General features: G+C 44.8%; 2 protein-coding genes across 8 annotated transcripts; both read left to right on the forward strand.

Annotated features, from left to right (window-relative positions):
* The first annotated feature begins 1,686 nt into the window (after positions 1-1,686).
* On the forward strand, positions 1,687-67,776 carry FSD1L (fibronectin type III and SPRY domain containing 1 like). 3 transcript variants are annotated; one of them, XM_045021274.1, is made up of 14 exons: positions 1,688-1,841; positions 5,819-5,914; positions 7,779-7,910; positions 18,345-18,446; positions 23,099-23,121; positions 28,259-28,380; positions 35,644-35,853; positions 36,328-36,426; positions 40,675-40,804; positions 42,882-42,914; positions 57,902-58,002; positions 59,382-59,633; positions 60,805-60,893; positions 62,356-67,774. In XM_045021274.1, exons 1-14 carry the CDS (start codon positions 1,827-1,829, stop codon positions 62,476-62,478), a joined length of 1,527 nt encoding a protein of 508 aa, XP_044877209.1. In that variant the 5' UTR covers positions 1,688-1,826; the 3' UTR covers positions 62,479-67,774. The 3 variants fall into 3 exon arrangements, with proteins under 3 accessions (XP_044877210.1, XP_044877209.1, XP_044877211.1); XM_045021276.1 differs by lacking the exon at positions 1,688-1,841 and adding an exon at positions 2,375-2,409 and having other exon boundaries at positions 62,356-67,773; XM_045021275.1 differs by lacking the exon at positions 42,882-42,914 and having other exon boundaries at positions 1,687-1,841; positions 62,356-67,776.
* A 4,236-nt stretch (positions 67,777-72,012) lies between these two features.
* FKTN (fukutin) lies at positions 72,013-132,323 on the forward strand. Of its 5 annotated transcripts, XM_045020612.1 has the most exons (11): positions 72,013-72,085; positions 75,290-75,479; positions 77,920-77,979; positions 85,746-85,949; positions 89,583-89,860; positions 92,303-92,435; positions 94,780-94,909; positions 96,125-96,258; positions 97,378-97,505; positions 104,814-104,934; positions 105,203-105,344. In XM_045020612.1, the coding sequence occupies exons 2-10, from the start codon at positions 75,375-75,377 to the stop codon at positions 104,911-104,913; spliced, it is 1,272 nt and encodes a 423-aa protein (XP_044876547.1). In that variant the 5' UTR covers positions 72,013-72,085; positions 75,290-75,374; the 3' UTR covers positions 104,914-104,934; positions 105,203-105,344. The 5 variants fall into 5 exon arrangements, with proteins under 5 accessions (XP_044876547.1, XP_044876548.1, XP_044876544.1 ...); XM_045020613.1 differs by lacking the exons at positions 104,814-104,934; positions 105,203-105,344 and adding an exon at positions 131,922-132,323; XM_045020609.1 differs by lacking the exon at positions 104,814-104,934 and having other exon boundaries at positions 105,203-108,236.
* Positions 132,324-137,725: the final 5,402 nt, after the last annotated feature.

A 137,725-nucleotide genomic window follows, 5' to 3' on the forward strand; every position in this document is an offset into this window, starting at 1 on the left:
TCCTGTGTGACATTGGGCCAGTCATTTCACCTCTCTGTGCCCATTTTCCTTCTCAACCTTTGTCTGTTCACATATTTGTCATTGTAAGCTCTTTGAGGCAGGGCCTGTCTCTTGCTATATGTTTTTACAGTGTCTAATACAATGGGGTCCTGATCTCACAAATCTTAAACAATACTAATAACAAAAGGGTGTGGAGTTCTACCTCACTAGAAAATTCATTTCCTCCTGTTACTAAGTGTCTTGTTTTATAAAATTTCCTTTGAGTGCCTGATTGACTCTCATGAAGGTAGGAAGTCCATAATGCTTTAGAAAAATCAATGATACTAAGAAAAAATGGAGGTTTATCCCTCTTAATTCCCATTTTATGTCCCTCAAAGCTCCTCCCTCAAAATTAAAAACACTCTAAAAGGACATTCCTTTTGTATAGTTTCAAAACTGGTTCTATAGTTATTTTAGGCCCAAATTGGCTTAATAAATCCTTTTTACCTTTAAGTGGCGGTGTAGTAGTGAAGGTAGTCCTGGAGAGTTACCATAATGTGGGTTTCTTTTCTTTTACTTTGCAGCCAGAGTTTATACTATTATTAATCAATTACATTACAATAATGCCAAAGCCCCAATCAAGAGTGATACAGTCACAGATACTCTCAAATACTGTGAATATTTTTATAGTTATATATTTGTAAAACGTCATTGATGTGAAGAGTTACCATCCATTTCAAATGCTGTATGATACTTTTTATTCCGTGGATCAGACGGCCCTGAAATACTACAAAGCTGGTTTACAAGGCACTAAGTATGGCAAACTAAATACATTTCAGGTGTAGGGGAAAAGATCCCTTATGTGTAAAGTTTGACAAGACAAAGCACAAAATTGGGTGAAAACCTTAGAAAGTGGATACTCATCCTGAAACATTCAGAAATATGGTGATGTTCACAGGTGTACCCACAATTATCATTTCAAAAGCACTGATAATGTGCTTGAGCCTCTGTCAGGCTCAGGGGCCTAAACTTTCAAAAGGAGTTAGTGATTTTTATGTGTCCAACTTGAGATGCCTTATAAAGGCCTGATTTTCAGAAAGTGCTGAGCGCCTACTCTCTAGAAATGAGGTCCCTTTGAGGTGTCCCAGCTGGACACACAAAAATAGAGGCAATGCAAAATCCAGTGTTGCCAACTCTTGTGATGTTAGTGTGAGTCTTGGGATATTTGCTGCTTTTCTTAAAGCCTGAGCTCCTGTATGCATCTCAGTTTTCACTAAAATAAAATTTAATTTTTTTAGCCCTCATGGATGTGGAAAAAAAACTTAAAGCCATGAGCCAAGTGTGCCATGGAGGCTCTAAAAGCAAGAGGCAAATAAAAATAACAAACTATTAAAGATTTTTTTTCTAAATGTCATGATTTTGGGGACCACGCCCACTGCGCAGGCGCCAGCGCGGCAGCTCGCACCTCCGTCTCGCTCGCCTTTCCCCGCCCACCTCGAAGTAGACGTTTCACGTCAGGGACCGAGGGCGGGGGGAAAGGGCGAGGCGCCCTGTGAGACAGGCCGGGGAGGAGGCGGTGCCTGGTGGAGGCGATGCATCGCTATTGGACGAGCAAGGAAGGGGGCGGTGCGTCCTGCCCGGGAAAGGGCGGCCACTGGCGTCGGGCATGGAAGGGGTTTGTGGGGGACAGGACAGCGCACGCGCGGAGGTGCGGCTGTGGGCGGGGCCGACGCGCGCTGAGGGTGTGAGCGCCGAGTCTCTCTCTCTCTCCCGCAGGCGACTTGTATCAGCGGGCGGGCTGAGCGACAGGGTGTTTTCCGCGCGCGCGCGCCTGCGGCAGCCTCGCTATGGAGGCTCAGAAAGTGAGTGAGCGCCCGGCGCCGCCGCCGCCGCCCCCCCGCCCAGTGGGTGCGCGGGGGCAGGAGGGGTCCGGCCTCCCCTCCCCCCCGCGGGGTGACGGGCCGCGCCCACTCTCACGCGTGAGCCCCTGAGCGGCCTCCCCGCCGGAGTGGAGCTAGCGGCGGGAGTTGCTGGGGGGAGGCTGGAAGGGAGGGCGTGGGGGGCAGGTTGGGGTGACTCGCTCTTCGCCCCACCCAGGCCGCGGGGTGGGTCCGGGGAAGTCGGGGGTTGTGTGTGTGTGTGGCAGGCTGGGGGGGGTGCCAGAGGCGTGTTCTGTTTCCCATGAAAAGCTCTGTGCTGCATGGAAACCCTGAGCTGCAGCCTCAGGACATGGCTGTGTGAGGGCTGGGTATTGTCCGCGGGGTCACGGAGCCTGGCGAAACGCGGCTCGCTGTGAGCAGAGGGGGCAGAGTGAGGGTGCCTGGAGCAGGCTGGGGTCTGTGGGAACGGTTGCACTGTGTGTCAGAGTCCTCGAGGCAGGAGGGATGCTGAGGTGGAGCGTAGCTGCACACTAAATGTAGCTTCCATTGGGTATGTCTAACTTGCAGTCTTCAGGGGGGAGACTCCATCCTTCTGTCTGTACACGCTATATTTATCTTTCTCCTTTGCTGTTTGTCTAACTTCTGTAGGCTTTGGAGAAGGCTTTTTCACAGAGAGGTTGTATGAAAACTGTACAGTTGTATAGTATAGCTGAGAAGAAACTCACCTGGGATGTACTGTGATGGGGAGGGGAGCAGTGTACAGGCCCATCAGTTCCAGGGAAGTAGCAGGTTTCCCTAAGGGATTTGCTCATATTAATGTGAACATAGGACAATGTTTAGGAAGTGGAAGAAGAATTCTTTTCAGTAACTTAACGTACTGCAAAATGAGCATGCGTAAGAGATAGCTACTAGGAAGAAAATGCTGGGAAAATAGATGGAAACTGTTCTACAATATTGTTCTGATCCTTTGTACAAGAGGGATGTAAAGGGGTTGTGAACCAACAAATGTAAATGTTGAGCTTAACAAAAGACTTAGCATCCTGTGTGTTGGGATACTAATTGTATGTTTACAGGTACATGTTATAAAACACCATTATGGAATAAATCACTCTCTTATTGTGCATTTTGGCCACCAGTAATTAGATTGTTGACATAGATGAACCTGTTTACTGTTGATGTGACACTGCATTGAAGGGGACAAATTAAACTTCTTGTATGTTTTTAAAATGTGGCCATTGGCCCATGTTTCCCTTCTGTCTCCTTCCTTGCCTGTCCCCCACCCAGGTCTCTGACCTGCAGAGATGTGGCTGGGTTAGGAGACTAGGCCAAGAGGAAAAAGTTAGCATAGACTCTGCAAGTAATCTTGATCCAACTTTGTGGATCCCTGGCCAGGTGTCTGGAAGGATTTTCCCTGCTGCCTCCTTTAGGACCTCACTTTACTACTGGCAGTAGTCCAGAAATACTGGAACTACTGTTGGCTATGAGTTGTACCTTGACTTTTTGGGGCTTGAAAAATACAGTACGTTGTTTGTATTTTAGGAGTGGCTGTGCAAAGGACTTTATTTTAATCTAGATAGACCTTTGCCTTTAGGTAAATTCAGACTTTTATTGTACATGGCTATAAAATGTTTTTCAAATGGCAGAACCAACAGGATCTAGTAAATCCAATCCTCTTTTGACTTGGGAGTTTTCTGACTCATCCATACTGACAGTTATGCTTATAGGATCTAAGGCTTAGCTATGGGCTTGACTGACACAAGCACAATTGCTTCTGGTCAGTAGTGAACCAGAAAGCAGCTGGTCAGATTAGACTGTCTGAGGGGAATAACTTAAAAACAACTTTGTCCATAATACTCCTATATAATACTTTAACCAATGGGAAAGCTTCTATTCTAAACCAAATGGTAGAAAATATATTCATAACAGTAATTTGAGGGAAATAATGGATCCTGGTATACATCACCATAGCAATTTGACTGTCCTTAGTGAATAGTAATAAAAATTGGCAAGGTCTGGCAACTGTATGCAGTTGCACGCAATTAACTAGAGTAATATTGCATGGTTACCTCTTGCCAACTCTTTATAGGTGTAGAGGTAAACTTTCCTTCCAATTTCAAGTTTGGAATCTTTTCCTAAGGGCCTTCTGGCAGGAACCAGGGACTGTAGATAACTTGCTGATTCTTCCACTGAAACACTAATCAGTGATGCTCTCATTAAATAAAATTCTCAGAGTGCAGGTAGGTGGATGCTAGTATAATTCAGTTCTTAGTGTTCTCCATGGCTTTCCTTTCATTATTCTATTGAACTGGATGTTGGCATACCCTCTAGAGACAGTGGACAGCATCCCACCAGTTTTAGTTACCTGAGTGCTATATCTCTAGGCTGATCAGCAGGCTTGTTTCTCGGCAGTTACCCAGTTCCAAGTATTTTTTTAAATAATTCTAATGAACTGGAGAATGACAGAAATGCTTTATTTGTGAGGTCAGAAATAATAAATTTCCTGTGATGAATTCGTAGAATGAATTGAGGATGGGACTAGGAAGAAATGTTAGTTTAAACACAGTTGCTTGTATACCAACTTCTGTTGACAGCAAAGCCAAAACACTTAACTTTTAGCCACTTCTTTTACACATTTGATCATATAATTTGTATAGGAGTAGAAAAGACTTCTGAAAATAAGGAAAAACCCATATACCTTGGTGGAACACCTCTTAGATCAGTGCTTTTCATGTGGCCACAGCTTCCTGGGGGGTGGTATGGGAATGGGCAAAGCAGTGGCCCCTCCCAGGGCTGCCAGTAGGGGTTGGCTCCTGTCCCCTTTTGGAGCTACAAATGCTGGAGGAGCAGGCAGGCGGCAGGGTTCGGGCTTCAGATCCGGGGTGGCGGGCGGCAGGCTCCAGCTGTGTGGTGGTGGGCTCCATCCCCTGGCCCCAGGCTCACTCCCGCCCCCACCTGTTGCCTCCTCTGGCCCCGGGCTCTGGCCATTTGCTCTGACTCCGAGCTGCAGGGTTTTGGACTCCACCCGTGGGCCCATGTGATCCAGCCCCAGCTATGTGGCAGTGACTGCTGGCCCCAAGCTCACCCCCCGCCCTCCACACACATCACCCCTGGCTCCCACTGCATCTTCCGGCCCCGGACTCACGGGGCTATGCAGCTGCAGGGCTCCAGTCCCTGGACTCACCCCCACATCATCCCTGGCCCAAGCTGCCTCCCTACTCACCTCCCCATCCAGGGCTTAATTTGTCCCCCAGCTTGCCAGGGCTGAGTAAGTCTGTTGTGAAAAATATTGGTATCTGTTAATATCACTTTTCACTTCCTGCTAACTAGCAAGTCTGCTGTGATGAAAAGTGATCTTAACAAAATACAAATATTAGTTTTCACACAGACTTACTAGCTAGCAAGTCTTAAAAAAATAAGCAAGCAAAAGAAACCCCAACAAAAAGGGACAAGAACCTGCAAAACACATTTGTTTCTATTCTATTTAAGTCCAGTAAAGAAGAGAGAAAACTGTATGTTATTTTTATTACTGAGTCTGTGGAAAAAACCCTACATAAATAACAATGATTTGGACATGTGTATATTTATTTGTTTTTCCTAAAGTTAATTAAGTATTTTAGGAAAAATTGTCAAAACAGCCACCAGCAATAGTTGGTGGCCGCACGCTGAGGCCACCAAAAAATTTCTTGTGAGAAACCCCTATCTTAGATCTCCCATCTTTGACTGTTTTGGGCCTTCCTAGCTTTAACAAAACTTTGTCATTTTCGCATTAGGACTTGAATCCATGTTTGTATTGTCCTTGTGGTGTTGCAGTGGGAAATGGTGGTAGGCAGGCAGGCAAGATTTTCATTAGGTAATAAACATTGTCTTTGGGGTGGCAAACTATTTAAAATTGCTCACAAGATGTATAATAATCTTTACATAAATACTGAATTCTCTCTTGAATTTCTTTGTAATCCCAGGAGGCTCTACAAAGGATTATCTCTACTCTGGCGAACAAAAATGAGGAAATCCAGAACTTTATCGACACACTGAACCATGCATTAAAAGGTGTTCAGGTACATGTGTTAATATTATATTCGCAAATGTGATGAAGTTGGGAGGTGGATGTCCAGTTCAGTCAGACTTGAATTATTTATGCTCCCTTAAAAAAAATTCTTGGTGTGTAAAGAGGTGCTAATAACTCTTAAAACCAAAAAGGAAATCTGTTGTGGTGTTTTTTCTGTTTATGTGATTCTATTGAAAGTATAAATTTAAATTCTGAAACTGGAAAATCCCTGTTTTTTTTGTGAAATGCTGTGACTGGACTCCTCTATTAGGGAAGAGTCTAAATTACTTTGAAGCTTCTGCCACCTTGTTTGACATGGAAGCTGTGGTAGTTGGAGTGGTGTGTAAACTTTTTTCCTAGTTAAATCCAGCTCACATTCTTCTGAAAAGCCAATATTCATCTGACACGTTGAGATTTCTTTGGTCTGAGCATCAACACTTGTCTTGCTTTTCAGGTTAGTGCTTTTAAATCAGTAAATTGGAGGATGACAGACTGTCAAGGTTGAGTTGGTTCTTGTATTATCTACCCCTTCTCTCAGTCTAAAACAAGGATTAATTATTTTCTAATTTCTCTACTGCCTGATGCTTATACCTCTGTACAGTGCTCTTTGCTCAGCATTGATATGCATGCGTCTGATGAAGTGGGTATTCACCCACGAAAGCTCATGCTCCAATACTTCTGTTAGTCTATAAGGTACCACAGGACTCTTTGGTGCTTTTTGTAATACTGTAAATCTAAAAGCTAGTTTCTTAAGCAGGGGCAAATAAAACCAATTGCTGTTCATAGAACTAAGTAATTTCTATTTAAAAAAATTTTTTTTTGTGAACAACTAGTCGTCTGTGTATGAGAGCTTGAGACTCAAGAAAATGAGGGGCTTGTATTATTGGATAACTAATGGTCACACATACCTGTGTGCTGTGCAGGATTCTGTATGTAGCTTTGCTGACATAACCAACTGGTGGCCAGTAATACTCTAAATTCTCTAGTCTGCTTGACAGGTTTCAGAGTGGTAGCCGTGTTAGTCTGTATCAGCAAAAACAATGAGGAGTCCTTGTGGCACCTTAGAGACTAACAAATTTATTTGGGCATAAGCTTTCGTTGGCTAGAACCCACTTCATCAGATGCATAAAGTGAAAACTACAGTTTGCAATTAATTCCAGTTCTGCAGCTTCACGTTGGAGTCAGTTTTTGAAGTGGTTGTCTTTTTGTTGTTGAAGAATTGCCATTTTTAGGTCTGTTATTGAGTGACTAGAGAGATTGAAGTGTTCTCCTACTGGTTTTTGAATCTTATGATTCCCGATGTCTGGAATTAATTTGCAAACTGGATACCATCAGATTAGGCCTGAATAAAGACTGGGAGTGGTTGGGTCATTACAAAACCTAAACTTAATTTCCCCAATACTAATTTCTCCCTGCTGGTACTCACACCTTCTTGTCAACTGTCTGTAATGGGCCACTCTTACCACTTCAGAAGTTATTTTTCCTTCCTTGGTATCCTGCTGTTAATTGATTTATCTCGTTAGACTGACCTCACACTTGGTAAAGCAACCCCCATCCTTTCATGTATTTATACCTGCACCCGTATTTTTTTCACTTCATGCATCTGATGAAGTGGGTTCTAGCCCATGAAAGCTTATGCCCAAATAAATTTGTTAGTCTCTAAGGTGCCACAAGGACTCCTCATTGTTTTAGTATGCTTGAGAGGTCCACCATACCAAACTGCATTGTGGCTAGCAAATTTTCATGGGATGGGGGAGCATGATGACATGCAGAGTGATCACTGCAAATTGTAGTGTGTGGGAGCTTTCACTCTGGAAGACTGATTTTCATCACTGTTCTTGCACAACTGAAACACAATTACAATTCTCTCTTAGGCTAATTCTTCTAATGTAATTGCTGAGCTGGATGAGGAATTTGATGGTCTGTATGCTATACTGGATGAGATGAAGGAAAGTATGACCAACAGTATTAAGCAAGAACAAGCTCATAAATCTCAAGAGCTACAGGTAATTACATACATCTGAAAGCTTTTGCAGTACTAAGGATGTAATTCTTGACAAATTAGCTAGTTTCAGTCTTAACGCAAAATGATTTTGCAGCATGTATTGATAACAAGTATGTTTACCCCTAGCTAAGGTGTGTGTTCTATCTTAAGTATTTACGTGGCTTCCATTGCATGAGTTCCTCAAATTTTGAAATATATTTAACTCACAGGGATATTGAGTAGAAGGAAGTGCTGTTATCCCCCATTTTACTGATGGAACTGAGGCACAGAGAAACTAAGTGACATGTCCAGGGCCACATAGGCAGATTGTAACAGACCTGAGAATCAAACCCAGGTCTTAAGTCCTAGGCTAGCACCTACTTATTGATCCATACTTTCTCCTCCTTGCTCTTTACACATAAGTAGTTATCTGCTTTCCACTGGAAAAGTATGAGGTACTTGTTGCTACACAATTCCCAATACGTATGTTTTTTTTCTGAAGTGTTGAATTACTAAATTTGATATAAGAACAGGTATTACAATTTTACACACCGTGTAGGGGAATATTTTTGGGAGTGTGAAGAAATATGAACAAAATAACTGACTTTCTGAACTGGATATCAACTTTGGATTTTCTCCAATAGTTTGTCACTGATAAAGTATATTTTTTGGAAAGGTAAACATCGGCATGTGTTGCAAGGGACTATGAAAGTCATCTTTTTAATTGCTGTTCCTCTAGTTAAAAAAATATATTGGTGTTTAACATTGGAGTCCTCCTTAAAGTAATTTCCATGTGGATGGAATGGCATCCTTATTTTCCTTTATTTTGAAAATGTCTACCTTTCCTCTTCACCTTCCCACTCCGAAAGGCTTCCCTACCCTTATTCCTTGCTGCTGCCTTTTTTTTTTTTAAAGTTCTAGGGGGTATGTCTACACTATGAAATTAGGTCGAATTTATAGAAGTTGTTCTTTCAGAAATCGTTTTTATACAGTCGATTGTGTCCCCACAAAAAATGCTGTAAGTGCATTAAGTCGGCAAACTGTGTCCACAGTACCGAGGCTAGTGTCGACTTCCAGAGCGTTGCACTGTGGGTAGCTTTCCCACAGTCTCCGCCATCCATTGGAATTCTGGGTTGAGATTCCCAGTGCCTGATGGGGCAAAAAGTGTCACGGGTGATTCTGGGTACATGCCATCAGTCCTCCTTCCCCCCATGAAAGCAACGGCAGACAATCGTTTTGCACCTTTTTTTCCTGGGTTATCTGTGCAGACGCCATACCACGGCAAGCATGGAGCCCGCACAGCTGACCATCACCGTAAGTCTCCTGGGTGCTGGCAGCCGTGGGACTGCATTGCTACACAGCAGCAGCTCATTGCCTTTTGGCAGCAGACGGTGCGTTACGACTGGTAGCCGTTGTCGTATTCCTGGGTGCTCTTTTAACCGACCTTGGTGAGGTCAGTCGGGGCACCTGGGCAGACATGGGAGTGATTCAGCCAGGTCATTCCTATCTTCTGCCAAGCACCCAGGAGCTGATGATGGCTAGCAGTTGAACTGTACCGTCTGCTGCCACCCTAAAGATAGATGGAGTGGATCAAAACAAGAAATAAACCCGATTTGTTTTATATTCATTTGCTTCCTCCCTCCGTGAAATCAACGGCCTGCTAAACCCAGGGTTTTGAGTTCGATCCTTGAGGGGGGCCATTCTGTGTGACAGTTGTTTGTGTTTCTCCTTGATGCAAAGCCACCCCCTTTGTGGACTGTAATTCCCTGTAAGCCATGTCATCAGTCGCCCCTCCCCAGAGCAACGGCAGACAATCGTTTCACGCCTTTTTTCAGCCCAGGCGCCATAGCACTGGGATCATGGAGCTTGCTCGGATCACTATGGCAATTATGAGCACTGTAAACACCATATGCATTATCCTGAAGTATATGCAGAACCTGCCAAAGCAAAACCAGGCGAGGAGGCGACAGCAGCGTGGTGACGAGAGTGATGAGGACATAGACATGGACATAGACTTCTTGCAAAGTACGGGCCCTGGCAGTGTGCACATCGTGGTGTTAATGGGGCGGGTTCATGCTGTGGAATGCCGCTTCTGGGCCCGGGAAACAAGCACAGATTGGTGGGACCACATAGTGTTGCAGGTGTGGGACGATTTCCAGTGGCTGCGAAACTTTCGCATGCGTAAGGACACTTTCATGGAACTTTGACTTGCTTTCCCCTGCCTTGAAGCACCAGGATACCAAGATGAGAGCAGCCCTCACAGTTGAGAGGCAAGTGACGATAGCCCCATGGAAGCTTGCAATGCCAGACAGCTACTGGTCGGGCATCAATTTAGAGTGGGCAAATCTACTGTGGGGGCTGCTGTGATCCAGGTAGCCCACGCAATAAAAGAGCTGCTGATATCAAGGGTAGTAATTCTGGGAAATGTTTAGGTCATAGTGGATGGCTTTGCTGCAGTGGGATTCCCTAACTGTGGTGAGGCAATAGATGGAACCCATATCCCTATCTTGGCACCGGAGCATCAAGCCAGCGAGTACATAAACCGCAAGGGGTACTTTTCAATGCTGCTGGATCACAAGGGATGTTTCACCAACATCAACGTGGGATGGCTGAAAAAGGTACATGGTGCTTGCATCTTCAGGAACTCTGGTCTGTTTCAAAAGCTGCAGGAAGGGACTTTCTTCCCAGACCAGAAAATAACAGTTGGGGATGTTGAAATGCCTATAGTTACCCTTGGGGACCTAGCCTACCCCTTAATGCCATGGCTCATGAAGCCGTACACAGGCAGCCTGGACAGTAGGCAGGAGTTGTGCGGGGGGAGGGATAGCTCAGTGGTTTGAGCATTGGCCTGCTAAACCCAGGGTTGTGAGTTCAATCCTTGAGGAGGCCACTTAGGGATCTGGGGCAAAAATTGGTCCTGCTAGTGAAGGCAGAGGGCTGGACTAGATGACCTTTCAAGGTCCCTTCCAGTTCTAGGAGATTGGTATATCTCCAATTATTACCTATTACCTAACTATAGGCTGAGCAAGTGCAGAATGGTGGTAGAATGTGCATTTTACTGACTCGGATAGACCTCAGCAAAATCAACATTCCCATTGTTATTACTGCTTGCTATGCGCTCCACAATATCTGTGAGAGTAAGGGGGAGACATTTATGGCGAGGTGGGAGATTGAGGCAAATCGCCTGGCAGCCAGACACCAGGGCGGTTAGAGTACAGGAGGCCGTGGTATGCATCAGAGAAGCTTTGAAAACCAGTTTCATGACTGGCCAGGCTACGGTGTGAAAGTTCTGTTTGTTTTTCCTTGATGGGGGGCCGCCCCGCCCAGTTCACTCTACTTCCCTGTAAGCTAGCCACCCTCTCCTCCTCCCTTCGATCACCGCTTGCAGAGGTAATAAAGTGATTGTTGCTTCACATTCATGCATTCTTTATTAATTCATCACATAAATGGGGGGGGAACTTCCAAGGTAGCCTGGGACGGGTGGGGGAGGAGGGAAGCACCAGGTGGATGAGGGGAAGAGGCAAGAACAAGGACACTGCACTTCAAAACTTATTGAAGGCCAGCCTCCTGTTGCTTGGGCAGCCCTCTGGGGTGGAGTGGCTGGGTGGCTGGAGGGGACCCCCCACCTCCATCGTGTTCTTGGGCGTCTGGGTGAGGAGGAAATGAAACTTGGGGAGGAGGGCGGTTGATTACATAGGGGCTGTAGTGGCGGTCTGTGCGCCTGCTGCTTTTCCTGCAGCTCAACCATACGCTGGAGCATGAGTTTGATTTTTCCAGCAGCCTGAGCATCGACTCTTGCCTTCTGTCACTTACTCTCTTCCGCCCGCCACCTCTCCTTGTGTTCATATTGTGCTTTCCTGCACTCTGATGTTGTCTGCCTCCACACATTCTGCTGTGCTCTGTCAGTGTGGGAGGACAGCCGGAGCTCAGAGAACACTTCATCTCGAGTGCGTTTTTCTTTTTTTTTTTTTTTTTTGCCTTCTAATCTTCACTCTCCTCTGTGAAGAAAAAACATTTGTAGCTGGTGGAGGAAAAGGGAGAGGGGTTAAAAAGACACATTTTAGAGAAAAATGGGTACACTCTTTCACGTTAAACCTTGCTGTTCACATTACACAGCACATGTGCTTTCGATACAAGGTCACATTTTGCCTCTTGTATTGAGGGCCTGCTGGTTTGGTGTGAGATCACTCATGCTTCACCCCTTCCCTCACCGAGTGGCCAACAGCAGGGAACATTTCTGTTCAGCCACAGCCAAACAGCCGAGCAGAAACGGGCATCTCTGAATGTCCCCTTAATAAAAGCACCCTATTTCAACAAGGTGACCATGAATGATATCACTCTCTCTTGAGGATAACACAGTGAGATAAAGAACGGATGTTGTTTGAATGCCAGCAAACACCGGGACCATACACTGCCATGCTTTGTTATGCAATGATTCCCGACTATGTGCTCCCTGTATAATACTTATGGAGATGTCCCTGGAGGATTTCTGCTCCATCCCCATACATGTTAACAGACTTTTCCAGTAACTGTACTGGCTGCAAATGCCAGGACAAATTGATCATTAAACATACTTGCTTTTAAACCATGTGTAATATTTACAAGGTACACTTACCAGAAGTCCCTTCTCTGCCTTCAGGGTCCGGGAGCCTGCCTTGGGTGGGTTCGGGGGTTACTGGCTCTAGGTCCAGGATGAAAATCATATCTTGGTTGTTGGGGAAAACAGCTCACAGCAAGGAAGCGGAGAAACCATTTTCAATCTCTTCATCTTCCTCGTCCCCAAAACCCGCTTCCGTGTTGCGTGATTCTCCATTGACTGAGTCAAAGCACAGGGTTGGGGTAGTGGTGGCTGCACCCCCTAGCATGGCATGCAGCTCATCATAGAAGTGGCATGTTCGGGGCTCTGATCCAGAACGGCCTTTTGCCTCTCTGGTTTTGTGGTAGTCTTGCCTTAGCTCCTTAAGTTTCATGTGGCACTGCTGTGCGTCCCTGTTATAGCCTCTGTCCTTCATGCCCTTTGACACTTTTACTAATGTTTTGGCATTTTGTTTACTGGAACAGAGTTCAGCTAGCACAGATTCGTCTCCCCATAGGGTGAGCGGATCCTGTACCTCCCGTTCGGTCCATGCTGGAGCTCTTTTGCAATCCTGGGACTCCATCATGGTCACCTCTGCTGAAGAGATCTGCACTCACCTGCACCTTGCCACGCTGTCTAAACAGGAAATGAGATTCAAAAGTTTGCGGGCCTTTTCCTGTCTACCTGGCCAGTGCATCTAAGTTGAGAGCGCTGTCCAGAGCGGTCACAATGGAGCACTCCAGGATAGCTCCTGGAGGCCAATACCGTCAAATTGCATCCACGCTACCCCAAATTCGACCCAGCAAGGCCGATTTCAGCGTTAATCCCCTCGTCAGAGGTGGAGTAAAGAAATAGATTTAAAGAGCCCTTTAAGTCGGAAAAAAAAGGGCTTCATCGTGTGGACGGGTCCAGGCTTAAATCGAGGTAACGCTGCTAAATTCGACCTAAAATTGTTGTGTAGACCAGGCCCTAGACTGTGGTTCTCAGAACAGATTTCTATGGCTCCTTTAGGGGCCTGTTCACTGGTAATATTCATACTCAAAGGTTTGGCAGCAAAACTTGGGTTAAATTTTACAATACAGTTTCCAGAGTACACAGGAAAGACACATTTTTCTGGTTTTATTCTTTAGCACTGCTATGAAGTAATGGGGCTGGAAGACCATTGTGGGTATTGAGATGCAAATGAGCACATCAACCCCTCAACTTTTGTTCCAGAATTCCTGCAAATAGACTCCGACTAAGGCACTTGATCTGCTTTCTTGTCTTTATTCATTATACTCTCCTAGCTCCCTCATAGCACTGCTGGTGTTGGAGCTCTGAGAACAAGCCGAGAGGTTTTGACATGCAGGTTTTTCCTATGTCCTTTTCAAGCAAGAACTGTACATTTCATACCAAATAGAAGAGCTAGTATTGTCATTCACATTTTTAGTCTTAAAATACATTGTTAGGCTCTTGACTGGAACTTGGGTAACTAATTACATTTATGCAGTGTTTGAGAACAAAGGGTTTTGAAACTGGCCTGGCTGACGCTCTTTTAGAGAGAGGCAAGTTCTTTATTGTGCAAACTTTTTAGCTTGCTACTCAAGGCTTTTAAGGTCATAGACTAACATTTACTCACTGTACAGCATGAGCAGATCTATTTGGTGCTTAACTCTGCCAGAGACTTCCTGTAGAACCTTAGGCAAGTCACTTTTCTGTGCATCAGATTCCTGTCTTAAAAAATGGGGATAATCCTCATTACTTCGCATGTGTGGGTGAAATCACTAATGTTTGTAAGGTGTTCAATATTTTAATGGTTGGGGTGGGGTAGCTGTGGGAGCAAACAGCATGTATACCTGATAGGAATTCTGGTATTTAATCAGACCAGTGCTTTATTTAGACATGTATCATGTCTGATAGTGGCCAGTACCAGTTGCCTCAAAGGAAGGTGCAAGAAATCCCTAACGGTGGGCTGTCATTGCTTAGATCATGATCTGAAGCAGTTATAATCATACCATATAGAAAACTTAAATTAAGGATCTTAATTTCATGACCTAACAGAGGGCTTGACATTCTAAAAGCTTGTCTGTCAGTGTTGTACAATTGAACCAACAACTGTTACCTGAAACCTATGTATTGTATAACGCACTGCCGCTTCTTGAAATTAGAAGGAAAAAAGAGGTATGCCCATGGTATGTTACTGGTGACTGAATGCTTTCAGGTTTTGTCAGCTTGCCTTTCAGGGTAGGTTGTTCTAGCTCCCAGCCCTGTAAATGTTTATTTGCTTTGTCTTCAAATTTGATCACCTTCAATGTCTCATGATTTGAGAAGTCCCATGATAACTTCTTTGGAGGGGGATGAAGAGGAGTTGGGATTCAGAATAGAACTGCACTTTATGAATCTCCAAATGTCTACTAAAGCAGATAAAGGATAGTATTGACTCTTCTGGATGTACCTTAATTGATTGAATTGTTAGTCAAGACTGCATGCTGGACTCCCTGTTGGCTAACAGTGCACTATATAGGTCAACTGTACAAAAGTACAGCTGAAATAATGAAGCTTAGTCTAGGGCAGCAATTCTCAAACTTTAGCAACCTGAGTACCCCCATTTTGATGTAAAAATTTTCAGACCCCCAAGCCCCCGTCCTAGGCCCCGTCTACGCTCTTCCTCCCCCCCCTTCCTCCCAGTGCCTCCTGCACACTAGGTAACAGCTGCTCAGTGGCATGCAGGAGACACTGGGAGGAAGGGGGGGGGGGGAGTTGAGTTGATCAGCAGGGTCCGTGGACCTCCTGGAGTACCCTCACAGACCCCCAGGGCTCCGCAGACCTCAGTTTGAGAAACGCTGGTCTAGGGTATATTAACTGGGTGTGACTCTTCATTGGCATTGAGGAAGCAATATCCTCTAATTTTACTGTCACCAGGGAGTGTTTGTGCTGTATCTATACAGGCAGCCTTCCTGATACTGTCTGGATTGGAAAACTACCTATTCCAGCCTTTAAATGGGAAGAACTTGTAAGTTGTACAGTCGTGGTTGTATAATGATTGGTAGATTTATTACGAATAAAACTGCTGATGTTGGTATGTGAGTGATTTAATTTAACTCTCTTCTAAAGTTGATGCCATCTCACAAGAATATTGAACTCCTCTATAGGCCCAGGCTTAAAACTGGAACTGCAAGGCTGGAAGAAACACTGTTTATTTGTAGGGCAATCTATCCTAATTACGCTTGTTTTCAACTGACATGTCTCCTTCCGTTCCCAAATACTGATGCATCCATCTGGAATGCTAATACTAGTGTCTGGTTGCTGTGTCTTGGCAACCTGTTTAGAGATGCCCTTAGCTAGACACTGCTATTGTTGAGATGTCTGCTTTTATGGCAATATTATGCAATGTTGTGCATTGTATGTCAAAGCTGATATATCCAACAGTCACATGTGGGTCAGTGGCAGAAGCTGACTGACGGGAAGGAGGTTTGCATTAATCTAGCATGTTTCAGAAATCGCAGAAAATTGGTATAAACTTTGAGGTCTCAAACAATCTTTCTGCTGCTAAAGACAGTTACTTAGATCCTAAACTATTTTTAGGTAAGACTATTAAACAAACAAAAAAACCTCTAGATGGATTCAACCTCTCACTGAACATCGATCTGCAAGTTCTATATTGTGCAAATTTTTTGGTTTGCTACTGGAAGCTATTCAGGGAAGAGACTTGCATTTATTTTCTAAACAGTGTCAGCAGATCTATTGGGCACTTGCATTGCTGTATCCCTAGATCTCCAAGGTGAGTAAGTAGCACTTTACAGAGGGAGAAATTGATGCAGATTAAATGACCTCCACTGCAACAAGTTGATGACAGAGCTGGGACGAAATCTACATCTCCTGTGCCGCGCTCTTTGGTCTGCAGTTAAGATGTTGTACACAATACCCCTTCAAATGTAACTTAGTATCTCAATAACACAGAACTAAAATTAAAACTGGAAAGCATGGTTCAAGCCATACTGAAAGCTTTTTAACCATATCTACAACATACTCTTTAATTTATTTGGTGCACACTCTGTAAAATGCTTACGATTTTTAGTATGGTGAAAGCAGTAAGCTGCAGTGTATACATCCATCGGACCTTACGGGTGCCATCTAACAAATTATTTGCTCCTTAGTTTCATAGGGCATAGTACTCATCCTTAAATTTCAGCCCTAGAAACTTGTTTAGCTAAGATGTGTCCTGTCAAGAAGGATGCCAAAGCCTTCAGGTGGCAGAACTGATACTTAGTAACACTTATAGTGCAGCTGGGGTGAATGTCAAAATTCTGCACTTACTCGGCCTATAGCTGACAATGAGAATCTGTGACAAGCAGTAGGATAGAGGCACAGGCAGGACTGAATCTCCATTTGTGTGTGGGCCTTTGGTTGACACTGGTAAAATACAAAATGTCCCAGGATATGTATGTTGGGGAACAGTTCTAAACGGCAGCTTAATTTTTTTTATTTGCAGCAAAATGTAGAGGTCTAAGTATCTGATTGTGATCCCAGGTAGAAAGGGGGTGGGCGCGACCGCGCGGTGCTGCTGACTGGGAGAGCAGCCTGAGGCAGAAGCCTCTAGCTGCCATGATATTCCAGGCAGGACTGAATCTTCATTAGACAAAACTTGAAGAGAATGACCTGGAGTCATTCCCATTTTTGCCCAGGCACCCTTGGCCAACCTCACCGAGGCCAGCCAGGAGCACTCACGGGACGATGATGACGGATACCAGTCATACTGTACCGTCTGCCGTCCGCAAGGGAAGGGGATGCTGCTGTGTAGTGCTGCAGCACCTCATCTGACGACAGCATCCAGTAGACAAATGGTGACATTGAAAAAAGGCGAGAAACGATTTTTCCCTTTGCTTTCACGGGGGGGCTGATGACACCCTGAACCACCCACGACAATGTTTTTGACCCTTCAGGCTTTGGGAGCTCAGCCAAGAATTCAAATGGTTTTCGGAGAGTGCGGGAACTGTGGGATAGCTATAGTTGTCAGTTGCCCCTCCCTCCGTGAGTGTCCATTTGATTCTTTGGCTTTCTGGTATGCTTGTCTCAGCTCCTTAAGTCTCACGTGGCACTGAGAGTCCCTGTTGTGGCCTCTGTCCATCATGGCCTTGGAGATTTTTTTCAAATGTTTTGGCATTTCGTCTTTTGGAACAGAGTTCTGATAGAAAAGATTAATCTCCCCATGCAGAAATCAGATTCAGTATCTCCCGTACGGTCCATGCTGGAGCTCTTTTTTGATTCTGGGACTGCATGGTCACCTGTGCTGATCAGCTCTCCATGCTGGGCAAACAGGAAATGAAATTCAAAAGTTTGCGGGGCTTTTCCTGTCTACTTGGCCAGTGTATCCGAGTTCAGATTGCTGTCCAGAGTCGTCACAATGTACACTGTAGGATAGGTCCCGGAGGTCAATGCCATTGAATTGCTGCCACACTAACCCTAATTTGAAATGGCAATATCGATTTGAGCGCTACTCCCCTTGTCATGGAGTACAGATATTGATCTTAAGAGCCCTTTATATTGAAATAAAGGGCTTCGTTGTATGGACGGGTGCAAGCTTAATTCGGTTTAACGCTGCTAAATTCGAGAGAAACTCGTAGAGTTGACCAGGCCAATGAGCCTTAGTTGAGCCTTCCCATGCCGAGCTGATCTCGGCATCTGCGTGAAGCTGCAGCTGGGTGTGTGTATGCTGGTGAAAGAACAAGCTTGGAGAGCTTGGCAACTTATTACAGCACCACAGTGTGAAAGGGAGCCCAGACTGGTGGGTCAGACGGATTCAGTGGTACCCCAGTTCCAAGTGGCATTCTAGAGGGCGCCAGTTTACCAATTCTTAGTTTCATATTAAAATTTTATCATCTTTTGTTTTTCTGACCCTAGAATCAACTTAGCCAATGTAGTAATGCCTTGGAGAATTCTGAAGAACTTCTAGAATTTGCTGCACGGTCACTGGACATAAAGGACCCTGAGGAGTTCTCAAAGGTAGAAAATTAAACTGATGTGAATAAGGAAAACACAGTTCTATTTTCTTAACTTGAATGAGATTTCATCATAAATTTAACATTGCAAACTGCTTAGAGTAATGGTAGGTGACGAGGAGAGGAATCTGGAAAAGTAGCTAGCGCCTCTGGAGCCATAGTGCCAAGTTGGCTGTTACAAGGGTGAAAAATGAATAGCCATATTGGTATATTTTTTTTCATTCTAAACTACCATAGTATTGCTTTTTGCTGCCTCCTGATTTTGATGGGATGTAACCATGACAGACATAGCCATTTGACTTAAGTGCTGTTTAAAATCTTACTTTCGCATCTGTAAGCTCCTCAGGGCAGTTTTTACTGTATGCCTTGCAGGCCTTCTAATGTATGTGGGTGGTGGGTTTTTTTTTTGTTTAAATAAAAAAATCTCCAGAACAATGAGTCCAGACATGGTTTGAGTGATTCGGTGGAGCTAATATGAACAATATATGTACATTACCAGTAACAAACTTACAATTAAGTTGGGGAAATGCACCAAGGGAAAGGTAGAGGAGTGGAAATGCAATACAACAGGTAAAATGCTGGCAATCCAGTTACTGCAGCTACAGATCTATTACCAGGATATCCCATGTTTTGATTTTTGTCAGTGTCATGTACCATATTTGTTTTTGTACTAACAATGCAGTAGCCACGTCAAATCCAAAACCCAATTACTTGTGTTTTCTGCAGTTTTTAATTTTCACTTGGTAACAAGGATACTGGAAAGGTTCTAGTAAGTAGGACAAACTTTCTCTTAAAGTGACACTGTGAGTTCTTGCTTTCACCTTTGGAAACCTGTTTAATTTTCCCTGAAGGACTGACAACTTAAAGCTAAATATCTATCTAGTACTTAAATTTAGGGAGCCTAATACATGGTGGTTTGACTTGTCATTTCTTGACATTAAAACTGTGTGTCAGTTCTTCAGAAATATTGTACCCAAAACTCTATTATAACTAGTTAACTGGAAAGCACACAGACTTTATTAATGGAAATCTTATTCATCTTACACTAATTGTAATGACCGTTTCTTTTGGCATTTAGATCACAAAATCTGCAGAGTTAAAGATACTAAGAGCAAGTGTAGTCAGCTGTAATTTAGTATTTGTAACTTGCACTGTGTTAGCCTGGGCTGTAGTCTCAACTTCAGCTCTCTTTGAGCACAGATTTGCATGGGCCATAGGGCTCTGTTCTGGTCTACATGCTGCCACAGCCATGACAGTGGATTTTGGCTTCATTGAGCTTTAATATCTGGGAGGTAAGACTGCCCTTGCCTTTTGGAGTACTCATGTTTAATATTTCTTAATTGCAGAAAAAATGAAGACCTTCTTGCATTTAATTGCAGTATGCAAGAGCTAATATCTTGGAGTTGCTAAAAACTCATCTTTTATTCAAACTAAACCCTTAGTTTAAAAAAACAACAACCCACTAATGAAATCCCATGGGAAGTAGGGCTGATTTGTAATCTTATCTTCACAATGTTCTTTCATATATGCAAAAGCACTTGGCTGCATCTGTTGTGGACACCATGGTGCATGCCTTAGCTTATTTTTAGGTTAAAACTGCAGTACTATAATTAGACTTGAGATGAATCCACTTTTTAGGATGTCAGGAGTATCATGCTTCAGATTTCACTGTAGATACCAATCTTAAGCAACCATCCAAGAGGGTGAGAAACTGCTTGCTTAATGGGAGCATGTTTCTAAAAAAATAAAATTACACTCAAATGTGGCGATATCAGCCAAAAAATACAGTAAAAATTATATGCACTAAATTAGTACATATCTCCATTGTAGGACTGTGCAGTGTTGGTACTTGGCTGAATATTAATGCTGAAGCACTGCAGATCTCTACATGCCATAGTAACAGTATACTATCTTTGCAGAACTCATTCTTTTAGCTGTGGAATATTGATCAGTAAGTCGACTGATTCTGTGTACATAAAGTCACTGCTTATGATGCATCTCTAAAATGGGGAGACTTGCTCTAAGTGTTAATTATTAAATGAAATGGGAGCAGTAGAGTTGACTGACAAATATTCCAGCCATTGCAATTTTATGACATTTATACAGGGCACAACTTTTTAAATTTATTTCCATATGTCCACAAAGTAAAAACTTGAGGGGAAGGTACTGGATATTTATACCTACTTGTGAACCATAGTAATGGTCTAAGTTCTCTATAGAACTTCATTTAAATGTTTCCATGGTCCTGTTTCAACTGAAAATGGTCAAAATGACTCCATGTACGGCAGGGTTGGTACTGACTGACTCTTCTTGACTGGACAGCGAGCACAAAAGACTTTTTTTTTCTTGCAAGTTTCTATTTAAATTTTAGACACACACTACATTTGATCAGTTAAAATGCATCAAGTCTAAATTTAAATGTCCCTTATGGCCACACTGGTGAATTGATGCAAGTCACTATTTTGACATGTTATCGGCTCATGCTCCTCGCTGGGTAGAGCCAAATACACTGTTTTTGTATGGCTAGTCAGTTAATGAGTCATTCAGCTTTCAATAACATGTAAAATCCCTTAGTACAGGGAATTGTTTGTTTTCAGAGTTAATCACTTAATTTGAGAACAGCTATCTCAATGTGAGGGGGGAGATGTTGAGTCCTATTCATGTCTACTGCATTTAAACTATGATTGAGGATGGATTTTTTTTATTTTTATTTTTTTTGTCACAAGTGATAGTGAATTGGGCTTCTGTGAATTTTTGAAAAAATCTGAAAAACTTGATCTAAATTGCTTACTGTGAAATTGACATGGAAAAACCATGAACAGCATTAAAAGCTACATTCATGGTAGTCAAGAGAAGAAAATTGGATCAACTGCAAATATCTCCTAGCATAGTCTGCTGAGCCAGCTCATTAGATCAGCAATTCTCATTTCTAAAACGAGAGATGTTCATCTTCCTTTTCAGTACAGAAACTACACTGATTCATCTTTCAGGTGTTTTTTTTGAAGGGCAATTGCATGATTGAGAGCTACATGTTTGCTTCATGAGAGAAATGACAGGATGGATTCTGGGGCTTCCCTGGAACATCCTTAAATCCTGGTTCTAGGAGAAGTAGATCTTAGTTTCAAGAAGTCGTCTCTTCCCCCCCCCCCACCTCTTAAAAAGTTGGTTGATACTTTTTAAAGGCGCAGCTACTAGGAATTGTAAACAAGAGCTGCTACATAAGACTCTACTAGGGTTGCCAAAGTAGAATCTCCTCCCTTGAGTACGATACCAAATTGGTGAGGAATGTCATTGATCAGCTCTATTTTCACTATACTTTACACAATGGATATTTAGCAAATAAGGGCATTTAGAGTGAAATTCACCTCTGCTCAGTGGGTCCTCTGCAGACACTCTAAATTGAAGTGAATTTCAGCCTTACTGCTTTTTGTAGGTTGAAATAGTCCAACTATGTATAGCATATTGATTGTAATTGTACTAGATGAATGTCAACATAAGATCCCCATAAGGAAACCCTTGTGTGATATTGTAGTATCATTTCCTTACTACTGGACTTTCTTGTTAAACCAATGTCTTGAAAGTATTTCTAAGCAGATATACTAAAAAAAAACAAAAAAAACAAAAAACCAAACTTGACTGGTGTTAGTTACTGTGTAGCTTAAATTTCCAGACATGCAGTGTTTAGGTTTCCAGCTGTGACATATGAAAATTTTTAAAGTATTCTCCAATGGAAGGAGACAAAAACCTTTCTATTAGTATTTATAAAATACTCTTATGTCTAAAGAAACATCCTAAGCTTTCTGGTGGTGGTCCTTCAGTTTTATTTTGAGGATTAACTATCTGAGTTGGAGGCAACCTCAAACCAACTAGAAACTCTAGCTGAAAGACGATTGAGTGGATGAATCCACCCAGCTCATCACTGTTAACTTGTCCAATAACCTTTTTATTCTTAAATGTGACCAGGCCTCCCTGTCTTCAAATGGTAAACTTAAGACTTTGATACCTGTAGATCAGCCCTATTGATTCTGGGTATACTACAATAATAGCAGGAAGTTGAGTACTTGTGCAAGTCCATATATTGAAGCTTGAGGAATACATGGGGGAAAATCTACAGTAGACTAGGATTGACGAAACAGTACAATACCTTTCAGAGGGAATTTTTCCTTTCCTCTGATACCTCTTCCACAAGAAGTTAGGCCCCTGACAATGTATGGTATGGATAAATGCCATTGGTAACAAAACAAGTACTTTGCACTATTGATTCAAAAGAGCAGAAGCTAAGTAAATGCTGCTGCCTTTTTACTTTTTTCTTTTAAATTTGGAATTATGGATGCAGGAAGAAATTTAAAGTGATTAAACTGGATATCTGATCTTGCACTAAAAAAGAAACCCAGTAATTTGGAGTTGGTTTGGTGTGGCTTTTCAAGTTGATTGCTCTGACCTGACTTATTACAGCATTTCTAACCATTGTGCATTAACACAAGCTTGTGGAAAGAAAAATCTTATCAAAGTAAGTGGTGAAATATTGTTCAGTGTTTGAATCTGAGCTGCACAGCTGTTGGATTCATAATCTAACTCTTCTTGCATGTTACTGCAGTTGAGACTTGCATGGAAGCACTAATTACCTTCTCTCTCTTCTCCCTGATATGCACCAAGGCTGCCAGACAGATCAAAGATAGGTATGGTACAAAACCTTCTACAAAACTTCTTGCTTTTTAATTGTTAATAACTTTTCACTGAACTCAAAAGTCCAGTCTTAAAGGGGCACAGTCAACTTCTTTCTGATACTCTGATATTACTTACAAGAGTATCACAATTGAAAGATTATATACATTATTTGATGGCATTCCATATAGTCAGTTTCCTACTCTCCCCTGTCTGGCTGGTTAACCTCTTCCTCCTTTTGTGAGAGTCTTTCACACAGCAACAGGGGGAGAGAAATAGGTAACAACCCAGAAAGTGTGATGAGAAAACCACGTGGATAGACAAGTGGGTGTAAAATTTGAAAACAGTTTTTTACATCTATTTTTATCAAGTTGACAGTTTCCCTTTAAATTCCTAAATATAGGATCCCGACTTAAAGTTCTGCAGGCTTAATGCTGTTTTGAATGTGAGGGGATGCCTTGCAGATAAAATCTTTTTCTAGCTAAGTTATTCTAATGTTTACAAAGAATGAATGTGTCTCTGGTGGTATCACCAGTGCTGATGCCAGTGGGTTCACTGCCTGAGTTAGTGATCTTTTGCCAAGATGGTTTCTCTTTGGATGTGAAGAGTCTTCAACATATACTTAAATCAACTTTTTAGAGTGAAAAACTTCTAATCTGCCAAGTATTTTATGCTGAAACAATGTTAAGGTAAGCACATCTTTCTTCTGGACCAGGACAGTCTGTTGAAAATGTGCCCAACAAATTCAGGCAATCTCAGTGGGTCTCCATAGAGAATAGAAGCACTTTTAAAGCTTTTAGACACAAGCTGTATACAGCATGTGGAAGACCAGCCCTTCCAAGAGTTTCCAGAATATGTTGCTTCCACTGACCCAGAAGATTGGCTGTTGAGTCAAAGATTTTCATGAGAACTAACAAGTCAATTGCCAAAGAAAAAAAGCTAGTTTCATGCTGGAATTCATGTCCAAGGTAAATTGCGTTGATTGCTATGGGAAACTAAGCTTTCTATCCCAGCCCAAGCAGAAATAGAGAACCCTTAATAGAAAGAAATTTAGAATGGTGCTGGCAGAAGTTTTGTTTAATGTGCTTCAGCTCTTTGAAAAGTAGCATGCCTCCTGTTATCCCTTCCAAGCTCGCTACTCTAGCAGCTTTCAGCCAGTTTGAACAATGAATCCCTATACAGCTGGCTGTGTTGGCCAGACATGCAGAAGTTTCACAACTAGGTTGTAGTTATGGGGAGTTTCTGCTTGGACAATTTGTAACTAACAGAACCTTGAGTTGTCAATAATGTCAACCAAGCTGTTGCACTTTTGGGGCTTAGTCTATTGTCTGAGCAGTGATAGCTGTGGGGCTGCTCGTGATGCACACTGGAAAGCTGGTGATGGGGAAAACTCAAGTACTTTTGACTTAGTTGTGAGCTATAGGGCTACTGGTATTGGATGTTGAGCTGCTTGTCAAAGTAAATCCTATTAAGACTCCTGGAACTCTTGGGTACTGCCACTTTGAACTAGTAGTTTTTAGGATTACCAGCAAACTGTAAAATTCTCTGCAGGAAATGCTAGGTTTTTTGAAGCTTTTGAAGATGTGACAGTCAGGTAGAAAACTTAGAAAGAATGGAGGTCTAAAAATGGATAAGGTCAAGAAGTAAAAAGACTCAGAACCTGGATAACTGAGGCCACTTCACCATCTGGTCAAGACAAGACAGTTTAAGTACTCCAGGAGTGGGTGTATAATCCCTTTCATTCAAAGATTGAGAGGTCCCTGTCAGATTCTGAGATCTAACTATTTCACAGCCATCACCATCATGAACAATTTCATGGAGTCTAAAACCGATGGCTTAGAATTTTAAAATTCCGTCTTTCGTTCTCTTGTCCTCAATGTTTTATAATAAGAACATGAATTCCTAAAGTATCAAATTGAAACTTTATTCTCAGATTTCTCTCCACTGTTTAGGAAGGTTGACATAAAATTAAGGTTATGAAAAATCACCAATCTGTTTAACTAGATGTCTGAGGTTATTGGGGAGTGCGTCAGAGTTGGAATTGATCTTGTAATAGCTCGAAATTTAGTAACCTTTTGAAATGGAATATCTTCCAATTTCGATTCCTACTCTTATCTATTTTGGGAAATTAAATGGCCACAGTGCATCTGCTCTTTTCGGTATCAACTACATTGTCCTTTTCCCCCTGGCAACCTGTCATCCTCTGCACTGTTGTTTGCTTTCTCCATCAAGTCTCTAAGATCTGTTACTACTTACTCTTCCCTCACTGTCTATACTGCTAAAACCCTTTTTTGTGCTTCATTCACTCACTATTGTAACTGTAGTTTCAGTAAGACTCTCTCTTCATGGGTATGGGGATGTCCTTCCTGTTCCTTCACAAAAACACTTTAGAATCCTTTTGCCAGCCACTTCTCTCATGTCACAGATCCCTGGATGTGAATTTGGTAGAAATGCTTTTTGTCCAACTTTTGACTTCTGAAACAGCATGTCATTAGTTGCTACTTTTCAGAACTTGATTTTTCTTAAATGGTTTTTTTTTTTTTTTTTAAAGGATAGGATAGATTGAAAGTTTGATTTCAGAGCATTTGACAGATGGATAGCACTCCACGGTAATGCTGTACAACTTTATTATAAGGTGTTGTTGAAGACCTAGCTGGAGGGCACATACTTCCCTTTTCCTACTTCCCCCCACTTATGTAGAATGGGGGATGTTATCATACCAATATCAGTCTCTGCTGTTTCTGGAGCTAAGAAGTCAGATCTGAGAGTGAACATGAAGGCTGTTAACTAGTCTATGCTCTAGTCTCTACCATGATACTAGTTATATATATTTTGTATACAAGTAACCTCTCCTCATCCCCTAAATAAGATGAGTAGGGTGGTGCTAATAAAGCATGCCTGTTTGATTCAGCAGAAAACAGATTTTGTTTCGGAGTAGTGTCCAGTATTTTCAAAATGGGAATCTGCATTTTAAAGAGACAACTGGAATTTTCTTCAATGGAAGATTTAAGGTGCTTTATAGTGAAATCTTTAATGGTCTTCTGTAATTGAGGAACACAGTTCTACAGTGTTGGCAGCTAAAGCATTTCTAATAATGGACAAATAAGCTGATACTTTAAATGTTGTTGGGTTTAATACTTTCTGAAATCTGAGAATCGGACTAAGGCCTTAATTCTTCAATGCCTTGTCTTTCATTTGGTCATGCTTCAAGTCACCTGGGCCTGATGAAATACATCCTAGAATACTCAAGGAACTGACTGAGGAGTCTGAGACATTAGTGATTTTTTTTTTCTTCCAAAAAGTCATGGAAGATGAGAGCTTCCAGAGGACTGGAAAAGGGGCAAATATAGTGCTCATCTACAGAAAGGAAATAAGGACAACCCAGAGGATTACAGTCACCTTAACTTCTGTACCCAGAAAGATAATGGAGCAAATAATTAAGCAATCACTTTGCAGACACCTATTGGATAATAAGGTGATAAGTAACATCAGTATGGATTTGTCAAGAACAAATCATGTGAAACCAACCTAATAGCTTTCTTTGACAGGGTAACCAGCCTTGTGGATGGGTGGGGAAGTAATAGATGTAGTATATCTTGACTTTAGTAAGGCTTTTGATAGCGTCTCCCATGACCTTTGCATAAACAAACTAGGGAAATACAACCTAGATGAAATTACTATAAGATGGGTGCATAACTGGTTGGAAACCATTCCCAGAGAGTAGTTATCAGTGGTTTGCAGTCAAGCTGGAAGGGCATACAAGTATGGTCCCACAGGGATCAGTTCTGTTCAATATCTTCATCAGTGATTTAGATAATGGCATAGAGAGTATACTTATAAAGTTTTTGGACGATACCAAGCTGGGAGGGGTTGCAAGTGCTCCGGAGATAAGGATTAAAATTCAAAATGTGGACAAATTGGAGAAATGGTCTGAAGTAAATAGGATGAAATTCAATAAGGACAAATGCAAAGTACTCTATGTAGGAAGGAACAATCAGTTGCACACATACAAAATAGGAAATGACTCCCTAGGAAGGAGTACTGCAGAAAAGGATTTGGGAGTTGTAATGGATCACAAGCTAAATGAGTCAACAGTGTAACATTGTTGCAAAAACTGGAAAACAACATACTGGGATGTATTGGCAGGAGCATTTTAAGCAAGACATGAGAAGTAATTCTTCCCCTCTGTGCTGATTAGGCCTCAACTGGAGTATTGTGTACAGTTCTGGGCACCACATTTCAAGATGTGGACAAACTAGAGACAGTCCAGAGAAGAGCAACAAAAATGATTAAAGATCTAGAAAATATTACCTATGAAGGAAGATTTTTGGGGGGGGGGGGAGAACTGGGCTTGTTTCTTCTGGAGAAGAGAAGACTGAGAGGGGACATAAGCCTTCAAGTCCATAAAAGGAGGAGGGAGAAAAATTGTTCTTAACATCTGAGGATAGGACAAGAAGCAATGAGCTCAAATTGCAGCAAGGGTGGTTTAGGTTGGACGTCACAGGAAAAACTTTCTGTCAGGGTTCTTAAACACTGGAATAAATTGCCTAGGGAGGTTGTGGAATCTCCATCGTTGGAGATTAAGAGCAGGTTAGACAAACCAGGGATGGTTTAGATAATACTTAGTCTTGCAATGAGTTCAGGGGACCAGACAAGATAACCTCCTGAGGTCCCTTCCAGTCCTATGATTCTAGGCTTGTGCAAAGTGGCTGTAAAATGCTACCAAATCAGAATTTTTCACTTTCAGTGGCTAGTGTTACTCTGTCCGCACAGGTCTAAATGAATACCCCCAAAGCATGAGAGAATCAGGCCTGAAGTCTTTTTAGTAACTTCTAGGTTGTCTAACATGGACTCAGTGTCGCAGATCAAGTGAGAGGGAGGCACTTGTAACTGACACCAGATCTTTTGAGATATTCTCACAACAGTGAAACACTTCTTGTAACTTAAACTTCAGAAAACTGGTTAACACCATTTTAAAATGTGGGAGCTGATTTTTCATATATAAGGGAAGAACAGCGCACTCAAACTTAATTCACTTCAGAAGTTGCTACAAAGAATCGCATGGTTTTGACACCTCAAAAGTTAACTTCCTGAGTATAGAATTTCCAAAATACGAACCACATTTTCCTAATAAGCCTTTCTTTCCTGTAGAGTCACAATGGCTTCAGCATTCCGCATTTCTTTGAAACCAAAGGTCAGTGATAACATGACTCATTTGATGGTGGACTTCTCTCAGGAAAGGCAGATGCTCCAGGCCTTAAAGTTTTTGCCAGGTAAAATTAAGTCCTATAGTGAATTGAATGTTTATACTATAAGATATCTGGGATAAACAATAGTTTAATTCATGCAATTTAATATGTGGATTTTTTTCAGCTACCTTAAGCAGTTTCTTTAACATTTACTAAAGCTTTATATATCTTGACAAATATCAGATCTATATCATCTATTTCATAAAGGTGGTAGCACACATATAGACCTCTATACAATAGTAGGGCCAGTCAACAAAGGTGGGAATATAACTTGTTCTTTGCTCTGTACTTGTTCCTTTGCCATCATAGGTAATTGCTTAAGATCATACATGCACTGGCAAGGTATCAAGTATTTAACGCGTCAAACAAGACTCAGCTTGTGAATATGTTACTACTTCATGCAGTTCACAAGGTGCCAGGGATATAAGTGCAGAGGCAAGAGTGTTTGAGTTCCTTAGATCATATTTTGAAAGGAAGTCAAATCTTTGAATTTCCTGGATTAAATGTTAGGTTCTCAAAGGCAACAGTCCACTAAACTTTAAATTGCTGATACTTAGTCTGAGCTCCAACTCAAGGAAGCCTTTCCTTTGGTGTGGGAATTAATAACCTCAGCACTGTTTCTAGAGCTATTAAGCCTCCTGCTGGCAGTCATGGTCACTTTCACTGTATGATGTGGAGGTAATCTTGGTCCTGTGCTTAGTGTTTGTCTCAAATCACTATCATGATGCTTAACTGGCAACTCATGATGAGCTGTGCTGAAATTACCATTCAGTCCTTAGACTCTGGATGAAAATGGCAACTCAGTTATCCTCTTACCCTTTCTAGATAAGGGAGGAAGCTTGAAATGCTGCTTGTATATTGTACTTTTTATGTGGGGTGACAAATGGAGGACTTGAGTGACCAGTGCTGTGAGTGAAAACATTTGCAGGTACTAAAGCCCTCAAAAAAATTACATTCCTTAAACTGGAAAAATTTTCAGTTAACCCTTGTTATGCAGCCAGTTTCAACGTATTTTTGGTTAGCTACATACTTGCTCATGCAAGATAATCCAGCACTTAGCCTTACAGGTGATCTTTCCATACTTAAATGCCATCACTGGATTTTTTCCCCCTTCTTTCTAGTGGATAACTTGTATATCTAGTGGATAGCTTGTAATTGTTTGGTACAGCGCTTTGTCGCTACGTATAGCAGCACAGATTCTTGCAGGCAAAACTTACTGGGTGTTGATTCAGACACTTTGAAATCCCAAACTTGGTGAGGCAGTGATATCTAGGCATTTATATAATGCACATCACAATGGTACTGGAGTACCGTACAACTTCTAAAAGTTAACACATGAAAGAATCTCATCTTTCTATCTGGCCAAGAATAATGGGTAGTGGTAGGTGCTTCAAAAATTGCTGGCATGGCCTCTGAATGATAGATGTCTTAGTATTTCTCTCAAACTCTTAACCTGTTGCTGGCTGACTTCTATAATCTTCTCTCCAAATACTACTATATTTCTCTTTAAACCAGTTAGAATTGTTTTTGTGATTCTTTAAGACTTTTTGCTTACCACTTTCTTAAACCTTTGTTCTCAATTCCTGTACAATTTAGACAGAAATTCCCAAATGTTTTGTAAACCACGTGCCCTACTGGAACATCAGGTTTTATGACTACAACTTGTCCTGTGTTCTATTCAAATAACCCTTGTGAGAAGTGAAAAGCATTTACACTGAAGTTGTGCTATTTAAAAATGTTCAGTAACTTTTCAACATACCATGCTTGGGAGGCTGGCTGCATGGGATAGGTATGTAGACTGAAGACGACTTTCTGCTTCTGCTGGGAAGGCTAATAAACAAAGTGGAGGGCGCCATATCTCCTCTTGGCAAGTTATAAATGTGCAACTCTCTGGCTTAATGCTACCTGCATTTCATGTTATGAGAACTGAGCTGGAGTGAGTATTTTGTGCACTCACAAACAGTGGCGTAGCCAGGTTTTAAGTGTAGGGGGAGCAAACATAAAAAAGGCGCCCTCCCTTGGCTCCTCTGGCCACGCCCCCGACTCCTTCCGTTCCCCCTCCCCCCCCCATTAACCCTTGGACGGGCTCAGGACTCCTGCAGGCTTCCTGGGGATGCGGATACTCTTCTGCCTCCCCCCCCCCGCAGTCCCAGGAGAGTCTCTCCTGCCCAGCGTGCTCTGCAGGTATCCCCCGCCGTTCCAGGCTCCTGTGCCACGCCAGGGCCCCCCCATCGAGACAGCACGGCCTGCGCCCCTGCCCTGTGGGCCCAGCCCCAGGGAGCCCCTCACCTGGACCCCCTAGTGCAAGGCACCGGACCCCCCCGCTCACCTTCAATCCTGCGCCACCACCTGTCCCTGGCCTGCTCCTGGCACGCTCCATGTGGGGCTCGCCAGCCAGGCGGCCTTAAAGGCACAGGGGCCCTTTCGCCTCGTCCCGCCTGCCACATTAGCAAGGGGCGGGGAGCTCTTGGCCGCCGAGCCCTGAGCGGAGGAGCTGACCCCCTCGCTCCTCCGGCTGCGCCTGCCGCCCCCCCCATAGCTCCTCTGGCTTGTCTGTTGTCAGCACCGGCCGGCAGGCACCACTTCTGCGCCTGCCACCCCAACACGGCTCCTCCAGCTGTGCTGCCGCCAGCGCCGGCCCGGCAGGCGCAACTTTTTGAAAACATGCTGAGGGGAAGCAACTGCTTCCCCTAAACCACGCTAGCAAAGCTACTGCTCACAAACCTTCTTTGTTTTCAGAGTAGCAGCTGTGTTAGGGTACGTTTACACTTACCTTCCCAGTCGACGTAGAGAGTTCGACTTCTCGGAGTTGAAACTATCGTGTCTGATCTAGACGCGATAGTTCGAACTCCGGAAGCGCTGCGGTCGACTCCGGTACTCCACCACTGCAAACGGCGGTGGCGGAGTCGACGGGGGAGCCGCGGAGTTCGACCCCGCTGCGTCTGGACGGGTAAGTAGGTCGAACTAGGGTACTTCAAATTCAGCTACGCTATTCACGTAGCTGAATTTGCGTACCCTAGTTCGACCCCCCCCTTCTTAGTGTAGACCAGGCCTTAGTCTGTATCCGCAAAAAGAACAGGAGTACTTGTGGCACCTTAGAGACTAACAAATTTATTTCAGCATAAGCTTTCATGGGCTACAGCTCACTTCTTCGGATGCATAGAATGGAACACACAGACAGAAGATATTTATACATACAGAGAACATGAAAAGGTGGAAGTACCCATACCAACTAAGAGGCCAATCAATTAAGATGAGCTATCAGCAGCAGGAGGAAATAAAACCTTTGAAGTTATAATCGAGATGACCCATAGAAGGTGTGAGGAGAACTTAACATGGGGAAATAGATTCAATTAGTGTAATGACCCAACCATTCCCAGTCTCTCTGTTTAAACTTAAGTTTAAATTGTATCTAGTTTGCATATTAATTTGAGTTCAGCTGTCTCTCTTTGGAGTCTGTTTCTGAAGGTTTTTTTGTTGCAAAATTGCCACCTTCAAGTCTGTCACTGAGTGGTTAGAGAGGTTGAAGTGTTCTCCTGCTGGTTTTTGAATGTTATGATTCCTGATGTCAGATTTGTGTCCATTTATTCTTTTGCGTAGAGACTGTCCGGTTTGGCCAATGCACATGGCAGAGGGGCATTGCTGGCACATGATGGCATATATCATGTTGGTAGATGTGCAGGTGAACGAGCCCCTGACGGCGTGACTGATGTGGTTAAGTCCTACGATGGTGTCACTTGAATAAATATGTGGACAGAGCTGGCATCGGGCTTTGTTGCTAGGATAGGTTCCTGGGTTAGTGTTTCTGTTGTATGGTGTGCGGTTGCTGGTGAGTATTTGCTTCAGGTTGGGGGGCTGTCTGTAAGCGAGGACTGGCCTGTCTCCCAAGATCTGTGAGAGTGAGGGATCATCTTTCAGGATAGGTTGTAGATCTTTGATGCGCTGGAGAGGTTTCAGTTGGGGGCTGAAGGTGACGGCTAGTGGCGTTCTGTTATTTTCTTTGCTGGGCCTGTCCTGTAGTAGGTGGCTTCTGGGTACTCTTCTGGTTCTGTCAATCTGTTTTTTCACTTCAGCAGGTGGGTATTGTAGTTTTAAGAATGCTTGATATCTTCTCCCTCCCCTCCCCATGCTCTGACTAGGGTTCCATTTGCATAAAGAGAAACGGTACAATAAAAGCAAGACTTGAAGCTTTTCAGAGATTTCTCTGAGATGTCTGCTGATCTTCAATGCAAATTGAAATTTTAGATAATTCTTTTTACCACTCTCACATGTTTCATGCACTTCATGACACACCTGCTGGGATCATTGAATTATAACTTGCACTCTTCTACTGAAGTGTGCATCGCTGTTTAAGCATGCTGCAATTTAAGCTGTACTACTATATCAGCAAAAAAAGGTTTGCTTCAGTGATGAAGAGGTTTAATAAATTTTGTCTCTCTTCAGTGGTGGTGTCTGTCCCTATGACTGACCTTCATTTGGGATATATGGAACAAGCACACTGAACCGGAGACTGGCATAGTGATTAAATAACCAAGTGTTCAGCTCTAAAAAGTGACAGAAAATGGTACCACCTTACTTGGTAAATGTGCTACTGTTGTGTATTCAGTTGGGGAAAACTTCCTGTTAGAAATCAAAACCAACCTAATGGTACTGAATGTTTGTCACTATGAAGTATTTACATGAATATAAGTTAAATGCCTTTTGATATTAAAAACATTGGGCTTCTAACTTCAGCATCTTCAAAAGCTGAAAAAGAATTAATATAAAAGTTCTTATGCTTAACTGCAGATGCTTTTGCAGTTTTTTCTATCTAGAACCTAGAGGGGAATAGGTATCCAATGATGACTGGAGAGGAGCATGGTAGTAGGTAGAATTAAACACATCAGGGAAGTTGAACTTTCAAGTGACCAGGATGTGTCCCCAGCCAGGCCAGTGTGACCACCCATGGTGCTAATGCTTTCAGACTGCTTTTTTCAGCACACCTATTGCCAGACCAAACAAGTTGGGAAAGTATTGGGATCTGAGGTCCGATCCTAATTAGTAGACTGAATACTTGTTGGTCTTCTTGCCTGAATTTGCAACCTGTTCATTTTGGTCAATGTGCCCTCTGAGGATGAAATACACTTAAGTCATTTGTATGCATAGGGTTTCATTTAACAAAACCCAGTGAGGTTTTTGTATGAAGGGGAGAAATCCTAACCCTGTATTTGCTGGCTTGAATGACAGTTCTTACTGCTTGGTAGTCATCCTCACTCTGCAGAGCTGATAGTTAAAATTGAGCTAAAAATTTCTACTGCATCCTGTGCATCAACAGAACTGCTTACCAAGTTTCAATTGGCTACATCTGTGAAAACTCAGTGAAAGCAGCAGTGTTGCAGGTGTAACTTAAGTCTCTCAATTTGAAGACCATAGATCTTCAAGATTTAATTGCAGGTCCAAGTTAAACTGGAGAATGTCTATTGGTGGTTCATGACATGGAAAGAAGCAGCTTGAATCAGAACTCAGACTATTTACAGGGCTGCTCGTTGAGTGGGGGGAAAATCACCTACTGTAAATAGAATGTACTTCCGCAGAAAGAGGCCTAAATATGAAACTCCATTAATGCATTTTTGTGTGACTTGTCAGAGGAATAGCTTGCTTCAAAGTGGCAGGCCTCAGGGGAATAAAATATCTCATGGGTTGTGAGCAAGCATACTTCAAAAACTCTTTTCAGGACCCCTTTGAAAACTGCAGAAGTTGTTTGAGTATTAGGTAGAGAACGTTTTTTCTTTAAAGGCAAAAACAGATTCTTGAACAAGAAACACATGGATACTACTTTCCTTTCCTGTCAATGTAAATTTGACTCCTAAAGTTCTTGATTTCAGCTTACTGATGAAATAAGGTTTTGGTCATGGGCTCCAGCTGTAATTGACTACTTACCTTTTTTGCTTGCTTTGTGCGTTTTTATGTTCAGAAAGAAACCTATGAAATTCCATTTGATTAAGGTGTGGTTTGTGTTAATTCCTACTTTGTCTGCTATCCATTAGTATATTACTATCTGTCATGCATCCATCTTCTGATGCTGCCTCTTTCCTGCTTCATGCATGATGTGCGCCTCGGATGTTAATGTTTGGGGATGTAGATGGGAAAGAGAAATATAGTGAAATTGGTTCAAATTGTAGAATGTGCCCTGATGCGTTTCTTGGGTAGCTGGTGTCATGAGATGCCGAGGTTCTGCAATATGACCTGGTATCACACTGGGAGCAAGAAGTGAGTTTCGTTTCTAGTGTAAGGGTAATCCAAAACTGAATGCGGTAGGGCTTAGTAAAGAAAGTTGAAGTTTTTTAATATGGTACTTGAAATACCTGAGATCATCTTATGTCAACTTAGTCTACTGATTTCAGAGAGATTAGAGGATTTGGAGGATAACAAAATAAAAACACAGTAATTTGAGTAAGCCTTAAATTATGATTATTGGAAACATACTTTCCTCAGTGACCTGGCGGTGAGAAGCTAGTTTGCTTTTTAGCTTTTATCCTTTTGTTTGGATTTTGCTAGAAAATACACTACAGAAAATAAACCATAAAAACACAAGTCTACTAATGTTTTGATACAAGTTCACCATCTTGAGATAGAGATATATACATTAAGTTTACTCATTAGTAAATGCTTTGTGTTCTGGTCACTGTATCTGTATGTACCTTGTTTTCTCTGAAAATGTTATGTTGTAAATCTATGTAGTGATGCTTGTATCCAAATATTATAAACCAACCTTTTTTTAAAGTGATGGAAGCATGCTCTTGCTGCATGATCCTATATCAGGGCTCTAGCTCTGAGTGCTCTGTAAAAAGATTTGTCTGAAAGAGCTTAAGACAATTTAACCTCCTTAAAATGTTCTTCCTACTTGCTTATTCCAACAATGGAACCACGATTGCCAGTCCCCACCAGCTCTGTTTGCTTGTTACTGTTTATACAAGGAGGTCAGGCTGACCTGTACTATCAGAAAAACAGACAATAACGGTAGAAGTTAATCCTAGAGCTAATGCATATTTGTTAGTAAAATGCTAATTTTGTGTTTAATATATTCACTTAACAGGCAGCGTATTAAAGAGCAATAGCCTGATATCCTATTTAAGTTCCAATTTGTAGATACTTGAGTAAAGTCCCTGAAAGGAATGAGTGCTACTGAACCAAAGGCAAATTTCTGATTCTCTTGTGTGGATCCAAAGGAACAGACTGCAACACTGGGGTGGCAAACACTTTTTTCATCTGTACTCTAATGTTTTTGTTTTTGTTTTTCTTTTGCAGTCCCCAAAGCTCCAGAGATAGACCCAGTAGAGTGTCTGGTAGCTGACAATGCTGTAACGATAGTATGGAGAATGCCAGAAGAAGACAACAAAATTGATCATTTTGTATTGGAATATAGGAAAACTAATTTTGATGGTCTTCCTCGAGTAAAAGATGAAACATGCTGGGAGCTGATAGACTATATCAAGGGCACTGAATATACATTATCTGGTAAAGATTGCTCGGTTACCTTCTTAAAAAGTCTTCTGCCCTTGAGGTGACTCTGAACAAACACTGGGCTTTTTGTATGTAACAGAATCCTATTAGAGACAAGGTGGGTGAGATCACTTCTCTTGGTGAAAGACAAGCTTTTGAGCTTACACCAAGCTGCTGTTCATGTCTGGGACCAACATGGCTACAACAACACTGCAAACATAGAATGCTCAACTATACAAAACACTTGCTGTTGAAGGGGCATCCTTATTACAAACACAAATGTTACTCAGTAAATGCATGAAGCCTCCAGATAACTGGTCAGTTACAGGGCCTTCCTATAGAGACCTGGGTCACCTTTTTTTTTTTAGCTACCAGTCGTCCTGATTCTATACTAAATAAACTTTCTTCTTATTTTCTTAATCTAGACTATATGGAACCAATCACTATCATTATGACAAACTTTTTAAGTGTTTCACAATTTTTTTTCAGGACTGAAGTTTGATTCAAAATATATGAACTTTCGGGTAAGAGCTTGCAACAAGGCTGTGGCAGGGGAATACTCTGATCCAGTAACTTTGGAGACTAAAGGTAAAATGACATGGCAGCCTTGCATGAATGTGTAGAAAACAATATTGTAAACACTGAGGAGAATTCAGCACTCTCTAGCCAGTCAGTCTAATGGCAGCAGAGACAGAGGCAATGAAAACTTGGGTCTGAGGTTTGTGGGATGAAATTCAAATGTCATCTGTTAATGAGCCTACATGGAAAAGGATTAAGTTAGGCTGCCTTGTCCTATTACTCTACTGTACATAAACACCTAGCTCTACTAGAAGCTGAAAAATCTCTGTAGGTATGTAACCATTCCTGGCTCCAGTGTCTGAGATTGTCTACTGAAACTGCTGGTCAGGTTTCTGAAGTGTTGGTTGTTGTTGCAGTTTAACTTTTCTGGGGAAAGATTTTGCTATTATCTGGAGCTGCTTGATGTGAGGGCAGAGTTTGACGGAATGCTTCTGAGCACCTTGGCACTATATATGTGTTCACATAACTTGAACAGTAGGTGACAGCCTATTAACATTTGAGGATTGCTGTGGGAGGGGAGGGCACGGATATCTGAAGTCAGTCTTGTGGATCTGTATAGTGAACAACTTGAACTGCAGAAATCCTCTGAGAATAGCAAAGAATATCCATATAGCCTATAGCACTTCCCAAGTGAAGCTGTCTTGGGTAAGTACATGACCACTGAAAGGTAGCTTAGAAAGCAGGTATATTTATTATGCTTTAAATCCGAGCATTGCACATAGCCACTCAATACTGGATACTAATCTGTAAGCTATAAATTTTTTAGATGGCAAATAAGTTACTGAGTGTATATACACTATTTTCCTTATTAAGATGTGGTCAGTGACTGTTTTTGTAAGTTAAACCTTTTTTTAGTCCGAGGATTGCTTTGTGGATTCAGAGTTATATCTGCTTGGCTTGGTGGCAAAATAGCTGTATAGTATTTTTCTTTTGCTATAAGAGTAAGCAGATTCTTGTGACTTGTGCTTTACCAACAGTTGTTAGCTGCTTCCTCTGAAGTGCTAAGTTCTAAATGCAGAATGACTACTGATCTGTGACCCAGTAAACACAGCTGGACTTTCAAATCCCAGGTTCAGTCTGCAGGGATGGCACCTGTAAACTTAAAGATATGCAGCCATTGTAAAATGAGCAAAGTTGGGGGTGAGGGGGTTGTCATTGAAATACAGCATAAAACTCCACACTTTATTTTGAAAAGTGAAACATCCATCATAGTTGAAAGTGTACTTTCTATATAGTATATCCCATCAAAAACACACATACTGAAATTTGAGATCTTTCTTTTCTTTCTCCCTTTTTAAGGGCCATATTCTGAACATACCCATCCTGTTGATCTAGAGTAACTTACTGCTCTTCAGAGCACCACGTGATGCTTATGGTGTTGGGGGATATGGCTGGTGGCAGTCTGTCTGTCTGAGCAGAATGTCTCAACACAACTTCAGAACATCACTACTATTTTTGGGTTGTAGGACAGCAACAAACAAGACAGTGCACAATATTAATGAGAGGGCAGCTTTTCTGGACCAGAGCCACCACTGCCACACCCTTACAAAAAGGGCAATTAGATATCTAATGTCCATGCAGAATCGACAAGGTTCCTGTTCTGAAGGGACACTAATGTGCGTTCAGTTATCTGCTTTGGAAAAATAGAAGGCTAAGTCAACAGAGGATTTGAAACTCCGGTTCCAGAGAGATGAGGGATTTTAAGCTTAAACCTAGGTCACTAAGCTGTCACCTCTGACCCTGTCATTTTAAAATATTTCTGGAGCCATATGACCTTTCAGGAAAGTCATGGGTTTTTTCCCTTTCAATTTTTAAAAATCAATCTTCAATTCCAATATTGTGCTGTCAGTTTTCCAGACTACAGTTTGTCACTTACAGTTGACATTAAAGATTTAACTTTTTAGATTGCATATGTGTGTATTGTCGGATGGTTTGTCAGCCTCCAGTCTACTTAAATCTAGCTCTTTCTGGAAACTTCAAGGAATTTATTGCTAGACCTACAATGTTTTGTAGAGAAGAAGAGTTTCAAAGTACCTTTTTCAGGAACTTCATAGATGTAATTAAGGTGCTTGGTTTTTATACTGAGGAGATCTTAAAAAAAGATGACCAAGTAGATTGTTTTCATTCTGTTAGACTGACTTGAAAACCAAAAAGATCAAACTGATGGGTGTTCTAGTTTGACGTTTTGGCTGGCTTACCAACTTTTCACTTTTTGTCACACTTAAGGATTAAATTGAGGTCCGACAATAAAAACAATGCCTTAAAATATGATCTGCATTCAAAAAGAAACTAGCTGTATCTGCTTGTGCTTCCTAAACATTTTTTGGAAACTACACCAAATCCCAGAGATCACTGATGGATCTTGAGCCTGTGCTCTTAAAGCAGTATCTCACTTATTGCCTTAGATAATCTATATAAAGGGCTGTTTCACTACTACTATATAAACTTCAAGAGAAACATCTGAAAATTGTTTCTGCTTTATTTTAGGACTTAATCAGATACAATAGTAATAATCTTTATAAGAATTTGCTGCAACACAGTGGATATCCTGGAAGAGAGGGGGGTGGCGGGGCTAATAAATTTAGAAAAATTGGCTAATTCCACTTAGCTTCTGGTAAGTGCTGCTTCATGATGGACAGCTGCATTTGAAATGTATTGTACTGTCTTTAAGTTGACCACTGCTGCAATCTCCACTCTTAAAGCAATTATTTAAAAAAGAGGCATATTGAAATGCAAAATGGAAGTCTCTAATGTATTCTAATTAAAACCTATTAATATGGCAGTCACTATTAGGCAGGCTCCTTGCTTCAGAAGCATAACTCCCAAGAGGCTCAATTATTTTGCTTAGTCAGCAATAACAAAGATGGAACTTGCTTAAATAACAAATTCCAGTGAGATGGATTCAAAGTGCTAGCATAATTTTTTATCTTGGTTTTATATTGGGTATGATGGGCCTCTGATCTCAATCTGCATACTGCAGTAGTTCAGGCTTATGAATTGTGGACCTCTTGATCTTAAACACTTCTCCCTGCGGTAAATGTAGTACTTTGTAATAGCAGGACAGTATTCAGAGGAGAGGTGAAAATCAGCTCTCTAAAATGATGGCTGCTGGTGGTTGGCATGTCTATTCTACTTTGTGCTGTCTGTTTTTTTTCTTTCCCTGGGTGAAGGATTTGACATTAATTACTACTGAATCTTCATTAGTTGCTTGCATCCTAATGCCTGCTTTAATCTCTGCAGGTCATTTTGCGGTTTGACTGTCCATATATATTTGCTGTTCCTTCAGCTTTATTGTAATCAACAGGTTATGACAGTTACATCTTCGTCATAGAAATAGCTTGCAGAAGACAGTGATATGGAGAGCAGAAGTGGGCTTAGTTTTTTTGGTCACTCTCTCTAACTATAAATCTTAGCGTAGGTTGCAACTAGTAGGAAGTGTCTCTGATTTAATACTAAAATTTTAATTGATGAGACTCTGATTTGAACATGTGTGGTATGGTCCGGAGACTACAGTTGGACTGGCTGGATTTCACTTGTTTATAGTAAAAAATGTCAGACCAACTATAATTAACATTACATTTTAGTCATGGGTATTTTTAGTAAAAGTCATGGGCAGGAAACAAATTCATGACCTGTACATGAATTTTACTATATACCCCTGACTAAAACTTGGGGGGTGGGAGGGCAGAGGTTGCCACGGGGAAGAGGGGGGCGGGGCAGCTGGGGCAGACTCTCTTCGCAGCTCCTGGGAAGCAGCGACTCTAACTCCATGTGCTGCCTCCTCTCCGCCCCAAGCCTCAGTTCTGCAGCTCCCGTTGGCTGGGAACTGCAGCCAGTGGGAGCTGCAGGGGCAGTGCCTGCAGGTAGAGGCAGCTTGTGGACCTAGGAGCTGAGGGAGGGCAGTTCCTGTTGCCCTTCTGGGGAGCTTCCCCCCAGGTAAGCACCACCCTGCATCCCAGCCCTGAGGCGCCCCCCTTCCCAACTCTGAGACTGCTCCAGTAACAGCCAATGCAACGGGCCCAAGGGCTACCCAAGCTGCGCAAGCAGCTCCCGGGCCAGCCACACCAGGCTGCTGCAGAAGTCAGAGGTCACGGAATCTGTGACTTCCATGACCTCTATGACAAAAACGAGTCTTAATTATAATTACTTGACTTTATAGTGCATTGTTGTCTACTACTCCTAAATTTTTTTTCTTAAATAGACAGCATGGGGAGATAATCCCTGTCTTTTTACTCTTGGAAATCTTGTCTTGACCAGCACTTGTCTTCAATTTGGACAATACATCATCTCATCTGAACCTGAAAGTTGAAGATTCTTATGTTGAGTGGGATCCTACTGGAGGCAAAGGCCAAGAAAACAAAATAAAAGGAAAAGAGAATAAAGGCAGGTGAGAACTTTAACTCTAAGATCTGTAACCTGAAGTCTTAATTTGAATAAGGTTAATATGTTTAGAGCGGCAAACTATTTTATTGCACTGTTTGTGCTTAAGATACCTAGTATATTAGTTTTGAATTGGCATACCATGAAATGCTGATTCCCTGGACCATAAGGTTGAATTAAAGATCCTTAAATAGGGAGTTGTCGGTAAACCTGACTTGTTGGACTATGGACAGGAAGTGAAGGGAGGAAAGTCAGTAGTATTGGTAGCTGGCACACTCCTGCCTCTGTAGGAGTTTGCATCTCTCCTTACTCATCTGGTTGATGTAACTGGACACCAAAGGAAATTTCATCTAGACATTCTTATTTGGAAGAAATGTTGCTGTGGTATAGGATGGGGAAGGCCCAAGAGAGGGATAAGGCATATAGTCCCACTGAGAGGAGACACTCAAGTAAGCCACTTTAAATATTTGAAGAGAAGCCAAATCAAGAGTTAGAATTTTGTGAATTCAAGGACTTGTATAATAAATGTGCCAAGTCAAATAGAGTAAGCCATCTCCATTTACTTCACTTTTGGACAGTAACTGTCTGAACTTCAGATCTGACACACTTAGATACGGTAGAACCACCAGTTCGAAGAATGAAAGACTGAGTCAGTCTTGCTAATACTGTATTGTAGATGGATGGAGTTTGATAAAACAAAAGAAAAAAACAGCATAAAGAGAACCAATCCATGGCCCTTTTTTGGAAGGAATTGAGGGTGTATTGGCATACCCTGAAAAGCTGTCCTTGACACACACTTCCATCTCCATAGTCCTGCTACATTCTTTGCATCAGTTGTCTGCCAGACTGCTGTTCTCAACCATGGAGTTAAGTTGCTTTCTATGGCATTGTATGAATATTTTTTTTTTTGTTTAAGTACTTTAGACCAGTGGTTCTCAACCTTTCCAGACTACTGTACCCCTTTCAGGAGTCTGATTTTTTTTTGTCTAGTGTACCCCAATTTCACCTCAACTACTTGTGTACAAAATCAGATTTAAAAGTACACAAGTGTTACAGCAGACTACTGAAAAATGGCTTGGTATCTCATGTTTACCATGAAATAAATTGATTGGAATATAAATATTATGTACTTTCCAGTGTATAGTATATAGAATAGTATAAACTAGTCATTGTCTGTATGAAATTTTAGTTGGTACTGACTTTGCTAGTGCTTTTTATGTAACCTGTTATAAAACTAGGCAAATATCTAGATGAGTTGATGTACCCCCAGAGATACACATACCCCTGGTTAAGAATCACTGTTCTAGATTTTCAAGCTTGAGGTCAGCTCAAACTCACTGGGTAAGGGAAAAGGGGAAGGGGCCAAGTCTCCTACCTGAGTAGTCTTGAGTCTATTCATGCACTAGCCTTAAAATTATATAAGATCTGTCATGCCTAGAGGTGGTGTATATCTACTCCATTGAGGTGTTTTGGCTGCTCTTAACTGCCTGTCAATTTATCACTGCTGATGAGGCATTCCCTATGACTGTCAGCTATTTCAACTTCTAAACTTACTATCTTCCATCAGATATGGACAGTAAGGGATGAAATGGGTAACCAGCCACTTAATTAAAAAATGGAATGAACTTCATATAGTAGGAGGCAGTTCAAGTTTGGGCTGCCTAATGGAACCATAGTTGGTTAATGAAGGAGAAAGGATACTGATATTTCTAAACTATTGTCAGTGAGGATACCAAGATCTTTTGATAGCAAATTGAGTAAAATATTCTGTGAAAGTTAAAGGAGGGCTGTGCAATAAAGATTGTAGCCTTAACTAAAGATTAAGCTTTACCAGAAGGCCAAATCTAGAGAAAATAACTAAATATCGTATAAAAGTTACTTAGTCAAGACTTATTTGTATAATTATGAACATCTAATGTGACACACATTCAGTTACCTAACATTAGAACAATAAATGCCTTCCTGGCTGCTGATGATTGCCAGTGGTGTGATAGGTTTGAAAGGCTGCTAAGATTTGTCTCAAGTTAATGTGTACAATTTTTAGTAGTGACGTCTTTTAATCATTGCTTATTTCTGTCTGACAGTGGCCAGATTACCGTACTGAAGAACAATACAAGGTGATAACTTAAGACTCTTCTAGTTCTAGGATCTAGCCTCTAGCTTTGCTGAAAATCTTCAGAATTTTCCTTTTTAATCCTTGCTCTTTCTCTAGATAAAACATGAGCCCATCCAACAGCCTTCATCAGTAACCAAGACAGTACCTTTTTGGGTCTGCTTTTATTTAATGGTTTAGTAATCTAATCTTCATCCATGGGGGAAGGTTGATGCAGTCCCCATTCTCAGGAGAACTGCCTGTTACTCTCAGAGGGGGATGTGTCATAACTCCTTTGAATCAAATGGAGCTGTACATGCTCAAGTTTCAATAAAATCTAACACAGTTAATTTATATTACCATTGTGACTAGAAGCCCCAGTCAGGACCAGGACCCCCTTGTGCTAAGCACCAAACAGACACCAAACAAGAATGCCCTTGCCCCAAACAGCTTGCAGTCTTTAGTTCTTCTTAGAGTGCTTGTTCATGTCAATTCCAGTCAGGTATCCACACGCTGCGTGCACGACAGCCAGAAGATTTTTTTTTTCCCTCTAGCTCTGGCACTGTCAATGTGTGAGCCGGTCCCAAGGAAGGACTCTGTTAGAAAACCCTTGGCACTGTCATGGCTATGCCCACAGGTCCCACTCCCTAGTGCCCCTCAAAAGGAAAGGCCGACAGAGGGCACTTCCCAACCTGGTCTAAAGACCAGTTGGCTAGCAAGCCCCCATCTGGTACCCATTTGGTGGGGATTCCATCAACTCCTGCCCCAGGATGAGTCCAGTTGAGTCCAGCCCACACCACTCACCGGTCCATCACCATAAGGACCTATAGCTCCCCTCCACACCAGTGGCGTTCGAGGTGGCAGCGGACTTTTGGCACAGCGCCACCTTCACCTCCTAGGCAGGTGAGGTTACTGGCACCAGTTATGGGCACTGTACATTCTGTGGGCAAACCAGCGATGTCGGCCATAAGACCACCATCTCCATTGCATTGGCCTGCAGCACTGGCAACCCATGTGGGGGAGCCACTCCAGTCCCTCAGTTGGCACGGCTCTCCAGCATCAAGGGGCTCCACTCCTCCCTGGTCCTCGCAGTCAGAGACTTCTGAGTCGGAAGCGGAGGCGTTGCACTCTGGTAGGAGCAGAAGATCCCACTCCCACTGCAACTGACAACCATACCTGGTGCCATGGCTAAGCCAATGGCAGGCCCCTCAATGGCCCTTCTGGACACCCTGGGCCTATCACCAGAGCCAGGGTTCCAGATTGACATTGGTGGCCTCAGCTTCTTTTGCGCAGCCGCATGAGCCCTCCACACTGGTCATCCCGGCGGGGACCCATCCGCCAACATCGACTGTCTCTGCTTCAACGTCGACTGCAGCACTGATTGATTGTGCCACTGATGACGGGGGTGTGGGTTGCTGCACCACCCTCAACACCGATCACTAAGCTGGCTGATGTTGGAGGCACCAGCCACAGTACCGGTTCTCCTTGCCCCTAGGGGGGCCAAAGGCAGAGACAGGCTCCGGTACCAGCCACCATCTCTTCCTTCTCATTGCCAGATGAGTTGGTGTTGGGTTCCTTGACCGCTCCAGCCTTAGAGGACAGTAAAGTCTTTCAGCAGCTTCTGAGACAGGTGGCCCAGAACCTTAATATCAAAACGGAGGAGGTGGTCTAGGAAGCAGACCCAGTGGTCGATATCCTCTTCTCTCCTCGGCCATCCTCTATTGCGCTGATTATCAAAATGATCAGTGATGCCATTAAGACTGTGGCAGACCCCATCCTCATCGCCACTGACCGTGAAAAGGTACAAGTGGAGGTACTTTGTTCTCTCTCAAAGGTACGAACATTTGTATACACACCCTCACCCTTCTCCCGGACTCCCTGGTAGTGGACGCAGCTAACCAGCGCAAGCACCAGGGCTTCCAGGGCTCCTCTGTCAAGAACTGTGAGGCCAAAAAACTACCTCTTTGGGAGAAAAATATACTCTATGGGTGGTTGCATCTTCATATTGCTAACCATCAGGTGGTGGTTAGCAGATACAACTATAATACCTGTGGTGCAGTGGAAAAGTTCAGAGCTCCTGCCTACAGACTCTTGTGCAGACTTTTCCACACTTGTCAAGGATGGCAAATTGCTTTCCCGCCCTTGGAGATGGCCGCGGATGCAGCCTCTCGCACCATGGCTTCAGGGGTGACTATGAGAAGGAGTTCCTGGATGCAGGTCTGAGGCCTACAATATGAGATGCAGCAGACAATTCAGGATATCCCTTCGAGGGTCAGTTTTCTTTTCAGAGAAGACGGACTCTCTCATCTGCACAGCCTCAAGGACTCTCCAGCCACCTTGAAGTCCATGGGCCTCCACACCCCTGCCAATCAGTGGAAGTACTTCAGACCCCGGTTCCCCTGCCCCACCGAGGAATTATCAGCCTCATGGTAGGCCAGACAGGTAGTGCAGGAGGAATAGGAACTCAAGAAAGAGACCTCACCCCTCCTCTGGCCAATCTAAACCCTCATCAGGCTCAAAACAGGCACTCTGCCTTACCTTTTCGTCCTGTCTATCCCCTTTCTACCATGAGTGGGCCCGTATTACATTGGACCACTGGGTACTCTGCATGGTAGCGAGGGGATATTCACTCCAATTCTCTACCCTTCTACCACCTTCCCCATCCCTCTTCAAGGACCCTTCTCATGAGCAACTCCTTATTCAGGAGGTGCAACGGCTCCTCTTGCTTGGGGCAGTGGAATAGGTTCTTCAGGAACAGAAGGGCAAGGGCTTCTATTCCCAGTATCTCCTAATACCGAAAGCCAAAGGTGGGCTCAGGGCCATCCTAGGCCTGTGAAAGTTCAACAAGTTCATGAAGAAACTCAAGTTCTGCATGATCTCCTTGGCCTCCATTATCCCTTCCTTGGATCCAGGGGACTGGTATGCCGCTCTCAACTTGAAGGAGGTGTACTTTCATATAGCAATCACACCGTCCCACAGAAAATACCTCAGATTTGTGGTGCACAACAACCACTTCCAGTTCACTCCTCCCATTTGGCCTGTCAGCGGTGCCTCGAGTATTTACCAAATGCGTGGCTGGCATGGGCACATTTCTTCACAGGCGCCAGGGACAGGTGTTCCTGTACTGTGACAACTGACTGATCCAGGGCTCTATTGGAGATGCAAGTTGGATTCATTGCAACCTTTGACGAACTGGGCCTTCTCCTGAACGTGGAGAAGTCAATTCTGTCCCCTGTTCAGAGGATAGTTCATAGGGGCAGTGCTGGATGCGACCCAGGCCATGGCATACCTACCAGAAACAAGGTTCCAGGCCACAGGCAGCATCATTTGGCATCTCAGGCCGTTTCCCAACACTACAGTATGCAATTGCCTAAGACTCCTAGGACACATGGCCGCATGCACTTACGTGGTGCAACATGCCAGACTCAGGGTAGTGACTCTGCCTCACCTAGTCCTTGACTCCCTCCTGTGATGGCTCGATCCACAGATGGTGTGTGCAGGGATCCGCTTCGCCAGCCCCCAGGCAAGTCTTGTTAGTGACTAACACATCAGACTTGGGCTAGGGGACACATTTAGGAGACCTCAGGACACAAGGCCTCTGGTCTCAGGCAGAACTGGCTCTCCACATTAGTGTCCGAGAGCTGAGAGAGGTGTGCCTGGCATGCCAGACTTTCTGAGCCCACTTAACAGGGAAATGTGTATCATTTATGACAGACAACACCACGGCGATATTTTATATCGGACGTAGGCAACCTATGGCACGTGTGCCGAAGGCGGCATGCGAGCTGATTTTCAGTTGCACTCCCACTGCCCGGAGCCCTGGCCACTGGTCCGGGGGAGGTCTCTGCATTTTAACTTCATTTAAAATGAAGCTTCTTAAACATTTTAAAAACCTTATTTACTTTACATACAATAGCTTAGTTATATATTAGACTTATAGAAAGAGTCCTTCTAAAAATGTTAAAATGTATTACTGGCATGGGAAACCTTAAATTAGTGAATAAATGAAGACTCAGCACACCACTTCTGAAAAGGTTGTCAACCCCTCTTTTATATCAACAAACAGGGCAGTGCACGCTCCTCTCCCTGTGCCAGGAAGCTCTGTGAGACTTCTGGATAGAGCATTCAATACACCTGCAAGCATCGTACCTCCTTGGGGTACAGAACGAGTTGGCAGGCTACCTCATCAGATCGTTCCACAGCCACGAGTGGTCCCTACACCCAGATGTTGCAAACTCCATTTTCAAATGGTGAGGCTTTCCCTGGATAGACCTCTTTGCCACGCGACTCAACAGGATGTGTCAGTAATGCTGCACCTTACGGAACCAGAGTCCGGGCTCCATAGTGGACACGTTCCTCTTCCCATGGGGAGACCATCTCCTATACGAGTTCGCACCCATCCTGCTTGTTCACAAGTTACTCCTCAAGATACGGAGGGAACAAGCTTTGGTAATATTGATAGCTCCAGCCTGGCCCCACCAACACTGGTACACATTGGGGCTTCCACTGACATGTCCAGGAGCAGTCACCTTGCTCTTCCCGGACTTAACTCAGGACCACGGCCGCCTTCAGCACCCAAACCTCTTCCATGGCATGGAAGCTCCATTGCTGAACCCAATGGAGCTTGTCTGCTCGGACAGGGTTAGACAAGTCCTCCTTGGCAGTAGGAAATTCTCTACCAGGGCTACCTACCTTGTCAAGTGGAAGAGATTTTCAATCTGGATGGCTCTGCATCATTTATCTCAGACGCTTGCCACTATACTGTGTATGTTGGACTACCTCCTCCATCTCAAGCAGCAGGGCCTGTCCATGTCGTCAATAAGGGTTCACCTGGCCATTTCAGTGTTCCATCCAGGTTCAGATGGCAGGTCGGTCTTTGCCAACCCTATGATCAGTCATTTTCTGAAAAGTCTTATCCACAGGTCAGGCAACTGATCCCAGGTTGGGACCTCAACCTGGTCCTTTCTAAACTGATGTGTCTGCCAATGGTTCAAAGGGCAATGTGCTCCCAGTGCGCGCGTGCTGTGACTCGCACACAAAAGGTGGCGTTTCTGGTAGTGATAACCTCAGCCAGGAGGGTGTCTAAGCTCAAGGCCTTAACATCAGAGCCCTCTTACACTGTGTTCTGTAAGGACAAGGTGCCACTCAGGCTGCACCTGGCTTTCCTCCCAAAGGTTGTCTCCCAATTTCACATCAACCAGGACCTATTCCTTCCAGTATTCTATCCTAAGCCACACTGGAGCAGTAGGGAGCGGAGTCTTCACTCATTGGATGTCCACAGAGCGCTTTTACTTAGTTTTGAAATTTTCCTTAGTCTCAGAATCTCAGGGTTGTAAGGGACCTCAAGAGGTCAACTAGTCCAGCCCCTTGCTCAAAGCAGGACCAATCTTCAGACATTTTTTTACCTCAGTTCTTTAAATGGCCCCCTCAAGGATTGAACTCTCAACCCTGGGTTTAGCAGGCCAATGCGCAAACCACTGAGCTATCAGTTGAAATAGGAATGAAATATCTGTTTTCACCCAGTATATCTTTTTTTTTTTTTGAACTGGCAGTGAACTGAAGAATGGTCTGATGCTCAATGTGTTTTTTGTATTTGAAATGCAGAGTATTGCCCATGACTTAACCTAATGAAACTTTTGCCGAGTGGAATTTCTTTAGACAGATTCTCCTTCCTCAGCTTATTTTTTCATCAGTTTAGTTCATTTTTATTTTGATCCCATATTGCCCAAACTCTCCTGTATCTCCCCCCTCCCCGTACTTCTTATCATGCATATATGTTATAAACTTGACTGCCTGGGAGGTCAGCAGCAGTAAAATCTATCCAATGGGAAAAACTGCTCCTGAGATTAAATGTTGATGGCAATACACTAACTTTAGGAAGCATACCAAAGAGTAACTTCTTTTTCTTCTTCGAGTGATTGCTCCTATGCATTCCAGTTAGGTGTGCGCGCCGCGCGTGCACGGCTCTTCGGAAGACTTTTACCCTAGCAACACTCGGTGGGTCGGCTGGGCGCCCCCTGGAGTGGCGCCGCTATAGCGCAGGATATATACCCCTGCCGACCCATCCGCTCCTCAGTTCCTTCTTTCCGCCCGTGACGGCCGTTAGAACAGTGGAGCGCAGCTTAGCTGACCTCCACCTCCCTAGCTACTCGTAGTTTCTCTCGTTTAGTGTATAGTTTATAGTTGTAGTTAACTTTATTTGTTTGTAGTATAGGATTTATTTTCAGGGGTTCGGGGTTTATCCCCTTCCCCTCACCCGGTGCCGGGTCCGATGCCCGGTCCACAGGGTTTTACAATGCTCGGCCGGCCACAAGCCGTTGCCGGCAAGAGATCCTCTCCTAAGTGCCTCGAGGATTCTCAACTGACAGATAAGTGCCGCATTCGCGGTGCCTTTGATCCTAGAACAAAGGGGAGCGGGACTTTCATCTCAAACAGCTCCTGAGGGAGGCAGCTCTTGCTCCTCCGCTCTCGGCGCCGAGCGCTGGTTAGTCTTCAAGGAGCGCTCCCTCGGCACCGGTTCCCCAGTGCCGCCAAGGCCTCCCGGCACCGGCCCTCGCTGACTCCGACGTCCGCTCGGCATGGTTCCCTCTCCTGGAGGAGGAAGAGGCACAATATACTTGCTGCGTCCGAGCCGCCTGCTCCGCAGCCGAGCGCTATGCTCAGTCGGATCGCCCGGCACCGATGTCTGCCGCAGCACCGACAATATCCGCACCATTAACTCCGGCCAGGCAAGAACCGTCGAGTCCGGTGCCGGAAAGCTCCCCGCTACGGACCGTGGTTGAGCTCGCTATGACGCTGCGTCCAAGCTGCCTGCTCCGCAGCCGAGCGCTATGCTCAGTCGGATCGCCCGGCACCGAGGTCGGCTGCGGCACCGACAGTATCCGCACCATTAACTCCGGCCAGGCAAGAGCCGTCGAGTCCGGTGCTGGAAAGCTCCCCGGTACGGACCGTGGTCGAGCTCGCTAAGACACTGCGTCCGAGCCTCCTGCTCCGCAGCCGAGCGCTACGCTCAGTCGGTTCGCCGGCACCGACAATATCCGCGCCGTTAACTCCGGCCAGGCAAGAGCCGTCGAGTCCGGTGCTGGAGAACTCCCCGGTACGGACCGTGGTCAAGCTCGTGATGAAGCTGCGTCCGAGCCGCCTGCTCCGCAGCCGAGCGCTATGCTCAGTCGGATCGCCCGGCACCGATGTCTGCCGCGGCACCGACAGTATCCGCACCGTAGACTACGGCCTCGCAAGAGCCGTCGAGTCCAACACCTGAATGCTCCCCGGCGCAAGCTGTGGTCGAGCTCACTATTCCCTCCACGCTGGGAACATTTCCACAGCGAGGGAGTTGATGGCAAGGGCAGAGCCTGCGCTGCTTAACCCCCGACATCGCTGGTGCGGGTTATATGGTCTTTTGGCGAGCCTGTCTTGCTCACGCCACCCTGCGTCGGCACCGCAGAGCGGCACCGTCCCCGATCGCGGTTCCGCAGACGTTCTCGGTCCCGTCACCGATCGAGGTCCCGACGCCGCTCGTGGTCTCGGCACCGTTCTCCAGTGCGGTACCTTTAGTACTCGCGGCACCGGCCAGCGTCACGTTCGCTGGCCCGGTACATTCGGCACCGATCCCGCTCCTGGCACCGCCCCAGGCACCGAGACTCCCGTACCCACTCCTGAACGTCGAGCCTTGCGCTCTAGGTCGACCGCCCAGCACAGCTCCGGTGGCAGGTCTCGTTCTCGGTACCGGTATGTCTCCCGGTACCGATCCCCAGTGCCGAGTCGAGCGACGTCAGTTAGAGAAGGAGACTCTACCAAAGGCTCTTCAGCTCCTTCAGGGCCATCCAGTCATGCATTGGTGTTGCCACGTGCGGACACTTCATATGCGCAGTACTCTCTTTTCCGATGTGCCCTCCAGAGTCTTCCAGGAGACCTATCAGAGGTCCTTCTGCTCACCATGGGCGTACTGCCACGCCAGAGGCATACCGGTGCTCCCATCTCACTCCGTTCCGTCGGAGCTCTGGGCGCCAGAGGCGGCAATTAGCCGTCCCCCTGCGACCAGTACGGAGCAAGCCCCGGTTCAGCCACCGGGCTCCCAGATCCTACCGGATCCGGAGGTCGTCCAGGAGCGCGAGCCCACACAGGACCCGCTTGTCCCTGGCCTTTCTTCTTCCTCCTCCCCAGCTGAGGCGGGGACAGGAACATACTCCTCGGGCCCTCCTCTGATCGGAATGCAAGTGCATAGCATCATCCAGGGGCTACGAGTACCTAGGTACATCTAACCCCCCCCACCCCCCCGCTCCCTTGTCGTCCAGTCCCTCAATGGGATGGAACGCCATGGCCAGCAGGCACCAGCTCCTAAATCCTAGGGGGCTAGGCGACTGGTCTTACGGGGCCGTGCGATGTACTCGGCGGGGGCCCTGCCACTTTGTGTAGCAAACTAGCAAGCCCTGATTAGCCGCTACTACGGGTGCCGGTGGGCAACTTTACAGAGTCGGTTCTTCAGAACTCACGTCAAGAGTTCGATGCCCTCCTGGATCGAAGGAAGAAGCTGGATAGAGCTTCCCTCCAGGCCTAGTTGGATGCTGCTGACTTCGCTGCCACGACCCTGGCCTTGGGTATGGCCACGAGGCGCATTTCCTGGCTCCGGTTATCGAGCCTTCCCTCGCAGCCGCTGTCCACTATACAGGACTTGCCCTGCACTGGCAAAGGCCTGTTCTCTGAGAAAGCTGGCCCTAGGCTGCAAAGCCTGAAGGGCAGCAGGGTCACTTCCCGCTCTCTATTAGCATGCACACGCTGGTGCTTGGCGCCGACCTTTCCGTCCCCAGCCTCACCGCTCTTACCCTGCGCCTAGACAAAGACAAGACTTTGCCAGCAGGCGTCACTTATGCGGTCGTGGGCGTCAATCAGGCCCTCAAGGTTAAGGTCCTTCTAACCATCCTCGTCCCTCTTAGGGACCCCTCTCATGAGCGATTCCTCTTGCAACAGGTGCGGACGCTCCTCTTCATCGGAGCTATACAGGAGGTGCCTAGGGACGAAACCTAATCCCCTAGGCGAAGGGAGGTCTCAGACATATCCTGGACCTGTGGGTCCTCAACAAGTTCACGCCGCGGATAGGTTCCGCATGGTTCCCAGAGGGACCGTCATCCCACCCTTGGATCCCGGAGACTGTATGCCGCCCTCGATATGACGGGCGCGTATTTTCATGTCCCCATTTCTCTTCCACATTGGCTCGTTCGAGGGACCTCCGAGCCCAAGTACCAGTCCTGTGGGCATCGACACGGACCTATTCCGGTGTCTAGGCCTGATCATCATTGGTAAAATCCACTCTGGTGCCCGCACAGGGAATAGAATTCATTGGAGCCACCCTGGACTCCAATCTCACCAGAGCCTGCTTACCTCAGCCTTGGTTTCATGTGGTGGTAACAATTGTACAAGGTCTACGGACCTTCCCGACAACTTTGACTCGCCCAGGCCTAGGTTTCCTGAGTCACATGGCTGTCTGCGCGTTTGTTTCCAAACATGCCAGGCTTCGCCTCTGTCCACTCCAATCGTGGCTCACCTTGGCGTACCACCCGGGCAGAGATAGCACCCTGGTCGTCTCGTTCCCCCTGAGCATCCTAGGCTCCCTCGACCGAGAGTCAGTGCCCTCCCTGGTGTATCCAGGGATGCTGTTCCATTCACCCCTCGGGGTCCCTCATGATGGACACCCCATCTCTCGGCTGCGTGCTCACCTGGGTCAGCTTCGCACTCACGGCCTTTGGTCGGCCCAAGAGCTGGCCTTACGCATCAGTGTCCGAGAGCTGGGAGCAGTCTGCCTTGTATGCCAGGCTTTTCAGCTGGCGGATCGCCTCAGCAGATCCTTCCGGTCTCACAAGTGGTCGTTCCCTCCGGACGGTATCCATTCCGTTTTTCGGAAGTGGGTCTTTCCCCGCATAGCCCTCTTCGCTCCCGCGAGAGCGAAAACAGAGAGAAGTCCTCCTCATTCCAAGACCTCTCCCCAGGCTCAGTCTTGGAGAGGTTTCTGATGCCGTGGATGAGCCATCGGCTGTCCAATTTCCACCGTTCCCGCTGGCTTGCAGGGCCCTGCTAAAACTCCGCAGGGGCAGAGCGCACCTGATCATGATCGCTCCAGCGTATCCCAGGCAGCACTGGTACACCAGGTCGCTACCCCTGTCGGTAGCCAACCCTATTTCCCTACCTCTTGGCCCAAACCCCATTTCGCGGGATCGCAGCAAGCTTCACCACCCAGACTGGTAATCCCTGCACCTCACAGCAGGGCTGCTGTGTGGCTAAACCGATCCGAATTACATTGTTCTGCCCTGGCTCTACAGGATTCTCCTGGGTGATAGGAGATCCTCCACTCGGTTAACGTATCTGGCAGAGTGGAAGCGTTTCTCCTGCTGCTACGAAACGCACAATGTTTCTCCCGCCGAGGTCCCGATCCAGTCCGTCTTGGACTACCTCTGGTCTCAAACAGCAGCATATGGCGCGGCCCTCATTAAGGGCACTCTTGGCAGCCATCTCTCCCTTCCACCCAGCGGGGAGTGGCCGCTCCGTATTTTTACGCCTTGTGGTTTCTAGATTCCTCAAGGACTTGGAGCGTTATACCCCCCCCGGTTGGCCCCCGCCACAACCTGGGTCTTCAACCTGGTTCTCGCCAGTTTTATGATTGCCCATTCGGGACACTGACGACATGCTCGCTGGCATACCTGTCCTGGAAGACAGTCTTCTTTGTAGCCTTTCCATCGGCCAGGCGAGTCTCCGAGCTTCAGGCGCTCGCGATGGACCCACGGTATACTGTCTCTCAAGGACAAGTGCAGTTGTGACCGTGTCCGGCCTTCCTCCCTAAAGGTGGTGTCAGCCTCTCATATCATCCAGGATAGCTTCCTTCCGGTCTTCTTTCCGAAGCCACACTCATCGCAAGGAGAGCAACAATTGCCCTCCCTAGACGTCCGTAGGGCGTCCGCAATCTATATCGAGCGGACAACGCCCTTGCGTAACGCCCCCGAATCTTCATCGTACTGGCATACCGGACGAGGTACATACCTGTCTCCTCCTAGAGGATTTTATCTTCGATGACTGGTGCATCTGCGCCTCCTGTGTTTAGCCCATGTTCCATGGAGCCACCTTACTGCACATTCCACCAGGGCTCAGGCTTCCCTGCTGCCTTCTTGGCCCACATACCCTTTCAGGGGATGTGTCGTGCAGCTAGTACACACCTTTGCCTCATTGGCCCAAGTGTCCAGAGATGATGCAGCCTTTGGCACAGAAGTTTGCATTCTGCAGCATCTAACTCCGACCCCACCGCCTACATAAGGCTTGGGAATCACCTAACTGGAATGCATAGGAGCAATCACTCGAAGAAGAAAAGACGGTTACTCACCTGTAGTAACTGTTGTTCTTCGAGATGTGTTGCTCCTATCCATTCCAGACCCGCCCTCCTTCCCCACTGTCGGAGTAGCCGGCAAGAAGGAACTGAGGAGCGGATAGGTCGGCAGGGGTATATATCTAGTGCTATAGCGGCGCCACTCCAGGGGGCGCCCAGCCGACCCACCGAGTGTTGCTAGGGTAAAAGTCTTCCGAAGAGCCGTGCACGCGCGGCGCGCACACCTAACTGGAATGGATAGGAGCAACACATCTCGAAGAACAACAGTTACTACAGGTGAGTAACCGTCTTTTCTGCTGCTGCTTCTTGTTCCATTATCTCTTGGATTTCTGTGCCTGCTCCCTTCATGGACAGAAGATGTACAACGCATAGAAAAAATTCTAGCCAACTCTCTTGATATTTTTCTGTGTGAAAGGAGCCAGTCTAGCTTGTAAGACAGGCCCCATTCTAGGAGACGCTATTAGACAAGCTTTCTGGTTCTTCGTGCTGGTGGCTTGGGAGAAGCTACTGCCCCACCGCCTGTTCTGGACAGGCTTTCCAAGACTGCATTAGAATAAAATTTGAAGGCGGCCTAGTAGCAAGTGATAAGCTAACAAAATTGTATTCTGCCCATTTTATCCCAGACTTACTCCTCTGATTGCTAGTTTTTGTGAAAAGGACAGCTTAATTGTTTAAAAATACACTACCTTATTTAATAATCTTTCTCCAAGGTAGTAAAGGTTACTGTGTGAACTGTTAAAGGCTGTTGGAGTCAAGTGGAGAAGGTCAAACCATTGGATGAAATGGTCATTTACAGACCACTTTTTTTCAAATAAAGTAGCATGTTTTCAATGTTTGGAGTAACTTGTTCTAAATTGAATGGAGGAAAAATCACAACTTGCAAAATGTCTGCTTTTAGTATGCTGCCTTTTTCTGTCAAATGATGAGTCTCTAAATGACCATGTCACTTTCTGCATATCTTGCTGGAAATTCATCTAAAAAGAAAATCTAAGGTCTTGCTTCTGATAGAAAACAGAAGCGGATGGCTTCTCAGCAGTGGCGTACATGGAGCAGGATGGAATGTTGCAGTGGATATTGTTTTTCCCCTCTGAAAATATGCTTTAATTCTTGGCTTTGCTGTTTTTCATGCTTTCGCTTATTTCCTTTTCTTTTGGTAAGTAAACTGCTACTTTTTATTCCTATTTATCCCAAGCCTAAATGTTTCAGTTGGCTTGCTTAGAAACTGTTACACGCTGCTTTTAAAGTACTGTTATCCTATTTTATACCCTCTTCTTGCAGTATTGTAGCCATGTTGGTCTCAGGATATTAGAGGGACAGGGCTGGTGAGGTAATCTTTTTATTGGACCAACTTCTGTTGGTGAAAGACAGGCCTGAAGAGGTCTGTAGCTCAAAAACTTGTCTCTGTCACCAATAGAAGTAGGTCCAATAAAAGACTATCCCACCCACCTTGTTCCTCTTCTTGCAAGCAGTTTAGGAGCTGCTATGACATCCTACAATCTGGCAAATTAAAGTCTGCTTTTTAAGGTGTATCTAAACTGCAATCAGGTCAGGGGACATGACCAAGTATTTTAGCACAATTTGAGAACACTACTAATCTGTCTTGCAAAATGCTGTAATTGGTCTCTGAACAGTTAAATGCTGGAACCTTGACTATAGGCATGCACTTGAGAGACAGTATTCCATCACACTGATATTACAGTGACATTACAGTTAAAAAGGATGTTGTCATTCAATATAGATTAGAAATAATTCACAGGGTAAAAATTAAGCTTTTAAAGCCCTCCCCTTCTTTCCCCCCCCCCCCCCCCCCCCGGCCATACTGGCACCTCTGACTCTTATGTTTCATCAAGGAGTATCAGATGTGAAGCCGCATGAAGGTATTTAAGAAGACAACTTAGAGTTCCTCCTACACAAGCATTCAGGTCTTGAGCAGTCCAGGCAAACAATGTACATTACAACAAACTTTAAACTTGTTCTTCATAATTTAAAAACAGTACTAGCTGCCTATTTAATTTTATAAACAGCAAAAAATATCCACCTCCCTTTCCATTTCTTATAAGGAGTCTTGAAGTTTAAATCTCCTCAGTGTGGTAGAGACACTTGCTTTGATCTGCTTAGCTCTTGGAAGTCCCCAAGGCTCTGGGCTGCTGGCCCCGTGCTGCCTGGGGTCCCTATGGAGAGCTCTGTCCGCCATTAGGGATTTCTTTTCCGAAAGCCCCTTGTAACATTTTGTGAACCCCTGGGGGTTCACAAACCCCAGTTTAGGAACCACTGCTTTAGGTGGAGAACCTCCTCAAATGCTCTGGCTAGGCCTAAATTACTAGAGTTGTGGTGGTGGTGTGAGGCTTACCTAAAGAACAGTAAATGTTTAGTCTAACTAAATTCTTTCTTTCTAAAATATTGATTCCCACCCAACTGATTCCTTCAGAAAAGAGGGATAAAATGCTGTAAAACAAAATTTGACCCTTCCCTGTTATTTCCGGAGAACTTCCTTCTTTTGAAGTCTGATTAGAGAACATAGGCCTTCCTTGGTTTTACCTGAAAAATGCCCTATGAAGACTTAAAAGGTTCTATTTCATAGGACTGCTGAGTACTTTCACACTACAAGTCTGAGGGTACATTCATTAATATATTTAACAACCTTTAGAGGCTTCTCCAATACGGTAAAAAGTAGACCATATTTACTCCCCTGCACTTTTTTTGGTTTGATCATCATTCTTGAGTGGAAGAACATTGCTTTATAAGTAGTTGGTTTTAATGCATTAAAAGAATTATTGAGCTGCTGAATCTCGGCTAGCTTTTTCCACCTCTGACATCTATAGAAATTCAGCACACCAACTTGTATTTAGTATTTACAGAAATACTAGCATCAGGCCCATTAAGTTGTATAGTAAAATGCTTTTATTAGATCTTTAATATTTCCTTTAAAAGATTCTCTTCAGTGTTACTGTAGAATTGTTTGCCTCTTGGATTCTTAAACTTCTCTAAAAATATAATAAAGTGCCCATAGGATTATCAATGGGTGTATAGACATGCTACTTTTTTTTCTGCAAGCAACTTAAAAATTGCAATGACATTCTAGGCTATGTTGTGATGAACGTCAACACTTTGTCTCATGCTTCACTATACACCTGAATATCAATAAAAAGTGACCTGCCATGTTGATTAGTTACTTCCAAATTTTGATGTTGGACAATGGCAATCAAAACTTCCTAGGTTTCTACAAGAAATTGGGGAAAACTTATTTACCTCTTGCATATAATTTGAATGACAAATTACTCACTTAAATTCTAAATTTTGATTTTACTCTCCTCCCATTCACTTGTTCAGCAGCTCCTGGCTTTCCTCGTCACTACCTCATTTTCATTCAATCTTTTTGTTTGATTTTCATTTTCTTCCCTCTCCGTCAGCCCTCCTTGTGCATGATTACTAGCTCACTTCTATATAGAAGAGTTTATAGTGCAGCTAATGGCTGGTCCAGCATGCCACTTGAAATTTGCAACACAAGCACCTAACACTTCAGGCATGACTCACATAAACTAATCTGTATCCTTCAAGAGAAATAAAACTTCCTGTCTATTATTTGACTGGTCTATAAACTTCCCCATACTGGAGTGCAAATTATTTTATTTGTTGTTTTATAGAAGTGGCACGCCATCTCCAAAGAGGACATCTATTAGTTCAAGGTCACCATCGATAAGAGGCAGCAGAGATCGCTTTACTGGTGAATCATACACAGTGTTGGGTAGGGTGAATTTTTTGCTTTAATGCTTACTTAGTGTTTGAGCAAGGGCAGATACAGTAACTCCTCACTTAACGTTGTAGTTATGTTCCTGGAAAAATGCAACTTTAAGTGAAACAATGTTAAACAAATCCAATTTTCCCCATAAGATTTAATGTAAGGGTGCAGGAGAGCGCTCAGGGTGGAGGTGCGAGAGGAGGCTCAGAACTGGGGCAGGCAGGAGGGTAGCTCCTGTTTGCAGGGGATGCGCAAGTGGCTCTGCACAGTGCGGCACCGCCCCCATGGCCACGATCCTGTGAGCTGCTCTTCTCCTCCTACTCTTCTCCCCCCCCCCCAGCAGGGCCACCCAGAACACAGGGCTGCAGGGCCCTGGGCTAAGGGGGCCCTGCGTCCTGTCCTGCAGCTCTAAAGCCCCTCTTGGAATGCGGCCCTGTGAGCACGGGCAGGAGGAGCAGGGGCAGCCGCGCAGCCAGCGGCCGGAGAGAAGCGGCACTTTCCTCTTCAAAGCCGGCCAGAGAGACGGAGGAAAGGAGGGGGAGGAGGCGGAGAAGAGGAACTTGTGCAATGCTCCCTTGTAAAGTCAGCCAAATGACATAAGGGAGTATTGCACAACTTTAAACTAGTATGTTCCCTAATGGAGCAGCGACGTAACTTCGAAACAACATTAAGCGGGAGGACGGTAAGTGAGGAGTTACTGTAGGTCTAGAGTAGAGTCTTGCATCTGAAGAAGTGGGTATTCACCCACGAAAGCTCATGCTGCAAAACGTCTGTTAGTCTATAAGGTGCCACAGGATTCTTTGCTGCTTCTGTAGGTCTAGATTTCCATCAGGAGAGAATTTGTAGCTTGTAATCCCAAGGTTTTTCTGACAATGATTTCCCCCAACCTGGGCTCAGACTAGGATCTGTTCTCTAGATTCTTCTGTTTAGATCTGTGCAGAGGTCCTTGTGGTCATTCAGGGACTGAAGATACTTATGTATGCAGGAAATTCTAGTATTTGAGAAGTAGTCTTTTATTGTAAGGTTATCCAAAAGATAGCTAAAATACTTCCGCTTAATGACATTTTGACATTAGTATCAAGGTGCACTTGTTTTGTTCAATATAGCATTCTGTTAAATTACCTGTCTTCCGTAGAGAACAGAAAAGGCCTCTCTGTTCCACCTTAACTGAATGAATGTGATGAATATACACAAGGTTTCTAATAGTCTTAAATTTATTGGATTTTGGTCTGTTTCCACAAGGCTCACTGTCTACAACATCTAAGTCTTTACCTAGCAGTTATTTCTTCAGTATGAATCATTGTTTTGCTTAGTGGGAAGTATATCCTGTACACGTGTCGGTGTAAAGAATAAAACAAAAACCCTACATCTGTGATCTGTTACAGGAGACACTGCTATTGAAAGTGGACAGCACTATTGGGAGGTCAGAGCCCAGAAGGACTGCAAATCCTACAGTGTGGGAGTAGCGTATAAAAATCTGGGAAAATTTGATCAGCTGGGAAAGACTAACACAAGCTGGTGTATCCATGTCAACAACTGGCTACAAAGCACCTTTGCTGCAAAACACAATAATAAAGCCAAAGCCCTAGATATGACTGTTCCAGACAGAATAGGAGTGTACTGTGACTTTGATGGAGGTAACTTTATATTATTGTGGACTTCATAGATTGAAATTTAGTAATGACTGGGTACCACCAAATTGCAGAAGTATGTAATACTGTAAATGTGGAAATACATTAGGATTCAACCTAGGACCAACACTAATCTGCCTTTTCATGGTGAGGAGGAAGACCATATTGAGACGCAAAGGTACTGTACATAACTGTCGAATTACTTGGCTCCATTTGAAAACCAGAGTTATGAACACTGGAAATTTTTCTGTAACAGATTTTAAAAAGTCTGAATATAATGTGTGAGGGGAGACTTCTGAAAAATGGTGAAAACATCCAGCCAATATGGAACTAAGGAATAGACATACACCTTGTCCTATCTCTCACAACTTACTTGACAAATAAGTAGTTGAAGGGTTATGAACAGAAAAGCGGTGGTTTAATGGCAATATGTTGTAAATCACTGTTTGTCTTCCAGTAGTTGTCCCATTTTCAGATACCCAGATGAACTTGGATTAACCAAAAGATGACTTTAGCCATTTCTCAAATGGAAAGAGCAATAAAATAAAACTTTTAAATACTCTCTAGACAACAAGTACTATGGAAACTGCCACGAGACTAAAACTAAACTTAGAGGTTACCTGGGCTTACTGTCTTGGGCTTTCTCTTTCCTTGCAAGGTCTGTGAACTGCCTTGCATTGCCTTCTCAGCCCTTACTTTGCAATGCTGCCACAGATATTTTGGACAGCTGCTGTTCTTAGATCTGTACTGGACTCTTTGGCCACTCACAGGTGGTGGTGACCTTTTCTGTGCAATAAGGTAACCAGGCAACACAAAGCTCTGTAAAGAAGGTAGTAGTTGATTCCTTGCTGAAATAAGGAAGTGGACTATATGGCACTAGTTGAAATTCCTTTTATCTTTGTAAGAGATGTTTTTTTGATCAAGAAGCAACTCCTGACAATAGCAGGTATTAGAACTTATGAACTATACATATAAAACACATCATACTGCTCCAAATTCCAGGAATGAAGAGTAACAAATATCTTGCTGACATTTGCAGTATGCAGACCGCCTGAGTGTTACCTGTCACTTTGGGGCTCTAGTCCTTCATTGTTCAGACCAATTTTGGATTTATATCTTCTTTTATGTGTATGAAACTTGATGTTAGCAATTTTTAAAACCTGCTTTTCTCTTTCAGGTCAGCTCTCATTTTATAATGCGAGTTCAAAGCAGTTGTTATACACCTTCAAAACAAAATTTACCCAACCATTACTACCAGGTTTCATGGTCAGTACCCAATTAACTTTACTTCTGTTTTTAGCACTGATATGTTTTGACCTCTATTTTGGTTGCCTAACACTTGGCATATGGGATTCTTGTGAGCATTTTCTTTGAGAAGCTCTCATCTTTTGTTTGTGGTAGCCCTTCATTATGCAGCAGGGGGAAGTCTGTTAAGCTTTTGTTGAGATATAAACTTAAAAATCACCATTTCCCTTCTTGCCTGCTAAAATAACCAAGCATGCTATGTATCTAGTTTGGGTAGCAGCAGCAGAGTACACTTTTCTAGGAGCTGTCAGAGTAGCAGTAGTGGGAGAGGGGAGACAGGCTGGGGGAAACCACGTAGGGTAACAGTTCCAACTCACATCATGTAAAAGGACACAGCTGGACTTGTCTGGGCTTCTCTCACCAATCACCTGGACTTTAGTCAACCTCTCCTCTGGGATTCCTACCTCTTGAGCTACAGGACAAAGTTGCTATTTGTGATGCAATATTGAAGATTCAAACCCTGCTCGGAATGTGGTGTGGAATTTTGTGGGGGTCTGGGAGAGGGAGTTAGTTGCTGGCAGCCGGGCTCACATAGGGATTTAAAGGGCCCGGGGCTCCACACGAATTCAGATATAACATGGTAAAGCAGCGGGGTTCAGGCAGCACTTTAAAGGGCCTGGGGCTCCCCGCTGCTTTACCATGTTATATCTGAATTCATGTTATATCAGAGTAGAGGTGTATTCTCATGTTTTTCCTTTTAGGACCTCTGCATTATTCAGTACACAGGGTGGATGCACAAAGGGGCAGAATTAAGATCACATGGGCAACCTTTTTATTAGCGCACACCCTCTTTGTGTCAAGGTCATTAATGAAAATGTTAAATAAGATTGGTCCCAAAACAGATCCCTGAAGAACATTGCTAGTAACCTTCCCCCAGTCTGACAGGTCACCTTTCTGTATCCCCTATTGTCATGATCCTTTCACCTGTAACATATCCACCTTTCAATTCTCGTATCAATCTCCATCTTCTCCCATATGAAACTGTGTCAAATACCTTATTGAAATCCAGGTAGAGTAGATCTACTGAATTTCGTTTGTCTGAAAAATCAGTATTGTAGAGATCTGGTCTGGTACAATCTACCTTTGGTAAAACCATGTATTTTATCCCAATTACTGGGTCATTTTTCCTTAGTTCCCTGAAGGAACTCGCTTCTGATTTCTTTGCTTTAACTCCCCTGTCCCCTCTGACAGTCTTCATCATGACATCACTGTGTACTAGGCAGTGCCTCTCATGGACACTTGCAGGTTATTTTGAGTAGAATTCCCCGTAGGAAGTGGGTGTTTCCTGAAAGGGCCAACTGTAGTTTTAGAATGTAAAGTTCATCTTTAATTTGCATTTGAAAATGTGGGTGGGGGGAAAATGGATTTTACTGGCTTTGAAACATTGACTGATAGTAGCTTTGTGTAATGGTTTATCTTCTAGGTCTGGTGTGGTGGACTTGCATTGAGTACCGGATTGCAGGTGCCGAGTGCTGTGAAAATGCTCCAGAAGAGTGAAAACGGATTGAGTGGTTCAGCTAGCAGCCTAACCAATGTTACCCAATAATGTGTCTATTTAGATACTATACTCCTGTTTCTGAGTGGGTTTTTCTGTGCAGCTGCTATTCACAGGAGCTTGTGAGCAATGGATTAACTGGCTTTGCTACCCACTGCTGCTTTAAGGTCTGGGCACCAATAGTGCAAAGGTTCTGGTCTGAAGCATTAGCAGAAATTTACTGTGAATCCAGAGAGCCAGACAGAAAGTGAGTCTGACTTTTTCTGATGTTTTGGATGGGGAAGTCAGGAGCTGTAGCTATGCGCTTTTATATTAGACTGAATTTGATTGTATTAGATACTTGATCATTTCAGTATAACTGCACATGGCAGGTATGATCTTAGTTTGAAAAGCACTTACTGCTACTCACTTTTTTCACTCCTTGTTTCCCTCACTTGAAAAGGGGTCCATTTTGAGGTCCTAAATGGAAGCTTTAAATATGTGACCCTCTGAAGAAACCAGTCCCTCAAATTTCCACATACAGATATGGCATGATACAAGTTTTTGAGATGTGAGATGTTCTCCTAGAGTAGCTAATATGATTTTGACACAGGTTGGCTACCCTCTGGTATTAGTTGAATAAATAGTGTATCATTTTGTGGTGGTCTTTAGTTGTCTAAATGGGCACAGTGCTGAGTATCCTTTGATAGGCTATTCAGTTAGAACACGAGCTCAGTAATCCTGCATCACTTTAGTGAAAATGAAGACTTCACATCAATTTTACACCAGTGTTTTCAGAGCATTCCTGATCTTTACTGTGTGAGCCCTCTACTTAAATTATTGGGGAGAGATGCATAATAGCACACTTTCCCCAATATCACCCTTAATAAGCTTTCAGCTATATTTGATAACTTTTTTAAGCATCCAACTTGGAGTACGGGTAGGCTTTAAAGTGCTTCCATGCTTTCTATATTTGTGTCTCTTGTTTTTAATATGCAGTTTAAATAAGATTTTTTGTCCTGTTTCTACCAGATTTATATAATTTAAAACTTTTGAATGAGTTTGAAGTATGTAAACATGCAAAGATGCTGGTGGTGGTGGTGAGGTGTTTTAAGACTTCAAGAATGCAGCTAAATAAAGCTTAGAGTAGACAGCCCAACACTCATTCTATGTTGCACTTATGACATTACATTCATTTTAATGAAGAAATAGTACCACTAATTTCACTAAACTACATAGTAACCATGCACATTAATGTAGCAGATCAGTTCATCGTACTTAATCTACTATATGCACTCTTGCTCCTTTCAAAAAAGCATATCTAAAGTTAGACTGAGCAGCATATCACTTACTGCTCAACCCCACCTGTATCACTTGTAACACAAGTAGATGGTGAATAGTAAGAACTACTCACTAGCAAAACATTGTCTAAATAGAATGAGACTACAAAACTGGAAAGCTACTAGGAGCTTAAAAATACAAGAGCATAACTTCAATGGGTAGGACCATCTTTGAAAGCTCTGGATTTTTTTAGTTCTGAACCCCCTTAAGCTCTTACCTTTAAGTGCACCCTCCCATCTGAAAGGCTCCCCAAGCAACTTTCCTTATTGCCTGTGATCTCCAGAATGAAATAATTCTGATTGTGCTGACTAGAGAGAGTCACTAAACAATGCTGGGCTTCCTCTCACCCCTTTCATGGGACTGAATGTGTCTACTTTTTCCAGCCCTGGAATTCTCCCCGAAACAGGACAGAGCATTAAACTGTTACTAGACCACTGCACCAGCCCTCCTCCTCCTCCTCCTCATTTTAATGGTTTGTACTCCTTTGTAAAGATTGCTAATCTAGATTGTTTTTTGTAAAATCTGTTTATGGTTCTTATGCTGCTTTGGGAGAGACATATGCTGCACTCAATGTTTTTAACAAACAATAGAATCACTCTTCAGTATAAGGGATTTTGTTTTATAAATACAACAGATTCAGACCCCTCCCACAGCAATTTCATATGGATGTCTGCTCTCTGTGTACTTCTCCCTATTGAGGCAACCAGTTGCTAATTGGAGATCTTGTAGAGAATATCTAGTGACTATCTAGAGAATATCTTTAGCAGCAAAACTTTGCATACAGTAGCAAAATTATTCATGTTAATGGAAAGAGCTAAGAGAACATTTTAGTATAAAAGTCTGTTTTGTACTAGTGTTAAATCTCTTTTAATCAGTGTTTCCCTTCCTAATCTAGTCAAGGGTCCCACAAAATGACTTGAAGATGATGGACAATATTGTGACTGATTTTAATTCTATAATTAAAGGTCTCTTATGGTGCACAGTCACACTAAGACTTTTCTACGAGCATAATGCTGGTGGCTGTAGTGAAATACCTCCCTTCTTGGGAGTTGAACCGGGATATGGGGAGGGGATGATTTGCACTCCACATATTCAGGCCCTGGAAACAGAGACCTTCATCTAAATTTAGGAGCACTTCAGTTCTTCCTCTTGAAGGAAAGTAGAGTGAAGAAATCTCATGCAACAACTTTGGAGATCACAGGCAAAATCAGATGCATTTTAATCTGTTTTATACATAGTTGAATTTGGCCCATGATCTCCAGTGGTGTTGCACAGCATTTGCTACTCCTTTTTAAGAAACTGAAGATAAGCTAATTACCTTTTTTTGGTATTCAGTTCCATATATGAATTTAACATTTTCTCATGGCTTATTTTTCAGGCTTATTTTATAATATGGTTATACAAATCTTTTTTTTGTGGGGAGAGACGAAGAAAACAGCTTCCAGTATCTTTTCTCCTTTGCTGCACTTCTTGTTCAATATAAATGTACAAAACTGAAAACAACTTCAAATGATTGGCGAATGGTTTTGTTCTAAATGAGCTCAATAACATCTGAATCAGCTTATTGTCATACTCTGGGACAGTCCAGGCTGTCTTAGTAAAGCCATCATCCTAATTACCTTCATTTTTGGAGAATCAGGTCCTTTATGCAGCAACATGAGCATTCATAAATGTCCAGTGAATTGAGGAAGTGAGGCATGCAGGATGGGGCATAAATTGTGATTTAGAACAGAGATGTAAGCTTTGTTTTTATTTTGAGACTCTCTTAAGTTAATGGTAATAAAGGTTAGTTTCTGTTCCTATCTGTCCATCTCTAACTTTTCAGTGTGGGATAGTTAGCTACAGTTCCTGCTAAGTTCTCCTTTACTTTGTATAAAAGTGAGTGTATGCTACAAGTTAACACATAAGGGGGAAAAAAAACAGTAACCACCGAGTCAAACCCAAAAATTGAATGCAGATACATAATTTACTTGAACATATTTTAGCAAATTGTAAGGAAACCTGCAAGGCACACTTGATTATGCACAAGATGTAGACAATTGAATTCTTGATTTTTTTTCTCAAACTATTGTATCTTAGTTTGAAACAAGCTGAAGTATTTAGTATTGTGACTTATCAAACAAACCTTGTGCAACATATCCAAGATATAGCTGTTCTAAATAATAATGTATGGGTTATTTTGCCCTTAAAGTTTGAAGTTACTGTACAGTAGTTAATGCACAAGTGTTGAATTTTTGCTGCTAACTTTTTCTTTTTGTAAATAGAATATGGAGATAAGGAATTGCCTTAAACACTTCAGATTTTTTCTTAGATTATGATTTATTTGTGCTAACATCTTGCAGATCTGCTTTTTAAATTTGTGCAAAGTAAAGGTATATTTAATGGTATTGCATAGGATCTTGGGTGCTATTTTTAGGTACAGTGTAAGCAAAGGTAAAGTACTAGCTGCAGCTTCAGAATGAGTTGATGTAGGAAGAATGTATGAATACCCTGAGACTGTTTCTGGCAAGTGGATTTTATTGGAGGCTACTCAACCACTTGATTTGATTGGGCAAATTTGCAATCCTCTTGAATGGTGGTGCTGACACTGCTCCTGTTAGAGCTGTGCTAGATTCTTTGTATCTAGCACAGTGTTTCCAAGTATGTAAGTAATCTAATGGCCTTGCCCATTGTAAAATTCAAGTATTTTGGGGGGGAGGAGGGGAGTTGTAGCTAAACTTGAGTTCTCTTGTAAAAATGTGATTCATCTTTTAAATGCATTTCTGTGTATTTACAAAAGTTCTTGGTTAAGGGTTTACTATTTCTTTTTGTAAATTACATTACTTCTATTAACAGGGCATAATATGGGTTTTTTAATGTAGTGGTAAACTAAAAATTTGCATAAAAAGGTAGTGGAAGTATGACTCTACTAAAGTTAAGGGGTATTGGATAGTTGATAACATACATGCATTCATATCTTAAGTTTGTCTTCAGGTACAGGGTATTAAGGGCAGTGACTGAATTTTCAGTTTAGACTTCTATGGTCTTTCAAAAAGCTTGAAAATAGGAAAAATAAGTGTGTACCCTGTGTAACAAGGTTGCAGAAGCATACACATCAGTTTCCTACATCTTTTCTAAATTACTGCTCCTTCACACCTCACACATACAAGATGAGGAAACTAACTGGTTGCTATAGGGAAAATATCCAGCTCCCCCCAACAAAACAAAAAAAAACCCCTATCTTCTGAGCATAGTAGCTTATTGGATTTTAATCATCTTGGTAGACTAGTTCAAATGTGATCTTCCACCTAAACTCAGATTTTTCTAAACATTTTATTGACTGTTGGAAGGGGAAATCTGGATTTTGTTTTCCCAGGCACTGTAAAGTGGGATTTATGCATAATCTCTGACTATTAAGCAAAGCTTTTCATTTCCCCTCATTGTTTAACACCTCTTTTGCTGCATGTGCCTTTCATAAGTGGAGCTATAATCACTGCTCCTGCTGTGGCATAATGTGTTGAGTGTACTTGGTGATCTTGAAATTGTCTCATTGATTTTTACTCTACAGATTGCACATTGATTTCCATGTACATCACTTTGACAATACCTCAGGTATTCTGTAATCAGTGCTTCATTCCTCATTCTTTGTATAAAGTATCCCAAGATAACAGACCTGTCATAGCAAGACTACAGGGGTGCCTTAGAGCCCACAGAGTATTTTATTTGCTGTGTCTTTAACTCAAACTGTGTATGTCTTACAAACATTTTGTATTAATAAATTAATTTTGAAACATTAGCTGCATAATACCCTTGTTACAGCTTCTCCTTTTGATTTTCATTCCAGAGGAAGGCAGCATCTTATTTTAGCTGAAATATAAACTTACTTTAGGTTGACAGATATTCCTACTTGAGCATTAAGATATTGGTGTGTGTATTATACTGCAAGTATTAAATTAGATCAAAAACAAACATGTAGTAATTAATAAAATACATGGTCTACTGAACAGAATGAGTGACCATTCTATAGTGACCTTTCTCTGAATTCCAGCACTCTACTTCACCTTTTCTCTAGTCTCTCCCCTTATCCGGTCTTAAATACTATTTCTTCAATATATTTTCCTGATGTTTCGATGTAACCTCTAGTTTGAATGCAAAAGTTTATTCATATTTTTAATTTAAAGAGCTACATTCAACACTGTCAAGGTGGAGCCTTGTAATAGCTGTAAGAATCTACTTAAATGTCAGGCAAAACTGCACTCTTCATTGAATGTCAGACTGACTTTATTAATGTTTTTCAGCAGTATAGCATAAAAGCTGCTGAATACAGAGTTCGAGAGCTGCACCCAGAGGGAGGCAGGTCATACCAGCAGTAAGCTGAAGTACTAATGGATCTGTCTCTTAGGATCCAGTGCTGTGTGGAGTATAAGTGGTTTCCTGCTGTTTTGAGCTGTCAGAACCATGTGGCGAAATAAGATGTCAATTTGTATCTGCATCTTGGCAAATGCACACTGCAAGTTTTTCTACTGTCACAGGAAGGCTTATCCAGTTCCCCTTCACATTTGTAGCTGCCTACTTCACCCATCCTATAAATAGCTGTTAAATAGGTTGGTTTTTGGGGGGAGGGGAGACATGAACTAAAGTCAGCTAGTCCACTTCATCTGTCACTTGTATATTTCTCCTTGCCCAACTATTTTTCTATTTATAGGACTGTAGCCCTAGCCTCTTTGTCCCAAGGTCATGTCTGTGTAAATAACAGTCCTAGCATTAAAGAGCTTATCTCCTAGGTGGCCAAAAAAGTGAAGCCCTGCCTGTTTAACAGATACAGTTGTAAAATGATGCTTTGGGCCCCTGGTGCCACCTGTACTTCCAGGTGTCCTTAAGGATCCAGCAGCACCCTAAACTGAAAACTTCTTAAAGGATAGGAAGGACAATCACCCCACTTCCCCTTAACACACTCAATGCCTCCCTTATGTCTACACTAAGCTTCTGCCAGCTTACCTTTATCTAAGGGTTCTATGTGTTCACTACCAATGTTAAAGTGGTGCAAAGTGGCTGTATAATCGTGGCACCAGTGCTGGTAGAGAGCTCTCCTAGTGCTGTTTAACCCCCCCCACCCCCAAAGGGGAGTCACTACCAGCACTGATGTACTATTTACACTACTCCTTTACAGCACTGAAACTTGCAAGGCTCAGGGGTGTGGTTTTTTCACACCCCTGAGGGAGAAAGTTTCAGCACTGCAAAGTGGCAGTGTAGACAAGGCCTAACTGTTGCTCTCTGCCAGGCTCAAGGAAAGCAAAGATGCTGTACCATCTAGCTGTGATCGTTCTATGCCTGTCTTCTGTGTGCTATGTGCATCTTGATAGAACTACAACCTAAATTGTTTCATTACTTTCCTCAGCATGACATACAGCAGGGGCAATCAAAATCAGCCTGGCAGAACATGTATGAGAACTGCCTCTGGACAGATAAGGAATTGATCAAAATCACATTCTCTGATCTCTTGTGGCCAAAGCCTGTTCCTGTTGAAATCAAAAGAAGTTGGCTTTGACCTTTGGAGAGGAAAGAACAAAACCACTCAAGCAAGGGTGCTGTTGCTTATACCACAGGTATCAGACTGCTGACTGTGAGCAAGTCAGCAGGCATCTGAGCTTTGCTGACTTCTCCCTTGCAATGGATGATCAATGAGCTTGAACAGTCTTTCTACTGTATCCAATTCATAAGTCCATCTGCAAAGATTCAAGGAAAGATGAAGGCTCCAGATTACCTCAGTCCCCGGGTTAGAATGATCCCCTCAGTATATGCTTGTAGGCCAGCAGCTGGAGCAGGAATCAAAAACAGTGTTTAAACACCAAAACAAGACTACCAGCTTTATTTAAGCATAGGCTTTGGTGGGTAAAAAACCCACTTCAGCTGCATCATATGTTTAAACACCTATCTCATGCCCCCCCTTCTAGGACTCGTGACCAACTTAACAGCACAATGTGTTAGCATATGCAGTCTCTTTAAGTTTGTTAGCATATGTACTGAGCTATTAAACTCAAAGAATGAATACTGGCCCTAGATCAGAGTGCAGCTCCACTCCCCCTTGGGAGGGCTAACCTTTCCAAGTCTTTCCAGTACCCTGTACGTGCTAAAAAAAAATATCTTGCCTGTGTACCACCCTACTTGCACTTCTGCCTGCAAGGATACAAAATCTGTATTCCCATCCATAGGCAGCGAGTTCCATAACCACATGGTGCTTGGGCACCAGCAATATTCAGAGCCGGGACCCTGCTCCACCAAATTTTGGGCCAGGGCAGCCCCCCCCCCCCAAGTGTCCCGTGGCCCTGACTTGGTGCCCCTATCCCCCTGCTCACCTTTCCTGAGCCCCTGAGCAGAGCATCTGTCTTTGTATCCTCCATGCTGCTTCCCAGCAGCAGCACCCCCCTTCTCCACTGCCTGACTGACTCTAAACCTGCCCTTCCCCCTTAAACCCTTCCCTTTTCAGGCAGGACCCTCCAGCAGCACAGCCCCTCCCCCTCTCAGCCCCATGCTGTGCAAGGTGGCAGCCTTATCCCTCACCCCCAGTGAGGCTACAGTCAGGGGCAACAGCAGGGGAGGAAGTGCACCCCGTGCACCCACCACGGGGGAGGCCAGGGAGATTCCTGGACCTGAGAGGGGCCCTAGGAGCACAGGGGCAGGAAGGGGGGCAGCTCCTCCCCCAGACCTTGCCGCTGCCAGCAGGGAAAGGGCTGGGGGGAATCGTCCTCTCTGGCCCCTGTCCTGGAGCAGCCTGCCTGCACCCTAAACTCATCCCCAGCCCTGCCCCACCCTAGAGCCCACACCCCCATCAGAGCTTCACCCCCCCACCCTCAACCTGAGCCCCTCCAGCACCCCAAACACCTTATCCCCAGTCCCAGCCAGAGCCCTCACCCCCCACACTCTTACTCTTGCCCTGAGCCCTTCCCACACCCCAACCCCCCCAGTGCCAGCCCCAGACAGACCCTTCACTGCCTACACCCCAACTCTTGCCCTGAGCCCCTCCCACTCCCAATCCCTTATCTGCAGCCACCGCCCTCAGCCCCTCCCCAAACTCCCCCACCCAAGCCTGCACCCCCATCCCCTGCCCCAGCCTGGGGCCTGCATCCCCGACCTCCTCCCTCACCTAAACTCCCTCCCCGAGCCTGGGGGGGGCGGGGGTTGGGCAGGGGCAGGTTCTAGGCCACCCTGGCCCCGGCCGCTTGGCAAACCTGCTGCGCAGCCCCGCAGGGCTCTTTAGAGCAGGGGTCCCCAACCCCCGGTCCGTGGCCTGTTAGGAACCGGGCCGCGAACCGACCCCTAGCACATCAAGAGGCGTGTCTCCGGCAGGGCCCCTGAGCCCCGCCCCCTCAGAGCCGTGTGGTGAGGGGGCGGGGCTGCGAGCTCAGCTGCCTCCGCTCGGCGTGGAGCTCCCAGCCCCGCCCCCTCCCCACGCGGCTCTGAGTGGGACGGAGCTCAGGCCCTGCTGGAGACACGCTGCAGCTGTCGGGCGAGGCGCTGAGGCTCCGGGTGAGGAGGGAGCCGGGGGTAAGAGGCTGGGGCCAGCAGGGTTGGCTAAGGGGCAGGGAGTCCTGGGGACAGTCAGGGCACAGAGAGGGGGCGGAGGTTGGGGGGGCGGTCAGGGGGCAGGGAATGGGGGGGTTGGATTGTGGGTGTTCCGGGGGGGTCTGTCAGGACTCAGCGGCGGGGGGATAGGGGTTGGGGCAGACAGGGGACAGGGAGCAGAGGTGGGGTCCCAGGGTGGTGGGGGTCTCTGGGGGACGGTGAGGGGACAAGGAGCAGGATGGGTCGGGGATTCTGAGGGGGGCAGGCAGTCGGGGGGGCAGGAAGTGGGTGGGGGTCAGATAGGGGGCAGGGCTCCCACTAATTCTGCATTATGGTCAGTTGTATAATTATTTCATTATATATTATAATAATAATAGAAATAAAAGTACAAAAATAAATGTAATGCGCTTGAATCGTCCCAAAACCATCCCACAGGTCCGCGGAAATTTTTTTTTCTACGAAACCGGTCCCTGGTGCCAAAAAGGTTGGGGACCGCTGCTTTAGAGGACGGGGAAAGGAAACGTCCAGCTCGCCTGGTTTTGGAGGCGAGCTTACCCCGGGCCCCCTGCCCGCCAGGAACGCCCAGCTCCTGCGTCAGGCCCCTGCTGGCTGAAGCGGTGGAGGCCGCGGCCTGACGCTGGCCGCGTGCAGCGCCCGCCGCACACCTTACTCCCGCCCTTCCTGGCGCATGCGCAGACTGCCCCACCGCTCTCCCAGCCGCCGGCCGCCTTCTCCAGGCACGCGCTTTACGGCTGCTGCAAAACGCGCTCCCCCGGCCGACGCTGCGGCAGCCCAGGTAACGGAATGGCAGCCCGCGGGGGCTGCCCACGTCACCCCGGGGCCCGTGCGCGCCTGGGGGGAGGGGGGCCCGGCTGGGTCCGGCGCCGTGGGGGTGCTCGGGGCGGATCCGGCCCGCGGGTGGCGGCGCGGCGCGGGAGGTGCAGGGCCCCCGGTAACTGCGGGAGAGCCGGCCCCGAGCCGGGCCCTGCAGCCTGCCGGGGAGCGAAGCGCGCTCGCAGCAGCGGCCTCTGCCTGCCTGTGGGGCTGACTCGGGCGGGCCGCTGGTTCGGCCCAGAGCGGCGTGGCCGGTGAGGGTTGCCCGGGAGGCCCGTTGTAAGTGCCGCTTGTCCCCTGAGGTGGGAAACGCGCAGCCGCCTCCCCACCAGAACCCGCTTTAGAGATGGGGATTGAGCGCCAACAGCGCTAGTGCTTAGCGCTGCCTGTGCCTAGGGCTGCCGGCTGTCTAACCACAGACCCCCCTTCCCAAAGCCCCTCTGCCCCCACCCTTTTCCGAGACCCCCCCCCCGCCTCTCGCTCTCCCCCACCCTCACTCACTTTCGCTGGGCTGGGGCAGGGAGTTTGGGTGCCAGAGGGGGCTATGGGTTGAGGCAGGGGGTTGGAGTGCAGGAAGGAGGTGGGGGCATGGACTGTGGGGGGGGGTTCTGACTTGGGGCAGGGGGTTTGGGGTTCAGGCTCTGACCAGGCAGCACTTACCTCAGACGGCTCCCAGAAGCAGCAGCATCTCCTAGGCTCATGAGCGGCCCGGCAGCCCTGTGCCTGTAAGCACTGCCCCTACAGCTCCCATTGGCCACGGTTCCCCATTCCCAGCCAATGGGAGCAGCGGAGTTGGCACTTGCGGCAGTGCACAGAGGCCCCTGGCTGCACCTCCTGCTAGGAGCCGCTGGACATGCCGGCCGCTCCCACAAGTGGCATGGAACCAGGGCAGGTAGAGTGCCCACCTTAGCCCCGCTGCACTGCGGACTTTAGTGGCCTAAAATCTCCCGGATTTGCTTCAGTAGCCTCTGGGAGATCGAGGCCAATTCCGGGAGACTCCTGGCCAAAACAGGAGGGTTGGCAACCCTAAATATGCTTAATGTGCTTTTCAAAGATTAACTATTCCCCAGAACATAGAATTCCTCAGAACATAGAATTTAAGGCAAGAAGGGACCATGAGATCATCTAGTCCAGTGCTTTTCAACCTGTGATCCACGGACTCCTGGGGGGTCCGCAGACTATGTCTAAGATTTCCAAAGGGGTCTACAGCTGCATGTGAAATTTTTTAGGGGTCTGCAGATAAAGGTTGAAAACCACAAATCTAGTCTGACCACCTCTAGATCACAGGCCACCACCTTGTACCTGCACGGTAACCGATGACCAAAATGAAACCCAAATATTACAGTCCACAGAAGACTAGCCTGTTACATGCCCCAGACAGAGAATAGGAGAGTGCACCAATGTCTCAGGCCCTTACAATGACAGGGATTAAGTCAAATATGGCCAGATAATCTTGGCAAGTGACCCGCACCCACACTCCTCCAAGGAAGATGACATCCCCTCACCCGCAGTCACTGCTAATCTGATCTGGGGGAAAATTCTTTCCTGACCCACATATGAGGCTCATTTAGACCCTGACTATGTGAGCAAAATCCAGCCAGCCAACCACTTGAGAGAATGCTCTATGCTACCTCAGAGTCCTAACCCTCCCTGTCCAGTGTCTGATCTCCCATGATGCTTCAGAAGAATGAGATTTAAAAAAAGCCTCTCAGAATGCATTGGGCGGGGGGATTATTTACAACTGTTACAATAAAGCTGGCATGCTTAAATTACCTAAAACATAGTGAGTAGCTAGCATAGATGAGATTAGAATTTGACTCCCTATCCTGAGCTCAGACCACTCTGCCAACCAGACAAATCCTTTATTTTTGAAATCAGACACTGCTTTCATATTTCAGACACATACTGTTTGATTGTTTGCTGGTGTTAGTGCCAGAATAGAATCCAGTTTATAAAGTAGCTGAAAGCCTTACTAGAGAAGAACTGTAGGTGTTTCCCACACAGCAGATTTCCCAGATTATGCCAGCTCAGAAGTGACAGATTGAGCTGGAGTCTCAAACTTTGATCCCCTGAATGGTAGTTGCGTTCTACTACTACTGCTATATTTAAATGTTGGTGTTCAAACTCACTATGTTTAAAGCTCTGATTTATGTTTGGTTGACTAGCATCATCAGTACTACTTGAAGCTCATTTTATATCAGTGGTTCTCAAACTTTTGTACTGGTGACCCCATTCACATAGCAAGCCTCTGAGTGCCACCCCCCCTTATAAATTAAAAACACTTTTTTATATATTTAACACCATTATAAATGCTGGAGGCAAAGTGGGTTTTGGGGTGGAGGCTGACAACTCGCAACCCCAGTTTGAGAACCCCTGTCTTATATGGACAGGAAACCAGAAGCTATTTAGCTAAGGAAGAGCAGGATTGAAGAAAGGAAATGAACCAAATGTTATCACTCTGAACAACACAATACATGAGATGTAATCACGGTGTAAATGACTGTTCTAGTGTCTGGTGTCTCCTCAAATGCAGGATTTTCTCTCACAGATTGGAGTTTCACTTTATTCTCATTAGATGTCCCAATTTCTGGTCAAGTGAAAGGAAAAATAAAACATGTTCTCTTTCCTATCAGTCAATCCTGGTTTCTTGCTCTGATTGTTGTGGATCTGTTTTTCCCCTTTCTCCCATTATAGTTAAATATTTTAAATAACAAAATGGTCTCAATACTAAAATTGTTCCTCTCCCCAGCCAATGAGTCTTTTTAGGTAGTCTCTCTTATTTAGTTGGCATTTCTTCCCCTTCAGTAGGTGATTGTTCCTTATTAAACATGATAGTTGCACTTTGATGGTATTCTCACTCCAGCAGCTTTCCTAGATGTCTTGCTTATATAGTTAGATTGGCTGTAGTTTGAAGGGGTTTTATTTGTTTAAAATGTTTTTTCAAAGATAAGACTAGAAATCCAGTAGTCTCACTGATTTACACCCATTTCATGTGGATTTACTCATAATTTGCATTACTCTTGTTTTCTTCTGTAAGTACTTTATGTTCACACAATTTACTAAAGTTTCAATTAACTTTTCAGAACTGTTATACCTTGTTATTAAAAAGTAGATTTTGTACGTATTTTTTTTTTACTTAAACTAAGTGACCTTCCTTTGCTCACAGAAAAGCAAAGAAGTAATACGCACTCTGAAAAGATGAAAAAGACTGAGCTGCTTTCAAGTGATAATCAAGTGAGCCCTGAAGACTAATGCAGAGAATTAATAAGAACGTGGTTTTGGCTCTTCTTACTTTGACAAGTTCAGTGTTTCTCCTGTTCCAGTTGTACTATTATAAGTACTACTTATCTCCAAAGGTAAAAAAAAATCACTTTAAAGACTTGAATTTAGCAAAAAAAAAAAAAAGAATTAAAATACTACTTATGCTCAAGTGCATTACAAATATTAACTAATTATTACTCAAAAATCCCTGTGGGATTGACAACTATTACCATAAAATTGACATGCAAAATTTAAGTACATTACCCAACAGGACACAGTGAGCAGGTAGCATAGAACAGATGAGATTAGAATGTTATTCTCAATCCTCAGCCACTCTGCCAGCTAGACAAAGACTTTACCTATGAAATCAGACACTAGACTAAATTTCCACGATTCCAGGTTTTGCTGCGCATTTGAACTCAGTCTGGTACATCAAAAGTGTTTTTTTTTTTAAACTTCCCAAGTGCATGCACCTTGACTTAACTCAGACTGATGTATGATTCTGTGTTGAAACTTGAGACAAATGGAGTTTCTGTAAGGCTGTTTAGGGAAGCAAAAGAGTAAAATGCAATTTGTTGTTTGCTGCATCTTCAACAGATGTGTTAAAATTAAAAGAAGCTACTGTTTCTGCAGAATTGGTCACCTTTAACTTGTCTCTGAGGTTCTGTTGTAAAGCTTTCTAGATACCAAATGTAAATTCCTGTAGTTACGATTCTGATTGAGAACCAAGAGGCACATGTGGCTAGATGTAATCTTTCCATAATGGGAAAATAAAGGCAGTAATTAGCTAAAATGCTGCTAGAAGTGAAATCTTCCCTCATGAGGATTACATCGTTTATCTCTAGATTTCAGTACACACAGTACAAGAACGGAAGACAACAGTATATCTTCACTTTCTCCTTCTTTAGAAGGAGAGTCTGTTGGTATCTAATTTCCTGGCTTAGCTCTTTTGGTGGGGGGAACCCTTATTCAGTCTGAAGTCGTCTTAGTGTTACATGACATTACAGTCTGGCTTCCTCATATGCTGTCCACAGCAAGATTGTGAATTAGAAATCATTGTCCACTAGGTAGCTAGGAATCTGAGGCTTTAGCACAAATATTTTCTTAGGACACAAATATTTTCCTTCTCAAATTTATCCATCAACGGTCATATCTTTGACAGGCTGCACCACTGAATCTCATGTATGACTTTTCCCCAGTGTTCCGAGGCTACGGGCATTATTTCATCTTCCTCTTTCAGAGGGGTTTGATTTAAATCACTGACTTTAATCGTGATTTATATCAACAGATAGGAAACCTTGATTTAAAAAATCAATTTTAAGTGTGTTTTGCATTTGTACATTTTAGTTATTTTCTGTAAAACTTGATTTTCATTGGTTAGTAACCATTCAAACATTGATTGCAACTAAATGTAGCCTTTTAACTAAATGTGGTGCTTCTTTTTGCTAACCAGGTGGGTACATTGTATTTATGCACATTTATTTAAGCAAGTATATTGCTTAACTTAAAAGAAGGTACTTAATTTTTATATTTTTTATGTTAGAAAATGGTGAATGATGCATTTCTTATTCGCTAGATAAATTTTTTACTTGCATTTTGCGTCAAGCCCTAGTTGGATGGAGATTCAAATTAAATTTAAAATGCAGAAAACTAGCATTTTAAATTAAATAAAACTACCTTAAATAGCCTGGATGCATAAGAAAATAATTATCAAAATATATTTTGCCTTTACAACTAACTAATTTATTAAACCAAGTATTATCTGTAGTTAGTGAATTGAACTTATTGTTTCTGGTTACCATGTCTTCATTTAGAAGTAGTAGATATCATCTTACATTGTTTTTAATCATAGATTGAAAAGCAAGAAAGCTTGTTTTCCTTTTCTAACTCCCAATTATTTTTTTAACTTTGAATGCACTGAACTTGCTGAACAAACTGAAATGAAGGAAGTAGTCTCGCTGCAACTGCAGAAGAGGCTACTGCTGTCAAAAGCTGGTTTAGCATTTCAACATACTTTGATTTCAAGTTCTTTGCCAGTGACTTCCACGAGTTCAGTAATTTGACTTTCTTTAATACTTTGGCAGCAAACATGTATTGCTTAATATTATTTTTTGTATTTAATTTAAATTATTTTAATATATTATAAGAAGTTTAGGCCTTAACAATGTTGTCAATTCAAAATGTAATTTTAGATAGGTTTATTTTTAAGTAAACCTATATTTAATTTACGTTTTGATTTTTTTTAATCTATTCTTACCCACCCTGTCCTTTTTTCTTTTACTAATTGGCCTATTGACTTGGAAACATAAGGCTAGATCCAGCAATCCTTGCATGGTCCTCCTAAATATATTAAGTGAATACTACTGGCCATGCTTTTTACTCCATGTAACATATATAGGTAACTTAAAACTGTAATCCTTGAAATGTAAAGTGTTATTGAAAAAAATATGTAAAATTTCCTTTTATAAATCTAAACAAAACCACCATTTGGGATATCTTAGCTTTCAAAATATCTTTTGTCCTTCTTCTTGCTAGAATGGAGCTGTTTTTTCAAAAGTTAAAGGAAGCCAGTCAGGACAAGATGGCATACAGTGGGTATGTACAATGTTACTTATTTATGCAGCATGCCCTGTAAGTATCAATGAACTCTTACAGAATTGCAAATTATGGGTCCACTTCTGCATCCAGTTTAGTCATTGAGAATTTTGTTGTTTTAAATGGAAGCAGCCTTGATCTTACTGCCCTGAACATGACCATTAAAGTAAAGGGGATTTCTGAGTGCTCAGCTATCTCAGGATCATGCCCTGTGTGCTGTACATATAGGCATCACTTCTGAAATGCACCTGTTTCTAGAGTGGAACTTAGCCTTGTAGTGGTGGCATCAGTATAACAAAATAGTTTAGATACAGGAAGTGAAGAATAACTTATCCTATTAAAACAGCAGGGACAAGTTAGATAGGCAGCTTGTAATTTAACCTGATTAGAATTGAGCCAAAACACTAACACAGAAACTGGAAATCTTTCATTTTCTTTTTTTTTAAAGTGAATTTAGTGTTTGTGAAAGGTGTCAGATTGATGGATTTGAACACTGAAGTCTTCTGCTTATCCATAGAATACACTTGGACATGCTAATTGGAGTGCAGTGCAAGCTTCTCCAAAGCTCCTGTGCCCCCATCTATAATATACTGGTTTCAAAACCTATTCAGTTGGAACGGTTTAAATTATTCATGTAGAAGCAGCAAAGAATCCTGTGGCACCTTATAGACTAACAGACGTTTTGCAGCATGAGCTTTCGTGGGTGAATACCCACTTCTTCGGATGCTACCCCTCTGATACTTAAATTATTCATTCAACTCTGTTTGACGCTTAATATAAATGGTGCTTCAGGGCACAGAGGGAAGTCATTTTCCATGTCTGTTCAATCCTTGGCCCTTTTGATGAGACAACCAGCTCTGGTCACAGTTAGAGCCAATTGTGACAGTTAATTTCATGATGTTAACTTCTCTCTGATCAGAATTGGACTGAGGCCACATACTCATTTACATGAGCCAGTGTTATACCAATATAATAAAAACCAGCAGGATCTTATTAAGAGGGATAAGGCAAAGATGCCACATTTATTGTAAATATAATAGTAAAGCAAAAGATAAAAGCAAACAACGTTGTTTTACTACTTATTTCTATCACTACTTATTCCTTACACACACACACACACACACATATATATATATATATATATATATATGTGTGTGTGTGTATATATATATATATATGTGTATATGTGTGTGTGTGTGTGTGTGTGTGTATATATTCATTCACACAATCATTCATTCAGGTTCTGTATAGGTGTTATAGTTACCAGCCTAGACGTTGCTCATGCCAAGTTACTGGCCAGGTATCTTGGTCATGAGGATGGAGCCGAGTCTGTGTCAGATGCACCTGATGCTCCTGGAGGCTGGCAGCAGAACCATAGACTCAAAGTCCTCAGTCTTCAGAGTCCAGTTTTATAGGAATTTATTCCTATGTCAGTCCATGAGAGTTGCTTCATTCTGCTGTTGCTAAATCAATCAGCAGGTGGCTGGCTCCATGTTATCAGATGTTTGTTTTTCCTTCCTTTGAGGTGTGGTGGGGTGGATTCCAGTTTGCCCTCCGGGGGGGGGGGGGGAGGGGGTGTCATCTGGTTGATCCCACTTGACACCTTCGGCCAACACTGAATTTTTCAGGCTGGTAACTCCCTACCCATTCATTCATTATTTAAACTAGGCACTCATTCACATATATTCTCTATCTTAATCAAATCTATTTCACTGTCTCTTTACCTTTTGGGGTGTTACCAATTTATGTGAGACTCCCTGTCTTAACAATTAAAAATAAAGTGAGATGAAAACTTACGGAGGGTGGGGGGTCTCTATTTATATACTATAACAGCTACTGTTTTGGCTTACTTAGATATAATTAATGTTTAACAAGTTTTATACAAAGTATTTCTTTGAGCAGGCTTCACACAGACACAGCTGGTGGCTTGCAGGTTAGAGGCTAAGTCTTGGGAATCACATTTCTAATATAAACCTTCAGTTATAAAGTATCAATTAACAATAAATCATTTCTAACAAAAGATTATTTTTCATATAAACCATGTCTAATATAAACCTTCTTTAATATCCCTACACCAGCCAACAATTATTTGTACAGTGTGCTCAGAGACATAACCTTTTTTTATTGATTATGGTGGTACCTAATGTGGAGAACAAGGCTGAAGAACTGAAAGTTCCTTACCACCGAATTCCACTCTCTACCATAAAGATTAATCAGATTCAATAGGTCATTGGGAGGCCTTGCTCTCCACTTCTCCAGAGGACTTTTTGAACCTTAAAAGAAAAGGTTCAGATTGGTCACTTGCTATTTAAGAGCAGAAAAAATGCAGATCTGAGTGGTGGCATTGTTAAAATGATGGATCATCATCATCATCATGTTCCTCTTACGCCTCTGGCGTTTAGGGCAGTGACGAAGCTCTTCCACTCCTATCTGTTTCTGGCAAGTCTTTCAATGGTTCCCCAGCTGTGGCCCAGGTTTTTCAGCTCAGCTTCCACAGCTCTTTGCCATGTTGTTTTTGGGCGGCCTCATTTTCGCTTGCCTTCAGGTGTTCATCTTATTGCTACTCTGGTGATGGAATCAGTTTCCATCCAAAGCATATGACCAATCTGTCTCCAAGGCCTCCTGGCAATGATGGTGCTCAGATCCTCTTGGCTGCACTGTGTCAATAGATCTTGGTTTGAAATTGTTCTGGGCCAAAAGATGCAGAGGATTTTTCTAAGGCAGGTTGTATGGAATGAAGACAGTTTGGACATATCATACTTTCTCATTCCCCAGCATTCTGCACTATAAAGTAGTGTTGAAAGTATGCAGCTCTGATAAATCTTGAGTTTGGTTTTGGTGTTGTATTTTGATGATTTCCAGACTGTATTTAAGCTCCTGAAGGTGTTCCTGGCTTTACTGATTTTGTTCTGGATGTCCTGGCTTGTTCCACCATCCTGGCTGATGGTGCTGCCCAAGTATGTGAATGTTTCTACATTGGTGAGAACATAATCCTCTATCCGTACTGTTGATGGGGAGGCAATATTAAAGTTCATGATATATGTCTTATTGTGGTTGATTTTCAGTCCAGTTTGCTGGCTGAATGCGTTGAGTCGAGTTGTTTTTTCTTGTATATGGTTTTGGGTGTGTGCTAGGAGAACATCATCATCTGAAAAAGTCCAGGTCTTCAAGGGATGAGAAGAGTGTCCATTTAATGCTCTTGGCATGTCTTGTGTTATACGCCGCATTACCCAGTCGATGGCAATGTTGAAGAGGATTGCAGACATGACACACCTGTGACGTACTCCTGTTTTGACTCCAAAACTGAGCTCACTGTGATCAACATTGCATGTAAAGTTGAAATAGAAGCTTTTGATTACGTTAATTATACGGAAAGGAATTCCATATGCCCGCAGAATGCACCACAGGCTGGTCCTGTGAATGCTATCAAAAGCCTTCTCAAAGTCTATGAAATTTATGTATGCCATTCTAAGCACCGTTCTGTTATGTTTCGTAGAGTGAAGATCTGGTCTGTGCATCCATACCCTTTCCAAAAACCAGCTTGCTCTTTTCTGAGAACACTATCAACTGCCTCTGATATACACTAGACTATGATCTTACACAATACTTTGCTTGGCACAGATAAAAGTGTGATACCATGCCATTTATTACAAGCACTAAGAGTTCCTTTCTTTGGTATCTTCACTCTAACCCCATTGGTCCACTCATCTGGCACTTTTTCCCTTTCCTAGACTGATGTAAATAGAGGGGCCAGGATAGATGCTGCTAATTTAGGATTTACCTTGAACAATTCTGCATTCAAGTTATCCTTGCCAGGAGCTTTCTCATTTTTTAAGGATTTGATGGCTTGAATGATCTCTTCCTTAGTTGGGATATCTGTTGATATCAAAGCAGCAGAGAGTCCTGTGACACATTATAGACTAACAGACGTATTGGAGCATGAGCTTTCATGGGTGAATACCCACTTCGTCGGATGCATGTAGTGGAAATATCCAGGGGCAGGTATATATATGCAAGCAAGAAGCAGGCTAGAGATAACGAGGTTAGTTCAATCAGGGAGGATGAGGCCCTCTTCTAGCAGTTGAGGTGTGAAAACCAAGGGAGGATTGATTGATTGATAGTTGATATCAAGATCATCATCTTCCTCCTAGATGTTTCCTTCCTCTTTAGGTGGCTCCCTGTTCAGCAATTATTTGAAATGCTCTGTCCAGCGCATTTATTGTTCTTTATCAATTGTTAGTAGGTGTCCTTGTTTGTTCCTGATGAGAGTGTTTGTTGGTGTCTGCCATTTACCACTGATAAGCCGCATCATTTTGTAGATGGTTCCTTGTTCACCACAAGCAGCTGCATCCTCTTGTGTTGCCAGATTATCACTATAATGTCGTTTGTCTGCTCTCACAAGGTGTTTGACCTCCCGGTGTGCCTTGCTATACTACTTGGGGTATTTGTCCTTTAGCTTCTGGGGTTTTGTGTCTAAAACTTTTTTCTTCAGGGCTTGTTTGGGGAAAGTTAAAGCAGGGGCAGCTGCGAGGACTGCCTTCTTACACAGAAATATGTGGTGATTCTATGAAGTGGCATTTCTCATAGCCAGCTACTGAGTGCTTTGTGACATGTACTGGACGTGATGTTCTTTCTGGCTCAACAGCCTGCAGGAATAGCTCCCTTGTAGCTTTTATGTTATTGGATTGTTAGTAACAAAGCAGAATACTTATCCTGCTGGTGGCTCATTGCAGTTGTTTCTCAGCTTTCATTCTGCAGGATAAATTATTCAACTTCTCTGAATACCTGAAACTTCTTGACTTCAGGACTATCCCCCGGTACCTCTTGTTTAAGTTTAAACTTGAAGAGCATTTCCTCTGTGAAAAGTGGCTGTAGAAATGACACCTTCCTTTTTCCACAGATTTACTCCCTGATATTCCTAGTAGTTGTATTGGCCCTGCAGAGCTCAGGGGGGGAATGGATTTCATCCCTCCTTGTGAAACTCCTATAGAACTGGTTCCTAAATTCAATTTGCTGAGCTATATTCTGTTGTCAGTTACACTTGTGCATCTCTGTTAAAGCCAGTTGTGTTCTAGAGGTAGCAGAACATGGCCCATGAACATATCTTATTGGACACAGTGTGTGACCCAGACAAAACCATAGCTTGGCATTTGAATGCCAGGTTCAGTTTGCAGGGCTGGTAGTTGGAGGGTGGGGAAAAGTCTCTTGACTGAACACATTTGATCTGGAATCATTGAGGTATGATGAACATGCAACCCTGCAATGCCATTTTTACATTCACTTTCAGAGTAGAACTGCACATTAAGGCATTTGTTCGTAATTGATTTAATCCATCCTGCAGTGTTAAATTAGATTAACTTTTAATTGTTGTCACAGTACGATAAATTGCTGTAAATGTTTGTTGGTATTTCTTCTTCCATGGAGATGTGAATGTATCTAATTGAAAGAATACCTGTGTATGAGTCAAGCTAACAAATCACCCTCCTAGAGACTGGATAATCTTGCTGAAGCATCTAGTCCAGGGGTCTCAAACACGCGGCCCGCGGGCCGCATGCGGCCCGCGGAGCTCTTCCCTGCGGCCCGCGGAGCTCCCCCACCAGGGCCGGCTCTAGAGTGAGCCCAGAGTCCGCGGCTGGGAATCGGAAGGCTCCGAGCTGCCCGCCGCGGCGGGGAGCCCAAGCCTTTTAACTCCCAGCCGCGGCTGGGAATCGGAAGGCTCCGAGCTGCCCGTGGCGGCGGGGAGCCCAGAGCCTTTTAACTCCCAGCCGCGGCTGGGAATCAGAAGGCTCCGATCTGCCGCGGCGGGGAGCCCAGAGCCTTTTAACTCCCAGCCGCGGCTGGGAATCAGAAGGCTCCGAGCTGCCCGCCGCGGCGGGGAGCCCAGAGCCCTTTAACTCCCAGCCCCGGCAGGCTCCGAGCTGCCCGCCGCGGCGGGGAGCCCAGAGCCTTTTAACTCCCAGCCGCGGCTGGGAATCAGAAGGCTCCGAGCTGCCCGCGGCGGCGGGGAGCCCAGAGCCTTTTAACTCCCAGCCGCGGCTGGGAATCAGAAGGCTCCGAGCTGCCCGCGGCGGCGGGGAGCCCAGAGCCTTTTAACTCCCAGCCGCGGCTGGGAATCAGAAGGCTCCGAGCTGCCCGCGGTGGCGGGGAGCCCAGAGCCTTTTAACTCCCAGCCGCGGCTGGGAATCAGAAGGCTCCGAGCTGCCCCCCGCGACGGGGAGCCCAGAGCCCTTTAACTCCCAGCCGCGGCTGGGAATCAGAAGGCTCCGAGCTGCCCGCAGCGGCTGGGAATCAGAGGGCTCCTGGCGCTTCCCGCCGCCAAGCCGCCAAACAGCTGTTGGTGGTGCTTAGCACTTTCCAGGAGGGAGGGGGGAGGAGCGGGGAGCCGCGCACTTAGGGGAGGAGGTGGAGAAGAGACAGGGCAGGGGCGGAGCCTCATGGAAGGGGTGGATTGGGGGTGGGGCCAGGGGCAGCAAGGGGGCGTGTCAGTGATGCGGCCCTCGGGCCAATGCACTCGTCCTCATGCGGCCCTCGGGGTCATTTGAGTTTGAGACCCCTGATCTAGTCCTTACAGTGCTTTTTTTATACTTACAAACATCAGAGTGGTCTAGACCAAACAAAGAGTGCATTACATACAAGCTTGCCTGAACAGTGCACCTTTTGTACATACCAGAAACCAGAACATTACAAAGAGCATACTTGATACAGGATCGATGGCATGAATTGTGCAGTTCTGCTTAACGGAGTGACCAAATGTCCCAGTTTGCTCAGGATACTCTTGAAATCCACCTGCTAATTCTTCTCCCTTGCCCCTCAAAAATAAATATGCAAAAATTCCTGATTAGATTTTACCAGTTCCACAGCATAAGGCACTGTGAAATAGTGCTACCATGAGCATGTTTTATGATCAGAGATCGTTTCCTTCACTCTCCTTGTCAGTTTCACCATTTGTAAAATAGGTTAAGAATATTTATCTGTTTCTGTCATATTGATGAGAATTAATTAGTTAATACATGTATAGTGCTTTGAAGACCTAAAGTGGTGAATACATGCTAATTATTATTATGGCATATAGTATCTACTATGTGTAATAATAAACTCCTCTTCCTCCCAAATTTGAGTGACCATTTTGTAAGATGACTAGCTCACATGACTATATAAACCTGTTGACTGGGATTTTTTTTTAAGTAGTCTTGTAAAGAATTTTAATTCTAATTTGTATGAATATCACAATTTGTGCTTTCAGGAAAATTATATATTTTTGTTAACTTATTTCGTAAGTGAAAAAAGCCAGTAAATTTCACTAAACCCACAATTTACTCTTAATTTTGCTGCTGTTGTCTAACGATCATTGTCTCAAAAGCTAGTGTGGCCCTACGTTTTCCAGTAGAGGGCTCTGCTGTACAGCAAGAAGTGCACTGGCCAGAAATATGGAACACAAAATGTGAGCTTAGAGTTCTTGAAAATATATGGATATGAGAGCTCCTATATGTCCACCTTAGGACTACATAACACACATAAAGTATAGCCAATAAGTGAAGGATTTTGTTCTTAAATTTGTGTCACGGGGGAACCCTGTTCTTTTATGAACACACTTCACTCTGTAATATCCTTTGGAGCTATCAGGTTTGGTGCTTATTCCACTTTCTGTTCCCATTGGAGAAGTCTTATTGGGAGAGGTCAATTCCTAATGGAGTCATAATTTTAAAAGGTTAACTTTTACACACTTATAGGGTGATCTGATTCTTATTTTTTGCTCTTCCAAACAGCACGTGATTAAGAAATTCCTTGGTTTAGTGTCCAGTCACAATGCACCAGTGTATCTCATTGATCCTTTGGTTCTGGGATTAATTCAGAAAGACTATGAACAGCTCAGCAGCTCTTCTGATGGCATGAGCCCAGAATGCAAGTATTTCTGTGCTGCACGGGACTTCACCACATTTGCATTACTGGACAAAACATGGAAACATGAAGTAAGATTTTCTCCTTTTTCATTTTTGTCTGCTGTGATGCACCCAGCCATTATAGGATTAATGGTTGAACAGAAAATATTTAAAGACTTCCAGGTTTAAAGTTCATGATGTGGAACTGGTCTAAAAGTGGTGGTGTACTTAAATTTTTTTTAGAAACCTTTAGGTAAAGGGAAGTCATGCAACAGTCTGTTCAAGATGCATGGCACATGGCAGGGAAGTCCCAAAGAGAGACTAGCTTCTGCCAACGCTCTTGAGAAGCTCAGATAAAATGTTTCAAAGGCTGTCTCAGTGAACTGAGAATTCATCAGGTAGCCCAAAGATAGTTGGGCCACTGTCCACAACATACATAGACTGAGGTGAGAGGGGACCAACTTTCAGAAGAAAGAGAGGGAGAGATCTGTTAGAAAGGGAGAAGAAAAAGAAATAGAAATTTATCATACGTATAGCCATAGTAAATTTTGAGTAGTATCCATTGCAGAGGTAGCAGAGCTGTTAATGTGCATTTATATGATTGTTTCATAATGTACAGCAACCATATACTGATGTATGTTTGTTACCTTGTCATTTATTTTTTATATTATAAGATTTTAATTAAACTCTTTCTGACAGAAAAAGCTGGGGCTTTATGATAAAAAGAAAAGCTAGGTGTACAAAATTACTGTATTCTGGAAATGTGTATTATTTGATTAACTTGCACAAGATATATGGAGATGACTTCAATAAAAATCTAAATGATTTTATTTAAGAAAGGGGAAAAAAATGTGAGACAGGCAGACGTAAAACTCTCTTACTCAAACACAGTGAAAAATGGTGGCATTTTGGGCCTGAGTAAAGAAGGCTGGCTGCATTTCTTTCTTTCTTTCTCTTTGTCAATACTAATTTTAGCTTACAGAAACTGAGCATAGGGCCATGAGTCAGAACACTATTCTAGCTTTCCCTCTTTGTGCCTCAGTGATGCCATCTGTAAAAGGGGAGCTTACAATTTTGGATTTGCTGTTGAAAAGAGCTGTTTAAGTCTTGAGTGATCTTCTTCTTCTCTTTAGTCATCATCTTATTCCCCTCCCTTGAGGAATATGTTAAAGCTGATTGGCTTCATGTAACTTGTGAAATTTAGGCTAACATTTATGCAAAAAGAAGGATTTGCAACAGTCAAGTCATGATATAATCAAGGCATAAATAAGGACGTCAGAAGAGTCAGGTTCAATGTAAGAATGAATTCTGGGAGTGATCCAAAGCTAAAGACGTGGTGCTGTGGGGTGGGAGGAAACAAGTAAATTCAAAGTCAAGGACTCTCTCAAGGTTTCAGCATCGGTATTTGATAGTGGATTTGATAGTGGATGCAAAGATGTGAAGTGTGTGTGTGTGTGTTTAATGGCTAAAGAAGTAGGATTCAAACAAGAAGAGAAGAATACCAGGGAGCTGAGTGCTTGCATAAGGCATCAGGAAGGGTACAGTGTTTCATAGCAGAATCTATAAAGTAGCACAGAGGTTGGCCGCTTCAGTGTAAACATTTATAATCATTCCAGTGAAAAATCTGTGCGTATATATTTACACAGTGGCAGTTTTGTTAGAACATTATGTGAGAGTTGGATTTAAGTAAGGGCTTGTCTACATGAATACACCTCTACCCCGATATAACGCGTCCCGATATAACACGAATTCGAATATAACGCAGTAAAGCAGCACTCCGGGGGGGCGGGGCGGGGCGGGGCTGCGCACTCCAGCAGATCAAAGCAAGTTCGATATAACGCAGTTTCACCTATAACACGGTAAGATTTTTTGGCTCCCGAGGACAGCGTTATATCGGAGTAGAGGTATATTTAGTTTGCAGCAAGTTGGGCTGTGAATCTACCCTGCGCTAGCCTGCTATGTGCTGTCAATGTGCACTAGGCTGACAGTCACTAACAGTTCATTAATGTGATTTGATCTCGTCCTTTTTGAAATGGGACTAATCAAAATGCATTAATGAACTGCTAATGCATGTCAGCAGTATCCACGCTGAGGGTGTGTGGCAGGCTGGTGCAGGGTAGATTCACACTCCAGCTTGCTGCAAACCAAGGGCTTGTTTACACGTAGAATGTTTTAGTGAAGAAGCTAGTATGCTGATGGGAGAGCTTCTCCATTTGACGTAGTTAATCCATCTCTGCAAAAGTTGGTAAGTATGTCAACAAGAGGAGTCCTCCTGTCAAAAAAGCGGTTGCAGTTTTAGGATGCATCAGGCGAGGTATTGCCAGTAAAGATAAGAAGGTGTTAGTACCGTTATACAAGGCGCTGGTGAGACCTCATCTGGAATACTGTGTGCAGTTGTGGTCTCTCATGTTTAAGAAGGATGAATTCAAACTGGAACAGGTACAGAGAAGGGCTACTAGGATGATCTGAGGAATGGAAAACCTGTCTTATGAAAGGAGACTCAAAGAGCTTGGCTTGTTTAGCCTAACCAAAAGAAGACTGAGGTGGGATATGATTGCTCTTTATAAATATATCAGAGGGATAAATATCAGGGAGGGAGAGAAATTATTTAAGGTTAGTACCAATGTGGACACAAGAACAAATGGATATAAACTGGACACTAGGAAGTTTAGACTTGAAATTAGACAAAGGTTTCTAACCATTAGAGGAGTGAAGTTCTGGAACAGCCTTCCAAGGGGAGTAGTGGGGGCAAAAGACATATCTGGCTTCAAGACTAAGCTTGATAAGTTTATGATGGGATAGCCTAATTTTGGCAATTGATCTTTGATTATTAGCAGATAAATATGCCCAGTGGTCTGTGATGGGATGTTAGATGGGATGGGATCTGAGTTACTGCAGAGAATTCTTTCCTGGGTGCTAGCTGGTGAGTCTTGCCCACATGCTCAGGGTTTAACTGATCGCCATATTTGGGGTCGGGAAGGAATTTTCCTCCAGGGCAGATTGGCAGAGGCGGGTCACTTGCTGGAGGATTCTCTGCACCTTGAGGTCTTTAAACCATGATTTGAGGACTTCAGTAACTCAAACATAGGTTAGGGATTTGTTACAGGAGTGGGTGGGTGAGATTCTGTGGCCTGCATTGTGCAGGAGGTCGAACTAGATGATCATAATGATCCCTTCTGACCAAAGTTTATGAGTCTATGAACTTAGCACTGTCTACGCTGGGGGTTAGGTATAACTGCTTCGCTCAGGGGTCTGGATTTTTCACCCCTCTGAGTGATGTCGTTATACCAATGTGCGTAGCGTAGACCTGGCCTTAAATGTTCATGTAGGCAAGCCCTAAGTAATGGAAGAGGTGTCATATCCCAGTGTGTATTGTATGATTACGGGGCTTTCACCAAAAGAGGGAAATCATTAGTGGTTTCATTGTGCATTACAAAACTTGGAGAAATGGGGACATTTAAGCTTTTTTTTTTTTAATCTATTTATTTTGGTATTGCTGTGAATTAAGGTAAGTGAAGTGAAAACAAGTAGAAAACGAACATGTGCATAGACGGTTACCATCCTTTTAAGGTTTAGGAGAAATTCTGGAATAGGTAGGGCCTGATTCTGATCTAATTTGTATGTTGTAAATCAGGAATAACGTATGTGAATGAAGAATTGGCCCTTAGTGTTGAAGTCTTGTTTTTGTCCTTTTGTCCTAAGTGTTGTTTCTCTGATGTTTAGGTGAGCTTGTTTAGGGCTGCTGAAAAAATGGGGTTCCAGTGGCTAAAGATACAGAACAAAGACCCCCGTTTGGAAGGGATGGATGACCTCTCTGGGATTGAAATTCCCCTCCACTATATCTTCAAACTGGCAGCTCATGCCATCCACCTGGTGGTCTTTTATGAGAGGAATGGTAACTATGTCTGGCATGGCCCATTGCGGCTGAAGCAAAACATAGACAGAAAGTTTGTGCCTTTCCGAAAGCTACACTTTGGTCGCTTCGCTGGAGCTTACAACAAGTAAGTTAAAAATGGAGGAAGACAAGGAGGATATAAGGCTATTATAGCACAATAAATACTACCACTTTGTCTTAAGATCAGTAATTCATGGTTCATAAAGGGCAAGTTATGAAATTCATCTGTTCACTAAAATGCAGGTGAATCAAAAGTTTAAGGTGACAGATCCAATTATATTAATAGTAAAACAAGTATTTTCCCCAATTTACAGATGGAGAAATTGAGACACAGAGAGGTTAAGTGGCTTAACCTGAGCGTGAGAGATCCAGTAATGGGCCAACCCAGCATTGATTTGTGGTAGGATATTTTGATTTCCAAAGAGGTATAGTAGCACATCTTGCCAGCAGATAATTGAATGACTCTGCTTGTCAGCTTATGTCTGAAATATTTTGAAGTAAATATATGTCAGGAAAGATAGAGATTGTCATATTAGCAATATCTGATATTAAAGAAGTGTAACCTCTTTCTGTACCTTTTGTATTATGCTACAGAGCCAAAATGTGGTCAGAAAACTTCATATGGGACATTCTCAGCATTGAGAAAAGGGGAGGCTACATTTGCAAAAAAGATCATTGTAACAGCACCTAGTGACTAATGTGGAAGGATATTGAAGAGAGACCTCTTTTATGCCAGCATAGCTGGGTCAGAAATGCATTTGAACCATTGCGTCAAACCCCTCCCCCATATTGGTGTATGCAAATAAGGGAACCCATATTTATGCACAAGTGTGTGGGTTTTCTGGTGCTGTAGATTTAGGTCCACTTATTTAGTTGCTTATATATGGACTATTGAAAACCAGTGGTTTTTCAGCCCTGGTTACCTGAGAAATGGCCAACTGGAATTTTAACCTCCCCCAAAAAATAAAATTTTGAATGACCACAAGCAATTTCAGCCAGAATGGGAGTAGTAACATATCTGATTCTGCACCATTGAAAGCAATGGAAGGGTTGCTATTTACTTAAATGGAATTGCGATCAAGTCTATAGTGCTTTTATATTCAATGCACTTCACAAATGTTAATCCTCACAACACCCCATCAGGTACTTGTATTTTTGCTGTACAAATAGGGAAGCTGAAGCAGCAACGTTAAGTGAATTACCTTGTCAGATGTGCAAAGTCTGTGTCAGATCTGGGATGAATTATTTACCCCCAGTCTTGTGCTTAAACTGTGCTTCTCTTCCATTTTTAAAGTTACTATAAGTGACTGAAATAGGAACTTGGCATGAAAGTGCCTCTACTAAAATTGGTCAAAAACAGGTAGCCTGGCTCTGAACTTCCCCAGAATTCCAGGGTGATCAGATCTGGAGTTTGAGGTGGGTTTTGAAAGAGAATTGACTTTACATTTTCTGTACTGTGACTTTATTTTTTTCATTATAGGGTCCTGATTCTTTTATTCACTTTAGTAAATGTGGTAAAATAGTAGTGTCAGAAATAATTATAGTAAGGTTAAAATAAGGGAAGGTTAAAAAAGGGAATCCACAGAGAGAAACATCATTGGGACCGCCCTTTGGGAAACTGATAAAGAGCTCAGTAATGGTTGACTGGAACTCTTGTAACTTGACTCTTTGCGTCTCAATTTCTCTTTCTATCTTTCCTTCTATTTTTGCCTTCCCTGAGCAGCATGTTCTTTGGTGTTGTAAGCCCAGCCTTCTAAGCCACAACTAGACTGCCTTCATTTATGCAGTGTTTCAGTAGCATATGAAAAATGGCAAATCTACACACTTGCTGCAGTCTTGGCGAAGCAAGATGCATACAGCCTGACTGTGAGAATAATATTCCTGCAGTCTACTTGAAATTGTCACAACAACCAGAACAGAAACAAACACTTGTAGTTAAGGAAAACACCTTGATTTATTTTTGCTAAGAATTACTGAGTTACTAAACGTCCCTTCTATACCGTGGACTCTTGTATTTATTATATGCATAAACGTTTAAAATCCAGGGCATTAACTATTGAATGTCATTCAACATTTCAGTTGTCATGAAGGCCTAAACTATTGTTAAATTATTAATATGGGCCCAGACTTTCAAAATAGGGACTAATATTAGACTCCTAAACCTATATTTAAGCACTGAATAAATGGCCTATTTTTTCAAATGCTCTGAAAAACAGCAGCTCCCAGTGAACTTGGTGTGAGCTGCTGGTCTATTTGGCACATTTGAAAAATAAGATGATTTATTCAGTTGTCTAAATATGGATTTAGGAGTCTAATATTAGCCCCTATTTTGAAAATCTTTGCCTAGGAGAGTAGTTTGTAGATTTTATTACACCCAAGAAGTTCTAGTTTTGTGTAATCGGTTGTAATACATTTGGATATAGGTAGCAAGTGCTCAATATGTTTTAGATCTTTATAACCTGGGCCAGAGATAGGAGGTGGCGTTTGATTAGTCACAGATGATGCATTCTTGGCCAGGATAATATAATATATCTTTTTCTCACTGCAGGCCAGAAGTACTACAACTTTCCATTGATGACTTAAAAGTTCAGATTCCAAAAAATCTGTCCCAATTTCTAGAGGAGATGTCACACTCTAGGTTTCTTGAATGTAGGTACAGAGAAGCTCGGGCATTCTTTCAGGTGAGTGGTAATCAGGTAGTATTTCCATTGAAATGTAAAGTAGATTTCCACTCCTAGGCCTCCATCCTGCAAACATTGAGGTATGTGTTTGACTTGACTACTCATAGGCTTAACATTAAACTCTTGCATAAGTGCAGCATTGGGGCCTTCGTTCTCAGAAAGTAAATAAACTATTTTTTTTTTACAATTGAGAGTATAACTAGAACTTCTTTCTCTGAATAACTAAAGATGTTTCATTTGTTTGGTTCTATTCTGGCTGCATTTGTCTCTGCATTTGAAATCATATGGAGAATAGATAAATGGTTATATATAGATATACACACACTTTAAGACCCCTCTACTCTGTCAGAGTTGTATAAAGCAGCCTTAGAGTAAACGAGAGTCCCAATTTTCTGGTAATTTTTTAATTTTGGTCACAGTAGGATTGACCATGCATTACAGCACATTTGTAGAGTTATGCTTAAATTTGAGAGTACATTCATTCAAAATCCCTTTTTTCAGGGGCTTGTAACTTTTGAAGTGATTGATTGGGTTGAATCTTTTTAGAGCTTGTTCAGAGTCAAGAAAAACTTTTTTTTTGATTTGGAAAGTTGATACCAGAGTTATCCCAGTATGGGATGGAGACCATTTGTTGTTAAGATGTTTTTTTGTGCTCTGATAACTTGAAAATGCACTGCTACTCTTAAATGACTGTGCCTCAACTGAAATTAGTGTAAACTTGTAACTTCACTACACAATTTTAACACTTGGTGGCACCAGACAAGTTGTAAAAAATGTGCTAAAAATAACCACAGTGAGCCCAATTCTGTCCCCAGTTGGTATCCATAAGAGTTTTGTAATTGACTTTAGGGAGAGCAGGATCAGGCTCAGTATGCATTATTGTTGAAAAGTTGTAAGCATTGTAAGCATTGCAGAGGTTTAATTTACATATTTTGTTTCTTTAATACATACATTCATCTTTTTGGTTTTGGTGTGGATCATTCCGGTAGTACGTTAATACTGACTTTTACAGTTTATGAGTTTGGAAAAAGTAACACAGAGGATGGTTTATTACAGGAGTTCTCAACCTTTTTCTCTCTGAGGCCCCCCTCAACATGCTACAAAAACTGCAGGGCCCCGTGGGAGTGGAGGGGCTTCGGGGCAGGGGCTTTGGGTATAGGCGTAGTTTGACTTCTATTTGCGGGGGGGAGAGGTGGGGCTTGAACAACCCCTGCATGGTAGGGTCCAGGGACTCACCTCAGCAGGCCACCCTCCTGTCTGGGTTGGGGGGGAGGGGGAGCGCGTGGCGTGCAAGCAAAAATTATAACCCAAAGGTGGGGAGCTTAGCTCAGAAAGTTTGAAAACAGCTTAGGGTGCAGGGAGGGTGTAGTTAGGGGCTGTTGTGCAGGGAAGGGATAGCTCAGCTTGCAGGGAGGGGATAGCTGGGGCTGTGTGCACACAGGGTGGCTATGGGTACAGGGATGGGGTGGCTAGGGGCTGTGTGCAGGCAGGGGGGTAACTCATGGTGCAGGGAGAGGAGTACTAGGGGCTGTGTGCTGTGAGGACTCCCCTGCGGTCCCTGTTCCACAAGGAGTCTGCCAGCCACAGAGCTGGATCTCCCCACCTGGGGGGACTCTTACCGACTGCCTCTGCCGGAGCAAATGGGGCTAGTAGCTGAGGAGCATCTTCAACCTAGGGCGCCAGCAGGAGAGGAAGGAACACTGCTGCTGCCTACTCCATGGCGCCAGCCAGAGCAGCAGCTGCCCCGCACTGCCCGGCTCCAGCTTCTGCCTCTGACCTGGCCAAGGGACAGGGAGAGGAGATTGAGGGGGGGGGACTGCCCCTGGGACTGCCGTAATCTAGTGCTGCAGTTTGGGGGGGTGGGAATGCCCTCCATGTCCCCAACTCTGCTCATAGGCTCAGGCTTCTGCCTCACAGGGAGCATCAGGGCTTGGAGCTCCAGGCTTCAGTCCCCTGGGGGGTGCCGGGGATCAGGCCTTCAGCCCTGTGGAGTGGGGGGGGGAGGGGGGGCGAAGGGAGGGAGGGAGGGTCAGGGATTGGGGCTTCAGCCCTATTCTGCTCGTCTTCAGCCCCGCAGGGTGCGCCGGGAATCAGGGCTTCAACCAACCCCTTTGAAAGGGCTCACAGACCCCCGGGGTTGGTTTATTGGATAGGCATTTAAATTTTACTTTTCTCATTTCACCGTTTGTATTGCCAAACAGCCACAAGATGGCGGTGTGGACAGTGGCCAGAGACTAATTACGGTCTTGAAAAAAATTGCCCTTTTTTTTTTTTTAACTAAGAACTTGAAAACGTTAAGGTGCATTTATGTCTGAAAGTAGTTTAATGTTCCTTAACCCTTTAGCTGTATCCTGATGATGCCTCTCTTGATGCAGTGGAGTTTAGGAAAAAAGCAAAAGCATTGCTGCATCTGGCTGCCCTGACATTAAATAACTTAGGAGTGAGGTTCTGGCTGAGCAGTGGAACATGCCTTGGTAAAGTATTTGAGCTTATATTGTATTGCTTTTCAAACCCATTGAAGCGCCTTTTGAAATCTGAAACATTTAATCCTGTTTAGTTCCAGTGCTGGTGGCTGAGATTGACAGCTGAATGCATCAGGTTAGTAGGGGGTATGTGATAGGTGTGTGAAGCAGTGCGTTAGCACAGTTAAAATAACGTCACTACTAAGTCAAAATGAGGAATCCAGAAATTACAATAAAATAAACAGTATTTGTTTTATTTCCAAGATCCCTTTCAGAAGCCACTTAGAGCCCAGCCATTTGAGATGCTGGACACGCTTCATATGAAATGTTGAGTGTTTTCATTTAAGTCAGTAGAACTTCAGTACATTGATCACCTCTCAGGAAACTCTCAGCAGCTTGCAGGGCCAGGTCACTTGAAAGAAAATGCAGAAGAATCTTGCTTCTCAGTTATCGTTTATTTTAGATGCAGATTTTTCTCCATCCCACACAAACTTGGTGTTCAGTGTGATAAATTATTTATAAGACTTCAGTATAGGGGGGACCATATGGTAACCTATTGACTGTACCAAGGTTGAAAGCAATATCCCAAATTCATTATGGGTGAAAGAGAATGTTAAATTCCAAAGTAGATTATAGCCATAGATTTAATAATTCTTGTTAGTATTTCATGAAATGTTAGGGTTTATTTTTTCCTTAAAATGGAGTATTATTTTTGTGATTTGCAGTTACGTACCATGTGGATTAAACAAAAGGGGGTGGAGGGAAGCATATCTGGTTTCTAGTCTCACCATTTCCCAGCAGCAGCATGTACGCAGTTTACATCCTAGAAATAACTAGTATTTGAAGTGAAGTAATCCATTTTTAAAAATAGAATTGTGACTCCATAAATATTAGATTAAACTTGGCATAAAGGGCTCAGATCAGGAATAGTTTTCTTTAAAAAATGTAAGTTAGAAAACATACTTTTAGAAGAGATTGAGGGACTGTTATTTAAGTGGTGATAGGTTCCTTCACAATCCTCACTTTTCCAGAGGAGACAGCTGGTCACAAGTGGAGTAGCTCCCTCTGCTGCTCCTCTTCCAATCCAGATGTCTCTGTAGGGGGCAGCTGAGTGGCTCCCCCCAAAGATATCTCAGCTAGTGGCACATGAAACTTCATTCTTACTTTGTTTCAGCTCTAGCTGTGTATTCACCATGTCTCTGAGTTCATGTTTTCTCCATTTTTTAGGCTGGTATAGACAGTGTAATATTATTCCCTATAGCAAAGACATGGATTTGGGGGTCTTCATACAAGACTATAAATCTGATATTATTCCAGCATTTCAGAAGGCAGGACTACCACTGAAGCACAAGTTTGGCAAGGTTAGTGAGTAACAAATCTGAACTGTGAACTTTACCTTCATTATAACATTTTTCTCAAGGTTCTGGTTGGCTGAAGGTGTTTAAAAACAGTTTTCATAAGAGAGGATCTTGTGGGCCTTGATCGTGCAAATGTTTGTGCACATTTAATTTACCCATGTGTAAACTCATTGATTTCATACACTTTCTTGGTTGGGGGAAATGTGTGTTTTGTACAACACCTTTCATAATGGCATCCTGATCCTGCCTCTGAATTCTACTCTGTATGTACTATTAAATTAAAGAGGTTTCTAGCTGTGTGTTAGTGTCACTAGAGAACCTTAAATATGAAGGTGGATTGATTTGGCCTACTTATAGGGATATCATTCTGCATAGACTTGTGCTTACAGCCAGCTGGAAGGGCTGCAAGAGAAGTGCCTCAGGGTGCCCATCAGTGACCCCCAGATGGTTCAAGAAATATCATTGTTAGACTCCAAAGAGTTAATGGCTACAGTGCAGGATCACAAGGGTGGAGTGAAGAGACAAAGTCACAGGTCTAGGACAGAGATGCGGAAGATCGTATTTTATCAGGAGCTATAGACAGCCCCTATGTCAGTGTGTGATCTCACAAACAGTCTTAGTTTAGTTTGGATTCAGGAGATTCATCATTAACTGGTGCTAATGGACATATGAAACGAAAAAGAAGGAATGTTAATAAGTAATTAATTGAGGTTATTCTGCTCTTTTATTGAGGTTATTCTGCTCTTTTATGTGACTCTCAAATTGGAGTCTGTTTTTTGCATTTTGTGTTCTAATAAAATACTCCTGCTCTGAGATCTGCTTAAAAAATGTGGTTACACTTGCATTGTTGCCAATATGTATACAGACTAGAGCTATGGAAACTGGTCTTCTATGATCTTAGAGAGCAGTTGTTTTCTTGGAGAGGGCTTGTTAAAGGGTTTCCTTGGTGACCAGATTCTTTTTTCTCTTTTTACCCTTCAAGTGTCCCCCACTGAGGGGGACACCCAAGATTGTAACAAGGCAATTACTCCCCTGTAACATGTCAGCACAAATAAATCACAACCGCTTGTTTTTTTCCTGATTGTTATATGAGGATATGAAGTGTATTTGTCTGTCTCACAGGTAGAAGACAGCTTGGAACTCTCCTTTCAGGGAGAAGATGATGTGAAACTTGATATTTTTTTCTTCTATGAAGACGATGACCATATATGGAATGGAGGAACTCAAGCCAAATCGGGCAAGAAATTTAAGTATGAATTCATTTCAAATCTATAGAAGGGAAAACTAGTTGAACAAATTGTTACAGCATCAAATGCTATTATTAAATACTATGTGTTACTGTAATGGCAATGTTTTAGAAATAGTAATTGCAACAGTTGGCATTTAGCTTTATCCTCCAAGCAAGAAGGTGCTTCAGGAAGAGAAGAATTTGTAGAGATTTTGCACAGCGAGGGCTGGAGAAATGGGAAGAGAAACAGTGACATTTAAGTGTCTCATCAAATTGGTGTTGTATTCAGCATTGTTGGCCTGCTCTTTGCAAATCTTCAGTAACCTTGGAATCCAATTGTTAAACAGATGTCATCTGGACTAAGACAAGCACTAGTTTAATAAAAAGGGGAATCGAGCTACAATTTTTTTTCTTTCAGGTGCTTGTTTTTATGTATTTTGTAGCACTGAGGGTTCAGTCATCTATTTGTGTGATTAGAGATTATGGCACGGGGGCTCACCAGTCCTTGCAAAATAACGCAACTCACTGAGATTCTGCAGTAATGGTCCACAGCAATACATTTCACAATAGCATTTCTGCAGTGATATGGACCATTACTCTTAAATGCCTTTGGTATTTTTTAAAGTATGTTCCTGTTATTAAAGTGGTTTAGGAAACATGGAACCCCATTTACAGTATCTTCCTCTTTTCTGTATCAAATATGCAGTTAAATGTAGATTTAAGCATGCAGGTTAAGTTCATGGAGGATAGGTCCATCAATAGCAGTTAGTGAGGAGAGTCAGGGAGGCAACCCAATGCTCTGAGTATCCCTAAACCTCTGACTGCCAGAAGCTGGGACTGAATGACAGGGGATGGATGACTCGATAATTGCCTTGTTCTATTCATTCCCTTTGAAGCATAAGGTGGTGTGGCCACTGTTGGGAACAGGATACTGGGCTAGATGGACCACTGGGCCTGACCCAGTATGGTCATTTTTATATTCTTAGGTAAACAGTTAGCCGAGCAAACTCAGCCTGGGTTCTGAGAGTTAGACGGGGTTCTTTCTTTCCATCTGATACCTCATCTCCAGTGATAAAGGTTGTGTGGGCCAAAGGTTGTGCCATACTTATGTTGTGACATCCAGTTCCTTGCCAAAAGAGCTGATATTCTCTTCCAAAATTATGTGTGCACCAGTCATTATGGGCATGAAAGCAGCGTTTTTTCTCCCTGCACAAAGCAGAATGCCTCCCATGTGTGAGAATGGATGTTGGCTTTGAATTCATGCTCCAGTGTTGTGCCCAAGATACTGCACTCTTGGATGTGGTACTGATGTTCCAGCTTTCACAGATTAAGACAAAAATATGATTGTTCTAATCCTTTTCTTTTTAAGTGGTATTGGAGGGAGGCTGGTGTGGAAGTTTGGTCTGTGATAGTCGGGTGTGGTTAGAAAGTAGTCAATATAATGGAAACTTGAAATCCTAAAGAGGTGCTTTCTAGGTATAGTAAACTATATCTAATATATATCAAAAAGGAGCATGGAAATTAGTCCTCTTGAGGTAAGTCTACAATAAGAAATTAGGTCGATTTAATAGAAGTCGATTTTTTAGAAATCAATTTGATACAGTCGATTGTGTGTGTCCCCACTAAGCGCATTAAGTCGGCGGTGTGCATCCACAGTACCGAGGCGAGCGTCGACTTCTGGAGCGTTGCACTGTGGTAGCTATCCCACAGTTGCCGCAGTCTCCACCACCCATTGGAATTCTGGGTTGAGCTCCCAATGCCTGATGGGGCAAAAACATTGTCGCGGGTGGTTCTGGGTACATGTCGTCAGGCCCCCCCTCCCTCCGTTAGAACAACAGAAAAAAATAGTTTCTCGCCTTTTTTCCTGGGTTTCCCATGCAGACGGCATACCACGGCAAGCATGGAGCTCGCTCAGCTCACTGTCACCATGTGTCTCCTGGGTGCTGCTGGCAGACGCGGTTAGGGTGACCAGACAGCCCGATAAAATCAGAGCTGTCTCGATATTTAGGCAATTTGTCCCAATATTTCGCACTCCATTTTGTTTTTTTTCCCTCCGCCAGCAGCCCCCTCAATGTGTCCCAATATTTTCTTCCTCTCATCTGGTCACCCTAGATGCGGTACTGCAGTGCTACACAGCAGCATCCCCTTGCCTTGCCTTGCCTTGCCTTGTGGATGGCAGATGGTGCAATACGACTGCTAACCGTCGTCGTTGTCCCGTGGGTGCTCCTGGCCAACCAGGCAGACATGGGTGCTTCTGGCCAGCCTCGGTCAGGGGCAGCTCCAGGCACCAGCACGCCAAGCTTGTGCCTGGGGCGGCAAGCCACGGGGGGTGCTCTGCTGGTCGCCGCGAGGGCGGCAGGCAGGTTGCCTTCGGCGGCTTGCCTGTGGAGGGTCCGCTGGTCCCGCGGCTTCAGCGGACCTCCCGCAGGCATGCCGTGGGACCGGGGACCTCCGGTAGGCAAGCCGCCGAAGGCAGCCTGCCTGCCCTGCTTGGGGCAGCAAAATACCTAGAGCCGCCCCTGGCCTCAGTGAGGTTGGTCGGGGGAGCCTGGACAAAAATGGGAATGACTCCAGGTCATTCTCTTCTTTAAGTTTCATCTAATGGAGATTCAGTCCTGCCTGGAATATCATGCCAGCTGGAGGCTTCTGCCTCAGGCTGCTCTCCCAGTCGGCAGCACCGCGCAGTCGCACCTACCCCGGCCTACCCCTTGCTCCCGTGGCTCATGAAGCCTGGACTGTAGTAAGGAGCTGTTCAGCTATAGGCTGAGCAAGTGCAGAATGGTGGTAGAATGTGCATTTGAACGTTTAAAAGCGCGCTGGTGCAGTAGACCTCAGCTAAACCAATATTCCCATTGTTATTACTGCTTGTTGTGTGCTCCACAATCTCTGTGAGAGTAAGGGAGAGACATTTATAGCAGGGTGGGAGGTTGAGGCAAATCACCTGGCTGCTGATTACGCACAGCCAGACACCAGGGCGGTTAGAAGAGCACAGCAGGGCACTCTGTGCATCAGAGAAGCTTTGAAAACCAGTTTCATGACTGGCCAGACTACGGTGTGAAAGTTCTGTTTGTTTCTCCTTGATGAAAACCTGCCCCCCCTTGATTCACTCTACTTCCCTGTAAGCCAACCGCCCTCCCCTCCCCCCCTTTGATCTCTGCTTGCACAGGCAATAAAATCATTGTTTCAAATTCCTGCATTCTTTATTAATTCGTCACACAAATGAAGGGATAACTGCCAAGGTAGCCCAGGAGGGGTGAGGGAGGAGGGAAGCACAAGGGTGGGGTTGTTGTAGGGGCAACCTCTAGAATGGCATGCAGCTCATCATAGAAGTGGCATGTCTGGGGCTCTGACACAGAGAGGCCATTTGCCTCTTTGGTAGCCTTGCCTGAGCTCCTTAAGTTTCACGTGACACTGCTGCGGCTCCCTGTTATAACCTCTGTCCTTCATGCCCTTGGAGATTTTTTCAAATATTCCGGCATTTCATCTTTTGGAATGGAGTTCAGATAGCACAGATTCGTCTCCCCATGCAGCAGTCAGATGCAGTACCTCTCGTTCGGTCTATGCTGGAGCTTTTTTTCAGTTCTGGGACTCTATGGTCACCTGTGCTGATCAGCTCGCCACACTGGCCAAACAGGAAATGAAATTCAAAAGTTCACAGGGCTTTTCCTGTCTACCTGGCCAGTGCATCTGAGTTGAGAGTGCTGTCCAGAGAAGTCACAATGGAGCACTCTGGGATAGTTCCTGGAGGCCAATACCATCGAATTGCGTCCACACTACCCCAAATTCAACCCAGCAAGGTCGATTTCAGCGCTAATCCCCTCATCGGGGAGGACTACAGAAATCAATTTTAAGAGCCCTTTAAGTCGACAAAAATGGCTTCATCGTGTGGACGGGTGCAGGCTTAAATTGATCTAACGCTGCTAAATTCGACCTAAACTCGTAGTGTAGACCAGGGCTTGATCAGTAACAGAATGTACCTGTTTAGAATGTCTTAACCTAGCTTCCATTGTATTAAATACTTTCTTAAAAAGAGAGATACTAGGAGAGATTATTTTTTTTAACAGTTAAACCTTATTATTAATCACTCTTGACTTTAAAGGTTGTGATACCCACCACCATTAGGTGCTTTCACTTCATTCTTTCAAAATGATTGTGGAACATGGGAGGAAATGGGGTTGGTTAACCAAGACAGACGTTACTCTGTTTAAGTCATGCTAGAATCTAATTCTTCAGCTTGGAGTGAGTTTCTAAGAATTGTTATCACCTTAAAAACAGAGCTTCCTACTGTACGGAGCTGCAGATGGGAGAGTTTCTAAACATCAAAGTGACAACTATAGAGTTTAGAAGCTATAGAGTTACTGCTGCAGAAATTAGAAGCTCTATCATAAGTACATACGGAGCTCATATTAACTTTTTATATTCTCGTATCTCTAAGTGACCTCGACTAGGTCTGAGCCCCTGGAACTGTATGGACATACAATAAATGATCTCTGGATTGACTGTTCTTCAAGAATAAGTGGTGATAATACAGTAGAACCTCAGACTTACGGACACTTTGGGAATGGAGGTTGTCTGTAACTCTGAAATGTTCGTAACTCTGAACAAAGCACAGTTCAGGCTCCAAATCCAACAGCTGGCACTCCAAGCAGCAGCTGAGCTCCCTACTCAGGCCCGGCATGAGTTTGCAAGCTTGTCCCCTTTGGCCAAGGGTGTGTGTGTGTGAAAGAAAACAGCATGTCCCCCTCCCGGCTGGGGGTAGAGGTAAAAACAGCTTGTCCCCTCCTGGCAGGGAAGGGAAGGGAAGGAGGGGAGAAAGCTGCGCAGACCCCAGCATTGCTCCTGCTCTGCAGACTACAGCTGCTTTGGGCTGGCAGCCCCAATGTCTTGCTGTAAGTGGCTGCCCTGAAGGTGGGGGTGGGGTGAGGACAAGCAGCCCAGATGTGCCTACCTTTAAGATGCAATACAGGCACAGTACAGTACTTGCTTTTTTTTTTCCTTCTCCCCAACCCCCCCTTCTGCTGCTGCCTGATTGGTTACTTCCGGTTTCACATGGTGTCCAATTGGCTCGTCAGTCCATAACTCTGGTGTTCATATCTTTGAGGTTCTACTGTACCAGAATTTCTATGCTTGGGAGTGAATGCTGCAGAATTTAGAAGCTCTGAAGTTACTGTGGTGTAGCAACAACTTAATATCTCACAGTAGAAACAATAAGATCTATTAGATTTAAATCAACCAACTAAACAAACAAATCACCTTGGGAAATAAACTTAGCAATAGGGTCAGTAGTATTAGTATAGGAACACTATGAATTTCCTCATTTTCACACATTAATTTAGTAAAATTTTATTGGAATAATGATAGTTGTATAATTATTTACAACTAAGTATTTTAACAACATTTTTGCCTCTGAATTGTAAGGACAGTGCAGCTGGTTGAGCAGCAGTGACTTTTATACTGACATTTGAGAGGCTGTTAATTTGACATCATAGGAGTGTTGTGCCTTAACTAGTGTGTAGTAAGGTTGTTGCAGACTTCTGTTACGGAACTGTTATCAGATAGTGTCATTTTTACCAGGGCTTTGGAGCAGAGCCCGGAGCTGGAGCAGTAGGTTTTTGCCCAGAGCTGGAGTGGACCAATTCAAAAATTTGATTGCTCCAAATTCCTGATTTTTACCACACAGACTAAATGCCCAGTGTAGAATGCTCACCAGTTATTTACATCATACTAGAAGTGATCTTAATGCTTTACAGTCATGAATAAAAGCAGGGTCCCTACTCCAAGAAATGTATAATTTGAATAACCAAAATATAGATGAAGGATGTGGGAAAGGAAAGTATCTGAGCAGTTATGTTTGGCCCATGTTGCTTAAATTTTTTAGAATTGTATCTATTTTTCTTGTAGTCATATTTTGTTCTTGTGGAGATGGTTTCCTAACTTCCACAAGAGATGCCTTGAATAGACACTTTTGTGAGTATGGCCCCAGTCCTGCAAACACATATATTGTGATTCATTTTATGCACGGGATACTCCTGGGGGAATTCTGCACCAAAAAATTAAACATTCTGAAAGATTCTGCATATTTTATTTGTCAAAATAACACAATATAATCACACCAGTTTCAATTATTTTGGTAATTTATTTCAAAATACCTGTCAGCAAGTATGTCTGTAACAGTATAGAAAACAAAAAGATCAGGAAATGTTTTTTGACAAATAGATTCCTCACTAGGCATATTAATACAGATTTCTGAATAATTTATTTAAACAACAGAACCATATTTCCTGCACCCCTCAAAAGCAGTGCAAAGGGTTAGAAGAGTCAGTGTGGGAGAGGGAAGTAATTGCTGAGAAGAAGCCTGGGTATGAACTTGTAGGGTTGCTGGGTATGGGTGGGGAAAGTATGGAACGGGTGTTTTGGGGGAGTGGGTAAGGATCCCCCATGCAGACCCTGGCTGACCCCTAGCCTCTCCCATTCAGTCAGGCACATCTGCGCCTCTCCCCATGTGTCCCTGCACTCCCTTCCCCTGTCCCCATGTGTCTCTGTGCCCCTACTCAGTGAGCCTCCTGTCCCCATGTGGCCTTACACCCTTCCCCCCATCCCAGTGTGTCCCTGCACCCCTCAGCCAGCCCCCTCCCCTCATCTCCGTGTGTCCCTGCCCCACTCAGCCATAGCCCTTCCCTCCCTGTAGCTCTGCACCCCCTCCCTCTCTGCCCATGTGGCCCTGCGCCTCCACTCCACTCAGCCCCTGGTCCAGTCTGTCCTCCTCCAATAGCCTTTATGGGCCCTTGTATAGCCCCCCCCAGCAGCCCCACGCTGTCTGTCTCCCCATAGCCCCTGTCTCCTGGCCCGACAAGTGCTCTGAAGAAGGCACTGCAGCCTCTTTCTCTTCCCTATCCTAGCTTGGGCTGGCCGGGAACAGCTGTTGTGTTCTGATGCTGCAGCGCCCTCTGGTGGGCATAAGACGGATCTGCAGCAACTCTTCAGCAGAAGCTTTTTTCTGCAAAAAAATAAAAAATATATATATGCGCGCGGCACATGTGCTGCTCCTGGGGTTGCTTGACTACTATTTGTCCAGGTCAGCTTGTAGGGTTACACTCTAACCCGAAGTAACTTGTCCTGGGTTTGTATCACAAGTCAGTGACAAAGTTGGAAGTAGATCCTAAGCTCCCTGTCCTGTATCTTCTCCATTGGATCACCTGGGCATTGCTGGTATGTCTCATTCTACCACAGGTGTGAGAAGAGGGAGGGGCATTCTGCCTAGGTCTGGCAACTCGTATTACTTCAATGCCCCATGGCAGGTTTGGTTTTCTTTGTGATTTATATTTTTAAGGGCATCGCATCTGCAGCGAAGCTATCAGGGAGAGCGTATTGAGCATGTAGCCATAATAAAACTCCATCTTCAAAGCACTTCACAGCCATTAACTAGTTAATCCTCACTACATCCCTGTAAGGTAAATAAGTATTACCCCTATTTCACAGATAGGAAACAAAAGTGGCGAGGTTAAGTGACTCGCCCAAAGTCATGCAGCAAATCATGGGCAGGGAAAGAATTGAAATGCAGATGTCCCTGACTCTGTCTTATGCTCTGGCCACAGTACACAATCTGTACTCCTTCATAATTTTCAAAATCAAATGGTGTAGTGGCTGCCAAGGTTTTGTTTACTGAATATCATACCTATCTTTGAGTCTTAACTATTGTGTTCTCTTATTGTAACATAGGTACCTGTTTCCCAAGTTTACACTGTGTTGGACTGAGTTTGTAGAACTCAAGGTACATGTGCCTTGTGAAACCCTCCAATATGTCGAAGCCAACTACGGCAAGGACTGGAAGGTACCTGTGAAGGTGTGGGACTGGAAAAACTCTCCATCCAATGTGCAGTACAACGGGATGTGGCCTGTTGATGAATGGGATGATGTCATTCAAGTCTACTGATCACATGGATGTAACCAGGATTTGTTTGGTACCATCGGACCTATCCATGCTTAATTTCCCTCACCCCAAGATGTCGAGATCAGTTTTCTGATCAGTTTTCATCCATTTCCTAAGGAGAGCTTGAATCTTTATTGGCATAATAGGTGGTATGTGTACTTCTCGCAACACTTGTATCTGGCAGTCTCTGTGACAGCTAAAGGAAGAGAATGAAGGTAGTATGTGTGAACTGAGATGACTAGCTGAGAGGAAAGAGGTACAAAAGGAATATAAGAAAGATTGAAGTGGGAATATAGATAGGAAAAAATTAAACTTGAACCCAGACCAAATGGCTCAGCATGCTTTGTCTCATGGGGGGAAATTCAGCACTGAAATACTAGAGTGGTGGGCACCATAGAAATACCTTACACAGATAGATAAATTGATCTAAAGCATCCCCTAGCGGTTGTGGCAGTCAGTCTGACTTCAGAGGTCGCTGGAATGTTGTCCAGTTACTCAGAGCAGGAGTGACTGCTTTGTGAAGGGGCACAACTAAGATAGTGAGGGATACAAAGGTAGCTCTGGATGAAAAGGTGGGGTAAGACACTGACGAGTCCTATCCACATCAGATGAGGTGTGGGCTTTCCTAATATCATGCCCTTGGGAAAACCTGAGCTTGGGATTCAGTTAACAAAAGTAGAGACATTTTCTATTAACCACTTTATGTAGCTATGTCAGGGAATGCTATCTACTGTTTATTTTTTAACATGGAGCCATATGCTACAGGGGGACACTTCGTATAAAAGGAGAGTCCAGAATTCTGGTCTTTGATGCTCTAAACCATGGGTCTCAAGTAACCTGGGAGTTGTAAACAGATTTTATAGGGTCATAATCACCCTCCCTTTCTTTAGAGTTAGATAGGAGTGGAGTCCTGAAACTTCTTTATTGTTGTAACCTGGGGTCATGGTATGGAGGAGGTTGAGAATCACTATCCTCATGTTTTGAGTGTAAACCCCAGGCTGTTAATTTGTATAAAGCTGCCAACTCCTCCCTCAGATTTACAACAGTGTACTCTAAAGGCTACTGCTGGTGTGTCACTGGATTGAAAAATCTCACAACTGTATCTTCTCTCATTGCTACTTGCATTTTTAGTCAGTACAGTAAACTTTCTTGTATTTCGTTTTCGGGAGGGATTGCTGAATAATAGCTTCTGTCTGAACCTGTGCTTGAATCCATTTAGCGAGATGGATCTCGAGTATTCCCAAAGTGAAGTCAGTGAAGCTAAGTGACCCTGATTTGTTCAGTTCTTTCTCAGTGGGCAAGTCAAGAGTTCTGGGGTTGTTAATGAAATATGAATACCAAATGTACTGGCACTAACCCTGGAGCACTCATGGTGCCAATGTCAAGGAGTTAAGCAGTGTTGATGCTTTCATATCTGTGTATAATAAGGCTGTAGTCCAGATTTCTTTCCTGGAGTATGATGGTTATCTACAAGTCACAGTTTTTTTTGTCAGTTACTGGCACTAGGACAAATCTTTGTTTTGTATTCAGTTGATACATAAATACTGAATTTTCCAGGTATTTGTATCCAAGTTAATACAGTTTTGAGTAGCTAACACAGCTGAATCTGAGTGACTGTTTTACTGCTGTATCATTCCAGGTGCACTCTGGGGCTTCGCTGGTATTTACAGAGTGCACGACACACTTCATTCCTGCCAACCCTCCTAGTTCCAGAACTCTCCTGCCACTGAATACTGCAGTAAATAATTCAGAATTTGGCAAGTACTTTAAAAAATGGATTTGTCACATCCTTAATTACTACTGGCTTTTTAAACACTACAAAAACGTTGGTGTTTTTTGACAAATTGGGGAGGGGAAGAGGTTAAATCCTAGTAATGTTTTTACTTGATGAGATGAGGCACTGAGTCTGGGAAGGGATGAGTTTTCATGTGGTACTTTTTGCATTCTTTTTTGTTGTTGTTGCGTATGGCCTAAAGCTAATCTCCTTTTGATGGTTTTATTATTCAGAGCTCTGTGTTAAGCAGCACTATGCTATTAAATAAGGTACCGTTGCTCTCTGTTTTTGGAATGGAAAGATAAGATAGTGTCAGGATAGAAAATGTGCAATCCTGTCACAGGTTTGTGATTTTATATTTGTAAGTGGAAAGGCTAGTAGCAAAAACAAAAATGCTCATCCCCTAAGCAGAATAGAATGTTTTAAATATCTGACTGCAATACTGTATATGTGTGTGTGTGTTTAACTTATTGTCCAGGCTGTTAAAATCTTCAGAAGAAATGTATTATTTAACACTGACTACGGCCATGTCTACACTACCACTTATGTCGACAAAACTTATGTTGCTCAGGGTGTGAAAAAAATACCCCTAGAAGCAACAGAAGTTTCACTGGCCTAAGTGCCAGTGTGCACAGCGCTGTATTGGCGGAGAGCTTTTCCCGATGACATTGCTACTGCCGCTTGTTGATATAGTTTTAGTATGTCTCTGGGAGAGCAGCTACTCCAGCACTCTGACAGTGGTGCAGCTGCATCGGCACAGCTGTGCTGCTCTAAGCTCGCTAGCGTAGACAAGGCCTGAATGAATGAGTTTAATTTTCCACTCAATCTGCTAATGGTACAATTATGTTTTGTTATCTAGGGCAGCATTTTTAACATACTGTTCAGTGTTACTGTGGAATAATTTGAAGAGGAATGTTTTTGATCTTTGTTTTTCTAAACTGTTTATTGAGGGGTTGGACTAGATGACCTCCTGAGTTCCCTTCCAACCCTGAGATTCTATGATTCTATGACCATGTTTACCTGAAGCTTTTATTTTAATAAACTCTATGAAAACAATGTTGTTGTTTGTATAGAATACTAGAACTGATTTACTGTATCTGAGAAATAGGTGACATTATTATTATTGGATTAGATTCTCCCTTTGCTTACACTGGTACAATCCCACTGACTTCACTATGGTTGCACAGGTGTAAGTGAGGGAAAAATTTGTGCCACCTTACCCAGCTCCTGCTGCAAACCTTTCTGACATTCCCTGATTTATTTACCCACTCTTGTCACTTACCTGCATCCCTTTCTTTATGTAGTTGTTATGCCCACGTGAGAGTGCAGAAGGGCAATAGCAAGAGTAAGCTCACATTTGTCAGAAATTTAGTAGCTTTTTAGCAATATCTACACACTTTGCTCCACCTATAGAACTCTCCTGGTCTGCTTTCTTTACTTGTGAGCCTATTTTTTTCTTCCAGCAATATAAAATCTAAACTTATTACAACAAATGCCACATGGTGAAACAACATAAGGAAAGAGGCAGAAGATTCTGGAAGAACCATGGGCAAAACCAGAAGCAGCAAACAAATATACCAGGGCAGGTTTGAACCCAGGATGTAGTTGCATCCATTTTTCAGAATATTTCTAGGGGTCCTCTTTGAGAAATAGCTTATTGCAGCTTCCCCTTCAGAAAATGGTTCCTCTGATGATAGATCAGATCATGTCTTCAACAGACACACAGTAAGATAGAAAAGTAGAAAATTAATGGTACATTATACTCAAACTGGAATCATTTCCTGCTGCCTTATCCTGTTATGCATCTGGCTTACCCTGTCATGCTGGAGATGATTTGTACCTGTGCTCAGATCACCCCATGCAGTGTGTTGCTCTTGCTGTCGCTTAAGCTTGACAGCCAGAGCCAGCGTGACAAAATTAATTCCTTGAGACTGGAAGTCACATTTTCTGATGTTAGTGATCTATGCAAACGCCAAATGCAGATCTTGGACTATTGTAATAGTATTTTTCATCACTACTAAGTAAATGGCAGACTTAAAAATCTCCATTTATTCTGTTATGAAGCACTGAATTGTGGGGGAGGCACACACAATCTAATCCCAGATGCATTTTTGACTCTGCAGATTTGTTCTCGCTAACTAAAAAAACCCACCTTATTTTTTAAAATGAAAATTTTTGTAGGCTCCATGGTGTGGTTCTGATCTCACTGCAACAGTGTGAGTGCTTAATCCTGCAAGGTGCCAAGTACTCTGGCCCCAATCCTGCAAAGCATTTAGGCACAGCTTAACTTTAAGTATATGAATAGTCCTGTTGAAGATGTAGCCTGGTGGGATTCTTGGACAAGAAACGGGTGGGTTGGGTTTTTTTGGTTGACTGTGCAAGATCATCCATCGTGAGATCTCACACCAGTCTGTGCTAATTAAAAGTCATTAGTGGATTACTGATATTGGGTTGAAAATATAAATAAAAAGGGATATAGAAATAATGTGCAGAAGTTGATAAATACAAGGAAAATCACTTTATCTTTTAAAATATTTAAGTAAATTTAACTGTTGCACCTGTTAATATCAATGGATATATATCTACAGGATGGGTCTAGTATTGATAACAGGATGTATGTCTCAGCTCTAACTTCAAGGAGGCTACTCATGTGAGTAAAGTGAAACGTTCTGAGCCTTAATCAGTGGGCGGGGCATTCACACAGGCCAGGGCTTTATAAAGCCGCGCACAAGTGACCAGAGAGCTTTGTGAACGGGCTGCTAACAGGGAGTTTCGCAAGGGAGTTCTCCAGGTGAAGGAGGAGCAAATACAGCATCTGTGGGGTAAGTGACTGTCTGTAGTGTGTGTTTGTGTTTGGGAGTTACTTGCTGTGTGCTGAGCTTGTGTTTGTCAGTCTGTTTGGTTTGTTGGTTATTTGAAGGACCCTGTGCTGTGGCTGGCAGTTGGAGGCTGTGAGCTTCAAAGGAAGGTTTGAAAGCTAGAAGCCTCTGGTAATTGGCTGAGCCTTAATCAGTGGGCGGGGCATTCACACAGGCCAGGGCTTTATTAAGCTGCGCACAAGCAACCAGGGAGCTTTGCAAACAGGGGCTGCTAACAGGGAGTTTCGCAAGGGAGTTTGGCAGGGGAGTGGGAAGGGAGCGGGCGTCCCTTGTCGGTTCTATCTGTGCTCCTTTAGTCGCCTTAAAACCTATAAACCAAACTACATTCAAAACGTCTTGCTTTAAACAACCCTTCCATTAACTAGGAGACAATGCAGGCAGAAGCCCAGCAGCAGAGTGGGGGCTATCCAGTTTATTGCGCTGAGTGCAGCATGTATGATTACCTGCCCTGTGGGCGGGTGGCGTATGTGTGCAGTCGGTGCAAGGAGCTCCTGGCCCTCAGAAACCATGTATGGACTTTGGAGGCCAGGGTGGCGGAACTGGAGGAGCTGAGAGAGGCAGAGAGGTATGTTGATGAGGCTTTCCGGGACACTGTAGAATTGTCCCACCTCTGCTCAGACAGCCCCTGTGCTGTTGAGGAGGATGAAAGGCCCAGGGAAGCAGAGCAGTCAATGGGAGCAGAGGGAAACCTTCCCATAGTTGGGACCCTCCTTCCAGATGGTGCTGGGGTTGCCTTTCTGGGGGAGGGAACTCCAGTTGCTAGGAAAAGGCAGGTGTTAGTAATGGGAGATTTGATCATTAGAAACGTAGATAGCTGGGTTTGTGATGACCGGGAGAACCGTATGGTGACTTGACTGCCTGGTGCGAAGGTTGCGGATCTCTCGAGGCATCTAGATAGACTTATGTGTAGTGCTGGGGAGGAGCCGGTGGTCGTGGTACATGTAGGTACCAATGATATAGGGAAGGGTAGAAGGGATGTCCTGGAAGCCAAATTTAGGCTGCTAGGGAAGAGACTGAAATCCAGGACTTCTATGGTGGCATTCTCAGAAATGCTCCCAGTTCCACGCGCAGGGCCAGGTAGGCAGGCAGAGCTTCAGAGTCTCAATGCGTGGATGAGACGATGGTGTAGAGAGGAGGGGTTCACGTTCATTAGGAACTGGGGAAACTTTTGGGATGGAGGGAGCCTATACAGGAGAGATGGGCTCCACCTAAACCAAAGTGGAACCAGACTGCTGGCACTAAACATTAAAAAGGTTGTAGAGCAGTTTTTAAACTAGGAGATGGGGGAAAGCCGACTGCTGCAGAGGAGCATGTGGATCGGACACAGACTTCTCTTAGGGGAGAGTCTAATGATAGAGAATCTCCAGGTTATAGTCAGGAGCAGAGGATGGAAGAGGATAATGTAAGGGCCGGATCAGATGATAAACAGTAACATAAAAAAGAATCTGACACATCAGAAAATGGCAGAGGGACAAGTTTTTAAAGTGCTTGTACACAAATGCTAGAAGTCTAAATAATAAGATGGGTGAACTAGAGTGCCCTGTGATAAAGGAGGTGTAAACGGGTTGGACTCACCCCTGCGGCGCCTCCTGCTGGTGACTCCGGGGAATTAGCAGAGTCCAGTGTCCAGAGCGCCCTCTGCAAGCCAGTGATCTGCCTTCCAGCTACTGGCCCCCGTATCCCTCCCAGGACCCCGGTGCCCCTTTAACTGGGTCTCCCCCTCTCAGGGACCCCCACCCTCTGTCCCCACCTTGCCTCAGTGTGTGGCCACTGCCAGTCATTGTCTAGCCCCACGCCCTGGGGCAGACTGCAGTATCAGCCTACTCATCACTGGCAAGGAGGGTTTGGACCTGCTGCTTTGGCTTACCCCTGGGCTGCCTCTGCAACCCCCAGTACCTGTTAGCCCAGTGCTAGGCTGCAGCCTGGGGCTTTCCAGGCTGGAGCTCCCCAGCTCCTCTGCCTTTCCCCAGCCCTGCTTCACTCAGGTACCTTACGTCCAGCTCCCTGCAGCCAGGCCTATCTCCCTCTACATGCAGAGAGAGACTCCCTTTTGGGCTTCTGTCTCACTGCCTCTTATAGGGGCCAGCTGGGCCTGATTGGAGCATGGCCACAGCTGAGCCTGCTTTCCCCCAATCAGCCCAGGCTTCTTGCCCCAGCCTAAAGGCTGCTTTCTCCAGCCACAGCCCCTTCCCAGGGCTGTTTTTAACCCCTTCAGGGCAGGAGCAGGGTTCCATCCTGCTACAGGAGGATATGGATATAATAGGCATCACAGAAACCTGGTGGACTGAGAGCAATCAATGGGACACAATCATTCCGGGGTACAAAATATATCGGAAGGACAGACCAGGTCGTGCAGGGGGAGGAGTGGCACTACATGTGAAAGAAAGTGTAGATTAAAATGAAGTAAAAATCTTAAGTGAATCCACATGTTCCATAGAATCTCTATGGATAGAAATTTCATGCTCTAATAAAAATATAACATTAGGGATCTATTATCGACCACCTGACCAGGACAGTGATAGTGATGATGAAATGCTAAGAGAAATTAGAGAGTCTATCAAAATTAAGAACCCAATAATAGTGGGGGATTTCAATTATCCCCATATTGACTGGGAACATTTCACTTCAGGATGAAATGCAGAGATAAAATTTCTTGATACTTTAAATGACTGCTTCATGGAGCAGCTGGTACGGGAACCCACAAGGGAATAGGCAACTCTAGATTTAATCCTGAGTGGAGCACAGGAGCTGGTCCAAGAGGTAACTATAGCAGGACCGCTTGGAAATAGTGACCATAATACAATAGCATTCAACATCCCTGTGGTGGGAAGAACATCTCAACTGCCCAACACTGTGGCATTTAATTTCAAAAGGGGGAACTATGCAAAAATGAGGGGGTTAGTTAAACAGAAGTTAAAAGGTACAGTGACTAAAGTGAAATCCCTGCAAGCTGCATGGGCGCTTTTTAAAGACACCATAATAGAGGCCCAACTTCAATGTATACCCCAAATTAAGAAACACAGTAAAAGAACTAAAAAAGAGCCACCGTGGCTTAACAACCATGTAAAAGAAGCAGTGAGAGATAAAAAGACTTCCTTTAAAAAGTGGAAGTCAAATCCTAGTGAGGCAAATAGAAAGGAGCACAAACACTGCCAAATTAAGTGCAAGAGTATAATAAGAAAAGCCAAAGAGGAGTTTGAAGAACGGCTAGCCAAAAACTCTAAAGGTAATAACAAAATGTTTTTTTAAGTACATCAGAAGCAGGAAGCCTGCTAAACAACCAGTGGGGCCCCTTGATGATGGAGATACAAAAGGAGCGCTTAAAGACGATAAAGTCATTGCGGAGAAACTAAATGGATTCTTTGCTTCAGTCTTCACGGCTGAGGATGTTAGGGAGATTCCCAAACCTGAGCTGGCTTTTGTAGGTGACAAATCTGAGGAACTGTCATAGATTGAAGTGTCACTAGAGGAGGTTTTGGGATTAATTGATAAACTCAACATTAACAAGTCACCGGGACCAGATGGCATTCACCCAAGAGTTCTGAAAGAACTCAAATGTGAAGTTGCGGAACTGTTAACTAAGATTTGTAACCTGTCCTTTAAATCGGCTTCGGTACCCAATGACTCAAAATTAGCTAATATAACGCCAATATTTAAAAAGGGCTCTAGAGGTGATCCCGGCAATTACAGACTGGTAAGTCTAACGTCGGTACCAGGCAAATTAATCAAAACAATAGTTAAGAATAAAATTGTCAGACACATAGAAAAACAAACTGTTGAGCAATAGTCAACATGGTTTCTGTAAAGGGAAATCGTGTCTTACTAATCTATTAGAGTTCTTTGAAGGGGTCAACAAACATGTGGACAAGGGGGAATCCAGTGGACATAGTATACTTAGATTTCCAGAAAGCCTTTGACAAGGTCCCTCACCAAAGGCTGTTACGTAAATTAAGCTGTCATGGGATAAAAGGGAAGGTCCTTTCATGGATTGAGAACTGGTTAAAGGACAGGGAACAAAGGGTAGGAATTAATGGTAAATTCTCAGAATGGAGAGGGGTAACTAGTGGTGTTCCCCAAGGGTCAGTCCTAGGACCAATCCTATTCAATTTATTCATAAATGATCTGGAGAAAGGGGTAAACAGTGAGGTGGCAGAGGTGGCAGATGATACTAAACTGCTCAAGATAGTTAAGACCAAAGCAGACTGTGAAGAACTTCAAAAAGATCTCACAAAACTAAGTGATTGGGCAACAAAATGGCAAATGAATTTAATGTAAAGTAATGCACATTGGAAAAAATAACCCCAACTATACATACAATATGATGGGGGCAAATTTAGCTACAACGAGTTAGGAAAAAGATCTTGGCGTCATCGTGGATAGTTCTCTGAAGATGTCCATGCAGTGTGCAGAGGCGGTCAAAAAAGCAAACAGGATGTTAGGAATCATTAAAAAGGGGATAGAGAATAAGACTGAGAATATATTATTGCCCTTGTATAAATCTATGGTACGCCCACATCTCGAATACTGTGTACAGATGTGGTTTCCTCACCTCAAAAAAGATATACTGGCACTAGAAAAGGTTCAGCAAAGGGCAACTAAAATGATTAGGCGGTTGGAGAGGGTCCCATATGAGGAAAGATTAAAGAGGCTAGGACTCTTCAGCTTGGAAAAGAGGAGACTAAGGGGGGATATGATAGAGGTATATAAAATCATGAGTGATGTGGAGAAAGTGGATAAGGAAAAGTTATTTACTTATTCCCATAATACAAGAACTAGGGGTCACCAAATGAAATTAATAGGCAGCAGGTTTAAAACAAATAAAAGGAAGTTCTTCACGCAGCACACAGTCAACTTGTGGAACTCCTTGCCTGAGGAGGTTGTGAAGGCTAGGACTATAACAGCGTTTAAAAGAGAACTGGATAAATTCATGGTGGTTAAGTCCATAAATGGCTATTAGCCAGGACGGGAATGGTGTCCCTAGCCTCTATTTGTCAGAGGATGGAGATGGATGGCAGGAAAGAGATCACTTGATCATTGCCTGTTAGGTTCACTCCCTCTGGGGCACCTGGCATTGGCCACTGTCGGTAGACAGATACTGGGCTAGATGGACCTTTGGTCTGACCCGGTACGGCCGTTCTTATGTTCTTATGTAGTCAGGAAGAACCTTGTGTGTTCTTAGTTTGATATACATTTAATGCACAAATTTTTATATAATCTTTTGTTCAATCCCTGATTTTAGATGTCATTTCTTCACACTTTATTCCATTTCCGTATGAGTTAGCTGCATTTTGATCAACATCTGAAACTGCAGCACTGTGTGCCTTGTAGATTTTTTTTTAATTTTATTTGTGTTACATACGCTCCTAGAGACCCCAACCAAGACTGGAGCCTGATTGTGCTAGGTGCGCTGTACAAACAAGTTGTCAGAAACAGGCCGCTGCAATCTAAATAGACAAGTCAGAAAAAGATGGAGGGGGAAAGAGGCGCAGAAAGGTGAAGCCACTTGCCCATGGTCACACAACAGATCAGTGACAGCTGGGAATAGATCCTAGGGCCTGGGTCCCATTCCAGTGGACCACACTTTCCTTACCTTGTTTTATAATAGTTATTCCTAGAATTCCACACTCTCATTTTGAAAATATTGTGCTATTTACTTTATTCTCCCTGTTGGCTGAAAGTTAATATTTGTCATTAAATGATGTCTTATATTTGTTTTACTATACATTTTGACTGTTTGTCTAAAGGTGTCTATCTCTGCTGTCTTTCATTTCAGTTTTACTGATAAAGTCATAGCATAATTTTGTGCAAAGAGGGTTATTAAAAAGGAACTATTTTGCTTGTTGATCAACCACTGCCATCCTAACTTTCCAATGAATTTAAAAGCTGCACATGAAGGGCCAAATGTTTAAAAAAGCTCACCACCACCAGCTCCCATTCAGGTGCTTGAATAGCAGGGCAAGATTTTAAAACATGGTACCTAGCAGCTACCATTAGGAACAGTGGAGAATCCCTGTCACCCACATTGGGAATACTCGGAGTTGCAGGGTTCTGAGCACGCTTGAAGATCCAGTCCATTTAGGTGCTAAAGTGAGAGCTCAGCTTTTCTGAAAATCTGGCCCCAGTTGAGGGTGCTGAGCACGTTGGAAAATCTGGCCTGCAGTAGATTATGGGCTGGATCCTGTATCTCTTGCAGGAAAAGGTCCTTTGAGTTGTCCCTCCACCCCCAAGCTTTTAAAAATATGACTCGGAAGGCATTATCGTTGGCTGCTGCTCTCCAGTCACCTGTCCTGCTAGCAAAGACAGGAAGAAGTCACACTAATGAATCCCACTTTCTCTGCCATCCACATAAAGAAGTGCAGGTGCTTTGTATTATGTGCTTCCCTTGGAACAGTGTCTGTGAAGGAGGCACGGTTCATGGCCTTAAAAACAAGTGAACTTTAGCCCTCTGCTACTTCAGAAATCTTTCTGTTTATGGTGTGTGTCCCTTCTTTCTTTACGTAAAATTGCAAGTGTAACGGTCCGCTGTGGGGGCTCGGCCCTCTCAGGAGCGGCTGGGAGCCAGGCCGCCTCACTACACGGCCTAAATCCGTTCAGTCTCCAAAGGTCCAAGCCCTAGGTCAGGGCGGGCAACAAACAATAGTCTAAGGGGCTCAGACCCTCAGGCCGGGGCTGAGCAAAATAAACAGTAATTTAAGCCCAAGCCCCCAGTCAGGGCGGAGCAACAGATAGCAGTTCAAGGCTCAGGTCCTCAGGCAGGAGCTGAGCCACCACACAGTAGTTCACAGGCTCAGACCCGCAGGCAAGGGCTGAGCAAAACAACCAGAGTTCAGGGGCTCAGGTCCTTAGGCAGGAGCTGAGCAAAACAACCAGGTAGTGAAACCCAGCCCTAGGTCAGGGGGTGGCAACAACAGTAGTTCTTCAGGGCTCAGGTCCTCAGGCAGGAGCTGAGCAAAACAAACAGTTCAGGGGCTCAGGTCCTCAGGCAGGAGCTGAGCGACAACAATAGTTCAGGGCTCAGGTCCTTGGGCAGGAGCTGAGCAACCACACAGCAGTTCCCAGGCTCAGACTGTGTATACAGCAGGGGCTGAGTAAACAGCAACAGTTCAGGGCTCAGACCCTCAGGCAGGGGCTGAGCAAACAGCAGGTAAGTAGTACTGTGCGGTGGGGTGAAGGGGAGACTGCCAACCGTGAGTGGGGTGGCAGGGGGGACACAGGCCCACCCACTCCACTGTGTCCCAGCCCGGGGCCCTAACAGCGGCAGTTAATCTGCTGCTGTGTCGGTGGGGTCCTGACCGCAACACACCGACATCGGCTTAACGTCTGCTGTAGCCAGACTGGGGTCAGCTACCCCCGGGCTACTTCCCATCTCCCCCTCCATGGGTACCTGCTCATCTCGGGTGTCGGGCGCTGGGTCCCACACCATGGGCTCCTCGGCGTGCTGAGGGCTGGCGAGCTCGGGCTTCCTCCTCAGGACTCGGGTCGGGTGGACGCTCGAACAGCTCCTCGGGGTACCGGGCTTGGGGCAGGCTCGGCCAGTCCTCCTCAGGGTACCGGGCTCGGGGCAGGCTCGGCCAGTCCTCCTCAGGGTACCGGGCTCGGGGCAGGCTCGGCCAGTCCTCCTCAGGGTACCGGGCTTGGGGCAGGCTCGGCCAGTCCTCTTCAGGGTACCGGGCTCGGGGAAGGCTCGGTCCAGCAGGAGCTCGGTCAGGAGCGTCAGTCCTCTCCGGCCGCCGGGTAGCAACTGAGCGCTGGGGCCGGGCCTTTATACTTCCTGTCCCGCCCCTTGACTTCCGGGGGGCAGGGACAGGCGGCGGTGGCTCCGCCCACTGTGGTGGCTGTTCTGGCTCCTCTCTCTCAGGAGCGGCTGGGAGCCAGGCCGCCTCACTACAGAAAGGAAGAAAAAAAATCTGCATTTTGGCTGCCAATTTCTCCACAGTCAGGAAGCCTATCAGGTTTTTTTTGTTTGTTTTGTTCTTGTGTATGTGATATTACAGTGATCGGGTCTGTATAAAAACACAGACACAAAGTTCCAAAGATCAGATTGTCAGGGTAACGCCCATTTTCACTACTCGTGTCTGTCTTTTATTAGTTATTTGTGGAATGCTGTAAGTGTATGAGCCATCTCACAAAATTCTTGAGACAAACACCTCTGCCTGGAGAGGCTTAACCAGACCAATATGAAGCCAGAGACAACAGTTCACGTGTAAGTAGGTGTGAAAATGTTATCTGTGTCCTGCATAACAGCAGAGCAGATCCCCTCACCTAGTACAGAGACAGCTTCAATGACAGCCAGTTTACACCAGCTGTGGCTCTAACCTAATAGCGTCCAGCCTCTACCGTGATTCAATGTTATACACAGATGTACTATATCAAAAGAAATATGATGAGGTTCAACAAGGACAAGTGCAGAGTCCTGCACTTAGGACGGAAGAATCCCATGCACTGCTACAGACTAGGGACCGAATGGCTAGGCAGCAGTTCTGCAGAAAAGGACCTAGGGGTTACGGTGGACGAAAAGCTGAATATGAGTCAACAGTGTGCCCTTGTTGCCAAGAAGGCTAATGGCATTTTGGGTTGTATAAGTAGGGGCATTTCCAGCAGATCGAGGGATGTGATCATTCCCCTCTATTCAGCACTGGTGAGGCCTCATTTGGAGTACTGTGTCCAGTTTTGAGCCCCACACTACAAGAAGGATGTGGATAAATTGGAGAGAGTCCAGTGGAGGGCAACAAAAATGATTAGGGGGCTGGAACACATGACTTATGAGGAGAGGCTGAGGGAACTGGGATTGTTTAGTCTGCAGAAGAGAAGAATGAGGGGGGATTTGATAGCTGCTTTCAACTACCTGAAAGGGGGTTCCAAAGAGGATGGATCTAGACTGTTCTCAGTGGTAGAAGATGACAGAACAAGGAGTAATGGTCTCAAGTTGCAGAGGGGGAGGTTTAGGTTGGACATTAGGAAAAACTTTTTCACTAGTAGGGTGGTGAAGCACTGGAATGGGTTACCTAGGGAGGTGGTGGAATCTCCTTCCTTAGAGGTTTTTAAGGTCAGGCTGGACAAAGCCATGGCTGGGATGGTTTAGTTGGGTTTGGTCCTGCTATGAGCAGGGGGTTGGACTAGATGACCTCCTGAGGTCCCTTCCGACCCTGAGATTCTATGATTCTATTGATCTAGACTGTAGCAGGATACTGTAGTTAAAATCTGAATAAGAGTTACAGAATCATCCAGGTCAGATCCATAACTAAGGAGGTTTGGGTGAAATCTTTTCCCAAGAAAACACCATGCTAATGAAAGATGAGTTGACATGATACAGTGTTTTATAAGGACAGGGTCACTGTAACGAGTGAGACTCACCACTGCGGCGCCTCCTGCTGTCATCCTTGCAATTAGCTCTTTCACAGCCTTGGAGTGCCCTCTGCAGGCCCCTATCTTGCCTCGCCATGTCCCTCCCAGACCCTGGTGCCCCTTTCCACTGGGGTTCTGCCCCTTGCAGTACCCCCACAGTCTTGAGGGGTCTCCCCTCCTGGGGGAACCCCCACCTTGCCTCAGTCTTGGCTACTGCCAGTCCCCATCTAGCCCCCATTCACTGGGGCAGGCTGCAGTATGATTCCCACTCATCACTGGCAACGAGGGTTTGGGCCTGCTGCCTCTGCCTACCCGTGGGCTGCCCTCTGCAACCCCAGTACCTTTCTAAGGGCCCTTCCTTCGGCCTGCAGCCTGGGGCTCTGCTAGGCTGGAGCTCCCCAGCTCCCTGGCCCTTCCCCAACACTGCTCCACCCTCGATACCTTCCTCAGCTCCCCAGGCAGCCTGGTCCCTTCCTCTCCAAAGGCTAGAGAGAGTGAGAGTGTCTGTGCTCCTGGCCCACTGCCGTCTTACAAGGGCCAGCCGAGCCCTGATTGGGGTGTAGCCAAGCTGAGGCTGCTTCCCCAATCAGCCTGGGAGCTACTTACTCCAGCAACAGCCCTCCCCTGGGCTGTTTTAAGCCGCTCCGGAGTCACTCATCCCAAGTTCCTGCCCAGCGTTGTTTCAGAATTCCATTTGAACCAATTGATTGATCTCCCAGTTTTTTTCCCCAACCCTAGGGGAATCAGAGCATCACACACGCAATGTAGTGAGGGTAATGTCATACTACTGTAACAGGACAAAATTATTGAAGAACACACTGTGACGGGTTCAGTCACAGAGACCCCATTGGGACTGTCACCTGACATGTTGAAATGACCTCTGAGCCCGTTTTCCCTGCCAGCTTGGGACTCCAGAACCCTGTCTTGTTGAGCCAGGTACGCTAGCCTGCTGCAACACAGACTCAGGGTCTGGGCCATGCCCCCAAAGCTGCAGACTTTAGGCATGGGTACACTTGCAAATGTAGAGCGCTTTGAGTTAAACCAGCCTTCGTAGAGCGCAGTAGGGAAAGCTCTGCAGTCTGTCCACACTGACAGCTGCAAGTGCACTGGCGTGGCCACATTTGCGGCACTTGCAGCGGCATTGGGAGTGGTGCATTGTGGGCAGCTATCCCACAGAGCATCTCTTCTCATTCTGGCGCTCTGGCTTGTGGGAAGGGAGTGGAGGGTGTGGGGCATTCTAGGTCCTGTCCCAATGCCTCGTGATGCATCGGTTCGGATCCCAGCAATCTCTCTGCTTCCGTCCACAATTGGCACCATCTTTCAATGCATTTTGTACTGCACACTCTGTCTTCCCTTTCAGTCTGCTTGAATGGAGCCCAAACTGCTGAGGAATATGCTGACGAGTCTCGCCAGCATGTCACGTTTGGCAGTCGAGTTATTCCTTAAGACCCAAAGTGACAGTGAGGACTCTGACGATGATATCTACTCAAGTAATGCATACAACACAAGATTGCTTGTGGCATTCATGGACATGCTCACCACCATGGAACGGCGCTTTTGGGCTCAGGAAACAAGCACTGATTGCAAGTCTGGGATGACGAGCAGTGGCTGCAGAACTTTTGGATGAGAAAAGCCACTTTCATAGGACTGTGTGCTGAGCTCGCCCCCACCCTGCAGTGCAAGGACATGAGATTGAGAGCTGCCCTGACGGTGGAGAAGGGGTGGCTATTGCAATCTGGAAGCTGACAGCTACTGATCGGTCACTAACCAGTTTGGAGTGGGGAAGTTGACCATTGGAATCGCGTTGATGTAAGTTTGCAGGGCCATTAATCGCATCCTGCTCAGAAGAACTGTGACTCTGGGTAATGTGCATGACATTGTGGCTGGCTTTGCACAAATGAGTTTCCCTAACTGCGGAGGGGCGATAGATGAGACGCATATTCCAATTCTGGCAACAGACCACCTAGCCTCCGAGTACGTTAATCGAAAGGGCTATTTCTCTCTGGTTCGCAAGTCTTGTGGATCATCGTGGGCGTTTCATTGACATTAACACAGGCTGGCCCGGAAAGGTGCATAATGAACACATCTTTCAGAACACTGGTCTGTTCAGGAAGCTGCAGGCCAGGACTTTTTTTCCCAGACCAGAAGATCACCGTAGGGGAAGTTGAAATGCCCATTGTGATCCTTGGAGACCTCGCTTACCTTTTAATGCCTGGCTCATGAAACCCTACACAGGGAGTCTTGACAGCAGCAAGGAGCGGTTCAACAACAGGCTGAGCCAGTGCAAAATGACTGTGGAGTGTGCTTTTGGCCGTTTAAAGGGCCGCTGGCACTCTCTCTATGGGAACTTGGACCTGGCCGATAACTTCCCTACGGTTATAGCCATGTGCTGTACCCTCCATAACGTTTGTGAAGGGAAGGGTGAAAGATTCACTCAGGCATGGAACTTGGAGGTTCAACACCTGGAAACTGAATTTAAATAGCCAGAGAGCAGGGCTATTAGAGGGGCCCAGCACGGGGCTGCAAGGGTTAGGGATGCCTTGAGGAAGCAATTAGAGGCTGAAAGCCACCAGTAATGTCTGGTGTCCTACACGGGAGTGAAGTGCAGTGGTTCCAGTGTTAGTAGGAATCTGTGTTTGCTATGTATGATACACTGACTTGCAGTGCCTGTTGCTTTCCTGTGCTAAAGTATCTTTTACTTTATGCAATAATAAAGAATGTTTTCAAAGCAAAAAAATCCATTTATTGAAAAGAAACACAACTGCTTGGGAAACAGAAACGGCAAGGGGGTGGGGTGGGGAACGGTACAATCACAGATCTGTGTATGTCCTGTTATCACACTCAGTCTTCCTGTCTGGAGTGCTGTGCAGTGAGTGCTGCACTTCAGGATGGCTATACTGCATGGTGATGGGGGTTGAGTGCAGTGGGTAAGGGTTGTAGTTTTTGGGGCTGGGTGGTGAAGGTACAGGGGTTGGAAGCAGCTGGTGGCGATAAGATCCTGGATGTTGGGGAAAGTGGGTTAAAGGTGACATGGGGGCACAAGGGAAAGAGTTTTGGGACAAGGGTTGGGGTGTGGGGGGTGGGCGCAAAAGTGCTCTGCTGGGATGGCTACGAGCGCCTGGATTGAGTCTGCTTGGTGCTCCATGATGCTTATCAGCCACTCCGTGCTTTGGTGCCGACGATCCGCATTCTGCTGGCGGACCCTCCTTTCACTCTCCCACCACTCCTGCACTTTTTGATTTTCATTAAGGGAGTGCTGCATGACTTCATGCAGCATGTCCTCTTTGCTTCTATGTGGCCTCTTCCTGATTCTTTGCAGCCTCTCAGCCAGTGATAACACGGATGGCTGAGAGCTCAAGATTGCATCTGTAAAGGCAAAATGCAACTCTTAACAGAGGCAGCATTGTTCACACCAGACAGAGCAATGATTCCCCCGTACTTAAGGAGGGCCAGCATAGTCTACACAATAACATAATTTGCCCATCCCAAAGTGAGCGCACACAACCCAGGGGAGCCCCAAAATGGTGAGTAAGCACAGGGTCCAGGGGGACTGATTCTTTCATGGCTGTACTGTCCTCTGGGGTTCTTTGCCTTGGAGAGAGCCAACAGCTGCAGGGGCCCCCTATACTGAACACTGTCCCCACACTTTCCACAGGATGAGTTTGTCCTGGAAGATATCTTGTTGCTGAGGGTGACCTGGGAAGCAAGGGAGGGTCGTCTTCTACAATGTGGCTTCCACCCTGGCCCATATGCAGCTTGCCTGTGTGCAGCAATGGTCCCCCCACCCCTCACGGCACAGTGGCGCAGACGTGTTTGCCTGACTGAGACAAAGACCACAGCGGTGCTCACGAAATCTGCGCAAGCGCATTGCCCAAGTTCTTACTAAGACCTTTGAAGAGATCACTGAGGCCGATTACCATGATGTGAGAGAGCACATCAACGCCCTATTCCGCATCTAGGCATGCACGCAACCCTGACCCTCCTCGCCCCCAGAGCCCGCATCCAATAACTTCCTTCCCAAAATAAAAGCCGCTTTCCGGGCACCTCCTCTGGTGTTTCTCCTTCCCCAAGCACCAGCCGCCGCGACTCGCTACCTTCCTCCTGGCTGCATGCATCTAGGGATGCCGGGGTGTCGTCTTCCTCCTCCTCAGCACCCTCGCTCCCGCTTTGCTCCTCCTTCTCCTTCTCCTCCTGCCTTGTTGGACTGGGCTCTGAAGTGTCCATAGTGGTACTTGGAGTGGAAGGGGGGGTCACTCCCAAGTATCGCGTCCAGCTCTTTGTAAAAACGTCAGGCTGCAGGGGGAGCACCGGAGCGGTTGTTTGCCTCGCAGGCTTTGTGGTTGGCATTCCGCAGCTCCTTCACTTTAACCCTGCACGGTATGGCCCCTTTCCATCTTGTCCCTTGATATCTGCCCGAAGGTATCGTAATTCCTACAGCTGGAGCGCAGCTGGGACTGGACAGCTTCCTCCCCGCAAACACTGATGAGGTCCAGCACCTCGCCATTGCTCCATACTGGGGATTGCCTGGCGCGTGGAGGCATGGTCACCTGGAAAGATGCACTGAGAGCACTCCACGCCTGGCTGAGCAAACAGGAAGGGGAATTTCAAAATTCCCAGAGAATTTAAAGGGCGGGTCTGACGCTTGGTCACCTGAGGGCAGGGCAGTAGAGGTCAAACTGATGACCAGAGTGGCTAGAACAGGCATTGTGGGACACCTCCTGGAGGCCGATCAGAGCGCATTAACAGACCAGGGCGTCCACACTGGCGCTGCAGCACTCCAGTAGGGGCGCATCAAATGTTATTCCACTCGCGGAGGTGGAGAACCGGGAGTGCTCCAGCTGCAGAGTCAGAGCGCTCTACGCGCCTCGCCACTGTGGATGCGTCGTGAGTTAGAGCACCCGGGGCTGCTTTAATGCACCCTAACTTGCAAGTGTAGCCATGCCCTTTAACCAAAAACAGCTCAGCAGATTACTTCTCCAGCTCCCAGACACCCAGTTCCCAATGGGATCCAAACCCCGAATAAATCCGTTTTACTCGGTATAAAGCTTATACAGGGTAAATTCTTAAATTGCAAGTAAACAGAGCCATTTACAGTTCATTGATTCTGAAGCACCCTTAATGGCTTCCACTTAATATGTTTACATCAGTAATACAAGTTTCTATCTTATTCTTTTATTAAAGTTAATAAATTTATACAAATGGGATGAACACACTCAGTAGATTATAAGCTTTGTAATGATACCTTACAAGAGACCTTTTGCATAAAGCATATTCCAGTTACATTATATTCACATTCGTAAGCATATTTTCATAAAGCATATGGAGTGCAATGTCACACACCCCTAGATGTTCATGGCCCTTGCTGATAGGGTTAGGAGTCAGCTTCACAGAGATAACAAAGTGGGTCTCCTACTGTATAAGGAGCTCATTCCACTGGAGCTCAAGCAGCGTCTGCTGCCTGTTTGAAAAACGTCCCTGTTTCTAGCTAGGCGAAGCTTGAGCTGCATATTTATAAGACACTTATTTGGTAGAGTCTTCCAGATTAGATGCCTGTTTCGGTTGGTCTGCCTTGCAGTCATTGTTTAGTTAGGATTCTTGCTATCCATCTTTGAGCAAGCAGACATTTGCTTGTTAGTCACCAAGTATGGAATCCATATGGACAATCTCTTGAAGAAGAAAGCTAATTGCTTACCGTACAGTAAGTGTGGTTCTTTGAGATGTATTGTCCACGTAGACGAGCACTCTTCTTCCCGATCACTATGGAGTCCCTCTATGAGAGTCTGTATTGGCAATGGAACTGAGGGATGGTTGGGCTCACTCTGCCCTTTGTGCCCTCATGTGGGGGAGCATGAGGATCTCTGGCAAAGGCATGGCACCAACCAGACTCTGCTGGCCAAAATCATCCAATATCACACACATGGGGCCCTGGAATCTGTGTGAACAACACATCTCAAAAACATAGTTACTGTGGGATAAGTAACTGTTCTCAGGGGCGGCTCTAGACATTTCGCCGCCCCAAGCAGGGTGGCATGCCGCGGGGGGCGCTCTGCCGGTCGCTGGGAGGGCGGCAGGTGGCTCCGGCTCCGGTAAAGCCGCGGGACCAGCGGACCCTCCGCAGACACGCCTGCAGGAGGTCCACCGGAGCCGCCTGCCACCCTCCTGGTGACCGGCAGAGCGCCCCACCCCCCACCCCGCAGCATGCCGCCCCAAGCACATGCTTGGCATGCTGGGGCCTGGAGCTGCCCCTGACTGTTCTTTTCTGTTCCTGGCACTGCAGTGCGACTTTCGTCAAGAAACGTCACCGCTCTGTGCCTCAGTTTCCCCTCCCACCTTTTCTCTGGCTTGTCTATTAAGATTGTAAACTCTTCAGGGCAGGGATTATCTCTGACTGTATTTGTATGATGTTTAGCACAATGGAGCCCTTATCTCAGGTGTGATCTCTAGGTGTTGCAGTAATACATAAAACTAATAATGTCAAAACTTATTTGAGAAATTTGATCCAAAGTTTAAAAAAACACAGTTATAATTTACATAATTAAGAAGGCAGGAATACCCGAGTATTCAAGTGCTCCAGATTTTAGCCAGGTCTAATCCATATGCCATGCCGCCTCCACTCTGAGCATCATGTCACTGATGGATGCATAACTGTGTGATGTTGGTGATTTCAATATGAAATTTTAAATGTGTGTTCAGTGAGACAACTGCTGAGAAAGTGGGAATAATCTGGTGTGTACATTCATTTTTTAAAAATTTCTCTTAAGAACTGACACACTCGGGAATCTACAAATGCTGCTCTCTTCCATTCTCCCTGACTCAGCCATTAGCATGGCTGTTTCTACAAAAATAAACCCAACAGCCCCCTTTCCCACAAATCCGCTAATTAATGCTGCTTTTGGCTTTTTAGCCAGTCACCTCCAGTCAAGAAAATCAAGACTCTTGAGTGTAGCTATAGTGCCATAGAATTGCCGTTTGACTTTTGTAGCCTCTCATCTTGAACTGACATTATACCCCACTTATCACTGCGTGGCAGGAGCCATATCTCAGCCTCTGGCATGGCAGCAGCAGCGTCTTTGGATGAAAAGTCTGCGTGTTTACTCTTCGGGCCGTTAAAATTGTCCCCCATTGTCAGCATTCAGGCTTGGTCGCCCGTTAGTAACAACCTTCCCAGCTGCACTGAAAGAGGGAATACTGAGCAAACACTGCATGGGCCAGCCGATTAAAAAGGTGCCAGTCGCTAGAGACGAGAGCTAGCCCGGAATGGTTATTTCGGGACACCATTATGTGCGTGTGGGTCTCAGCTTGGGTCCATGACTGATCAGACATATGGTGCCTGATCTCCTGGGGAATCTGTTTTTCTTTATTTGTAAACATGGGTGCCTTGACAATGATTTTTCTACATCCTTGTCAGCCTTAGCCCTAGAGAAAACATGCAGAAAGTGTAAGGGCTTCTCTACACACCATAATTGTACTCTTTCAACTAAACCAGGATAGTTAAAGTGGTACAATGCCCCCAGCTGAATGCAGGTGTACTGGTATAGCTGTTCCCATATGGGGAAGGGAATAAGCTATGCCAATATAAAACACCTTTATGCTGGTATAACTGCATCTGCACTCAGGGTTGTATCAACGTGACTATACTGGTAAAAAAACCACTCTTACCAGAGTAGTTTAGACCTGTCCAAATCTGTGTATTAGACCAGAGCTAAAAGTAAGAACAAAGTTTCAAGTCGGGGTTTTTTGGTACATCCATTCTTCTACCTATAGTCACATGAGCCTATTTATTGTGCAGCCACGGAATCCACCCATGGCCACAGAACTGTGCTCAAGAATCTGAGGTTATGCAATAGCCATTCAAAACAACTGAATAATTTAGCTCTCAGATCTATGCGTCAAAAGAACATCTACAGTTGTGTGATTTATAATCCCAGGGAAGGACAGAGAGGAGGAGCCTGAGTAGTATGGTTGGCCAGGAATCTGATCTCTGTTTTATTCCTGACTGTATGTTTTATTCCTATGTCGGTGGTTCATATTGTGATCTCAGTCAAGTCACACAACCTGCCGGGCCTCAGTTTACGACCGACTTGTAGAATAGGACTTTTCTGCCTTGTGTGTGTATTGGAAGGCTTCATTCACTGTTTGGGATACTCTGATGGAAGATGATGTAGAAGAGAAAAATACTCCTATTTGCAGAACACAGTGACAGCGTTAGGTACCAAAGTTTAACTAAAATTAAAACATAAGGGGAAGCTGTGAAGTGGAGAGATAAAATGTACTTATTGTATTTTCTGGTCCGTTAGGATCTTCCCGAAGTAAAATTCACTAGTGCTGTGACAAGGGTGAGTGTAGCAATGATGGCTGCAGTTACTCAGTCCGTAGGTGACTTTGAATAGATCTGGTTAGAAAAATTTAGAATAGTTTGAAATTTTGATGACAAATGATGGCATCCATGTAATAAAAACCTGACTGCTAGAATCTGGACAGAGATCAGCAGCTCATGATTTACAATCAGACATGTGCCCACAGTTGATTTAGAAGAGAAAGGTCGTCTCCCTTAAGTGGGCAATGTTCTGGATGATGTCCTATGTTTTCAGTGTTAACAAACAGGTGTGTGTTTATCTCCTGGAAACTCCATTACTCTGCTGCAGGCTGTGGTTATTCTGTCCTCCTCCGCCCTAAAGGAAATGTTCTGGAAATAGCTTTAATAACACAGGAGGCTGGGAGACAAGCTCACGCCTGGTATCACTTCTCTGAAGTCCTGTCATAAATTTGTGCTTGTGTATTTAGCAGACCTATGACTGTGTACTGAGCCAGCAGTGAGAGAGAGTAGACTGGCCTTTATTCTCTTTATACGTTCATTTCCTTCAGGCAACGTACTGAGCCATAGTGGACAGGTAGCTGCCATTATTACAATTGCTTCTTATTAGTTTATCCAACTGGGCACTTGGAAACTCCCCTAACTAAGGAACAGATTTGGCCACCCTTATGTTGAGTAATGCCTGACTCTGTGGTTCGTCCTGCTTATTCCAGTGGGACTACTCAGGCCCTGATTAGAGAGGGAGTCTTCTGCAGAGACAAATTGTTCGGGTTGTTCCAGTGGTGAGCCCTCCCCTGGGAGGTGCTGGGCGCTTTCAACAGCAGCAGAGGGGCTCTCAATGCTACTCTGGCCGCAGGGCCTCCAGGACAAGTCAGTTTGTCATTTCACTTCTCCGCTTTGAAAAGAACAGTTGGGAGGAACGGAACAAGGGACGAATGTTTTTCTCTGGGTGCTATTGCTGCCGCCTCAGGAATGGATCAGGGCGCTGCCCCCATTACGCTTGTCTGAAGTCAGGATATTCTACTAAATGCTGCATCTATGGGACTGGTCCAAAGTCCATTGAATGCATGGGGGGAGGGGGTCAGTGGCGGATTAGCCATTGGGCCTATGGGGCCCGTGCCCAGGGGCAGTGCTGGGTGGGCAGGATGGCACAGAGGTGGGGGAAGCACCCCACGTCCCCGACCCCGCTCCTTGGCGGCCAGATGGGGGAAACACCCGGGCCCCTGACCCTGCTCCCCAGTGGCTGGGCAGGGGAAACCCCAGTGACTCCAGACCCTGCTCCCCAGCAGCAGCCAGGAGGCAGCGGGGGAAGCCCAAGCACCCCCCAGCCCCAGCAGCAGTCGGGGGAGGTGGCAGGAGAAGTCCCCAGCACCCCCCGACCCCAGCAGAAGCCAGGGAACAGCAGGGAAACCTCCATCACCCCCCCCCATTCCCATCAGAAGCCAGGGGGTAGCTGGGAAGCCCCCAGCACCTCCTGTCCCTGGCAGAAGCAGGGGGACAGCCAGGGCTGGTGCTACCATTAAGGTGAACTAGGCGGTTGCCTAGGGCGCCAAGATTTGGGGGTGCCAAAAAGCGGTGCCCCCAATTTTTTTATTTACAGCGGTTCCTCCCCGAGCGCGCGGTCGCTGCTCCACTTCTCCTGCCTCCCAGGCTTGCAGCACCAATCAGCTGTTTGGCGCCGCAAGCCTGGGAGGAGAATTAGAGCAGGGCTGCTGTGCCTGGGGAGGACGCAGAGCAGAGGTGAGCTGGGGTGGGGAGGTGCTGCACGGCTCCCGGGGGGGGGGGGGGGGGGCTCAGGGCAGGGCGGGAGCTGCCGCGGGGGTGAGGGTGCCTCAGGGTGGAGGGGGGGGCTGGAGGGGGTAGGGCGCAAGGTGGAAGTTTTGCCTAGGGCGCGAAACTTCCTTGCACTGGCCCTGGGGACAACAGGGGAAGCCCCTCTACTGGGACCCCCTGCTGCTGCCCCAGGACTGGAGGAGGTCTCGCTTCCTGCTGTGGCCTCAGGAATGGGGGGGGGGGAGGACAGCAGGGCGGGTGCAAGGATGTTTCACGCCCTAGGCGAAACTTCCACCTTGCGCCCCCCTCCCCAAGCCCTGTGGCAGCTCTCCACCCCCACCCTGAGGCGCCCCCACTGCGGCAGCTCCCCCACTGCGGCAGCTCCCCCTGTCTGTCCTGAGCGCCCCCCCCCCACCGCAGCAGCTCCCCCTGGCCCGGGGAGCCGTGCGGCAGCTCCCCAGCTCACCTCTGCTCCATCTCCTCCCCCAGCACGCCGTCGCCGCTCCACTTCTCCCGCCTCCCAGGCTTGCGGTGCCAATCAGCTGTTCGGCGCCGCAAGCCTGGGAGGGAGAGAAGCAGAGCGGGGCGGCGTGCTCAGGGGAGGAGGCGGAGCAGAGGTGAGCTGGGGCGGGGAGCGGTTCCCCTGCATGCCGTGCCCCCCCCCTTACTTGCAGCAGGAGGCCCCCCCACCCCCCGCCCCAGGTCTCTCCGCCTAAATGTCGACGATGACCGGGGCGGGTGAAGATCCAGCCGCCGCAGTCGCCGCCGAAGGACTGGAAATGCCCCCCAAATGCTAGCGCCCCAGGTGACCGCCTAGGTCACCTAATGGGTTGCACCGGCCCTGGGGGACAGAGCTTCTCTGGTCTTGGGGCCACAGTGCGGAGACAGAATGGGAGGGACCCTGAGTGCAGCAGGGGTGGGGCCCAGGGGAAGGGGCAGAGAGGGGTGGGAGAGCCCCCCATTTGCTCTGGCCCAGGGCCCCAGGAAACCTTAATCCACCTCTGGGAGGCGGGAGGCGGGGTCGTCTTACTATTGATATCAGTGGGGTTGCGATTGGAGGGGGATGGGGACCAGCCAGGGCACATGCTGGTTAACAAATGCTGCATGACACTGGAATGTGATAGAAGGAAAGAGCAACAAAGGAAACAGGAGCCAGGGAGCCCTCTCCTATTCCTGGCTGGGAGCGTGTGTGTGTGTGTGTGGGGGGGGGGGAGATGGGGGGTAAGGCTCTGAGCATGGGGGGGTCCTTTAAAAGGTTTCCAAAGTTGGGGGAGGGAGGTTATAGCAGAACCCCTGGCAGTTTCCCTAAGCAGGAGTCACAACAGAGCCTCTTGCAAACACCTGCCTGGCTTTGTGTGAGGCGGGGAGGGAAGGGAAGGGCTGCAAGGGGCTCAGAAAGCCCAGGGGTCTGTCTGTTAGAGATGGGGTTTACTTTTTGGAGGGGGAGCGGTAAAACGTGCGAGAGAAACAAAGCCCCTGTGGGCCAGACCCTCAGCTGGTGCAAACTGGTGCAGTGCTGGTGACTTCATGGTGCCTTACACCAGAACAACACGTTTCTACCCTTCCAGATCATTTGAATCCCAGCAATAATTCAAACAATGAGAGAGTGAAAAACAGAGACTGGGTGATTCCAGGATATTCTCCCCTAGGCACCAGGCTCCCAATCCCTGGATAGTTGGGACACAAGCAGGGGGCTTTATTTATAGAAAAATTGGTGGGGGTGGGCATGCTTGGTGAGTGGGAAATGAGTTACCGTGATAAGCCCTTTGACTGTATTTTATTTTACTGAGGTTCTTAACAAATAATCTTTCTGCAATGAGAACCGTCCTTATCAGGCCAATGCAGATTGTCTGAAATCCTTATCTCCACGGGCCAGTTAGCTGGAGTGATCCCCTTTCCACCGTGAATAGGGAATGGAGAGCCAAGCACAAGCCCTCCCCTCCTGCCTTCCAATCAGTGCCATTTACTGGCAATGAACCAAACGTCTCTGATTTCCAACCTCATAAATAACATGAGGGCTACAGAACTGAACTGTCCTCGATTGCTGAGCGGCTGTTCAGCAGTGCAAACAAATGGAGCGGGAGAGAAGGGAGGGTGCTCTCTACAGGGTGTCCTTTTCCATAAAAGAAACAAGCAACACATCAGGTTAGTTACAGGAACAACATCCATTTCCCCCCACCCGCTTGCTACTCCACACACCACCATTCTAGTCACTTGTGTCTATCGGAGACTGTCCGCAGTGGCCCTGAGGTTGAATGTGTTTCCTTGGCATGGCAATTGCTCCACAGCTCTGCTGGGTGCTGGAGCAAGCAGCCACAGTTGTTTGCGGGACTGAGGGGGGGGGTTGAGATTTATGATGAGAAATGTACCTGCTGCTCAAGTGAAGCTTTTCTTTCCTTTCTCGCCCATTTTGTTTTTTCCAGGGAGGTACCTGGGGAATGGATGGCAGTTAAAGGGATCTGAAACTCCCCGGGGCACAAAGACATGGAGAAAGAGTGATGGTGACTGAGAAGAAGTTTTATTGACCCACTGCAAAGTTCAGGGTAACATCCGAAAGGGTCTGCCTGCAGGAATATGGGATGGAGACAACAGATGCTGCTCTTGTGTGTCCATTTAGCAGCATAATTGTTCTCAGTGAAAATGTTCTTTGTCCCAGGGACATCATGAGAAGCCAGACACTTAGGGCTTCTAGCTCTTCATTCCAGGAGCAGCAGTGTGGTCAAGGGGGCAGAGACCTGGCATGGGCCTCAGAATGTCTGGGTTCTATTCCTGGCTCTTTCATTTACCCAATGTATGACCTTGGCAAGTCACTTCACCTCTCAGTGCCTCTGTTTCTGTCTGTTGCCTATTTGGATTTTAAGCTCTTTAGGGGAGGGATCATTCTTTATGTTTATGTACAGTGCCTTGCACAATGGGGTCTCAAGACACTACTGTAATACAAATAAATAATAATAATAGAATGGTCCCATGAATTCCAGCGGACCTATCCCTGGAGTAAGGTGGTATTTTGTGTTAGGGTATCACAGTCTGACCCTCATTCTGAAGATATCTGGACAAAGTCAAAATGGGAAGGGTGACATGGAGAACTATGTCAATAGCAGAGCTGGGCTTCAGCCACTTCACATGGATACAAAGCTGAACTCTCCCAAAGTTCAGGAGTGTTTGGACCCAGGGATCTGGCGTAGCTTCTTCTAGAGATCCAGACCAGCTGCTGCATTTGGATTTGAATGTGAGTTATACCAAAGTTCAGGGGGAGTTTTTGTCTTTATGAGCATTTGTCTGCTTTCCCTCACTGTGTGGTATCTGGCATCTTACAAGGTGTATTGGAGAGTCATAGATTGTGAGTCCAGAAGAGGGACCGTTATGATCCCCTTGTCTGACCCCCTGCACAGCACAGGCCAGAGAATTTCCCCTGGTGACTCATCAATCAGGATCAGATTGGCCCCCTGGTTTCTGCAGCTCAGAGTTAGAGAGCCAGCTGGTGTAAGTGGCCATAGCTCCGCTGAAGCTGACTTATACCAGAGGGGGATCTGGCCCAGAGAGCATATCTAGAAAAAGATGCTAACGGCAGTTTCTCACCCCTTGTTGTTTTTCATTTTGCCCTAAAAAAGAAGGAAAGCTCCCTTCCCTGTTACATGAATTGGAGAAAAAATAAAACAGGCAGGACGTCTTCCTTCTGTTGACACTCTGTCCATTTCACAGCTCATTCTGCATCATGATTTATTAACACTTACTGCTAATCAGGGAGGAGAAAAAAGGAATCCCACTTACAATGTGTTTGGGTGACGATTGTGGCTGGCCGCTTGCAGCCCAGCCCAAGACAGACAGCAGCGGTGGGTGAATGTGCTCAGGGGGCACCAGTATGTCAGGACCTAGTTGGGACTAATTTGTGAGCCATAAACAAAGGCTCACAAATTAGTCCCAGGTGATTATAAAGGGGAATCTTTAATGTTGGATTGAACCACAAAAAAAAAGCCCTTTTCTTCTGGGGAATCCAGCTTCTGTTTGCCAGGATGGTTCATGGTCTCTTGGGGCTGCCAGGGTTGACAAAAGTGTACTCAGAGCAAGGGAAAGATGTCAAGTTCATTCCCCCTTTACCAGCAGCCAGAGCCTTTCTTAATGCTATGGGTTTCTCCTGGTTGCTGGGAGAGGCCAGCACACGCTGCCTGGTTCAGCCTCTCCAAAGCACCCTGCCTTTAAACTCTTGATTAAAAGAACCATCCCTAGCCCTGGAGTCTGCCTCAGTCCCTTAACATCAGCTCCGCAGTGAGGACAGATGCCTGGGATGAAATCCTGGCTCTACTGAGGTCAATAGTAGAACTCCAGTCACTTCAGTGGAGTCAGGAGTTCACCTGTGGTTACCTTCTATTTAGAGCCTAATACAAAGCCTATTGGAGGTCAATGGAAAGACCTCTTATTGACTGCCCTGGGCTGTGGCCCAGGCCTTGGGTAAGAAAGATTTAACCTTTTATCTTTCTAATACAGGGGCCCAGCACACCAAGCTATACAAATGTTGCCAACGTGGTTTTTAAAAAGTCAGCGACAAGGCAGCCAGATTAATTACAATCTGCCTGGCGTAAAGCTTCAAAGTATATTTGGGGTTTTACCCCTGCGTCCTTTGTCCATTTCTGATTTGGTAGGAAGTTGCTACGCAATATGGCACCATCTCTCTCCTTTCTCCCAGGGTTATGCAGAGTTTTTTCTCCTCTCATGTCAGTGAAAATCCTTTGATCGTTCAACATCACTTGCGGGAATCTCTTGTACTGCCTAGCTTTTTGGAATGTTAGAGTAAAAACAGCTTCTCTCCATGTGTCTGTCCTCTGACACGGGTTACCCCGTTCTCTGGATGTGTACTGTGCTTTGTAGAACTCCCAGTTTCTGCCTCATTTCTCTGGTCATTGATTCATGTAGTTGTTCAAAGCCTGTCCTAGCTCTCCGTATTCCACTGGCGTGAGGTACTCTGCTAGAGTGTGATCACTCTGGGCAGCTAGATTTAGATATGCTCTTCCCAGTAACTTTATATCGGTGCTCGTGACGATTTGGGGACTCTGTCTATGAATTATAGCTAATGTCATGAAGTTATGAAATTGTATCATGGATTGCCTCTGTGTAGATGTGGAATACACCATTTGTGAGGCTGTAGCATGTCTTCAGACCTTTAATAGTTGCCTGTTCAGGAGGAAGCACCTTGCAACAATGGAGGACATATAAACTCCAGGGAAGTCTCATGCAGACAGGCAGGAAGCTTTGGGCAAATGCCTCCCAAGCCTGCCCCACCCTCCAAAGAATAGTACACCATGGGATGATATTCAGTGCAAACTATTGTGCCATTAAATTAAGAATATTTTTGTCCTTGTAGCATCCCTGTCTACAGCATCACTCATGGATATAGTGTCATTGTTTTCCTTTTCCCTACTGTCCTGTGCTATTGCTTTAGCATTTATCATCCTGTGCCATGTGTTCTATTCTGTACTGTATAGGTTTTTATACTGCTCATATCACTTGCACCTTCCAATAGTTCATTAAGCGATGTGACTAATAGGTGACACATGTGGTTCATTCTCTTCCTGTTGGGCATTGGCGGGAGATTGTAGGTGCAGTGTAGTTTTTTCATCTTTTTGTTCCCTCTTCAAAGTCAAATTTCTGTTTTGCTGAGAGGCTCACAATCTTCTCTGGGAGCAAGTTCCGGATTCAGGGGACAGTCACTGAAAGTGCTTTAACTCCTGTGCCCTCTTGAGATTGAGAGTTGCATTGTTTCAGTGGATCATAGCTGTTATGGGAGGTTATGATCATGCAAGATTGTAAGATGATCCTCTAGTGAACAGCAGCCAATCCCGTGGATGGCTTTGAAGATGGGGACCAAAATCTTGACTATGACCAGCACTGGATGTAGAGTGGCTGAAGACAGCAAAGTTGGGGACCAAGTGGTCTCTGTACGGAGAAGGCGAGCTGCTGTGTTCTGAACCAACTGTAGCATTTTTAAGGGCAGCAGTTACATAACTAGGTACCAAGAATGACGATATGATCAAAAATGCTGGATCAGTGTGGCTAACTCTGAATCTAAAGAGGTGCAACTTCTGGCCAGACATACATTTTAAAAAGAGCATTTTTCATGGCTGTGGGTTTGTGTCTCCAGAAGCAGTGAGGAGTCCAGGTGGACACTGAAGTAGTGAACAATCGTTAACAACCTGAGGGCACACACCCTCAGTGGATGGTGACGATATATAGGTGCTGGGTTGTTCAAAGGGTTTCCTTCTACCCACTCACATCGCCTCAGGCCTTCCTAGATTCCTCTTCACCCCCTTGCTGATCTCAGCAATGCCTGCCTGAATAGCCGTGGCATTGTGCTGTTTCTGTATGAGGCGGCAGTGAGGTAGAGTGGGAAGCTTCATCTGCGTGTTGCTGGCATTTAGTTGTTTCATTATCTCCCTTCGTGGTGGGTTGAACAAGATGGGGGAGGGATAGCTCAGTGGTTTGAGCATTGGCCTGCTAAACCCAGGGTTGTGAGTTCAATCCTTGAGGGGGCCATTTAGGGTTCTGGGGCAAAAATCTGTCTGGGAATTGGTCCAGCTTTGAGCAGGGGGTTGGACTAGATGATTTCCTGAGGTTCCTTCCAACCCTGAGATTCTATGAGTCTATGATGCAGGCTGCTCCCAAGGCTGTGAGCCATAGAGCCAGGAGTGAAGGAACTTCACGGCTGCAGAAGCATGTTCACAGTGAGGGGTGGAGTGGATCTGGGACCATATACTGCTGCCCCCACTGATATTCTCCTCTGCCCCTTCTCTGTGGAGTAAATTGGCATGGCCCCCACCCACGGGTGCGTTCACTAATTTGATGTACAGATCTTCTGCCACTGGCCAGTTGGGTTCAGGGTTGAGATGACTATTGTATGGTTTACGCCGCCCTCTTTAGCACTGGCCACTTACAAACTCGGGTAAGACTGGTGGACACTAGTTCTTGCACATGCAGGGCACCTCGGTCTAAATTATCTTCTAGGCAGATCGTATTGGCTAATCCAACATTATAAATCACCCAAATGGAAACCAAGGAGGAGCGATGTAAGTTGGCCCTTTTCAGAAATCGATGACCCTTCCCGATAACGCTAACTGGCCCCGCTTTCATTTTAGCTTCTTTAAAACTAATCCAGACAGTTCAATTAAAGGCTATGTGCACATGAAGCAGCATGTCTCTAAAATCCCCTTCCTCCCCACCTTGAAGATCCCAGTAGAGAGCTAGCCAGTGCTGCAGGTGCAATCTCTCTGCGGGGTGGTGAGAGCAATGAATAGTAAGGTTTTTAGCTCAAGCACACTAAGGCTGTTTAGCAGCCATTGGATAATCCCCTTTTAATCAGATTATGTAAATTCCTACTTCAACACCCCCCAACTCTCGTCCCCCACTCTCCAAGCTGCAAAACAAAATAGCTGCTCTAAAAGGAAAACCTGAACTGCAAAAAGGCAGGCAGCTCTGCTAAAAGAGTGGGGACACCCAGTCCATTTAGGGATGGCCAAGCTGTAAGGGAGCAGTACAGACATGCTTTGTTTCTGTGTGGCAAAGCACTCCTGGCTGGCACAGCAGTCAGAGCGCAGTGAATCAAAGGCCAGGTTTGTGCACTGTCCGTGTATCACCACTGTCTGAGGATAGGTCGAGGAGGCAGTTACTTGACATCCCTGTGGCTTTGTCCTTGGCTCAGGGACTCTACGGTGCTCAAATGAAGCAGGGGATGTTTGACTTTCCATCCCTCCTTTTTTTAAAGCCTCATTCAAGGTTCAAGCCTCTAGTGGCCATATCTGAAAGGTGCTGCCACTCACAAAAAGAGAACTGGATAAATGCATGGAGGTTAAGTCCATTAATGGCTATTAGCCAGGATGGGTAAGGAATGGTGTCCCTAGCCTCTGTTTGTCAGAGGGTGGAGATGGATGGCAGAAGAGAGATCACTTGATCGTTACCTGTTAGGTTCACTCCCTCTGGGGCACCTGGCACTGATCACTGTCGGAAGACAGGATACTGGGCTGGATGGACCTTTGGTCTGACCCAGTCTGGCCGTTCTTATATTAATAGGGTTATGGTTTGAGGACCACTGACCAAACTTTTGTTCTTCAGTTTCAAGATGATTAATCAAGACAACCAGGGGCCAAATGACCAAAAATGGCCATTTAAAGTACATATGCAAAATCTGTATGCATCATGTCATCAAAGTCTGTCTGTGCCATGCCATTAGAACTGACGT

This window comes from Mauremys mutica, chromosome 6 (genome assembly GCF_020497125.1).
Source record: "Mauremys mutica isolate MM-2020 ecotype Southern chromosome 6, ASM2049712v1, whole genome shotgun sequence".
Classification (NCBI taxonomy): Eukaryota; Metazoa; Chordata; order Testudines; family Geoemydidae; genus Mauremys; species Mauremys mutica.

Bases quoted from the DNA above. Each gene is read 5' to 3' on its own strand.
- FSD1L (XM_045021274.1), top strand. The intron at 23,122-28,258 runs GTATGGTACAAA...TCTTTCCTGTAG, and splicing joins GCCAGACAGATCAAAGATAG to AGTCACAATGGCTTCAGCAT. The intron at 58,003-59,381 runs GTAGGGTGAATT...GATCTGTTACAG, and splicing joins TGAATCATACACAGTGTTGG to GAGACACTGCTATTGAAAGT.
- FKTN (XM_045020609.1), top strand. From the start codon at position 75,375: ATGCAGAGAATTAATAAGAACGTGGTTTTGGCTCTTCTTACTTTGACA. The intron at 85,950-89,582 runs GTAAGATTTTCT...TCTGATGTTTAG, and splicing joins ACAAAACATGGAAACATGAA to GTGAGCTTGTTTAGGGCTGC. The intron at 94,910-96,124 runs GTAAAGTATTTG...TCCATTTTTTAG, and splicing joins GAGCAGTGGAACATGCCTTG to GCTGGTATAGACAGTGTAAT.